The sequence below is a fragment of the Haemaphysalis longicornis genome, unplaced genomic scaffold (assembly GCF_048455015.1).
Source record: "Haemaphysalis longicornis isolate Haplotype H1 unplaced genomic scaffold, Haemaphysalis longicornis Haplotype H1 scaffold_10, whole genome shotgun sequence".
NCBI classification, from domain to species: domain Eukaryota; kingdom Metazoa; phylum Arthropoda; class Arachnida; order Ixodida; family Ixodidae; genus Haemaphysalis; species Haemaphysalis longicornis.
The window spans coordinates 15,223,746-15,367,924 of NW_027526204.1; positions in this window are offsets into that span (position 1 = coordinate 15,223,746).

Here is a 144,179-nt window from a genome sequence, read left to right on the forward strand (position 1 = left end):
GTCGCGCGACCGTGTTCCCAAATCATGAGGATGTCGTCTATGTAACGGAGGTAAACCTGAGGTTCATGCGGAAAACAGCTTAATAGAGTGGCTTCAAGTTGCCCCATGAAAATGTTGGCATAGGTCGGCACGAATGGAGTACCCATGCTGGTTCCAAAAACTTGCAAAAAGAAAGAAGAGTCGAATTCAAAATAGTTCAGTGTTAAAACTAGTTTTAACAAAGTTATGTACACTTCTGGCGCATGTTGGTGCGGGTTCTCTGATAGAGTGTTTGAAATAGCTTCGATTCCTTCGACGAAAGGGAGGTTTGTATACAATACGGCAACGTCAAGACTAACAAGGAGGGTTCCACTGGGTAGACGCCCACCCTTATTTACCTCTTCTATTATGCGGAGGAAGTGGGGGGTGTCCTGAACGAATGAAGGAAGAAGAGTCGGAATGTCAGATAGGTAATGATTCAGAAACAGATAATGCTTCTGTTGGGATATTGTTATTCGAAAATATGGGTCTGCCAGGAATGTCGGCAGTGAACAATCATTCTACGGGGACTTTGTGGACTTTTGGAAGGAGGTAAAAACGGCCTGCATGCTTATTATTCGCTTTCATGATATTTACGTGTGGTCGTTAATAATTCTCTAGATCGCAGATATGTGAGGCTCTGAAGGATTTTTAGGCTGTATTCCTGGCTCGGATCGTTATTTAGGGCTTGAAGTGGCAAGGGTTATTGAGCTGCCTATAGGCTTTATCTTTGTATTTTCCCATAGGTAAAGCAACTACGCTTCCACCTTAGTCGGCTGGTTTTATGACTATGTCGGTTCTGGCTGATAGGCTATTCAGGGTAACTTAGTCCGATGTAGTTAGGTTCTTGCGCTTGTTTGATCTCTTGGTTGTTGCCAATATTTCTCTTGATACTGATTTTAGGTACAGATCTAATTCTGGAGATTGATCTACATCTGGAGTCCAAGTGCTAGGAGGGTGGAGGGTGCATTCGTTAATGTCAGGTTGGTCCTGCTTTTCCGAAAAAACTCGCTTCGTCTCATTCTCCGAGAAAAGTCAGTGAGATCTTTATGTCTCTCGTATTCATTCACACGGGTTTTTATGGGACAGAAAGTTAGACCTCGTTCTAGGATACCTTTTCCGTCGGCCGTTAGTGTTTTGGAAATGTCAATGACGTTGCTGGGGCCGGTAGCGAGGGAGCTCGTTTTGTCTATAGGATTATTGGCTGGGGGATGAGGTTCTACTAAAGCAATCTCTGTATCGAGGGGCAACATTGCATAACCTAATACTCCATTGTGCCGGCTAATGAGAGGCTGATTTTGTACACTGCAAGCTGTAATTCGCAAGGGAAGCTGGTCACGTTGAAACTTGACCGCTTGCCTATTACTGAGATCATTTCCCTTACGATTTATAAAAATATTGAGATCTATTTTCTCCAGCTCAGTTAACGAAATATCTTCAATCTGGTCGTTGAAGAGCCAGAGTGGGCTAGTATAGTGGTCTCTAAGAATTTATAGGAGGGAAAGCGAAGCAATATTGAGAATACCTTGCCACCTGCCAGCTAGTTCAGGGAGGGAGCTCACCAAGGGCACAACTAAATTTTAAGCGGAGGCATTTTGGGATCTTTTTGCTTTGGAGATACCAGGTGTACGTTTTCAGATGAAATCTTTAGTTGGTTTGTTGTCCAGCTAGTTTTCTAGCTTTGAGGAAAGAGTGGGATTAAGAAGTTGGACCATCCGGTCTACTCGGTGGTAGTCATTTGTGTTTGTTTCGAGCAAACCTCCGGGGTGACACGTTTTTGCTTGGAGTCAGTTGTTTACGGGGGCTCGTTGGGGTGAGGTCCACATCGATGCCTGTTTGGGTGCCTGTTTGCGTTATCCTGCGTGTTGGGGTCTGCGTGAACCATGATCGTGATGTATTTGGTGGGTCGGGTTGTTGTTCGCCTGCGTGCTGTACAGTTGGTGTTGCGGCCACGTCCACGGTTTGTGTGCTGACGTCACACGTGCTGTTCTTAGGTGGACATGACATTTCGCTACTGTTGGGGGCGTAGGGTGGTTCTGTTGTTCTGTGCTGGCCGGAGACGGGAAGCTGATGCGTGAAGTTGGGAGCGTCACCCTATATGAGTTTCTCAGCCTGCGCTTGTGGTTTTCTGAAATCAGTCGGATGCCTCGAAAGTTAAGGTGTATTCCGTCCTTGACCAGGTGTCCTAGGGGGTCGTGGTGAATTTTTGCGTGGTGGATGATGTCAACGTTTCTTTTGTTGTGTCCAAGGTACATGAGGAAGTCGTTAAGCTTAGCTGACCTTTGTGAGTGAGCTAGAAGTTTGTGTGTCTGGGGTATGTCTGGCTTGTGTTTGTTTTCGATCCTGGGAAGTACTGTTGTGAGGGTTATCTGTGCTTTGGGCCTGTTGGTCTGAACGTCGTGAACAAGAGTTTTCATGGCCTCGATGGCGCTTTCAGCGGTGTTGCTCTTTAAGTCGTTAGTGCCAAAGTGAAGAATGAAGTGACTGATGTTGCGTGAGGCGGCGTCAATGAGTTTTCTGATGTCATGGATTGTGGCGCCGCTTTGAAAGCTGATGTATGGTGAATGTTGTCCGGAAGAGAAGTGGTCGTGAATGTAATTAAAGTGGCTATCACCGATCAGAGCTACGTGTGCCAGAGAGAGGAGAGGGGGCTTACCTTGCTTCGTCATCTTCGTACACGAAATCCAGGGAGCAGTTGAACTTTTGCAGATGGTAGAGAACACAAAAAAAAACTTTCAACAAGGTAAAAGCACGCTTGTTGCCAACGTTTCAGCAAAGAGACTTGCTTTCGTCAAGTGCCATCTCTCGTGTGGCTGGCACGCTTTTTATAGGGGTAGGTCCCCAGGTGAGAGGGGAGAAGGAAAGAAGGAAGTGAAATTGAGAAAGTGGATTGGTTTGGGAGTATGTCGGGGGAGAGATTGAGGGGCAAAGAAGGTTGTATAGTTTAAGCCGCAAAGTAGGTCACAGGGAAGTGAGCCGGTGGTTGATATTCGGAGAATGTTTGGAGAGAAAGGATGAGAGGGTGTTTGTTGACCCTCCGCGGGGCATACGGAAAGGTTCTCAGAACCGCCGGAAGCACACCAGGCGGTGAGAGTGGGGTCCTTATCAGAAACTATCTGCAAGCCTCAGGTCAAAAGAAAAGATAGAGAAGGGGGAAAATAACTAAATCAAGGAAATAAGAAAAATAATTCCGTTTTATTTATTTTATTTTTCTCCTTTTTTTAATCCACGTGGTCTTGTGCCCCGTACGTCACTCTAACTTTATCTTTTCGTTTTTGAGTTTCAAGACAGGCCTGTTCCTGGAATGTTGCCGTGAGTGACACGTGCCATTTCAGTTGCCCGGTCATTGCTTTTTCTTTTGTGTGTGGGTTTGTGTGGTTTCCCTCCCTGTGTTTTTTTTCTCTTTTTTTCATTTTCTTTTTTCCTTTACCCAGTTATTTTCCTCCTCCTCTATCTTTTCTTTTGACCTGACACTTGCAGATAGTTTCTGATAAGGACCCCACTCTAACCGCCTGGTCTGCTTCCAGTGGTTCTGAGAACATTTTCGTATACCCCGCCCGGGTCAACAAACACCCTCTCATTTTTGTTCTTCAAAAATTCCCCGAATATCAACCACCAGCTCACTTCTCTGTGACCTACTTCCCGGCTTAAACTATGCAACCTTCTTTGCCTTTCAATCTCTTCCCCGACATACTCCCAAACCAATCCGCTTTCTCAATTTCACTTCCTTCTTTCATTCTCCCCTCTCACCTGAGGACCTACCCCTATAAAAAGCGTTCCAGCCAGGCGAGAGATTGCCCTGACGAAAGCAAGTCTCTTTGCTGAAACGTTGGCAACAATCGTGCTTTTACCTTGTTCAAAGTATTTTTTCTTGCGTATATGTGTATATATATATTGTACTTGACAATGTTTTCTACCTTAACCTGGTATCTTTTGCCACTGCAAATTGTTTTTATCCACAGTCCCCAAACAACTGTACCTGTTCCATCCCCCCTCCTCTTTTTGTTTGTTGTTGTTGTCTGTCTCTGCCGCTTCAGCTATATTCTAATTTTTTTTGTTTTTTTTGTGTTGCACATCTTATTTTGCCTTTACCAATGCCTTGTATACCCACCCCTCATGTAAGGTCCTTCTGTTAGGGACCCTTGATGAAAATAAAATAAAACGGAATGTGTTGTGCCGCCCCCGCGTAGGCATTAAGTTGCATCACTCGTGATTCCAACTACGCGGGTTAAATTCCGACTGCTGCGGCTGCATTTTCGTGGGAGCAGCAAGTAGTGTGAGGTAGTCCACCTTAAATAACCAGTGGCTGCATCAATTTTCCTCGAGCACTTCACTGAAGTGTACGCGTAAGCCTCTTCACTTTGAAACGTTAAACCCCACAAACAAAACCATACGACAACGAAAAACTGCCCGCTCCATCACGGTAACAATGCCTTCTCCGAAACTCGGCTCAGCATGAACCAGCGTGAAGAGGCTGACTAGAAAGATGTCCTCGCACCAGCTCAACCGGTTTACCCTCGTGAACAAAGCGGCCACTCACACGTTACACATTCCTGGCAAGTAAAACAAGTTCTCCGATGCCACAATCACAATTACAATTTATGCATGAGTTACAAAGCTGAAAACGAGTGGTTCAGTTTCACTGTCTTCAGTCATGTCAAGTTACGACTCTTCGGCATGACTTTTCTCTACGTGAGCGCAGCATTTTTTCCAGTCTTTCTCGTTTACAGACGAGAGTGCTTCCCGCAGGAGCATTTTAACTTCATTATGGGCATTCTTAGATAAAACCAGCCCGAATTCAGACGAAGACATAGGAAGTAACCACAAGGACAGCCAGCGGCTGTCTTTGTGGTTACTTCCTTTGTCTTCGTCTGAATTCACGCTGGTTTTATCCAAGAATGTCTAATTTCCAACTAGCCCAGCTTGAAACCCTCTTTCATTATGGGCCTCGTGCGCTGGTATGGTGGCGCCACTGATTTGCTGTGTTCCGCGCCATCTTGCTGACTACGAAGACATAAGTTAAGTCCGCGAGCAGGCGGCGTCGCGTAGCGTCTCGTTCGGCAGGGTACGAATATCAGCACAAAGAAGAAAGAATAGCCGCTATTCTGCCATACAAGCAGCCAAATGGTACTTTCATAAAGATAAAATGTTTTGCAAGGCCAACAGGAAAGTGAATTACCAAAACAAAATCGATTGTAGGCAACCGCAGTTCTGTTTTCCCACCGTACGAGCACGCTGCCATTTTGTAACGGCTTCAATTCAGCACCACCGGCGTCGCCCAAATGAAACATAAAAATAAAAAGGCAGAAACCGCGAGCCCCCTTACGAAAAGAAACAGTAGTGCAGGAGTGTGTGTGTGTGTGTGTGTGTGTGTGTGTGTGTGTGTGTGTGTGTGTGTGTGTGTGTGTGTGTGTGTGTGTGTGTGTGTGTGTGTGTGTGTGTGTGTGTGTGTGTGTGTGTGTGTGTGTGTGTGTGTGTGTGTGTGTGTGTGTGTGTGTGTGTGTGTGTGTGTGTGTGTGTGTGCATCGCCTCCTGGAAGCGATATGTGTGTGAGAGAGAAGCCGCGTTTGCTCCACCAATGGAGACACTCCTGTGCTCCTGTTCTGTGAGACCCATCGTCCCCGCAAGAGCATTAAATTATGGTGTAATGTTGCAGCCGGCGCCCGCAACGATTTCGTTTGTTCGGCCACTTCGGCTTCAGCCTTCACGCAGGTCCTCGTCAAAGCATGATTGGCGTAAGTGGCATCATTTCGCGGACAGCTCAATGAAGAAAAAACCAGCGACCGGAGTTTCACGGGACTTACAGAAGCGAATTTCTTCCGTGCAAACTCCACTGTGCCTTGTACGTGTCAGGAAGTGATTTGATGTCCGTTGTTTTGTGTGAAATCGCGGCTAAATGTTCCTGTGCAATGTTGCCACACCAAGGATATGCGGCTTCAAGAGCCCGATGATTCAGGTTTGTAGAAGCAGGTATTTAAAAAGGCAACTGCTCGACTAAACTGCAACTCAAACGGCCGAAACTACGATGCGTTTAATGGATGGGCTCAGAAAAATATCTGAGGTTCATAAACGCGTACTTCAAGTGCGAAGACTTTTGGATGTAGATGCGCGTGACGATGCTTTCATGAAAGCCTGTAAGCGTTTATTTACCTTGTTGTTTATCGCTCCAATCGCCACGGGCACAGCTATGGTTGATCGCCGCACAGGAGCTATAATTGTGCACAAATTGTTCCTCTCGCATTCGGAGTGCCGATAAAAAAACAGACTATTTGGAATAATGGAGATTGTTTCAAAGATGATAGAGTTGTACGTAATGTTTGTGTAACTACATGCCAACGTGAATAGTGCTCGTGCATGTTATCATCTTTCTCAGCAAAAATATTTTGCAGAACAAGCTCCACTTGAACTCGTTTCCTTTCACCTACTGCGGCAGAAATGCAAACTACAAGTTGTACAGCAACATAGATTTGAGATGTTTGAGCGTCATTTTAATAAAACTAGATGCGAGCCTCCGAATGGTGGCTGGTGTGTGTCTATCCGTTTATTGTTGTTTCGCTGTGTAGCGTAAACATTTACGTTTCTAATGCTTTCATTTTAAAGCTGTCTTCATAATTGCTGTTATGGCTATGTACAATGGAAGTATGCATAATCGTGGGATGCTTCATGTATTTTCAAATTCGTACACAGTTATACTGACACCAGAAGCTATATTTGAGGAGCAACAAAAATAAGCATTCGTTCCGTTTCGTTGGATGCGCGGCCTATTTTCGCATCGGTATTACGCCAAGTAGCGTGCAGATACGGAAATGCACCAATGGAGCAGTTCTTTTTATTTCTCGGGTTCTATGTGCTTTGTGCACGTCGACATCGAAGGCAGCTGGTCCGTGTACTGTGGTCTGCTTTTATTGAAGAAGGGACGCTTTTCTAAAATATTTCAGCTTGCATTCCCGCACAACGTGTCAGCGGAATATTTCTATGAATATTGAAACTGTGAGTAATAAAACGCGGTAATTGTGTAATAATTTTCCGGTTGTTGAAATTGAGCCCCGTGGCGAACTGCTGTATATGATTATTTTATTCTTCAGAAAAACTTCCGCCGCCGATACCAGGTGGCGCCATATGTTTACTTGAATCTGCAGTGCACGAGCCCCATACCCGTGTTGCGTCTTGCGAAGTACCCCTTCACCTAGCTCCAAACAAGTTAAATAGGCTGTAACTTGCAGTAGTATGGGGGTGCACGAAGCACTTAGTAGCCGCCAGAGTGTCGATGCGGTAAACAATTCAGGGAGTGCTGATCTTTTGTGAAAGTTACAGCGGTTCAGCTCTTACCATGTCCTCTGACTACGGAACGCCTTCCATTTTGAGCCAATGCCGAATGTCAGCTTTGCACGACATTCGTGGTAAATGCTTTTTACAAAGCTATGCTGTGGTAATGAGATTTGTCAATTAAAATTAGGCCATTGGTTGGAATGTTCGGACAGCTTGGCGGTCAACCACTTATTCAAGCATTTGCCATCCACATCGGAGTCCGTGTTCTTCCCCTGTTTTCCTCGCAAATGTTCAGCAGCTCCTTGAACGAAACCAGTTGCACTGCTCTTACCCGGTCGAAGGATAAAATGGTCCTCTTTGCCGAAGGGCGCAGCCGATCCCGCTGTTAAACCTTGCAGATAAGCACTTCCCAGTCCTGCCCTGCAAGGCATATTTCCTCCTCTTCCCTGCATCGACCTTCCTTTTTTTGTAAGTAGATGATGCAGCTGTACAAAGCAACACAAATGAGTGCGCAAGCTAGTGCGCGCTAATAAACACACCGATTGCAGCAGCACCATTCTTACCATTATCATACTCCCAAATTCTCACTGGTTTCACATTAAACAAAAAAGTACAAACACTGTTGATATGAATATCGTATTTTTTCTTCCTCAATTAATTATTTGGCTACTTTGTCACAAACAGCTGCTCAGAAATAATCGAGAGAGAAATCTCCGCGGTAAAGTTTCTTTTTTCGGGCATACATTTTGCGTTTAGGTGGCATTTCTCAGTCAGTTTTGATTCATGCTAAGTTTGGGTAGCCCACTTTCCTGATTAGGTAAGCGTGTTTTCGCACTTTACAGCAACGGTGGCGCCGCCACGTGCCTTTTCTCCGAAGCTGTTTGTATACGATCGGATTCCCGGGCGAAGGCAGCCTGAGCGTTCGGAAACGTGGGGTCTGAGGACGCAAAACCAAAAAGCAATCGAATTTGCTGTGTACCGCTGCATAAAAATCGCTCAGTGCCGGGTAAAGCCAGCGTTCATACCTTTCTAGATAAAAAAGCCCGAAAGGTTCGGATAGCTATGCTGCGCATTGAAAAAGGTGTCGGCAACACAATGGGGTTTGCAGTAGTCACTTCACGAAAGCTGATTTCTTCTGCAGCAATATCCGTAAGTTTAGTTTGCTCTCTCGTTATTGATGGTGTGTTTTTTGTAAAAGGTGAGTGTGTCGTTTAATATTAGATGGTTTGCAGCCACTGAAACCGCGGTTGAAGAAGGGCGCCGTGCCGCCACAGAACATTCCTATGCGCGCATCTAGAAGAAAGTGAAGCCAAGAACCAACAGGAGAACGTCATTGTTCTTTTATTACCGTGCTGGTTTCTTGCTGTTTCTTTTAATAAATACTGCATTCCAGTTGCATTTTGTGCTTTGTTTGGTTGTTTGTGCTTCCTCCTCTTTTTAACATTATGTGTGGGTACTGTTTTGAACTTGCTGCTTTTTTTGTTTCTCAAACCCCTCACAGGAGTAGGTATTTGTAATAAATTAATAAACTTGTAACGACGGTATCGTTTCCGAAAGCGCGCTGAAAGCACAGCACAGCTTATGTAACAGCCCCTGCCGTAGAGGCGTCAGCTTTGATAGTTCCTTTAGGGATTTTTTTATTATTTCCTGTAACCTGCATAAACGCCGTTAGATCTTTCCTTTTAAAAACGGTTACAAAATTATATTTTACTCGCATTATTCGCATTTAACCCGACACAATTGCGAAGTGGCAATAACAAAACGCTGTGCTCGGTTGCGTGTACCGAGCTCTGCTTGGTGCCTAATAAATACTCGTAAAGTGCGCTTGAACAGTTTTACGAGCATAGATGGAAGTGTAACATACTTTATAGAACCTGCAGTGCCAACAAACGTTCACGCAGTGCGGTCGCCTGGTGACGCCATTCGGGTGTAGGCACAATCCATCGATGCTCAGCAGGTCATCGGGGGCCTCCCTGATGCCACAAAACACTGTGTGACTGGCGTTATAAACTGCTTCGCCTTCGACAAAGCACTTTCGTCCCTCATCGGCAAGGGAAAAGATGGTCTGAAGAGACATTATTGGGCACCAAACGGCTTTTTCCTCCAGACGCGCGCGCTTACGCGACGTCCCGATCATCGTCCCGTCCTCCATTTTGGATCCCCGTCGCGCCACCTATATTCACTGGAAAGTGCGAATTGTCAGTTCCCATTATTTTTGGTAACTGCAAACAACAATAGACGACATTCGCAGCAGTGGTTCTGCTAACTCGCATATTTCAGGGGAACGAGTGCTGCACAGTATATGTTGATTTACCGCTTCAGTGTCCACTATATGGTACTATCCATGGCAATAATATGACAGCTATTACATGTTGGTTTGTCCTATCACGCCAAACTGTGGAGATTCGGCGAATAACTTCACTTATTCAGGAAATTACCCCACCCAGAAAAAGTAAAGTGGTCGTAAAATGCGACATATCTGCAAACTTTCAGCAGTAACAAGCAGTTTGCTAACCCAATTTTTTTCAGTTTGCAATTCAGATGTAATACGCTCTATTACAATAATGAAGTTGCAATGTACCTGCGGCGCCAGTGCATGATGTCGCTGCGCTCGATCAGGGCAACATTCTGTTTTCTGTCAGGAAACGTGAAGCCCATGTCCTTCATTACCACTGCCAGGTCGTTTTCTGAAGTTTCGCTAGTTGTCGTCTTCGTTCACAACGTTGCGCGCACTGTCAAGAGTTGGGATCCCGCGCTTAGCGTAGAGGCTGCGCACTTTCAGACGGAAAGAATGGACTGTGAAACCGTTATGTTTGACAATTTTCAAACTTGAAATCTTCACATCACCACGCCTTTTCTTTGGAGACTCCAAAGGCCCTCGATGACGCTCCGCCTTTAATTTCGCAATGCTCCGGGGTGATGCCGCGGTGTCCTCGATGTTAACACTCGGTATTCCAAGGACACATTTCTTCCAAAAACACATCCTGGTACGGGCGTGCATATTTGCAGTTACTTGCTTGGCGCCCCTCGACAACTTCGATGTACCAGCCCTCGAAAAAATGTGTGCATGGAAGTTGGTCGACGCCAGAGAGCTGAAAGCCATTTTCCTAAAACTGACTCGAGGAGTATGCAAAACACGGCTGCTAGGGTTGCACATGGTAGAAAAACCATGATACGACAAATCCGACAAACATGAGATACAAACTCGCATATTCGAAATATTCGAATGTCTTTTTATTTATTTCAAAAAAGATATCTTCTACTCTAGTTTGATCTCTGATCCAGGTAGTTGGTTTCCTGCCCCTCAGTGTTACTCCAAAAAATATTCGTTGCATATCTCATTGAGCCGACCTAACTTTGCTTTCTAGTGCTTAAGTAAGCCGCCAAGTTTCACCTCCATACGTCATTACCGGCAGTATACAATGGTTGTAGATTTTTCTTTCGAGCGACAGGAGTAGGCCACGTTTCATTATTTGGGTCTGTTTGCCGAGTGCTCTCCAACCCATACCTATTTTGCGCCGCATTTCTATCGCGCGGTTGGGATCAGCTATAAACCGCTGTTCGAAGAAGTTACATTCGTCTTCTTTTCATTTACTCCTTCTTGCGTTTTGTTTCCTTAGCTGAAGAGGATGCTGTTCGAATGCATAAAAATCATTACTTTCAATTTATTCCTATATATTATTAGCCCCACAGCCATGCTTTCTGATTGTAGTTCCTCAAGCATTGTTTGCAGGTGTTCTGCAGTCTCACGCCGCATTATCATGTCGTTCGGAAAACTTATATGGCTCAACTATTCCCAGTTTATCCTTTCTCCTGTGCTTTCCACGTCAAGGGTTCAAAACACACCCTCGAGACACGTTGTAAGTAGTTTTGACAAGATGGTATTTTCCTATCTTACTCCCTTACCGATCGGGAATTTATGGCCATGTAGTGAGGCGAACCGACCACCGTAGGACAATTAGGGTGAGTTGATACCAACAGACGGGTCTAGAGGAAGGGAAAGGCCAGTAATCCGTCGAGAAGATGAATAAAGAAATCCAGGGTGAGTAAACTGTGGACTCCAGTGGTGCAGGACAGGAGCAGTTGGAGGTCAATGGGAGAGGCCTTCGCTCTGCAGTGAACCTGAGTAGAAATATGATGATGATAACGATGATGAGGATCATATTTCAATTTCTCCCCAGAAGTACGAGCGTTTTCTCAGTATGATGACAAATGTTTAAGCTTTAAAGTTGTCGGCGAAGCTTTTATTGTTTATCGATAGCAACAAGTAAACCTTTACTCTTTAAACACGAAGTACATAACGCCAACCGGAGCTTTGACAGCTTTGCGCTAGCTTTGACAGCTTTGCAAGTGCTGCACGTGATATATGAAACAGAGTATGGTGTCGTTGCTATCCCATTTCTGGCCCTGGTACATTTGAGACGAAAACCACAGATACATCACTATGAGGTACCCCAATGTAGGGACGAAAAGAATATTTTTATTAGTCGCCACTACTCCTACACAAGAAAATTTTCTTTAAAACTGCTATCGTCGGCAAAACGTTTTCATAAAGAAACCGTTGTGTACGGCTCTGCAGCGTTCGGCACCTGAATAATATTGCTGTGAAAGCTTTCATGGGGGCATAATATAGCAGAAAATTGGGTGTATTTTCTACAATGTCTGGCCGTTTCCACAAGTTGCTGCATGCAAAAGCAAGCTAACCAACCTTCACGCCGATTTCAAAGCCGATGTCCCGAAAGCCCACCACAAATGTTAATGTGGTGCAAGTCAATTTATAGTATGCATTTGACGCAAACTGCCTCACTTCCGCCGTCATTTTGGTTATAGGCAGAGATTTATTGGTCACCTTTGGACTTTGAATATTTCATGGGGACGGTGAAAAGCGTTCCGCCTTAATGTGTTTTCGGCGCCGTCACGACTGTGGCAGGCCATGGCCACTTTGCTTCTTTATGCTTTCATTTGCCAACTTCAGCTAGAGTCTGGAAGTTGCAAGAAAAGAAAAGGATGCACGCATTAACATCTGCCGCACGGCACTTCTTTTCTTTACTGTCTGTTGAGAAATACTGGCAGACACATCGTTCTTGCCTGTGATTTCTGCGAAAAAATGGGGGCGCTAATTGGCAATCGTTGATTAACCGAGCCTTCGTCTTTTGGGACTCACTAAGCGCTCCTCATTTTGAGCTTCCTCATTTCAATACGGCAAACGGAATGCCTCACTTCACAACGCGTGGGGAAGGCTTAATTTGGTCGACGCTAAATCGGAAGTGCGCAATAATGGCGGCCCGTGGAGCAGTCACGAGTTGTATTTAAAGCGACCGCCTTGTGCCTAATCTAAGACTAGCGCGACGCCTTTGCCCTTTTCAACGCATTTGCAATAAAAATATTTCATAAAAATTAAACTTGGATTACGTAGGCGGCAATCCAAAGGCGGTATGCGGAACAAAGCTCCAACTTTTTATCATATTTCATCTGTAAGAAAAGAAAAGTTTATAAACCACCGTTCAAAAGAACGAAGAAGCAAATGTAGTTGGCTACTAATATTTAAAAAAACTGAGAGAAAGTGTGTTCATCATGAAATGTTACAGTTCAAAGTATATGCGTAAATATGCGACCTTAAAATTACAGAGCGAACATGTTTTTCGTATCTCGTTAGAAGTAGTTGGCACAGTAGGTTGAAAATTTCCGTTATAACAGTAACAAACGCGAGTATGGCTCGAACAATAAAAATTGACATTTCTACACGCTAAGGCTGTTACAAAATTTTTTAAAGTATTTTACCCCCCCCCCCTCTTTGAAGACATAATAAGAAACGAGTTGAAGTGCCTAATTGAAGTACAAGTGGATTGCCGGCGCAATTTTCGAGAACTAAAGGGTAGGCGTTACGTACTTCCCGCGTAACTGGGTATTTCCCAGTGCTGAATCCCTCAAAAACCGTTTACATCATAACGACCCATATTTTAACGGTGGATTGTAAGCCATTGGCGATTGAAGGGGAATACAATTTGTGACGTGAAGAATAATATTACAATATTGAAATAGCGATATTTTCGGTGTGAAAACAACAATCGCAACTGTCCCAATACCTATAAACATTAACCTCCCCGTAAAAAATTGCAAAATAACGCAAATTACCGAAGTTCTGGTCAACATACCTGTAAAGAAACAATGTGACTAAAAGTATCTTAAATTTGTTTTATTTTTTTATGGTGCAGTAACCTATATTATTGTGTAATTTTTGTGTGTTGCAGCAACGAAACAAGCGCACATTTTGTGAAGACGAAAATTGTCCAGTACCTCCATTTTGAACTAGCCACCTATCACAGCCTCTATTGCGGGAATCCTAGAAAGCTGTGTGTCTTTTAATGTAAAATAAACGCTGATGTATAAGCAAATTATAGAAATGTTGTGGCGTGTAGTTTTGCAGCAATAGAAATGTCCAAGCTGAGTGAGAGTGCAAGAGCCGTTTCACTGTAACCAAAAAAATTCTTCAAACTTATCCAAAGGCAGTAGTTCCCCGTACAGGACTGCAGTAATGCAGGTTTGCACGGAACGGGGCATGATAAGTTTGAATTTCAGCGTTTAGTGGAGACTTGTTACGACATTGCTATGGCACACTGGCCCCTGAGGAAATCGAAAAATAAACGCTCATATGTGACCCGTCCATGTCAAATCAAGCAAAATGTTACACTAAGCATTTTTTGTTGTCTTGCAATTTCTATCGATATGCGGCCTGATGTTTTCATTTGCTGTATCGTAGTATTCTCGAATCCCTAAATAACACGGCCTTCGTTTATGGCAGCGCTTTCGGAGCCTTTCTCACCATTTTTGTTTGCCTGAATTGTATCTTTTCCCCTGCACCAACCACGCAGCTGAACAAAGGAAGAGGGAAACAAACCTGGGCTCTTGCGGCAACACCACCATATTTGAACCGCCTAACCATTTGTGTGTCATGGGCCATACACCTTCCAACCTTATTGCAAATAAATATCTTCTCAGATGTAAAAGTAAATCATACAAAAATATATATAGGAGTAGTCTCAGAACACTAGTATTGGTTATGCCGAAGTAATCATAATTCCAGTTATGTAGAGAGATATAAATTTCTTATTTGTCGGCTAATGAATACGGGAGAGATTTTATTAAAAACACATGAAGTGATGAGGATAAAAGAACACAAGTTGATCATAATTTCTGTCACTCGAAACATGTCTGAAGGCTCCCTGCTGTGATGAGATGTTAGGACGACCAGACACGACTATTCCAAACCAAAAGAACCTAAATTTGAACTTAAACTGTCGGAGTGACCGTAGAAAAATCTGTGTTAGAACCATACTGGTGAAATAACCAATTCAGCGTTCACTCAGAAGCGCTGTTGTGCCCGTGCCAATTACAAGTTGCGGCATTTCACAACATGACCAGGTCGCAGCAGTGCGTTGATAATTCAGCAAGCACTGATGGTGTCAATTTTCACCACTACCACGACCCCTGGCAAATATATTTGATAGGTTTTTTAGACTTGGTTTCTACCCCGAAACATGAAACTAGGCGCCTAATTAACATATTCTTCGGCCGCGCCGAAGATTCTTCGGCCGCGCCGAAGTATCTTTTCCCCCATTGCAATCTTTCCATTTCCTGAAAGTATAAATAAATATTTTATTTAGTGACTTGATAAAGGCAGTGAGTTGAGATTCTCTTTTGGAACAATTTTTGAGCACAAATAAAGCGAATCACGCACGGGGAAGATTAACGAACAAGTGCCAATCAGAATGGGCTGTGGGAAGACGTAGAAAAAGTAACATCGCGTTCAATGCATCTAATATAACAGAGGTCCTTCAATAAACTGTTTTCACTGCTCCTAAATAAATAATAAACTTCTATATTTTTATTAAATTCGACAGCGTGCTCTGAAATAAATCTTCGCACGTGCACAAGCTTCACGGAAGTGTTTTTGATGTGGCTATAAAGTAATTTGCAGAAACGTGTTCTTTTGATGCTGTTCTAGTTTGTTTTCTTTGTGATGTTAATGTATTTTGAACATTTATTCAAGGGTTTATCTGTGTATACAGGTTTGCGCATACAGGTTTGTCAGTTTTTAAGTATGATTTCTCCGCCATCCTTCAATAGGTCTGTTGTTACCTGTTCCTCACCTGGTGCTTTGCCCTCTTTCATTTTTTTCAATTCCTTCCTTACTTCTTCGGTCGTTACTGGTGGGATGTCTATCTATTCTGAACTACTTTCTCGTTTGGCATTATCCTGGATGTCACGGCTACTATACAGATCCATATAGAGCTCCTCGGCCACTATGACTATTTTATCACTATTTGTGATGAAATTGCCTTGCCTATCTTTAACTGCATAGATCTGATTTTTCCCCACCCCAAGACGCCTCTTCACTGCTTTCAGGCTACCTCCGTTCTTTACAGCGTATTCGATTCTCTCCATAATATACTTCCGTAGGTCAGCTGTCTTACGCTTATTGATGAACTTCGAAAGCTCCGCTAGTTCTATTCTGTCAGTTCGGGTGGAGATTGTCATGGTTTGCTGTTTCTTAATTAGATCATTCGTCTCCTGGGAAAGTTTACCAATATCCTGTCTAGTCATCGTGCCCCCAACTTCTACTGCCCTCTCCGTGATAATGCGTGTAAGGTTGTCGCTGGCTTCCTGTGTCGTAAGCTCGGCTTCCTCGGTAAGAGCTGAAAATCGGTTCTGCAGCGCGATCCTGAATTCTTCTACTTTACGTCTTACTGTTAGCTCATTAATCGGCTTCTTTCGTACTAGCTTCTTACGGTCCTTCCTCAAATCTAGCCTAATTCAAGATCTTACCATACGGTGGTCACTACACCTTACCTGTCCAAGCACTTCCACATCCTTCACGACGCCAGGGTTATCGAATAATATGAAGTCTATTTTATTTGATACGCAGCTTCTAAACAACAGTGAGTACGCTGATGGGTCGGCGATTTTCGAGGCCCTTTATATCTCCCTTCACATAAATCACAGTATTGTGTGCATTTTTTCCAGGCTTGGGCACTTTTTGAGTCTTCCGGCTTTCCGAAAATATACAAAAAGCATTTCCAGTACAATACCACCGCTCCCGCACGGGGCACCTTGGGTAATCTTAGTGATGGTATTGGCGACACCGCGGACCCTGAGCCCCCTACATAGGTTGTGATTAATCGTGACGACATGTTTTAGGGTGAAGGGTAGAAACCTCAAACGGTGGCCGTCGGAGCCCAGGTCAAGCTCCGGCGGATGGGCTCCCTGTCTGTCTACCAGGCAATGAGCTCCGAGACCCCTTCAGCTATCAGGGTAAGGCTGACGAAGAAAGTGCTCCAGTCTCTTTGCTTTTATACTATGCTATATGGTATTTTGTAAACCCCCCAAATGTGACCGGTCCCTGAAAAGGGGCCACGCCGAGGTATCTTTTCCCACATTGCCATCTTTACATTTCCTGAAGCGAATCATTACCCTCGATTTCTTCTCATGGAATGCCTGAATCCAGCCCATCCTCTTGCATCTTACTCAGTCTTCTTGATTGCAAAATATCTTGAAGCCCAAAAAGAAAATCGTATAAGGCCAAAAAACAATGCGCTGGTGAACTGTCATCCAGGTAAATGACAGGCAGAAGTCTACAATGCTTCTAGCTCAGACTAGACTGACTGATCTAGACATCAGGGTCACACCCCAATGGAGCCTCAACATCTCGCAGAGTGTGATATCCGAGACAGATCTTTTGAACGAAACGGAAGCGGATCTTTTTGCGGGCTTGCAGGATCAGGGCGTCACTGCCATGAGACGCATCATCATCTACTGAGACGACATGGAGATTTCTGCCAAGCACACCATCTTGACTTTTGAACGCGCAGTTCTTCCACAACATATAAATGCAGGCTTTATCCGGTGCTCCAACCGCCCCTTCAACCCGAACCCACGGCGCTGTTTTAAATACCAGCGCTTCCGGCATAGTATACACTCTTGTCGTGGCCGAACGAGCTGTGCACAATGCGCGGCGCATGATTATCCGAGCGACAGCTGCCCATCTGACACGCTCACTTGTGTCAACTGCGGCGGCCGCATGCAGCGTACTCCCGCAAATGTGGAAAATTTTATATTGAGAAAAAGATCATAAACATCAAGGTAACTGAGAACATCTTTCCAGAGGCGCAAAAGAGGTTCGCCTCATTCCCCCTGGGGAGGTACACCGACACAGCTCACCGGGAGGCGGAGTGGCGTCTGGTTTGCACAAGGACCCAGTTCAGCGAGTCTGACCTGGTCCCTCTCCTGCCCCCCGCTGGGTTGCTTCAGGCAACCCAACCCGTCACCACGCCGGTTGCTGAAGCAGCAGCGATTGTGGTGCCAACCATCTCTGTTGGGACCGATGCCGCTCCCGCAACTGCCTCTCCGACCTCCAGTACACTCGAGGGTGCGGAGGGGATGGACACCTGGGGCCCCACCCCAGCTCCCACCACCACCACACAACCCGTTCCACCTCTGGCGCCCCCGACGCCCTCGGCGGTGGCGGCTCAAACGAAGGGTCACCGAAGTGGGTCCAAGTACAGGGGGCCTTGTTCGTCCGGCACGCCTCTGACATCTGACGAGGAAATGGACGTCGGGTCGTTCCTGCCTGCAACGCAGCACAATGAGCGGCCTCCAATTTCCAAGCCTACAGAGAGGTCTAAAAAGCCTAACCCCGGAGTAAAATCCCCGAAAGACGACACATGAACACACACACCCACTCCATTATTCTTAAATGTAAATAATGAGAACAAAAACATCATTCAATGGAATTGCAGAGGCCTCCTTAAAAATCTTGATGATGTGTATGAGATGCTGCATGCCAACAGCCAAGGGTCATCGGTCTCCAAGAAACACACCTGAATACCACAAAAACAAATTTCCTAAATAGTTACATGGTATTCAGAAAGGACAGGGTTGTCTGCACACACGCTTCGGGTGGTGTGGCCATTGTCGCCGGAAATACTTAGCATGCCATCCTGTCACTTTGAACACTGCCCCTTAAGGCTGTAGTCATCCGCACGATACTATTTATTAGGTTGATAACGGTGTGCTCTATTTACATTCCTCCTGACCTTGCACTTTCCAGCTCTGACTTCGAGGTGCTGGTTGACCAGCTGCACGAGCCATACATCCTCACAGGCGACCTTAGTGCGCACAACTCTCTTTGGGGCTCCTCCAGAACATATGCCCGAGATCGCCTGATAGAGAAAGTCTTAACATCTTCGCGAGCATGCCTTTCCAGCAAAAAACAGCCTACATACCATAACATTGGACACAACACATATTCATATATTGACTTGGCTATTGGTTCTGCAATTCTCTTTCCATGTCTTGAGTGGGGTGTGGGCACGGCCCCTATGGTAGTGACCACTTCCCTACTTCACTAACGTTTATAGGGACCGGCCCAAGCAGTCCATCTTCCCACAACACGCTTAATGAATCAAAAGCAAACTGGAGTATATTTACAGGAACATATAAAGTACATCACATATCCCTAAAGCACCTACACGTGGAGGAAGCAACCGAACTCCTCGCTGCGCTCATAATCGACGCCGCCGAAAAGGCCTTTCCCCAGGCCTGCAGTGCGTCTCGCAACCCAAGGAGGCCCTCGTTGAACGACGACTATAAGCGGGCGCGAAATGCCCAGACCAAGGTGTGGGGTGTCCTTCGCTGGTACCCCACGTCAGATAATCTAATTTCCTTCAAACGGGCAAAGGCTTTTAGGGAGCGTGTGTGCCGTAAGGCGAAAAGAGAGAGTTGGCGCGCCTCCTCACTTCCATCAACTCATACACCAACACTCACAATATCCGGACAGGAATACGAAATCTAAAAGGACAGCAGACACACACCCTGCCCCTGGTTAACACAGCAGGGGACACACTCGGACACCAGGCTAACACGCTTGCACAAAGCTTTGAACACGTGTCCATTTCAGCACACTACACAAAGACTTTCATAAAACACAAAACATCTGCGAAACATGAGCTGAAGGCCCCTCTGATCACATGTAAGTCTTCAGCTCCAGGTGCAGACAAATTCACATACACCGTGATTAAACACCTACACTCAGACACTCTTGAAACACTCCTACATCTATGCAACAACATATGGCTTTCGGGGCATATACCAAACTCTTGGAGGGAGGCCATAGTAGTGGCATTCCTGAAGGAAGGGAAGGACCCTTCTTCTCCCGCCAGTTATCGTCCTATCACCCTGACAAGTTGCCTGTGTAAGGTTCTCTAGAAGATAATAAACACGAGACTCGTGTCTTGAGTACAACGGTCTTCTCGAGGGCAGCCAGGCAGGCTTCAAGGCAGGGCAATCCACAAATGACCAACTGGTCACCCTTGAATCATAAATCATGGACGCTTTCATTCACAAACAGTTTTGCGCAACTGCGTTTTTTGATCTTAATAAGCCCTAAGACACCGAGTGGCGTTACAGGATCCTTAGTGACATGAATTCTTTTGGTATTTCGGGCCATATGCTCAACACTCTTGCTTGTTATGTGTCCGAAAGAATGTTTCGCGTGAGAGTTGGTAATGCACTGTCGAGGAATCTCTACCCTTTTTATAATTAAACTCTCTTGGTACGGCATTGCCGCCTACCATTTCTTACTCTATGTATGTAGACGACGTACCGATATCTCTTAAATCTTCAAATATGTCAATCTGTGAACGTCAGGTCCAGCTTGGTGTTAAAAAACTTGCCAGCTGGGCAGACAAGAATTGTTTAAAACTCACTCCAGAGAAACGTCTTGTGTTGTGTTCTCCAGGAAGCGCGGTATCTATCCTGACCCAGATATTACTCTTAATGGCTCTTCAATTCCTGTTAAAAAGTAGCACAAGTTTTTACTCAAAATATTCGTTATCCAGTTAATATTTGTTCCACACTTGAAACATCTTAAGCGAAAATGCCTAAAAACCATAAATATTCTCAGTTTTCTCCCACCAGTCGTATGGTCCAGACAAGCAATTCTTTCTGCGTGTTTATAGCGCCCTAGTGGGATCCCGCTTGGACTACAGCAGTGTCGTATATGCGTGCTCAACAAAAACGGCACTAACATGCTGGACCCGGTGCTGCATTTAAGGCTACGCCTCGCATGTGGTGCTTTTCGCAATATTCCTGTCCAAAGTCTGTATGTGGAATGCAATAAATTGTTCCTAAATTACCAGAGCGTCGACATGGACGTTTTATATGCCTCAAACAACAAACGAACAATTATTAAAATGGATGGCTCTGTACATAATATCGCTTATATGCCTCAAAATGGATGGATGGCTCTGTATCGCTTATAAGCCTCAAAAATCATGTCTATGAGAAATCATCCTTTTACTCAGATCATTAATGATGCATCCTCACAGCAACTCTTTTTAAAACTTCCATCAATCTCCATGCAGTTTCCTTTCAGGGTGCGAGAAGAAGCTTCTGAGCTAGAAGTCTCCTTTTCAGGCATCCACCAGACACCCATCATTGACTCCATTCCACCATGGCATCTCCGCCCTGTGTCGCGTGACCTGCCTTTAATGCAATTTAACAAGAACAGGTCACCAAGGATTGCGATTCTGCAACATTTCTTGTTTGTGCAGTGTAAGTACCGCTGTGAAGAGTTTTACAGAGACGTGTCAAAGACTGCAACGGCTGTGGCTTGTGCTGCGCATGGTCGAAACGTTCACGTCAGTAAAACAATGAACCTTTATAGCAGTATATTCACAGCGGAAACATACGGTATTTTAATGGTAATAAATCAGATAATCGAACATCAATTCTCCAAATCCATCGTGTACACAGACTCTCTTAGCGTTTTACAAGCACTTCCACCAGGAAAGCACTTTAAAAACTTTGTCATCGATCATGTTTTTAAGGCTATCATGTCTGCATATGTATCAAGCCTTCAGATAACTTTCTGTTGGGTTCCAGGGCACTCTGGAATTGCCGGGAGTGAAACCACAGATCAAATGGCCACTGCAACTACACTCTTGAATACAATATAAAAAGCAACAGTGCCATACACAGACATGAAACCACATATCAGACACGAACTTCGCAACAGATGGGAAAATCACGGGAGTGAAAAAACATATAACACGTTACACGTTATAAAACCACGCTTGGGACCATACACCACTGACACACGCAACAGATACATAAAAGTTGCCCTTGCTAGGTTACGGATAGGGCACATACATGTCACACACTCGTATCTTCTCGCGGGGTCTTCAAGACCCCAGAGTGGCAGGTGTGGGGAGGCCCTATCCGTAGTTGACATACTAATTCAATGAAAAACACTTCACACAACACAACGCAAACACTTCCCACACCTATACAGACTACAGGTCCCACTACACCCAGCGTTTTTCCTTTCTGACAATCCCATGTTTTCTATTAGGTGCGTTTTTAAATATTAAGTAGTTATATTTTCAAACCTCATTTCATACCACGCGTAATGGCTCCCTGGCCCTATACACCAGTCATGCTCATTGTCTTATCATATACGAGTATTATCATATATGACTGTTGTTTTAGCGCTCTTTGCCCCAGTTGACCTTGCGCCATAAACCTCCAACCATCATCATCATCACAATACCTCCTCCCTCATTCAAAAGCTTCGCGGTTATGCCATCGTCACCAACAGCTATTGCTGTTTTCATGCCTTTCAGAGCCTTTCCAACTTCCTCTCTAGTTGCTAGTGGGACATCGTAAGTTGAGCTTGTACTCTCACTAGTTAAATCCTGCTCTAAAGTCGCTGGCATACAGACTGGTGTAGAATCGTTCTGCTATCTTAATTATCTCGTCGAAGCTGTGCGTATTGTTTCCGTGCTCCTCTCTTAAACCTACATTTCGTCTTTGCCGATGATTAGCTTTCTCTTAGTTGATTTCAAGCTTCCACCGATTTGCAACGCTTCCTCGATTACCTCCATGTATATGCACGTATGTCTTTTGTTTTATTGATGTTATTCAGTTTGACAGATCTAGTAATTCAATGTGATCCATGATACTTGACAACTTCGTGTCCTTACGTTTGGCAATTAGTTCTTTCGTTTGCTTAGTTTTCCAGTTTGTTCCCTATATTTTGCCTCTCCCACACCTGCTGCTGATACAGTGAGTGCCGATGTTATGTTATCATTTAGCCTCTCTACGCTGACCTCATTCTGCTCGTTCAAAACCGAGTTATTTTGTTTTGAAGAGTTATTTTAAAATCCAGCGATCTGGCTTGGACTGATTCCTTGCGAGGTTTTATAGTTTTCACGGTTTTCATTCTTTCTCTTTTAAAATTCCGCCCTAACTTCCATTATAAGAAAGGAGACAAGCCAAAAGTATCCAATTACTGCCCGGTGTACATTACGTGCGCTTGTTGCAAGCTACTGGAGCACATAGTAGCCGGTTACATTCAAAACTTTTAAGTGGAAAATAATGCCTTATCCTCCTTCCAACATAGCTTTCGGAAAGGCCTCTCTACTCTCACTCAGTTGGTAACAATCGCGCGTGAATATTCGAAGATACTTCACAACGCTGGACAAGTAGATGTTGTGTTTGTTGACTTTTGTAAAGCGTTTCACAAGGTGTCCCAGAGCAAGCTGCTGCCCATTCTTACGGTGATCGGTCTTCCCGCGTATTTGATTAAATGGGTTCGTGATACTTAAAAAATGGGATGCAATTTTTTGATGTTTGGGAATGCATGACGTTAACTAATTCACACACCACAGAAGATGGGAGAAAAACAGAAAAAAAAGAAACATGTAAATCCAGGGTGTAAGAACAATATAATTATGCAACTTGAAATATTCCACACTAAGTGAAATTGGTGTAAAACAACGCCTGAAAAGAATAGAAGCACAAAAATTATTGAATAGTGGTAACAAGAACAAAGCAAAGTTACAAAATTCTAAATCCTTCACGGCAACTGAAAAGATTGGGGAACAATAAAACAAAAGAAGTTTGGAAGTGCCGAAGGGATTGAGTGGGGTTGCGAATGCCATACAAATATACGCTGCTTTCAATAAACTCGCATCTCGGGTAACGGTTGTGAACACTAGCGAAAAAGCTGTATCCACACAAACGATTCCACGGTGGTTATAAGATCAGTAGAAATTTATGCGACAAAACAATTCACACCGAGTGAAATCGTAGGACAATAAAACAAAAGAAAAACTTAGAAACAGAAAATATTGAATGGCGGTTTAGAATACAGCCCGCAGTCACACTACTTCAATACTTCCCACAAATTGATATGCTTTGGGAACAAAATAAGCGGCGAAACACAGTAATGATTGAATAATAGTTACAACAAGACCGATTTGCAATACTACATAATTCCCACCGTGTGATACGATGGGGAACACTAACGCAAAATAAAAATGCTTGGAAGCACAGAAATGATTCAATGGTGGTTCAATGGTGCGTGCCTCCATCAGTTAGTGATGACAGGGAGCAGGAGGAGGAGGATAAACATCTTTATTGTGTAATAAATTTGTGTGACGTCTTCAGGAGGTGGAGTCTTCAGTCCAGGACCCCATATGCTTTGCCAGCCGCTACAGCCCGCTCCACCAGCCGAAGCTGGTCGGACAGGCATGAACTGGACAGGGCGCGCCTCCAGAGCTCGGAAGAGTTGTACGGATTCGGTTTGGGGAGAGGGTGGGGGGGGCATCCACCAACCATGTGGAAAGAGTACAGTCTGCTCCACAGAGGGGGCACCTAGGGAACGTAGTGTGTTCGGAGTAGTGGCAGACTCTTTTTGGGAGGGGAAAGGTGTTTGTTTGCAAGGCACGGTAGTGGTGTGCCTGCTCTATAGATAGGTGTCGGTGGGGTGGGGAAAAGATGCGTCGGGCCAGGCGTAGATGTTGCCAGTATGCCAGAAGGGTAGTAAAGCTCTCCAAGGCGGCGTCTTCACTCCTCGTGCGGCGTGTCATTTCTCGCGCAAGGTCGTGGGCCGTCTCGTTCCCTCTCACTCCAAGATGGGCCGGAGTCCATACAATCTGGATCTGTCGCTGCGGGGGGTGGCGTAGTAGTATTGCGCGGGCAGCAGGGTGCACCGTTCCGGCCTGGAAGTCCCGGCAGGCCTGTTGGTTGTCCGTCACTACAGTAGTAGCCTTGGTTGAGGAGATGGCAAGCGCGATTGCCGCCTGTTCAGCTACAGCTGGTGAGCGTGTTTTTAAATGCAGAGCATTTCAGTAACTCACGATGTCACCCGCGTTGGCGTCCGTAGTCCGCGTCCGCATCGCTCCCCCTACACTATATAAAAAAATAATACTTGCCGGCGCCAGGTTTCGATACTACGGCTCTGCGGGCGGAACGCAAGGTGCACGGTACTCTACCAACTGAGCCACAAAGCCGACACAGAACGGAAGGTTACGAACGTGCCTTATATCCTTGACTCATTCAACCGTCGACCAGAGGTGCGCCCTCTCCCCCACGTCCTCCTCGCCTTCTCTCCGCTCGCAACGCCCTCTCTCGCCGCGTTCGGTTCGGGCGCACAGCAGGTGGGAACGTGCGCAACACCCTCTCTCGCCGCGTTAGGTTCGCGCGCAAGAACAGGTGGGGCGCTCGCATCGCGCTCTCTCGCCGCGGTCGGTTCGCGCTTAAACCACATATGTCGTTCGCGCGCGCTGCGGTCGTTAACATCTGTGGCGTGATCGTGACGTCAGCATCACGCGTTCGCGTGGTGGCGATTTCGGCGCTATAACACTCTCTCGCGAGGGGCATTGGATTGGATTCGATTGGATTGGCCTGGATTGGCTTGGATTTGGATTGGATTGGATTAAAGTGGATTGTGTTGGATTGTGTTGCGTCATAACCGCGCCACGTTGCGTCATAGCCGCTCCACGTTGCGTCGTAGCCGCGGCAGGGGGTTCACGGCACGTTTCACCATCGACTTCATCGACAATGTCTACGCTGGAAGACAACAATTACAACAACAACAACCAATACGTAATCCATACGACTTGCAGGCGCGCCCCCCCACAGAAATGCTCTGCATTTGATCGTGCCCCTCGCGAAGGGGATGTTTTTCTTTTTTATAGAGACAGGGATAGTCGTTCCTCCCTGGGCGAATGCTGGGTAGGAGGGATATGCCGCCGCGTCTGTGAAGACGGCATCAGCATCTTGACTGTACTGCCGCGAGATGGCCTCTGCGCGAGCCTTGCGTCGTCCACTGTGGTGTTCCGGGTGCATGTTACGCGGTAACGGTCGGACTTTAATGCGTTCTTGAATATGTCGGGGTAGGGGCTCTGGAAGTGGGCCTTCGTTGCCTGGTGTATTTATTCCTAATTCTGACAGGACATGGACTCTTGCACAGTTAAGATCTATCTTTGCCGTGTCAGAAACTGTCAAAATAGTTGCAGACCGGAAGGGTTGGAAAGTGAATAAAAAAATTCCCGCGCCTTCTTGCGAGGGGAACACGAGTAAATGCAGAGCATTGGGGCCTCAGTACTGATTGAAGGCAGTGTTGCTTCCATCGCTTCTTCCGTGATGCTGGAGCAGCAGACACGAGTAAACGTGGGCACGAGCGTCAACCAAGGAAGGAAGGAGCAACGCAGTGACTGAAACACGAGCGACCGCTAGCCGCTATATTTGCAGCGCGCGCAGTAGAGGGAGAGCAGTACGGGGGGAGAGCACGCATGCGCAAGCAGCCCGCCCTTCCACGACCCACCGCGCTGCTATCACGCACCTGTTAGGCCGAGACCGCGACGGAGCGAACGGGCTGACTACGACGCATGCGCGCGCCAGCTGCTGTTGAGTGAGAGGAGGGAAGGAGAGGTGCACCTGCTGCGGACGCGAAACTGTTGACACCATTCGACGCAGGAACAGGCGAGCCTAAGAAATGCTCTGCATTTAAAATTTCGTGCTCCAAAGGCTGAAACCAATTTAACACCTCTTCTAGCAATAAAAACTAAGACGCTGCAGGTTGTCGACCAAACTGGTATTTGCACAGGTTATGACTGACAATAGAAATCTGGGCCCTATATAATGTCTGGTGAAAGAATTTTATGAATTTGAAAGCACGAAGATATCCAGTTACACATAATGCAATGTCCCACCAGCCGAAGCGAAAAAGCGTGCTTTCCTTTTATCCCAAGCCAGGACAACTCCTGTGCCAAGTTTTCAGTCAACAGTAGCTTGAGCAGGTGCCTTGTGCAGACTGCTGAAATACCACCACCCTTGCCAGCCAGTTCTTCAATTTAGGTATGGGTACAGAAAATTGGGTGTTGGTAATACACCTTTTAAAACTGGCATGATACAGAACGGGAGCCAACTATTGTCGCTGAAGAAGAAAGTGTAGGGCAGCTGCATCTTACTGGTAGTCCCCTACGGGTCCGAAATTTGGAGGATCACAAAAGGGTTCAGCTTAAATTAAGGACGACTAAGCGAGCATGGAACAGAAGATGATGGGCATAACATTAAGGGACAGTAAGACAGCGGAGTGGGTTATAAAAAAACGCGTGTTAAGGACATATTAGAGGAAATAAAGAAGAAGAATTGGGTATGGGCGGGGCAAGTAATGCGAATGCGAGATAATCCTTGGACATTAAGGGTAACAGAGTGGATCCCTAGAGAAGGCAAGCATGGTAGGGGGAGGCAAAAAGTTACATGGTCAGATGATATCAAGAAGTTTGCAGTGATAAACTGGTCGCAGTTCACCGGGACCGGGATAATTGGAGATCGATGAGAAAGGCCTTTGCCCTGCAGTGGACGTAGATAGGCTGATGATGATGATGATGATTATGATAGATAAATCAAGGGCAATGTTCATTCGAGCTCACTACACTGCATATAACTAACTTTAAGCGTAAAACGAGATTTACCACGGGTGTTTGTGGCCGCTGAATCATCTGATGTAGCACTAAATGTCTCTGTATATGGTTTAATTAAGAGGTGGTAGCCTTTTTTTTAATAATAATACTTTATTGATGACATGAGCAAATACAAAACAAGAAACGGGCCTGCCAAAGCCGCAGTGGGCTTGAACTGCAGTGCCTCGCAGACAGCGACGGAGCCATCAATAACAGATAATTCGCTTGAAAACAGTAGTAAAAAAAAAGAAAACACAAAACACATGACAGAGTTCCGGTCACAGACTAATGCGTCTAAGACCTTTTTTGAGGCTACCTTTCGTTTTGACATCATTTAAGCACCGCGGAAGTGAATTGAATATTTCAGGGACATAATAGTTACGGAGTCTTCGACCGTATCTTGTATTACAACGGGGTGTAATATAGGGATTCTTTGATCTCAGATAACAAGCAGGCACATACGGAATTTTATACTGGCTTGTCCAAAAATGTTTCAAGACAACCGTTTCTATTAGCAGAGAATTGAAATCACGTAATGACAAGGTTTTGAAAACATCAGAGTGAAAGGAAGATCATATGCAACATTCTTTAGAATACCTCGAAGAATAGAATTGACCCGGTTTACCAAATGTTGAGCGCCATGACCATAAATATTCCATACCGGATTACACTGTAACACAGGGCATGTACTACGAGCTTTCGGACAGACAATGACATGTGAAATTTAATATTATATAAAACATAAGACACTGATTGAAGTTTCTGACAAATATGTGCAAAATGAGAATTCCAAGATAAATCGCAGACGAAAAAGACACCAAGGTATTTAATTTAACGACTGTATTGCACAGGGTCACACGAACAGGGATTGCAGCATGATGCGTGCAAATATAAAGGGGACGATAAAGTTACTTGCTTCAACGGGTTATGGAAACAGATAAGTTGGGTTTTGGAAGCATTGATATCGACTACGCTATTCTGAAACCAGTCCATCACTTTTATTGCTGCTGTTTGTAAAAAAGAGATGACGTCAGTATAACTTCGACCATATGAAACAAGCACCGTTTCATCAGCACACGGATATAATGTGACGTTCACAACATTCACAACATTAGATTAATCGTTGAAGTATAAATTAAATAGTAACGGACTTAAAATTGAACCTTGAGGGACGCGAGCTGTAATTTCAGTTAAGTTGCTACGGAACTTTCCAATAGACACAAGTTGGTGCCTATGACGCAAGAAAGTTTCCAAAAGCCGCAAAAACGCACCGCGAAAGCCTAGCATTGCAAGTTTCGTTAGTAATATACTATGACTGACGCTGTCAAATGCTTTGCGGACATCGAGGAACAGTGCACACGGAATCTGATTGTGTTCAAATGCAGAGTTCAGTGTAACGGAAAAATCTTCAAGCAGCATGTGTGTGCCCCGATTTGGCACAAAGCCATACTGGCTAGGAGATAGCACGTTGTGCTTGTTTAAAAAGCTGCTCATTGTCAAGTGCAGATATTTTTCAAGTATCTGCCCAATGCATGACACCATTGAAATAGGCCGGTAATTTTCTATTTTGTTGCGTGCGCCTCTTTTAAAAAGCGCAATTACCAGTGCATTTTTCAGATTATCCGGAATGATTCCAGTGGTAATAATATTGTTTATAATGAGTAGTAGCACATCTTTTATTGCTTCGGAAGTTCTCCGCAGCTCTAATATTGAAATACCGTCAATTCCTGGAGACTTATTAGGTTTCAGACTGAAAAGGAGCAATTTCAGTTCGTGTTCCGAAAGCAGAGGGAGAAAGGCGGATTCTGGGATGCTTGTTTGCAAGGTGCAAATATTCAGATGAGGTCTCGCTATACCAGACACTTTTGAGAAAAATGAGTTAAAGTCATTAGCGATGGTATGACAATTTGAAGAAAAACGAGACAACAATTTATCAGGGCGATTAACGTTTACATCAGCACCTCTGATATTGTTAATTAGGGACCATGTTTTTCTGATGTCAAAACGAGCATCCGTGAATTTTGCTCGTATGTTATTACGCTCTGCAAGACGAATCATAGCATTTACCTTATTTCGAGCCTCTTTGAAACGAAGCCGCAAAGCAGTACAATTAAGACATCGCTTTGATTGCCTCCATAACAAGTCTTTCGCTTTTATTGCCGCAAGTATTTCTGTCGACATCTATTTTCGGTCCAAATTACGTTGTTTTATTTTACACACCCGCGTAGTAGCCGCAAGTCGGAAATTATTGAACAGCGTTACAAAGATGTCATAAGCGTCACCTGGAGGAACAGTCATTATAAAGTTATGCCAGTCGTGACTCATTACTAAATTGTCGAAGGCTATGGGGTCAACAATTGGTAATTGTTTTATTTCATTTGGAGCGACCAAGTCATTAGTTTCATCGGTTAAAGAACAAGAAACCATGTAGTGATCAGCAAGTTTCGTTGCAATAATGGCAGCTTTGACCATCAAGTTATGTGCACGTATATTTATATGAGCTATGCAAGATTTGGCAATACGACCTGAAAGGAATTCTTCATGCTTATATTCACAGATCGTGTTTTGCAAGCCCAACCTCGAAATGACGTCCAAATAATTACTAACTATCCCTGAAGAAGGGCGTAGAGTATCTATATTGGAATCGCCAATCAGGCATACATGATTCATTGATGACATCGAGGCCAAGGCGGCATCAAGCTCAGCTAAAAATAGGCGACCGTTGCAACACGGTGGGCGATAAACCGCAAGCAAATTTATCGACAAGGAATGTGCGCAAAGACGCACTGCCACAATTTCGGCTTGGGAAAACGAGAATGTCAACTCGGTTATTGCCCATGTGTCTCGAACGAAAACTGCTACACCTCCTCGACTTCTGATTGGCCGAGTGTATGAAAAGGTTTGGTATCCAGCTATCTGATACTGACTGCTACAAGCGGACGAAATATTGATCTCGGTAAGCACAATCGCATCGAAATACAAGTTCAAAGGAGTTAGTAAGGCCTGAAAATGGTCCCAATGCTTTCTAATACTGCGAATGTTGACGTGAACAGCACGGAAGCCTTCACCTTTAGGACTTGGAAAAAAACTACAGACGTCGTTAAGATTCGTACATGTCATAAATGCATCTTTGTTCATGTTCACACAATACTCTCAAGGTCGGACGCCTTATTGATATAAAGGACAGGTGCTTCTTCATCCTTCTTAGCCAGTATCCTGCCGTTTTTGGTCCAGACGAATTTGAAATGTTTGTCATTGCCTTTCAACCTTGCTAGCCGATACAGCTCCCGTTGTGCACGCGAAAGATTATCATTGAAGTAGAGCCGTGGAAAGGTGCTATCATGAGCAAGCTCACGAAGGACCCCTCGTGCACTGAGCCATTCTTGCTTGGCAGAGACTGTGTGCATTTGCACAAGGATTACAGGAATGGTATTGCTTCTTGCGGGAAGTCGGTGAAGTGCCGAAACATCGGTCGCCTTGAATTCCGAAATGTTTAGCTTCGCCGCCAGTTCTGACAAAAAGGAAGACAAATCCTCGTTGGGCTTGAGGCCATGAATCTCAAAATTGCAGCGTCGGTTGTATTGCTCCAAGTCATGAAGCTCAGTGCCAACCTTCTCGAGCAGCAGAGCCTCGGCAACTATCGTAGCAGAGAGTGTATCAACTTGTGTGCCCAGCTCACTAACCGCTGTCTGGTTCGCAGTTACAATGAATGATACCGATTCAAATTTCGCGTCAAGGGAAACGAGCGACCCCGGTATACCTAAGACAGTTTGGGCAGTTCTTTCTCCTATGGCTTCGAAGGTCAACAGTTCCTCTACTCGACCAGTCAACGTTTCTACTGTAGACGTCAGCCGGTTCAGTTTGTCGTTTACCGTCAACAGCTGTTGTGCCAGTGCTGCATCATACGATTTAGCACCTGCCACAGACTGCTTCACTGCTTGCTTCTTGCATTCCGGGCAGACCCAGGATGCCCGTTTGGCTGATGACATTTTCGAAAAAGCTGAGTCAGTAACCGTCCAGCAGTTTTTACCCAGGTGATAATCATCCTTGCACATAGAGCACTTCAAAAACTTATCGTCTAGCGGCAATGGCTCAGCACAAATAGTACAGTCAGACATTGTTGTGCAGCCGGCGGCAGTGAGCAAAATTTAGAAAAAAGGGACGCGGGTGGGTGGTTGTTAGACTCACCTGTCGACAGAAGAATAACAGATCAATACATGGCACAGCTTTGCCCCCGACTGCGACGGAACTCAGCGGGAGCAGTCCTTTTGTAGACGGTAGATAGACTTGATTGGGCAGGCCTAGACCATGTGACAAGGGCGATGGGGACGACGTTGGCCGACAGAGAACGGAGCCGGTGCTGGTCTTTCGGTGCCTTGATGCGCTGAAGCTGATCCAGGCAACCAAAAGGAATCACCCATCCGAAACAATACACCCACTCCTCTCCTCAAACTGCGCCACAGAAAAAAACAAAGCATGCTTTCATTCACACATTTCACCTAATGTCACGTAAAACTGCCCCGTTAGCATGCAACTGTAAATAATAGGTCACCCTGAACAAAAATTATCTTTACGGAACATTGTGCAGCTGCGTTTCGCGCTGCCAGCAACGGAGGAGGCAAGTAAAAAAAGTATTTTGTGTTGTGATCATGGCGCAGATTACGATATCTGCAATTTGGAAAGCACATGCACTGTTTTTATGATCAGTAAAAAACTACTGTGGATTATGCGAGCTGGTATGCACATGATAGCTTTGGTCTGTTTTTTGTCTGATTATAATATGTGCTTAACAACATTGTTTTATGCATAACTGGGGAAAAAATGAAACTTTTGTGGATTTAACGAACTATAGCTACACCTAGACACTTATCCTCCCTAGAGAAGAGGGCTATATATTCATAGCATTATGAAATCTTGAATGTCCATTGGAGTGTCGACCATTGGGGATATTGGACCGCTGCAGCCGTATTGGACCAATAGGGCTGCAGCTGTCAGGATCAAACCGGATCATCCGGTTTAGGACCGCGTCATCTTAACCACTAAGGAGCCATCGTGCGTTAAAAAATTCAGGCACGTTGAAAATAACGAATAAATAAAACCAAATTATCGGGCCAACTACACCAAACACGTAACCGGAAATTAAGACACACACCGGCAAAACCACTTCAGTTGGTACCCAATATTGCTGTTGCATTCCAAACGCACCCCCCCCCCCCCTTCCAGGACAGCCCATGCATATGAGTAAGCTTTGCAGCTATAAACAATACATAGCAGAGCGTCGCATCACCTTGACCGCAGCTCCTTTCCGCCCACAGTAAGGTCATGCAGTAGGAGCGCGAAAGGTTAAAGGGCAGCCAATGCAAGACTTCCTCTTGGCCAACTTATGATCACTGAGTGCGCAGCAGCAAGAAAATTGTTTAGCTTCACTCTCTTTTATCCCAGCAGCTGGTGAGCGTCTGTTGGCCCTTTTTATGACACCGGAACGATATTGTGTGCGGTTGCTCTGGGTGTAGTCACCACGGCCTGAGAACTTTTGACCCAAAACAATACTTTTCATTTTTCTACAAGTTCAAAATAGGAATTCATAAAACCTTTACAGCAGAAATGTTTTTGAGTAGGACACCATTCCCAAAATGTCTAAGAATGAGTTTGATCGGTAGTCAACTACTTATCGCTAAGTTACTGTGCCCCATTTTCTATTCCAATACCTTCCTTTCAGGTAAAAATGTTAGCTTTGGAGCAAAGCCTATTGATTAGTTCAACAGTGCACAGCATAATCTTTTGTTGAGTACCACTAGAAATCTGTGTCGCTTTCCACTTACTCTATGCACTCTATAAGTATTTCCCATTTCTGTTTAGTTTGACTTGACTTCGAGACTACAGATAATCAGGGACATTACGAATAACATACGACTGATACTGAGCACTTCTGGTTTCATTTTCGGTACTTTGCTCACAAAAAAGGAGCAAGTAAAACAATGCTCTCACAGCAAGTGTTTGCGATTAAGTGTAAACTTTTCTTCTTTTTAGTCTCACTTTTCTTTGACAAAGCCGCCTTCTGATAAAAACTGATGGATAAATGAAACATTCTGTAGTGTTTCCAAAGTGGTTGAACAAGAGCTTTTTTTGTATCCGCAAAATAGTTGAGAGGTCCTTCCCCTGCACTAAGTATTATGTCACATAAAAAACGTGGCAACAGTTGCTATGGTGTTTCAGCTGGGGTGCTAGCCTTCCACAAGTAGCCTCATTGCGCCCGTCGGGGCAACTCATGTCAAGCGACAGCTCCCCACAAGCATGCAATGCGGCCTTAACATAAATACTGTACAATCAGGTCTGCGCACGGTGCTTGCACAGAGTGCGGTATTGAAGTTGATACCTTCATTTCGGAAACGTAGGATTCGTTTCCCTCTATCTACACGAGATTTTGACTAGCTGCATAGGCCACTTAATATTTCGAAGAGCATTGGCCACTAGCCACTACAGGTGTCTGCTTTTTGAGCATAGGCGAAGACTTCTCAGATACCTTCTTCGCCCAAAAAAAGGTTTATATTTTTCTGCCGAAGTCACTGAACGCAGTCGTTTTTGATCAATCGGTGAAGTTCTGCTTTCTAATAAAATAGATCGGTTACCTTAAATTTTTTTTCTGATCAATTTCCTGAAACGCAGCTTCAGATCTGTGGCATGGGGATATGGAGCGGGACATGGTGTACTCTGGCAACGCAGCCAGCAAACGTGGTTTGTCGCACTGTGGCAGGACATTTAGCAAATTCTGGCCATTTGTGGATGAGAAGTTGTTGCAATTTTTGTTACTGTAAAGCTAGCTCTTATGTGCAGTGTACAGAACGTCGGCCATTTATTAACCTGAAAGAGAAGCCTGTGGGCCAAATAAAATAAAAGGTGCTACCTAAAATCCAGTATCAAATGCATGCAGCTCATTGAAGTTCATATTGATGCACGTAGTGCTTCCCCCACGATTTCTATTCTAGCTATTCGTGCCTCCCGTGTAGAAAAGGGCCAGCGGGTATTGTTCTCAACACGATGTTTACAATCAAAGTCGCAACTTTGCTCTGATAAACGAAATAATTTGTTGCTACTTTGACGAAGATTCGACCGAACAAATAGGCCAAGTAACAAAATGTGGTTGCACACATAGCGGTCTTGTTTTCTGCCAACAGCGTGCAATTCAGGCACCAACTAAATCGCAATATATCAATGCGGAGAATGGTCGACTTTATTTACATTTTCATATGTACGCCGCTTCAGGATATTATTTGTGAGCAAAGTTCCACCCTAATGAACGCAAAGCAGGAAAACTCAACATACGCGAACTGCTCGCGCTTTGTTGTACCATAATGCCGTAACAAACTCAAAGGTGGGCATCTAAATATTCTTGTGAAACAGGTAATTCTTACGTTTTCATGCACGAGAGTGATTTAGGTAGGTGTTTTGTGACGCTGAAAGGAACTTGTGTTTCTCTGTAGCTTCTACTGAAGTTTACCTTTCGCGCGGCAGTGCCAGAGCGCTCCGATTTTTTAGGTTTTCAGGCAAAATGGAAAAAAAACTTACAAAGGAGCTAATTTTTTTTCAATATTGCAGCTTGATTGTAGAAATGACGTTTGTGATGAGGTATACCACGTGCTTTGAAGCAGGCATATTTGCAAAACTCTATGCGTGTACACGCCCACAGCCGTGTATGTGTACTTTGGGTATGTACTTCTGTTTAGAGTGCCAAATGTTTATAATAATATTCTATTTATGATTTTAAATTGACGTGTGCTTGTGAAGGTGCACGTCTAAGTGTAAATTCTATTTGTTTAATTTGCAGGTTGCTGTCATTCTTTTTTTTCTTTTTTTTTCTTTGTAGCTGATGTCATAAGCGTTCGTTTTACCTGTAAATTGTGCCCACCTGCCGTGGTCTCACTACAGACAGCGCTTTTGTAAATCAAGAAACCTCGTTAAATTTGCGCGAACGTTTTAACACCACTTATGTCCATCATAATATTTTACCGCAGCTCTATATGCATTTGCAATTTGTAGTGGCAGTCGTATTAAACAATGCTCAACCGGCATTCATATGTTCTCTTTATTATGAAGATATTTCAGATGAATGTGCCTTTTCTCGCTCCGACAAACAACGGTTGATTTAAAAACAAAAAGTATTTCACCGGTTCCTAATACGCACCCTTAATTTCTAACATTATGAAAAGCCTTGTTGAGACAAAACATTCCTTCCACATTTTATTGGGTTTTGCGTCAGAGTTCTCTGCTGCAGTCGTACGTAACTTGAAGTGTCTTATATTTCCCCGACAAAGTAAGAAAATGCTAATGCAATCGTAAGTAAATTACTAGGAAAATGCGCTTCTTGTGTAGTTCTGATTGGCTGGGAAAAATTGGGTTGTGTACACGAAGAATACCTGATGAGAATTTGCTCGGGTGATTAGTTCTGCCTGCTTTATAAATTGGTGGCTAGGAAGTCTCACAGCAGAACGGAGTTTGAGGTATTCCACATAGAAAATTCGTGCGAAGAAGAAGAAGGTACTGCGGTAAGTGCAGAATGGCGAATCGTTTAAGTTTTCACCAATAAGGCGTTAGTGCCAACTTCGTGCTTAAATCTGAACAACTTTCACATTATTCCATTTTTTGCGTTCTATACAGACCAAAGTGAGGCACAAACCTGATATTCTCAAGAAGCATTCCTGGTGCAACGTATTACCTCCAATATTATCAACGACAAGTGTAACGTACTTTTCGGTCCAGTATAAACTTATTTATCACAGCAGTAGTTTTTTTATAAAATACGAAAGTGCAGTTGCCCCAACTACTCTGTCTTTATTCTCACAGAAGCGATAAGGAAATAAATACAGAATTCACTGCTTCTTTATGAAGGTGGAAATAATTTATGAAAAAGTGTGTATCTTTGTGCTAATTTTTTTTATTCAGGTAAACTCTTTAGATAAATTTTAATAAAGCACTTTTCCAGCTTTCAGATTCGAGAGATCGTCATGGGTTTTTCGTTCCCGGTAATGTAGTGTTTCATATCCTGTGTTTTTATTCATACTGTGGAATTACGTTCAGCTGCGAATTATTTATTTATCTATTTATTTATTTATTTATTTATTTATTTATTTATTTATTTATTTATTTATTTATTTATTTATTTTTACTCACTGCAGCCCAATAGGGCTATCGAAGGAGTGGGTATGTACGTAGAGTGAAATAACACTATTCCGCACAGATAAATTCAGACGAAATTGACAACTCCATAAAACTTGCGCATGTTTCGCGAAGTTGAGACACAGCAGGTAACAGCAAGTACACGAAGGATTGAATTATACAAAAATTCACGCAGCAAAATCAATTTAAATTACAAAAAAATGTTTCTTAAGGATTTCACAGGCTAGTAAATTCTATTTTTCAATTGTTAAGGGGAAGAAGCTGTACCTAAATACATGTGTTTGGTCGAAAAAGTGCAAGGTTAACCTTCTGGCTATTCCTAGTACATTCAAAGCTATCAGGTGACAAATAATTGTATTCAATAAATAGCTTGGAGTGTTCGTGAGAATATGCAAAAGTTTAATACATTCGCGATCACGGCGTACGAACAGTGGTTGTAATTCCAGTGTGGCAAGTTTGGGTGACGGGGAAAAGTTCTAGTCGAAACGATGGCAAATGAAGCGATTTGATTTCTTTTGAACTTATTCAACCATGTTAACTTCAGATATTTTATTAGGATTAGAGATAGTACAGGCGTATTCTAGGATGGGTCGGGCATTTTTGATGTTAGCAATTTTGTTTCCAGTGGAGCCTCACGCAATGTACGGTTTAGGTAGCCCAATTTTTTTAGTTCCTTACTGCATGCGTGTTCGATGTGTTTAGACACGACAAGGTGGGTGTTAAGACAACACCTAGGTACTTGTAATCAGACACCCGCTGTAAGGAAGATCCGTTGAATTAATAATTAAACAAAGAAACATAACTGCGTGTAATGAAGGATAAGGTTACTGTTTTTGTAAAGTTTATATTCATTTGCCATTTTTCGCGCACTTGCGAAACTGTGTAACAGAATAGTTAAGGGAAGTATGGTCATCATTGGTGCTAATTACGTGATAAATAGCACAGTCGTCTGCATAGAAACGGATTTTTGCAGATACATAATTTCGATCATTTATGTACAATAAAAACAAAAGTGACCCCAGGACCGAACCGTCGTGGCTGACCTTTGATTACACACGAAGGTGAATGCGTACGTTTAACTTCATGTCTACTTCAGAAGAAATCACCGGTGACTCGTTTAGTCATATATTTATGTAGAGCTACCATTTTGTTTTGCTATAAAATAATCAAAACCTTTTTATGGGCAGGGCACGGCCTTCAGTTGCATTGCAGTACGAATGGTACGTGAGCGGTTGAACCTCGGTCGAAAATTTGGCCGGCGAAAGCAGCGCCACTTGAGGTGGGCTTAGTGCGCTCTATTCATGTAAATATCCAGCCTTTCTAATGGTTGCAGATGAGCATGAGGATAGTTTATAGAATTTTTATTGATCCGCCTTTCTTCGGCAGTCGTGAATACCAAGGGTACCGATACCTTTAGAATGAGAAGTTCATATGCTGTTCAGAAAGATGTCTGAGCTGCTTACAGATGAAGTAACTTTGCCTATTGTAAACGCTTACTTCATTTTTGAGGGATGATTTCGACATAAAAACAGCCTTAAGAAAGAAATGGTGCTATTGGAAGCAATATAAGCAATAGATCGAGTATCAAAAACAGAAGTAAACTTTATTTAGGGAAAGCGTTCACCTTCGTCGCAGCGTAGCCCGGCGCAATATATTGTTCAGCAGAGCCTGAACACTGCCGTTGTACCGCTGCAAATACATGTTTGGGGTGCACCCGCATATGCACAACCGGTTTCTGTCATTTTGCGCAAGGGCAGTGGCACCGGCCGGCTATTGGGTACGCAAAATAAAGTGGTTCTTCACTCTGTACATTTCAATAAAACCTAAACCTGCACCGATACTGTTTTTAGTGTATATTAATTTGCTATAGGACATGCTTCCGAAACCTGGAAGAGTCAGTTGAACACCCAGAAAAATCTTGAAATAATAATGAAGCTGGCGTTATGGTGTTTAGTTTTCTATTTCACGTTTTATTATTCTCGCACAGAAGTTGAAAATAAACCTGTCTTGTTCCCTGGAAAAAGTTAAGTTACCTGGACTATCTTTAAGCTTATCTTTGTGGTAATTATTACAGTTTCAGGACTATTTCATAAAGTAAAGCCCAAACACTGCACCTCCGTTTTTATATAATAAAATTGTTTCTATTACTTTGAAAAAGCCCGAAAAAACTTTAGAACTTTTGCACTGATTAACTATCCTCAGTAGCACCTTTTAAGAGCAAAAGTGCATCGCAGAATTTTTTTGAAATTCTGCTCCGCCAACGTAAACCCAACGAAAACCGCAATTGAAATTGCTCAGATGTGTTTACGATTAACAGTACAAATATTGTCTCGCATGTTGAACACGTAAGCTGCCACTTATCCCCAAGCTACGAAAAAATGTTCACCAATAAATCTTGCAGTTTCTGTAATAAAAGAGTAAACAAAATTGCGCTTGTTTGTTCTTAAAATGAAAATGCACAAATGATTGCACTGGAAAAACTACGTTAGTAATAACAAATTTTAATACAGATTTTCAGGTTGGAGATTGCAGTGATGACCGTTTTTATCTTTGCGCAACTGGCTCCACCGATGATGGCCTGTTCATCGTACCGAACTAAGGTAAGAATATCAATTACGTTTTTATTTCTGGTGGGACTGTATTCCTTATGTATCTTATGTTTGGGACAATATGGAAAACTAAGATATCAATGGACATGGTCAAGTGAAATAAATGCAACATTTGAATTGTATACTTGTATACAGACCTGAAACTCGGCCGAAAGATGAACCACTATAGTTACAAGCAAAAAAAGGCCCTTGACTGCCTCGTGATAGATGTAAAAGCAAATATTTAGAATGGCCATTCGTCTTGTAAGGGACACGCAAAGGCTGATAATTGTTGTAATTACGTAAGCATTTACGTCTTGCTCTTCTTACGTAAAAAGCTACAGCTTGGTGTTGATAAAAAATATGGGAGGGAACATTTTCAAACAATAACCACAACTGTTTCTGGGAGTCGTTAAATGCCCCATCACGGAAATTATAAAGTCCGAACTGTGTCTTTATGAAATTCCAAATGTTTCCAAAAGATGTGTACACGTTACCTATATTCGGCAGCTTGGGTTACTCCCGAATACGTACGATATCAATTTCGTGGCCACTTCCCTATCATTTCGGAACGTAGCATTGTAGTGTACAATTCCCTTTGTGTACTCGGGTCTAGCATATAACAATCAGATATCATTGGAAGGGGGTCCAATCTTGTTTCCTAGAATGCGACATCACTGCAACTCTGCTTTAAATTTTTCTAACGTGTACCAGAAGATTCGTAAACAAATAACGCAAGCTAGTTTTGAGGTAATGGCTGGTATGAAATCTCAGAGTTGCCCCCTAAATGCACATTTCAATGTACAAAACTAACGAATGAGCATCTGTTTTAGTATCGTCATTCCACGCACCAGACCTCTGCCAAATATGTATCACGTGAGACACTGCTTGAATACCGGAATTCGAACATTGTTGTGTGGATGGCGACACCGACTAAAAAAACTACTTCAACTGAAGCAGTACCATCAAGCCAGTCCAGATTTCTAGTTCATTTGATGTTTTAAACTGTGTAAGAATATGCGTACTCTGGCGCCGATGCCAATGACAAATCATTTTATTCTTAGCTGTCTCGATGCAAATGTCGATGAAATTTTCGATAAACTTTCTCTTCAAATGTTAACATTTACAGGCCGCCGTAGTATATTGTGAAGAGGGGAACAATTATATTTGGCACAATTTAATCCACTACAGGCCCGATGCAGGCCAATGCTATGGTATTGCCATTCTACTGGGGAGTAGGCTGCTTGGAATGCCGTCCCGCCATCTTCCCTCAAAAAGCACATTTATTTTTTAACCTCTTCTGACTAACCTTAGGTTTCTTTTCACCTTTTTTGGTTCGCTGAATAGTTTTTCTACAGCCTGTAGAGTGTTGGAGAAAGAGAATACCGAAGGCTAAAACACACAGAGAAAACGTTTAGATTGCCAGTGTTTTTTGGCGCCAATGAAAAAAATTCTTACACTGTGCTTTAGTACGTTTGGTGTCATTGTTTTTTTTTATTACCCTGATTTTTCTTGTAATGTGTAATTCGGGTATGTTTAAGTTACTTGAGCTCATTTTTTCAGTGCTCTCCTGAGAATGGCCAGCACTGCTGTGAAGGCTTATGGTGCGCCGATATCGCACTGATGGTCGACGGTAAGGAGGGGGTCTGCATCCCTGTGCCTGACGAAAAAGCCATAAACAGCCAGAACCAAGTCAGCGATGGAAGCTAGACTGTGCTGAACAAAAAAGCTTCGAGGGGCAGGGAAGCAATAAATTTAAATGTATTCCAAAACTGGCGGCCTGATAAAGGAAGTACGAATATCCTGGTTTGACATAAAAATGGGTCTTTCCTGAAATAAACCTTGAAAGTTAACAAGCACAATGAGTAGGAAACATTTAAAGGCGAAGCAGACTTCCACACTTCTCTTTTTATTTAAAAGAAATGAAATAGTAACACTCGTAGTTTTGTATCGAATTATTTCTAAGGAAAACTTGAGGGGAGGACAGACCAGTCCTTCCAGTCTTAAAAACTATTTATGTATGCGCACTTTTTCACCGCCAACCTTTCTTCAACTCCGCACTTCTACAACGCATTGTACTATAAGGCGCTACTGAGAGCAATTATTTTCTACCTTAGGCATAATTGTTTGTGTTCAATCGAATATTTCTGCGTGCTCTTGCGTGGTTTTTAAGAACGGTCAGAAGCTATGCTCATAACGCCTGTACCTTCATTTTAAGAAGAAATGCAGACTAGGCCTAGCACCAGAACTGTAGGCCATATGGGGGGTTTGTAGCTATCCCGTCGATATTAAAACCAGACTTACTGTCATTACAAAAGACCGGTAAATTCTCGCCTTTTTCGAGTATTCACAAGGTAATGCCCATAATGAGCAATGAAGGTTGCATCCAAAAACTTTCCCAATCAATCTTTATTTTCTCATAAAAAAATTTGAGTACAGATTTTTTGACACACCACTTAACAATTTAGCATTTCGGAAGCCTTCGCAAATTTCACTCTCAAATATCACCGTGCTGACGAAGCAAACTGTAATTTAGCTAGTCTTGTTAGTGAACGAAATGAAGGTACACTAACGCACCTGGTCTCCCAATACACTTGCATCTGCTTTGTAGGCCTCTTTGAATGCTCTGTCTTTCTTTGCACAGTAACATGCACAACAAAACAGAGTTGTACCCTTGCAAAACTGGAACCCTTGATAGATTGCTGTCCACGCCCATACTACTGCTTCCAACACTTTACCTTTCTAGAGGTATTCCCCGAATGCAACAAGGCACGTCCAGATAAGCTTTCCTTGATTTTTATCTAACCGTGAAGATACGTTGTTTTCTGTATATGCCGGTTCATTTCTTTAGAACGGTAAAGAAAGGCGATAAAGTTATGGGACATTTTGAACAGGCTGGTTCCCGATTGGCCACAATACAAACGAAAAGTGAAAGGGTAATTAAAGTTTATTGTTACGGAAAAATTTCTTGTGCGGCTGTACTGTACAACCCCCGTGATGACTGCAAGTATCATCTTGGGGTAGGCGTATGTTTGCCTGCCTTCAAAATGTCCCTAAATGGATATACTGTTATTGTTGCTCGAATATGATTTTAAAATAATCAAGGCTTATCTTCTGCACAATAGATTCAATACTTGCGCGTTGGTCTGCTACACAGGAGAAACGGCCCTAAAACCCAAAGTACAACACATTTGCTTAATTAATTTGTTTACTCTTTTACTGCTGTGGCCTTTTTACCAGTAAAATGAAGCAAGTTTTGGCACAAAACGCCACTAAGCTTTTTATTTCGGAAGTCTTTTGATAAGGCTCTGGAGGAAGCTTTTGGTTCAATTTATGTTTGCTGCCTGGCCAAGAAAACCATTTTCTTCATTCCACAGGACGGCCAACTTGTGTCTATATCCGGGTAAAACATAAGAACGGCAGCGGAAGTTCCCAGCGGCCTTACTACCGCAGCCGCGGCGCAAGCATTGGGTTACTGGGAATACTTTGAGCACTGCACGACCGGTATCCATAATTTTTTGAAATTATGTGCTTATAAATTACCGCAGTGACAGCAAACAACCTACGTAAGAAAAGGAAGACGATATCAGAAATTCATAGCAAGGTACTTTCAAAACCCGCGCGCAGGTCGACATCCGGGTCCGTCGCTCGGGTTGGGTGAAACTATACATGAGCTATTGCTGTTGTTACTTTGTTCCTAAATATATCAGCACATCCAAAGATATGTTCCATTTAACTTCAAAGTGCCTACTTAAGGAAAACTTACAACCATGGGCCCTTTTACAACACCGCGGTAGTCGCAGAAAATATAAATAAGCCAACCGCAAGGAAATGACTCTAGTTTTTAGGTACCCTGACAAAGGCGCAACATTGTTTTTGTCCAACATACTACGCAGACCACAGTTTCCAATTAGTTAGGAGCCTTCAGGAAATCTGTACTCGGCACTGATATTACTAAATTATGGTTGCAGCTGAACCGGGTTTAAGCAGCTGAGCTAGAGTACACTGCGTTCCATCTGGGGGTAGCTGTGATTTGCCCAAATAAAATATTAAACAAAAGACATCGCGTCTTTTGTAGCGCGTCGACTACATTGCAATGCAGTGCACAGAATGGGCCCGCCCTACACAAACTTCACAATTCGGAGAGACTTAAAGCAAACCTGTCTACCTCCATCAGCCAATGGTTCTTTCGTGGCGCGCGAGACAATAAACTCCCAGCGTGGTGGAGCCGGCGGGTGGGGCTGGGGGGGAATGCGCCGGAGTAGCGTTTTACTCACGGGGCACACGGTAGATGGCGCAGCAAATTTACCCAGCGTTCCTCGCACCGAGGTGCTTGCTCGCAGGCGGGCGCGTCGGCGATACGGCTTTGTCGTCTGCTCCAGCGACGGTTGTTTTGGGCCTGTTTGGCGCAGCTTCGCGTTCATTGCGCGCTTCCTTCGGACGGCTTGATTAACTGGTTCGAAAGCACCTCCTGGGGAACCCGGACGGACAGAATTCCGTTGTCGTATGGCAAAGATACGTTAAAGGTACACTGAAGTGATTTGTAAACTTTTCAGGATTACTAGCTTAAATTATAGTCCCGAGACTATAGGCCATGTTTCGACCACTCTGAGAGCGTCTGCGCGGATTTATGTAGCCGAAAAATCAATTTGAAAATGCTGTCCTCCTCTCTGCACCCACGCCCATTTTCTGTGGCGTTTTCATGTGACGTCAGGAGGAGATGAGCTGGCAATTGGCTGCGCTACTGCACGGCTCGCCGACCTTCTGACAGAGTCATTCGGCCCAGCGTTTAGTCCACGGACCGCCGACGGGTCGTCGTAATTCGCTCGCTCAGTTGAAACTAAGCCACAACGCATTTGTGAATGGAAGAATGTGCCTTTCTTTACTTTGTAAGTTTGTACGCTGTATCAAGCTCCGAATGCACGTTGCTCCGCATAAGCGCTGCACAAGTGCACATGCGATGCTCCGCTGACTGGTACGCTAGTTGGAAAATCTAAGGCCACTTGAAGGCGGGAGAAGAGTCAGCGAAGTCAATATAGGTACTAAGGAAATAAAATCAACCTAAACTTCTACCGTACAGCGCAAAACTAGGGAGAAGGAAGCACTTTTTTGTGCTGAATGAACAAGCACAGCGGTCATCAGCACGACTACACATCTGCGAACGCTTTTCCGTCTAAGAAATGCAATTGCTAGACGTGAGATATTGTAGAAGTTTGGAGGACGCACACTACTCGAGTGCTATTGGGGAGGCGATTTTAGAGTGGGGCTTCTAGCGCGGCCAACGAGAAACTGAATGGAGGGGAAACAAAGCAGACAACACCGGGTTTTTCACATGGCCGAAGACATACCCATTGCCGAAGTCATACCTAGCTATGCATTGACTCGGGGCTTGTCGACCTCGCCGCGTCAGTGAAAAAAGCCAATGCTCCGAATCTGACAGTATTTTTCTCTGCCAAGACGCATAAGGATGGATGTCCGTTCAGGGTCATTATTTGTGAAAGAGGTACTTGGCAGCACTCCTTAGGTCTTTACCTGCAGTGGTCACTGTCCGTCTTGGCCATTGATGACCCGTTTCTTGTACGGAACCCGAATGAAGTAAACACATTCCTGAACACTCTTGGCAAAAGAGAAGTAGGAGCGTTCGCGGCCGACGTAAATGATCTGTACTATTCACTCCCTCAGGACCCCATACTTGAAGCGGTGAGCGACTGTGTAGGTGAGTATGGAGCGGTTCGCTTCCAGAATGCATGCTGCACCAGCGTGTCTGCTTTACTTGAGCTGCTACGGTCTTACCTACGCTCGACTTTCATTGAACACGCAGGAGGCTTGTACATCCAAAAAGATGGAATCTGCATATAATCATGCCTGGGCCCCATTTTGAGCGACTTTCTGCTGGCCCTCTTGGACAGACAGTTACAGAGAGCCCTTTTTGAGCACGGAGTCCTAAAGGTATTCGGGTTCGTGGACGATTTCCTAGTCATTTTTGAAACAGAGAAGCGGACAACCAGCGAGGGGGCTAAAGAGATTTTTGGCGTGTTCCAATCGCACCTCACGGCTTTCACCTTGACTATGGAACTGTCCACGGACGGCCAAATGAGATTACTGGACCTTATCCTGCATTTTGAGGAGGAGCGCACCTGCTAGGAGTATTCGCCTAGGTCCCAAAAGGGCCTACTACCGTACAACTCAGCACACTCGAAGCTGGTTGAGAGGGGAGTTGCCACGAGTGTGCTAAGAAATGCCCTCAAGAGGATCTGCCCCCATCGTGCACAACAGAGTTTTGAGGCGCAAGTCTGCCGTTTGAGGTGTGCCGTGTATCCGACGGACCTCCTGCGTGCCTTGGCAACAACGCTGCTACGCGAACTCCCTTCGAACACTCCGGAGAAGTGCCCTCAACCAGAACGACATAAGACAGCCGTCATCCCGTACCTCCATGGAGTGAGCCGTGCGCTCAAGATGATTGTTGGCAAGGCGGGCGTACGACTTGTGTTTCCTGCTCCGAAGAGACTGAGCCACCTGTGTAAGCGCGTTAACGCAGAAAGCAGCAAATCACCAGCGTGCGTCAAAAAGCACGAGACACGTTACGTCGACTGTGTGAGTAACGTCGCGTACGAGAGTCCGCTGTCATGCAAACGCTCCTGTATAGGACAAACAGGTCGCTGCCTGCATGAATGTTTCAGGGAGCACGCCAATAAAGTGGGGTCTTCTACAGGTGGAACGCTGTCAGCGCACTGCGCCTCGTGTGGCTGCACCCCCCGGTTTAATGAATGCGCCACACTCACCCCTTACCGTGGGCGAAGGGAGAGGGAGATCTTCGAGGCTTTCCAAATCAAAAGGAAAGGGAGCGACTGTATCAGCGAACCATCCGTGTCACTGTTGAATAACGAAATCGCGTACCTACGTGACTAGTCGTCTTCAAATCATCACGCGGCGAAAGATAGTCGTTGCCAAATTCACGATTCAGTTGCTATCACCTTTTTTGTCAAAATTTATTTCGTATTTTTATGTCTCTGTCCTTCTCTTCCCCTAGTTTTTCATGCATTTTTTTTCTTGCGAATTAAAATCGCACAGTTGTTCGTCAACGCTTGTGCCGTCTATCACTTGCTCAGTCCCGTCTTCCGCGCTGTTTTCAAACGATCTCTAAATGAACCTCATTGATTTTATTTGTAACCCTTCAGTTTCCTTCGCGGTACTATTTTTTGCAATGAGCAGTGCGTTGTGGACTTCCGATTCTGTAGTGGGGCCAAAGAACGCACTGAAGCTAATTGACGTTGATAGGTGCGACACGATGGGTTCATTATTTTGGCTTTTCGTTAAATTGACGAAATAACTGTTGGACAGGTCTGCTAAGGGCTTGCCAAAAATAATCTTATCATCCTTCGCTATTTCAAGTGATGGGTCTTCAGTTTTTTTGCGCTTTAAAAGACTATTACCTGTACGCCACATTTCGTCGGGGCTATCATTCGGTTTTACGAATAGATCATGATAGTAGGCACGCTTCACGTCATGGTTGTGGCCTGTAAACATGTTTCTATATATTTTTGTACTTGTTTAAATCTTTTATACTTCGGAATTTCAGAAATGTTGCGCACATGTTAAACTTTTTTCGTATCATTTTCAGACACTCCTGGTTCATCCATGGTTTACGTGTCTTTTTTTATTTAATATTTATTTTAGGCTTGAAATTTTCTTTGTAAACTTTAGTACATATAAACATGAAGGTGCTGTTCGCATAGTTTGCGCGTTTGCTATCAAAAACCGGTTTCCAATTAACCGTTGAAAGTTGCAGTTTAAAATTCTCGAGCTAGCGGCCCGTAATGTTGTCACGAAAAAAAGATTTCGGCGTATGTTTTTCTATACTTTGACCTGTGTTGATTAGCATGCAAATGGGTAGGTGATTACTAACCGTAGTGTCAATAACGCCACACCCGACGGCAATATGGGCGGGCGTTATGAACACATCAAGAAAACTCTCCGATCCCGGTGTACAGGAGTGAGTAATGTAATTACACTTTTGAAATTGTTTGATTCCATAATTAACAAGAGCTCCTTAGTGGTACTTGTTCGTTGCAAAGTATTCGCATTAAGATCGCCATTATAACCAGTGTCAGTTTGTTATCGACTGAGAACGACATGGTGCTTTCCAAAAACCAGAGAAAATTGTCGACATTTCCACTGGGCGGGCGATACATAACCATAAACATGTTGCTTCCACACTGAACCACTATAGCTTCGTAATCTGCGCTGCAGACTCCAAACTGGGGTAGTATATTAGGGCGAATGTCGTTTTCAACGAGCAATAATACGCCCCCACCCCGCCTATTTAGTCGGTTCAAAAAAGCTTGAATAGCCAGGCAAGTTAAGCATATCGTATTCTGATTGTTACCAAGTTTCGGTGATCATGACAACTTTAAACCTTAAGGGAAGGGCGGATAAGAGTTTAAATAAATAGTCGTGTTTATTTTTATCTGATTGAACATTTCAATGAAAAAAGCTTATGCAGCCGTCCCCTTTGCGGCAAGAAATATGTCTAGGATTGATCATGGCAATTTGTGCACTGCAACGAAGTACTTATCAGTAATCGTCATACCGTGCTTCTGCCATGTTTTCGGATGTAGAGTGCGACAGATAAGCCTGCCAGCACCGCTTAGAATCACAATGTTCACTAACTGAGGCTTACGCAGTGGCTGAATGCCTTCCGCGTCATCGGAGACGCTCAACTGCAAGGCACTTCACCACCACCTTTGGACCTTGCCTAGATCGTACCTGTGTGGAGGCTGTTCAAACCAGGCCGAGAGTCAGCTTATTTGGCACTGTGCCCGTGAGCAGTCAGTGCTTATGTCACACCATGCCAACGGAAGCTCGCCAGTGCGTCAGTGTCAGCCTGCACACAGTCTGCCAATCCGCTCAAGCAGAAGTGAAGGCTGCAGCACAACACAGTGAATTCAGTGCAGAAAACACTACCTAAGTACAAAAGAACTCAACTAAAACAAAGACTATTCTTATCGAGGGATTCGAACCTGCTCGATAAGTTGCCATTTCATTTGAACAATGTACTATGTATACAGGACTGTTAATGTATCATCCGTTTTATGTATGTCAATTTTATGATGTACCATGTGTGTGAATTTTATACGTGAATGTGTGAATGTTATGATGTACCATGACTGCTAATCAACCATGTGTTATCTATTTGTAAATTTTATAGTATATTGAATGCCTGTTCTGGTTGCATCTACTCTGTATAGGGGTTGTGGACCCCGTCAAGCCCTTCTAAGGCTTTTTGTTCACGGTCCTCAGCACTTTGTGTTGGAATAAAGTGATTTGATTGGATTTGATTTGAAACTAATTGCGACACACTGCATCAAGTGCTTCAGACCACTCGGCCATAACCAGAGCACTGTCAGGGACACAAATATAAAGTAAATGTCATGTAGCGTGTTTATTTTTCTTTAGGCTACAGCATTCCAAGCAGGTTAGATGAGCACTTCTTAAATAACGATTATGCGGTAAGCGCCCCCCAAATTCCCACGAATATCTAATCCCTAGCAACTCCATTCCTTAGGCACAGGAAATGCGATTGCAAATGTGTCGTCGTGCTGCTGACCGCTGTGCTAGTTCACCCAGCGCAAGATGTGCTTCTTGCACCCTGGTTTTATGTTGTATGTTAGACGTTTCGGCTGATTTTATTTCCTTAGTACCTATATTGACTTCGCTGACCCTTCTCCCACCTTTCATTGCATTGGATTTTCTACTACCTGACCAGTCAGTGAAGCGTCGCATGTGCACTTGTGTGAAGCTACTTTGAGTTCATAAACTTTACTAAGCTTGGTACAGCTGCAAATAAACTAATGGCACACTCTTCCAGGCACCCATTGTGTCATGGCTTTGTTTTAACTGAGCGAATGAATTGCAATGACCTTCAAGCGGCCGCCATACTGACTCCGTCGAATGTAGGCAATGTAGGCAAGACATGCAGTAGTGCAGCCAAGCCAAACCTGCCTCGAGTAAGCATCCTACAAAACATCTAAAGAAATCGGCGAGGAGGATGAAGAGAGGAGGACAGAAATTTCGAACTGATTTTTCAACCAAATGAAGTCGCACAAACACAGCGCGAGTGGTCGAAACATGGCCTATAGACTCCAGACTTCGATTTGCACAAGTAAACCCACGATGTTTACAAATCACTTCAGAGTACCTTTAAAGCAGTGCTGACAGGAAATGTTTGTTGTATATTCTTTTGCTGCCATCGATGCCTGCTGGCCTCATAACATATATGAATGGTCGCATCCGAAATAATTACAGCGGGGGGCCTGTCTCAGGTGTGCCATGAAACTAGCACCAGGGTTGCCAGGCTGGCATCCACAACACAGCTGTTTGGCAGTGGGCACTGGCCACAGCTTGCAACCACTTGCACGAATGGGATGCTCAGCAGGAACAGGTAATGCACGGTGCCCGAGATATCACAACGCGCATGCGCCACAAATCTTCCTCGGTGCCAATAAAGAGAGCGACTGCCATCATAGGGAAGAGCTCCAGAAGTGTGACCCAGACTACTGGCGCACATAGCCAGGCCTACTTTGACTGCCCCTGAATTACGTACTTCCAAAGGGGCTCCACTCCTGGCTTCTTCGCAAGTGCACCGTTTAGTCGACGTGAAATGAGTTACCTAAACGACTACAGTCGTTCTGACTTCCGGGAAAGTATTACACAGTATATGCAACTTTGCACAGCTTTCAAGCTCCTTGAAAAGTGCGAGAATAGTGAGACAGCGAAGTGGCCAACCTGTGCCGAATAAAAACCTTTTCTTGTGCTTTGGCCGTGGAAAAGGGGGGCTGACAGGTTGCCACTTCTGCTGAACCCCCCACGCAGCTGTCTCCGTGCAAAGGTGCTTAAGGTTCTTCCAAACCACAAGTGCTCCATCATGCCACGGCGGCCAACCGAAACACCAGGCGGACAAATGCGGCCAGCACCGGGCAGCAGGGAAGTGGTGGCTCCTGGCCGCATTCAAGCGATGGGCCAGGAGCCGCTGCGCCTCAAAGGCCTGCAACGGGGGACGAGACCAGCAGAACGGGAAAGTGGCAATGCCCACCCACCACTGCACAGTGGAGCCCATGTCCCAGGTGCCTCCGCTGCTGCAATAAGGGCAGCACCTAGGGCCACTAAATCAGCTACGCTTACGAGTAACGACACTGACGCACGCGGCAGCCATTTTGGTACCTGACGCCAAGGTGGCCAGCATTATTCGGCCTATTGCGGCCGGCACTGACAGGCGGAATTGGTCACGGTGCTGCTTGGCAACCATGACAGCTGTGTTTACTTTTTGAGGATTTCGAGCCTGCATGCATGTTCGACAGGGTCACGCTCGGTTACGCTAGCGTTGCTTCTTTAGTGGATCTAGGTTACGCTAAAGCCACTACATAAGCCACGTTTTTCTAGTGGCTATAGGTTATGCTAGGCCACAGTGGTTCTTTAGCAGCAGGAAGCGAAGCGGGCGTTTTCCCCATTCCGTCCGGTTGAAACAGCCCGGTACTGAGCAGCACGGCATTGCTACTCTGCCTGGGGCTGAAAAACTCACTGTTGACGTGTCATACAGCCACACGGCGTTCTGAAAATCCTGATTTATCAAAGAACATGCACCTGCGGCAACCCAGAGGCACCAAAATGTCAGCGCCCATGGGTCTTCTGGGGTGAACAAATGTCACGTGACGCAGCTCGACCAATGCCCGCTGTCGGCGGCATACAACAATGACAGAAAAGAGTGCCGACACTCTGAAACCTGATCTAGTGGCTCTAGCAGCCCCCATTAAATGCCACTGTCCCGATAAGAGATAAGATATCCCGCACTGGGCAGTGATGACCAAAGAGGTCTGCATGCACACTTGGGTCAAAAGATGCCAGCTGCACTGAAGGGGGGACACTGCTCTTACAACGATTTCTTTTAAATCGTAAGTAAACTCTGTGAAACTTGTCCGTCTTGCTGCTTTTTATTCCCACTGATTTCAAATATGCCATTATTTTTTGAGCAAGTCAATTAGTTGCCAAGAAAATTAGAGATAATTAGCCCTTTCTGGAGGAACAATAGACAGAACAGTGTTGGTCATAAAACTGTAATCCATGTGTTTTCCAATAGTATAAACTCTGGTGAGTGCAATAAGAGAATTGGTTTCTCGATGCGCCACTTGGAACTTATTTTACAGCTCATTAAGCTTTTGTGGCACCAGTGGCAAGGGACCATTTCGAATGCCCATTTCAAACACCAAGGTTTAAAGAGCTGTAAAATTAGTTCCAAGCGGTAGATCAAGAAACCAATTATCTTATTGCACTCACCAGGGTTCATAGTACTGGAAAGCATACGGATTTCAGTTTTATGACTAACAGTTTTCTCCATTGCTTCTTCAAAAATGCCTAATTATCTCTAATTACCTGGGGAACTAATTGACTGACTCAAAACATTATGCCATATTTGAAATCAGTGGCGAAAATGCTGCAAGGCTGGGAAGTTTCAGAGAGTTTACTTAACAATTCAAAGAAATTGTTTTAAGAGCCATGTCCCCCCTGAAGCCCTGATGTCCACCAGGGATGATACAAGGCCTACTCACCCCAGATCCCGCAATGGCCACCTCCAGGTTCCCCTGCACGGCCCCAGTGGCCTTGACCGAGCCGTCCAGAGGGGCCAGGCTCAGTTCATTGGCCTGCACAGGGAGTAGTGACAGGCTTAGCTGGCGGGCCAAAAAATCCAGGTCCGCACAAACATGCACGTCCATGAACTGTACTCAAAGAGGGAGGACACCATTTTCATGTCCACACCCTTTAGAGAACAACTCCAGAGAGGAACTCCTGGAAGCAATAAATGCCAGGTCACCTCTGCCGCTTCTTCGTGCTATTTCCAGACAAGGTTTGCATTTGCATGTGACTATTCTTAGGTACTACTACGACTACGGTTCCCAGCCACGGGCCCCTTGCCATCACCCACGTCCACGCATTGACCACCAACTGTCACGAGTCTCATTTAGTTGGGGGGGAGGGCAGGGGGGGCAGGATAACTTGGCATGGGCACACGACGAAAATGTACTCTAAAATAAGAGGACTGTAAAATAGGATGGCTGCGTCCATTGCTGTAGTCAGGGTGCCACTTCGGAGGCCGTCTTGACGGAGATAGACGACAGCCTCCGAAGTGGCACAGCGATGGACGCAGCAATATCCTTGGAGAGGATGGAGGCCGTGTATCGAGCGGGAGACCACGAATTTATTACCTGGAGAACACCAAGGAACGAGACGTCCTGGTGATGCGATGGTGCTTCTATTTACAAAGACGGCGATGAGAGAAAGAGGAAGCAGCTCGTGCTATAGCTACTCATGCGAATATGGGCGCCAATGATGGTGATCTTATCGGTGCAGCAATGATGACACCTATATTCTACACATACAACTGGGAACGTCGGTCCTCTTTTAGCCTCCTTGCACACCAAACTCCGCACTGGCTGAGCCTCAGCACTGCCAGACACTGGTCTGGGCACTGTGTCTCCTTTGTCCGCTTTGATTCTTTGCAGGGACGTGGAGACAGATCCCAGTCCTACTTTTAAGCAAATGTTTAAGGCAGTGTTAGATGGACAGAGAGAAATCAAGGCAGAGATAGCTAACTTAATTGTCTTGAAGGCACTGAAAAACTATTGAGAGTTTTAACGTGCGCCTAAATGCCCTTGAAGCTAACGTTATTGAAACTCTTGGAAAACTAATCTCTATAGTTGCAACTTTTCACAGGCCGTTATAACCCGGCATGCCAAATTCATTTACCTAGAAAACTACAGCCGCATTTAAACCTAATTTGATTGTATTTGGTATTGCTCAAGCTTCAAATAAAACAGGATCAGATCTCTGAAGCAAGGTTATTGAGGAATTGTTTGAGAAAAAGCTAGGTGTGCACTGCTCTGCTGTCGCTAGTATTCATAGACTGTGAAGCAGCAAAATAAAAAAAATGGCCACTAATTTTATATTTCCCAGACTATAGGGGAAAACAAGCTATCTGAAAAACATTTCAAAGCTCCTATAAAATAAGTATTGAAAACGACGACTGTGCGGAAACGCATTGGAACCGTAAATTGCTTTGGCAGTCAGCAAAGGCAGTAAAAGCCACTGGTAAGGAAGTCTTCCTTGCTGAAGATAGGCTTCATATGGATATCAACAATGGCTATCAAAAATTAAAAGCACCCTGCGAAAACATGGCAGTTCCCAAAGCTTCAGCTGCACTTGATATCTTTTAATGCAAGGAGCATATCTGACAAAGTTGATGAGCTTTGATAAACCTTTTATATGACCCACATAAATGATAATGAATTCTACCGCCTGAATATCAAGTTTTTAGGCGGGGTACAGGCTCTCCTGGTGGCGGTGGGGCGGTTATTATAAAGAATACTATTGATGCCTGCGTCGTAGATCAAACTGCTGATCATGAAAGCCTTTTTTTTAAATTGCTTGAGTGTGTTACTTGTTTTCTTGGTGCACTGTATTGTACAACCAATGTAGATGAGATGTTTCTGAACAAATTATGTGATTGACTTTTAGGTTTCTGTGACAAAAATGTACTGTTGACAGGTGATTTTAATTTACCAGCAATTGTTTGGGATGACCTACGTTATGGCTGATCTCCTTCTGGTGATTCAATCCTCGACACTGTGTTCATGCTTAACCTCAAGCTCACGGCGAATGACTGGAGTCGAGGTGGGTCAATTTCAGATTTACTGTTTTTCAGTGAAATCTTTTCTAATGGCAATGTCGTAATCAAACACAGTAAACTAAACTGAAAAAACATATATCAGTAATTATCATTTAATAAACGGCCTTTTTAATTTTTTACTGGCTACAGGGGAAATAAAACCAATTCGTGAGAAAGGTGACCTGTATAATTTGAGACTTATGTCGCGTTTATATTACGAGCAGTTGTTGAAACCTTCTTGAGCAGGCTACTCTGAATGTGTCTGATTTTTTTAGACCATGCGAGATCTGAGCAATCTGGAGCCTGAGAAATCTTATTAAGGGGGGACACTGGTTTTAAAACAACTTTTAATTTTCAAGTAAACTTTGTGAAACTCGTCAGCCTTGCTTCTTGTTTCCCACAAATTTCAAATATGCCATTCTTTTCCAGTTGGTCCATTATTTCTCAAGATAATTAGAGATAATTAGCCATTTTTGGTCAAACAATAAACAAAACAGCCTTGGTCATAAAATTGGAATCTCTATATCTTCCAATACCCTGAACCCTGGTGAATGCAATAATCGAAGAAGTTTTTTGATCCACTGCCAGGAACCAATTTTACAGTTCATTAAATGTTGGAGGCACCAGCGTCAAAGAACCATATTGAGTGGCCATTTCAAACAACAAAGCTTAATCAGCGGTAAAATGAGTTCCAAGCGATGCATCAAAAAGTGTTTCATTATTGCATTCACCAGCGTTCAGAGTATTGGAAGACATAATGATTCCAATTTTATGACCAACGCTGTTTTGTCTATTGTTTGACCAAACATGGCTAATTATCTCTAATTATTCTGGGAACTAATCGACTAACTGAAAACAAATGGCATATTTGAAAGCAGTGGGAAAAAAGCAGCAAGGCTGACAAGTTTCACAAAGTTTACATGAAAATTAAAAGAAGTTGTTTTAAGACAAGTGTCTCCCCTTAAGATAAACAAGGCCACCGTGGGGCGTGATTTAGACAATTGGTGATACCCAGGGATGGACAGCATGGGAGTATTATAGATACCTTCACTTGCTTACAGAAAACTTGAAAATCAAATAAAAAAAATGACACAGGCGGCCAGGCACAACATAGGATGTTGATCAACCCCACTTGTTGTGCAACGGCCGCCTGCTTAATTTCTTTTCCTGTCTCAATTAAAAGCTCAAACACGCCGTAAATGGCCTTGTGGGCAGCCATAACCTACTCCACACAAATGACTACAGCGCTAACTTTGCCCTGACGGAAAGTGCATATGGTGCCATTCATACTAAGTTTGCGTCAGCCCGCCACCTACCAAACTCATGGAGCATTTCTGACAGCGCCTCATAGATGGTGCTATATGGCTAGTGCATACAGCAATTTCTGTTTGGACTTCACTACGTAGTACATGTAGCATCGTCCTTTGTATAAAGTTTGCAACAAAACTGGTATCATTGCAATCGGGAAAACGGAGCATTTGCTTTAATTACAGCTTGTTACTCCTAATTTATCCATGAAAACTTATCCATGCTATCGTCTCACGCTTCTGGTGTGGATTGTGGTATACATTTAAATGATGTTGTTCTAGTTTGTTTCTTTGCATGCTCTTAACTTCATGGTCTTTCATGCACATGCACTGTTATGTCCCATTGTTTGCAATTTGCTGCCGATATGCAGTGCTGCTGACCCTAGGCTTTGGGGCTCTTGTAAAACCAACCCACCAAACCTGCATCCTATTTCTCTCTGCTGCTGTCCCGGTGCTTGGGTCACACACACGGAAAGCGCAGTGCCGACGAGGCTTGGTGACTCCATGCAACCCAGGAAGGGCACCTGACCTTGACACCGTATAGCCCGATGGTGGCCGACCCGGTCACCCGGACCCTGCATCGGTCCAGCACCACGTCCTGCAGCGTCACATGGGCACCGCTGCACAGCTCCACCTCCAGGCCTGGGGGAAGAAACAGGCTGCACGGGTAGAGGCATCTCCACACTTACTGCCACTGGAGCGAAGCAAGAGGCAGGGCGGCCTTGCATGCGACGGACGACCACCACCATCACTCTCGACGGTGGTCAGGGCACATTGGCTGTGCACAAGCCCTGTCATTCCCAGTGCCCTCGCAGGGGACACTGCTACCCCTGCTACACTGGCCTTCGAATGTCATTTGCAACAAATATCATCATCACCACCACCATCACCAGCCCAGCTACGCTCACTGCAGGGCAAAGGCTTCTCTGATAGATCTCCAACTATCCCGGTCCTGTGCTAACTGCGACCAATTTATCCCCGCAAGCTTCTTGATCTCACCTGCTCATCTAACTTTCTGCCGCCCCCGTGCCACGATTGCCTTTCCTAAGAATCCACTGTGTTATCCTTAATGACCAGCGGTTATCTTACCTTCACAATACATGCCCTGCCCATGTCCATTTCATCTTCTTAATTTATACTAAGATGTCCTTAACACGCGTTTGTTCCCTGGCCCACTCCACTCTCTTCTTGTCCCGTAATGTTACACCTGTCATCTTCCGTTCCATAGCCCGCTGAGTCGCCCTCAATTCAAGTTGAACCCTCCTAGTGAGCCTCCAAGTTTATGCCCCGTAGGTGAGTACCCGTAAGATGCACCAAATATCATTTAATTCAAATGCAAAGTTGTGCTGCTCCACTGGGTTTTGAAATGCCATTCTGCTCAAACGACATGCGAGCCAAATGAGCCTTCCAAGAGACATTTGGGGCTCTCGAATGCTATTTCCAGCCCTCTCATGCACAGCGTTCCTAGTCACCACAAACATTACTGCTGTGCCTAAAACAAAAAATATTTTCTACTGTGGGACTTCGCTTACTTCTCATTCACTTAAACCATGATATGAAGATGTGATAATCCTTCAGAACCAGTGTGAGCAAGCGACAAATCAGTGTGGCCAGAAAGCCCAAACAGCACAAAAAAAACCTCGATTGTGATTCACAATGGCCGGGAGAATACATTTCAAACACAGGAGACGCCGACCAGTCAAAAATCGTTCTTGACGTTTCGGCTTCCAGCACGGAAGCCTTGTCCACAATGAGTGCATCACCAGAAGTGGGTCGTTTAAGTGGGCTTGAGTAATCGCTACAAAGAGCGTGCGTAGATCGGGTTTAGATTTCCGTCGTTACGAGTGACTGTGTTAGATGTGGTCTGAACTATTAGTGATTCCAGATGTAGCCGTGATGCTGTGACTTTTTCTGTTGCGACGATTCTTGCATTGTCCCAATGAATCCTGTGGTCATTCACGACGGCGTGTTCGGCTAAAGCTTTGTTGCGGACGCTCTTATTCTTTACGTCACGTGCATGCTGCTGCTGACGATTCTTATAATTTCCTGGTTCCCCGATATACACGCCGCTGCAGTAGGCACAAGGTATCTCGTATACCACACCGGGGAAGTGCTCCTTGGGCAAGCGGTCCTTGACTCTCACGAGCTCATTTCGCACAATGCATTGCCAAATGTGTATATGGGCGTCCTTTTAGGCTTGACAAATGCTCCCTCAGCCTGATGTTAACGCATCGGCCCATCTGCCCGATATAGTGCTGTCCACACGTGAAAGGAATTTTGTGCACAACATTCTATTTACATTCTACAAACTTCTTCTTGTGGCTCATAGAACACTTGTGGCTCATATAACTTGTGGCTCATGGAACATTTGGCAATGCACTGTGCGAAATGTACTTCAGGAAAGTGCGAAGCGATGTTCGATAAGACGACCATTTTGTTCGTTCACCTAAATCGGACTACCAGGGAGATTATGGAAGCATGGCACATGTGTAAAATAACGGAAGGGTGCGTAAGCTATCCGTCTGTCACCTTGTCACAAAAAGAGATTGACTTGCTAAATAGCATGAAGTAGATTGTTCAAATACGTGTTTTTAGTGATTAGACGATGTGTGCACCATTCTGAACATGCGCAGTGTTCATAGGAAGGACGTTGAGGGTATAAATGTGATATGTTGTTAATAAAATTTAGTTGTTGTCTGCGCTTGTGTTCGTGTCCCCTTTTCTGTGCCCCGTATTGAGTGCGCAAATGTTACCGTTCAGATGTCAAACCAACTAGCCCGCCTATCCGTGTTATTACAGTTTATTTCTAGTTTTCCGGGCTCTCTTTCTATGTACCCTCACGTGAACGTTACACATCCCTCGGTTATCGACCCTATGATTGCAGTATGTGAGTGCAAAGCGCGCGTTCTGGAGTAGCGCATCAGACAAAAGGGTCATGGTTTGGGCCTGTTGGTGATGCATAATGGAAACTGAAAGCGCAAAATAGACACGGACAAAGAAAGGGGACTATTTTGCGCTTTCAGTTTCCATTATTCAGACAAAAGACTTGCCCGGATGAGCTACGGTTCACGGCAGGATGGTTGCCAATGTCGGTTGGCCATTGCCGGAGGGTGTGCACTATCCTCAGGTCAGGGTGCTGGAGGCAGTGTCGGTTCCTCAAGGACTGTCTTCGAGTGGCCACTTCCCAGGCAGCGGGTAGAAGATTTGACTGGAAAGCATACCGTTGGTAGTGCGACTGTGCAGTGAACCTCACGAAGGTGTCGTGGCGTCAGGTGTGGCCCTCTCTACCAAGGAAAGAGAAGACAAACGCTGAGCCGCGGAAGGTGTTGTCTTCCTGGAACGTGAGAGAAGAAGAGAGTGATTTTTGCATTAAAGACTGTGTGGAAGTATTAGCCAATGCCAAGGGCAGGTGTAAGAAGCAACCATGTGTTGTTTCGCTAGCTCGCTATTTGCATTCAAATGATTTACGAGTGGTGAGAGCAGACAAAGAAGAGTATCTTGTAGTTATGCCAGATAGCATGTACTCTGAAAGAGCTATGAACGTGATGCTAAAGTGCTTCAAAAAAGTAAGGTTGAGGCCCCAGGTAGCCAAGAAACGTGCAACAAAATTGCTAAAGAAGTGCAATTTATAGAAGTTGGCTTCACAAATCAAAAACGAAAAGGGCCAAACGCTTGAGGTGTTTTTACAGCAAAAACCCATAAGCCCGGAAATCCGTTTAGAGCAATTGTTTCAGAACGCAACTCTTGGCAGTTGCTACTGTCGGCCTTCCTGCAAAAGATGCTCGCATCATTGAGAGTGAATGACCTGTTTTCCGTCACGAATTCTGAAGAGGTTGAAGGATATGTATCCGGCCTGGAGGCAGGGAGATACACGGGATTTAGCGTAGACGTACAGGACTTGTATCATTCGTTGCCACAGGAGGCTTTACTTCAGAGCGTGAGGGAGTGTGTTGAACAGGATAACGACGAGATGGCCTTTCGCAATAAGTGTGGAAAGTCGCTGGAGACCTTCCTAGATGTACTGTGTATGTATCTGGAGAGCACGTTTGTACAGTACAAAAACACCTTGTTCCTTCAAAAAAGCGGAGTATGCATAGGGTCGAAAGTAGCCCCTGTTTTAAGCCCAATGTTTTTGAGTAAGGTGGATCGACGTGTGAACAAAGCTTTAGAAGGAAGTGAACTGAAAATCTTCAGATACGTAGACGTATATTTGGTCCTTGGCAGAAACAAGGAACTGGAAGAGTTGAGAGAAAAGCTGTTAGATGCTTTTACTGTAAGAGGTGAAGGGTTGAGCTTCTTCACGTATGAGATGCCAACAGACAACTCTGCAGTTTCTGGACGTTAAATTCAGATTTCTAGACCTGCATGTTTTTGGCGCTACTCGCCGCGCATGGAAAACCCCTTTTGCCATACGCGTCTGCCCATTCAAGAATAATAAAAAATGGAATAGCCATGGAATGCTTCCAATCAGCCCTCAAATCAGACGCGCAAACACAAGATAGGAGAAGCATTCAGAGAGCAAGAACAGCGCCTTAGAAAGGCAGGGTACCCTACTTCGTTGCTGCTACCGGAAAGTGAAAGACTACTGAAGAGAATAAAGTCGGAGGGCAAGGAAAAGGAAAAAAGCGGGGAGAAAAGGAAAGTCGCAGTTATCCCGTATGTGCACGGCCTCTCCCACAAACTAAAAAAAGCCGCAGCTCTGTACGATGTGAATGTCGTGTTTTCGGCAAGAAACAAAGTGGGACGTGTTTGCCCGGCGGTGAATAAATTATATGAAGAAGGGGTAAGCAGGAAAACAAAAAAAGTGTTCTATGAGCCACAAGAAGAAGCTTGTAGAATGTAAAAAGAATGTTGTGTACAAAATCCCTTTCACGTGCGGGCAGCACTATATCGGGCAGACGGGCCGATGTGTTAAAATCAGGCTCAGGGAGCATTTGTCAAGCCTAAAAGGACGCCCATATATACATTTGGTAATGCATTGTGCGAAATGTTCTTCAGGAAAGTGCGAAGCGATGTTCGATAATACGACCTTTTTGTTCGTTCACCCAAATCGGACTACCAGGGAGATTATGGAAGCATGGCACTTGTGTAAAATAACGGAAGGGTGCGTAAGCAATTCGTCTATAGCTTTGTCACAAAAAGAGATTGACTTGCTAAACAGCATGAAGTAGATTGTTGAATAAAGTGTTGTTAATGATAACACAAGGTGTGCACCATTCTGACCATGCTCAGTGTTCATAGGAAGGACGTTGAGGGTATAAATGTGATATGTTCTTAAAAAAAAGCAGTTGTTAGTCTGCGCTTGTGTTTGTGTCACCTTTTTCTGTGTCCCGGTATCGAGTGCGCAAAAGGTACCGTTAACATGTCAAACCAACTAGCCCGCCTATAAGTGTTAATACATACATACATGCATACATACTTACACACATGTAACATATCTACATACATACGTACATGTATACATACATACGTCAATACATACGGACATGCGTACATACATACTTTCGTACAAACATACATACATACATACATACATACACCTACGCACGTGCATAGATACATGCATGGATACATACGACCGTATATACATGCATACTAAGATACGAAAATACATAACTAAACACAGGCATCCGTAAATAAATATGTACATACGTACATACAAACTTTATTTATTCACTATACCCCTGTGGAGAAAGGGACGAACCGCAGAGACCTCTTCGTATGATGTCTTTATTTGAACACACTTCTGATGATGATGGTGGTTAACCAGAGAAGGATATCCACTAAATTCACACCATCCTCCCCCGCGCGACAATGAGTATGGTTCGTGTCCAAGAAATTGTTCAGTCCATGGAGATCTAATTTTATGTCTGAGTGGGCCTGAAGAGTTCAACACACTCCGGCTTCTACCTCCATCGACGGAAACAATGCCTTGGCATTCGTGGTCCTGTGAACCAAGGTACTGCAGCCCCTTGATGCAGTGTTGTAGCTTGTCAGGGTTGAAGGTATTTGTATCTGTTAACCCAAGTTATTTTTCCTTAAAGCAGCCGGGTGAACGTGAGTCGTACTCTCGTTGCGGCTCTTTCCCACAGCGCACGGTTCGGTTTCTAGCGTTCGCTACTGTTCCAGCAAAGTGCTTTGAGCCGAGGTGCTCTGCGCGCCTTCTTGTCAGAAGATGAAGATGTTTTCTTAGTTTTCCCAACACGAGCTGGAGCGGCTTATTCTTTTTGAACTGTGGTAAGTTATGAGCAGAGCCTTCTTTGAGGTCTTATGCCGTGAACGCTTCTTATTTGCAGTTCTCTGTTCCTTTCGCATGTACTACTGCACCAGCGCCTTGAATTTGAACATTGGAGGACAAAGCAGGTCAGGACATAACTGATGTATTTTTTTGTCTTCGGCAGAGTAATCACCGTCTCTAATATTGGTCAAGTAAAGCGCTGGTTTCCCTTTGCAAGACGACTTCTCCAGGGCCATCTTTGGAGTCAGGTCATTAAATTCAAGATCATTCGAGGTTGACTTTGTTTGCGATTGTCCATACCTGGTGGAAATCATCGTATTTCGCTCCAGGAATGTATTGAGAGTGGCCTCTTTTTTGTATTGAGTCTTAGTGAGGGAATGCACAACATGGTTGGCTTCCATTTGCATTAAATCTTGCGAATTCTTTTTCGTTGCGCGTCGGCCTTCATCATTTTCTGCTCCATGAGTGTACTTTGCATTTGAGGTCTTGTTAGTTTCCGAATGCCTGGTCCGGTTCTCCCGGCAGTCTTTATTTTCTGTGCGAATTCGTTCTTTGATGGAATCAGTATTGTTTTTGAGCTTTCTTTGGTTCAATATTTTAATATGAAGCTTGGATTTCGCCACACAAACTAGGTCATCAAAGTTGAATGCATTTTCAAACTCGCCTTGCAGATTATCAATGTCTATCTTCCACTTCTCTGTTGGTCTTGTGTACTACTTCATGAGGTTCTGTCAACTTATTGGCAAGATCAGTCAACTCACTTGTTGGTGGTCGTATTATTGAGAGGAGGTCTTCAACTTTCCCGATGATTGCCGTGATGTGTAGTCGTACGATGCGCTGCCTTTCGAGAAGAGCCTCCATGGTCCTATCCAGCATCTGTCGATTCTAATAGCTGGCGAGGGGGCTCAGAAGGCAGAAGTCGGCGTCTTCTCCGGGTCGGTCTTGTCACCGCTCACGAACATCTCGTGCTGTGTCTGGGAGATATCTCTTACGGCTGGGTCCGTTGAGTCTTTCTTCTTCTTAGGCTGCCCCGGTGTTCCCCGAATCAGCTCCTTCATTGTGCGGCATCATTTCCGATTTCCGATCTCCACAGGTGAGAAGGTAGTCGAACAGAAGCGAAATTAGCTCGGTGCAGCTCACCTTTGCAGGTTCCTATTCTGGGGTTTCGCGGCACCAAAATATGTGGAGTAGGGGACGAGCCGCGGAGACCCATCCCGATGAGCTCTTTATTCGAACACGCTTCTGATGATGATGATGATGCACGAGAGAAGGATATCCACTTATTTCACAACAACCCCTAAAGCCCCCAGTGAGGGGGTATTACATAGGTGGGTTACATTTGCACATGTATCACGTAAGAGTAACGGAGAAATCAGAGAAAAAACAAACAAAAAGGGAATATTCAAACTGAGAAAGGAAATATTCACACACATTGCGACCTTGAAAATAACGATAATACAAAATAACATACATAATAACAACGAAAAAAGACACGAATACAATACAACTGGTTCAAATTCCAACGCGAACACAATCTACAACCAATCAGAACAACAAAAAGAAAAATGAAAATGAAAAATATAGGCCAAAAAAATAAATTAGCGCATATTTAGAAAGAAGGGAAAGAAAAACACACAATGGGAGCGAAGTGCTGGATTTGCTCTTGGATTAGTTCCTTAAATTTTTCGTTGTCTTTTCGAGAGGAGATATGTGATGATAGATCATTCCATTGGACTACGGTGCGTGGAATGAAAGACCGGGCAAAGAAAAATAAGCGGCCATTTACGCGTTTAATTTTGTAGGAATGATCGCGGTGTATAAATTTATGGGAGGTGGTTCAAAGAAATCATCATGAAGGGACACATGGTGGTAAACCTTATGGTAGAGTGACAGGCAGCAAAGTTGGCGTCGATGTACTAGATCCCGCAATTCGGCGCGACGTCTTGGTGCTGTGACGTTAGAATAACGTGAGTAGTCTGAATATAGGAAGTGAGCTGCACGGTTTTGCAGAGATTCAATATCAGTTCTTATGTATGCTTGGTCGGGGTCCCAAATGGTTGATGCATATTGTATTTTAGGACGTATTGTTGTAGGAAAGGCAAGTTTTCGAATGTTAGAAGGAGCATGTTTGAGGTTACGCTTGAGAAAACCGAACGGGTGACCAGCGGAAGCAAGGTTGTGTTTTATGCGTTAATGCCATGACAGGTCAGGCTGTAAGTGAATTACAGATGTTTATAAGTAGAGACGGGGTCAAAGGCAATATTATCAAGCGTGTAGGAAGTAGGAACTCGGAAGGCGCGGCTAGAAACGGACATATAATTAGTGTTGGAGACGTTTAGGGTCATTAGCCAAAATGATCACCATGTATTGTTGCGTTAATATCGGTTTGCAAAGTTTTTCGGTCGTTATCACAAGAAATTAATCGGTAAATGACACAGTCACCAGCAAAAAAAGTATGTATGTATATATTTACATCCGTAAATACTTACATATATACATACATCGATACATACATACATACATACATACATACATACATACATACATACATACATACATACATACATACATACATACATACATACATACATACATACATACATACATACATACATACATACATACATACATACATACATACATACATACATACATACATACATACATACATACATACATACATACATACATACATGCATACATACATACATACATACATACATACACAGGTATGCTACTGGACATGTATCAGCGAAGACTGGGCAGTATCTTTGCACGATGAGTTTAACGACATCCGTTCCACCAATCTAAGATGGTGTGAAATTCCCTGCAAAGAGAAAACGACGGCCACCTTTATAGGTTAGAGGGTCACTTGATTATCTTTGCTGGCTTCTCCGATGCCAGCCTTCTTTTGCTTTATGCAAATTGCGTCAGTAACCTCCACGATAAAGTTTGAGGGGATAGCCGCCTACTGGAGGCGACGCACTTGCAATTCGAAACTGCGGTCCTTGCGGAGCGCGCATGCTCCTCTTGGTGCACCACTAAGACAGCTCCTGGCAATGGCTCTTTTTGCCAGTTTTGTGTGACCGCGGCTCAACAGCCGCAGTGACTTCCCCCTGCGCGTATCGTACAGCACACAGCCGCGACTGAAGGACATGAAGACGGGATAAAGACGTGAAGGTCAAGGACAGCGCCTGTGCTTTACATCCTTCGTCTAGATGTTTTTGCGATTAAAGGTGTCGATTAGAAGGGCGACGGTATTACGTTGGTGAGCCAACTCCCCCTCTGTAATCCTTGCCTAACGCGTAAGAGAAAAAATTGGGCCCATCTCCCCGCGAGGGGGACTCGAGTAAATGTGTCGCATAGGGGGTGGGTGCATTGCGTTAACGTTTAGTGTTTGGGGAGTTAGTGGTAGTGAATGCGTTGTATCAGCAGCTTCTTGACGTAGTTTGAATGAGTCAAGGATATAAGGCGTGTTCGTAGCCTCCCATTCTGTGTCGGGTTTGTGGCGCAGTGGGTAGAGCACCATGTACATTGCGTTCGCCCGCAGGGTCGAGGGATCGAAACCAGGCGCCGGATAGTATTTTTTTTTATTTAGTGTAGGGGGAGGGGTGCGGACTACGACTACGGACGTCAACGCGGGTGACATCGTGAGTTACTGAAATGCTCTGCATTTAAAATGGGCAACAGCCACTCTTCTGTTGCTGTCTCCTGCCCTTTTCCGCTCCGTAGCGTTCCTACGTGCTTTCATGTTGGCCAGCCAACGCCGCTTCTCGGAAACTTTGCAAAATAGTTGGCAGTTTGTCTAGCGTTCCCCAGGTGGTGCCTGACGCCTGCGGGGCAAGCTGACAGACATACGTTGTAGAAGTGGATGCAGTGTTCGCGACTCGCTAACAGTGACGTAAGGCGGGACGTCTGCCGGCGCGTGCCACATATCGGATGAGTGCCTAAACTTAGCGTCCCCGCTGCTCCCATTGGAAAGCGGGCGACGCGTGAGGCAATGTTTATACAGGCGGCGTTGGGGAAGCGGTCGAGTACTATCGTATTTCGAAGGGATTTGAAGCGGAGCAAGCAAATGGGCGGTCAATATTTTGTATTTTGTTTCATGTAATACGCGCTGGCTAGGGTCAAACAAATCAATTCCCAAGTGCTCTTCTGAGCCGAAAATGTTCGTCAAATATTTTTTCACGTTTGTGCAGCGCTTGTGATCTGTGTACGCAGGCTTACGCAAACAATTAGTTTGGGTATCCACACAGCAAAACCCCGATAACTGGAACTACGAGTGAGGCATCACGGGATCGATATCGCTGATTACGCCGTCGACCTTTTAAGGTCCACAAAACAGAGAGGAAAAGAAACATACACTTCATGCGTTATACTACGCTAGGTAAAGTAGGTTAGGCGACATTGCTTTTCCCTTCGCGAAAGATAATTTTGGCCGGAAGGGGCCGCTACGGTTCTCAACTGTTCTCAAAAACGGAATAAATCTATCGATGACGCAATTTAAATGCACGGTGTGCATATATTTCACGATGGTGGGCGGTTTTGAAGCCGAAACTCTACTCCGACGCAGGGGCAGTAATTTGTTTTTTTTGGGACAGGTTTATGTAAAGCCCCGACATGTTGGCTCCATTTAGAACTGAGGTTTAATCGTGTATAATTGACCGAGGCATTGAGACACACTCTTGTTATTCGCTGCTGTATAATAAACTCGTCAAAAAAAGAAAGCACCACACTATGAATACCGCTGCGAGCAATGTAGTTAGCGGAGTTCCTGGTCCTGATCCTTACTCGTACGGCAAAACATATCCCGGAAGCTATTTGTGGGTGCCCGGTGTTAACTCAGGCGACGCATGCAGCGGTGTACTCTGACGTATGCAGTGCAACCCCCCCCCCCCACCCCCGAAAAACAAAAACAAAACCCTATTCTGAACCGGCATTGACAAGTGCGCGGTGGGCGCCGATGTCTCCCTCGCCCTCGTGCATGCTTTAAGTTACTGTCTATTTCCCAACAACTTCATAATCAGGCACCACTTTTTTCGAAAAAAAACGAACACTGTTAGACACGGCTGTTTTGCACTTCATGTGGTCCTCGCGTAGGTTTTTAGCCCTGCAAAATGGCTAGTTTTGTTCACTTCGCTTGCACCAAACGGCAGTATAAAGACTCCAACTGTGTAGCCTGAAGTACAGGCCCAGCATATAGCAGGCAAGAATGATGAGAGTGGCATGGCTACCTCTCACTGTCGCCCATAATTTGGAGGCAGCCGATGAAAGAGGGCTTTCAGGAAATCCCTGCTTGTCTGTTGGCTCTTCCACAGAAAACAAAAAAATCAATGGCGTTGTATATTTTGAGTTAACCCTCGCTACCTGTCGGTTCCCCGATAAAGAACGGATAATCAATGGCGGTTTTTATTTTTCAGGCAGCCCTTGCTTATCTGTCAGCTGGCCCATCGAAAGGAAATAATCACTGACGTTTTATATTTCTGAGATACTGTAAATGACAAATTAAATTTATTTCTCCATTTTGTTTAGTGCCTCGGGTATCAACGAAGTTCCCCAACAAAAAAGTCTTGGTCATTCATGCGTCGTCCTAAACGTAATACTTGTACGACCTTTTGGCCCGACTGTTTGACAATTCAAAGGCCGACGGCTTCTTCAGCTTGATTTATAGTGACAGCCACCGCAAAAGTATGTAGTAGGTAGGCAAACGTGCTCTTTAGTGACAGCAGCAGCAAGGTGAGGTGCTACAAAACAAGTTTTTCAGTTGTTTTGTAGCTCACTACAGTTGTTTTGTAGTTCGTCTAGTCATGCTCCGTTTACTGCTCTTTGTGTTAGGTGCACAAGGTCTCTTAACTTTGTTTTGATATCTTTTTTCCTCGTCTTCCCGCTACATGGTTGTGAGAGAAGAAATTTCAGTTCAATTCAATGATTCCTCGGCCCACACGAGTTCGTGAAAAATATTTCTGCCTATTAGGGTGCTGTTTTTTTCCGCTGGAGCAAAATAATTTATGAAGGGAAACCGGATGGTGCCCTGATTATTTTTTCTGCCTACGATAGGCTTTTCATATCACTAGGACACGCAACACGAATGAGAACTTTTCAGATGGTTTATTGCAACTCAGACCTGGTATTCGTTTATACGCAGTCACGACGTTCACAGCTGGCAATGTGAGTGAGATTGGGTTACTTCTTGCTTTAGTTGTCCTCGAATGTTTTTCAGAAGCCCCCCTTGTAATCGTGTGGCATGCAAAAAGTACCTCCGCAGCAAGGTGGGCCTCGGATAGCCGAACACTGAAAAAGACAAAGTAAACGTATTTGAAGGCAAACAGTTTCAAAGTCGGTGATATGCCACCGTATTGCGACAACATTGTGTCTGGCCGCGCATAAGCTGTAAATAAGGAGGAATTTACAATTGTGTCCGTTTCCAAGATATCGCTGTTTCACCCAGCTACAGTCATGAGTTCATTTGGGTTGGGGACCCTCTCCTATGCCCATTAACCAAAGCCACTTGTTAGTTTCGCTAAAGATCCCTGCAATATACCTTCATTCAAGTATGGTCGGAAGAAGGTTTCTCGCCTGGGACAGACATTAAAATTATACCGTTCTGTATCGCGCGAAGATACACAATACGTGGACGGCTGTGCAGCGAAGTGTTCCGAAAAAAAAATAGCAGTGGCTTGGCTCGGCTATGCAAACTCATACGTAGCGTGAGCTCAGGTTCAGCAATCCAATCCAATCCAATCCAATTAAATCCAATCCGGTCCAGTCCAGTCTAATCACTGCTCCTCGCGTATGCGCAGCACGCGAAACGGCCATCAAGCGGCTCCGGCGCAGCGTCAGACTTGGCTAATGTGCAACAAAGGCGCGCGCACGCGCAGGGGAACACGCCGGTGCCAGTGCGTCAGCCGTGGCTCTGACGTCAATCCTCTGGAATGCGCAGACCGGCGAATGTGCAGAACCAATTCTCTACGCACGCGCACCCCAATTGAATTGGATAATTCAATACAACCTAATTTAATCCAATCCATTCCAATCCAAAGCTCCTAGCGCTTGCGCAGCACGGCCCATCAGGGTCCACGCGAAACTGCTCAACCTCGGCAGTACAGCTTAGGCTACAATGTGCGGGCGAGCCAAAAATAATCACTGTCACGCTAGGCATGCTGCGCGCTCTCTGCGTGCATATTGTCAGGGGTCCTGGGTTTCTTCCTCAGCTTGAATCCTTTGACGTGAAGCTCCACCAGACTTACACCAGCAACCACCACGCCCCTTACACCACGGGACTCAATTATTTGGTCTCTCATTCTATTCCTACATTAAAATATATAAAAAATGCTCAATTCAAACGCGGAATCACCCTATACGGCCTACACAAGCAAACGCGTGAAGCAGCGGAGAATTTAGCTACCCTGGACAGGCTTTCAGTAGTGTCGAGAACTACGAGAATATGATCACGCGCATTACTGCTATGAATTCGCTTATGCATTACGCAAGCTCCGGGATACTGAATGCCAGGCTACCTTTATCGCGAAAAGAAGAGAATACAACCACACTATACAATAGCTGATGACTGGTGGAGCAGAAACATGTCGCCTTTTAGGCACATGAAAAAAGAAACTTAGGTACGCCTAACCACAGCGAGGAAAACAGGAGAAAAGTACGCTCCTGGACAGGACACGAGCTTCTTCCATCAAGGAATAAAGTTGAGTAGAAGACATCCCAGCTCAGGCAACGAGAAGTAACTCAACTTTAATTCAGCAAATATTGTTGCGAAACGAGGATCGGTCGATAACCTCAGAATAGTTGAAACTTCAGCTGGCTGGTACATACTTTGTCGGAAAGCGACATCGGAACATACCTGATAGAACGAAAAATGACAGAAACGTGCGGCTGCTATCAACCAAAGTGTTTTATTGGATCGGGGCATCAGCTTTATACATCTCACTCGAAGCCAAAACAACACGAAAAAAACTAGGAGGGGGAGCAGCGGGAGGAGGGAGGGAACCCGCAACAATTCGCTTCAAAAAGCGCACGGTACGGGTGGCAGGACACACGTGATCCCTGGATAATTAGGATATCAAAGCGCATAACTAGAAGTACGAGGAGACCGTTAACTCAATTGAGTAATGAACTAAGAAAATCTGGTGGCGAAGAAATTACTCTGCAAGCGTAAGAAAATGAAGATTTGCCGTCAAAAGGAGGGGTATTCCTGGTCAGCCGCGTAGGTGGATTGTCGGTGGTGGTGGGATAGAACTTTCCTAATATGCTAAGAAAACCACTATTCTGATACTTGAATTTCAGTGTTGTCTATAACGTAAAAAACGAAATTAGTCCTGCAAACACTTGCACGGCGCTGTTAATTATAAATCGCCAGCGGGAGCCATCAGTGGTTATCGAAACCGCGAAAAAGTTAATAAACAGAGCGAACGCAGCCAAGTATTAGACGCAACTTTATTCGTTCAGGTGTCATTGTTGATGGTGTAAGATCGGCGTTAGTCATCAAGAGAAAAGTAAAATGTTTGTGCTTGGGAAACAAACACGGGTTCCGTGCACACATTGGTAGGAGCAAGGGGTCGTCGTGAAGTTATTTGCGCAAGGTATTTTTCCGCGTGTGCTTTATTTAATTATAAAGTTTTTAACCACTTCGTAGTGTAGTAGCTCACTCAGTGTAATAGTGTAGTAGCTCACTCAGTTTAGGCACATCGAAGGGAGTACCACTGGCGAGTCTGGCGTACGAATGCGCGGATTCTGTGCACTTTGTGCGGCAAAATTCGCCGAAGTGCTGGTGAACAATGCAGTAACGTTGAGCGACACCATAACCGTGTGCTCTAACACCGCTAAATACCGCACCTTGTCTACAAAATTCCCTGAATTGCCAACATGTGCCGTTGCCCTGCAAGCTAAAAGGCTCATGTCTTGGTCACAATACCCACATAGCCGTTAGAGGGGAGACCTGGCAACTCCATGATCGGCTTCAAAGGTACGCCGGCCTCGTGCACCTTCGGGAGGCCATAATTGTGGGAGAAGAGCTGTTTGTACATACAAAGCATTAATATAAACTTCTATATTGCGGAGGACCGAACTAAAGCAACTTGACAAGCATCAAAGCTGAGCATGCATTGAAGCAGAGTATGCAGAAGCAATGCGGATGAAACTGGGTATGCATGCAGCTGGTTTGAACTTTTTCAGAAGTGCTGTAACATCTGCATCGCTCCACATCCGCAACGTCTTCTAATGGTATAGTCGCTTCTGTTAGGAATGGTGCACCTACGTTTGTCAGCCGGAAGAATGGAAACATTGTCGTTGTTGCGAAGGTTCTAGTGAGAAAGATTCCAGTTTCTTAGTTAAGGAGCTCTCGCATTCATTTTCCTTGTTGCTCGCGACAAAGTTGGCAGGAAGCCGGATGTCGGGGAAGTCATGAGATACCGGGTGTTTGAGTTGCCTTCGAGCAAAAAATGCTTCAGTTTGCAAGTCTCTATACGTTCTTTCAGCTTTCTTGGATGACTGCTCCGAGCACGTCTGCGAGGTGCGAGCACGACCACAGCTTTTCGGCCTGCCTGGTGGCCTCATGGTATTTTAATAGCGGCCTTACTCAAAGCGGCTTTTACATAACGTTCTCATATTTGCAAGAAATGTTACAGCAAAGTAGAGGCTGCTTTGAAGGCAGCTCTGCTTTTGGCTCGGATTCCCGGATTCCCGGACCTCTGCAGCTCGAATTCGCGGTAACTACTTTGCTTTGTAAACTGAATATCGCCTTTGTCTTGGCATTTAATTCTTGAGGATTGGTTAAAAAATGAAATTCTGTGAATTTAGTTTTTTTTTTCGGGAAGAGGGTCCTGCCAACGTTGCAAGAGCAGCGAGAAGAGAACGCATGTAACGCGAAAGGCCAAACTATGGTTATCAGTATTACTTACAATCGAAACTACACTAGGCGTCGTGTTCTGTAGCGGTGAAAAAGCAGTACGTATTTTTAAAACTGATTAGCCCCCCTTTGGTCCGGGATTGTCCAGGAATTGTGGCTCGCCTTTTTCAAAATTGTATTGAAAGCAAGCATTGTGGGGAAAAAAAACAGCGAGTCATGGCACACACCCTCACACATGTGGGCAACGACGTGCATTATATTACGCGTTTTCTCCTCTTTCTTTAAACATTAAGTCCACCTTAAAAGGTTAAGACGTGACCATATTAGGCATTTGGTTATGCTGAGTGAGACACGTTTCTGGACAAGGTGATTCATGTCGGATTTGAAAATGATATATATGAACATGATACACGAAATGCCACATGACAGACGCGAACTCACAACTGCTTAATTTTACCGAAGAATCCCCCTAAATACTCTTGCGCATCCATAGAAACGTATTTTAAATAATACGTAAAATTAGCAACTCGATACAGTTGAATAAACGTTTATTCCTCCTACCGAGTATAAACAACGACTGTCCAAAAATGGTATTTATTTTAGAAAAGGTACGGAAAGGACACGATGACACAGGCGCTTGCGGGTGTAAAATACGTGTCCGGTAATGTATGGGTGATAGCGCACGGGTCGTGTGCAGTGTAAATATTTTTGTTTGTTTCTTCTTTCGATAAGGACACAGCGCAATTTTACAAGGGCGTGGAATTTGCACACGTATGCACAGGTCTTGTCGCTTCTTACCCGTTTAGCGTACTAAACTTTTATCCTTTAAATAATCACCACGCCACCTTCAAAAAAGCACCCTTCGACGTTCCCGAAACGGCAGGTGACTGCACTGAACAATAAGAAAAGTGCAATGTGTGGAAGCAATGTTTATAACACGTTTCACACTCAAGCGGTGACCAGGGTGAAGATGTTTCGTGGAATTAAACCAGCGCATTAACCCGCAACGGCCGCTGATTATTGGGTTTCTAGAGGAAATGCGCAAGCAGAGGTGTGTATGTCATTGCTTACTGCCAAACAAGCACACATATTGGTTGTTTTGTCGTGTGCAGCACGCGTTTTGCGCCGCACGCAACGTGAAAAAGCAGACGACGCGAGAGCGCCATCCACACTAGGAGCGGTTCGTCCCGCCGCCGCCAGGGGCCGACTGTGTTCGCGCTCGGGGCGAATAGGTTACGTAGTCAAGTGCTTGACGAAACCTCGTCTCGCAAGAAATCATATCTTAAAGTTTGAAATCACAGTCACTGACCAAGTCAAAATTAAAAGGTTTGACGTTTCGGAACCCGTACGGGTTTCGTGTACACAATGATGTGGGCAAGTGCCGTCGTCGTTTCATATGCTTAAGATATGCCGAGTACATTCGTCAAATGTCAAAGACTTTATTTCAACACAAGGGAAACACCAAACATTTTATAATTGGCATGGTCAGCCCGAATTTTACACTTCAAAACTGATAGGATATTTGGTTCACCGGTGTTTTTAGCAAGGAGACATTCCAAAATGATTGTGAGGTAATAAATTTCCTCCTACCTGTGCCACTAAATGTGCGGTGCGCAGCCGATGTGTGAGTCCACACCCAATATATATTGGCAACCTCATAATCACCTTGAGAAAAACGTAGGTCAGGCCTACTAGCCATAGAAAAAACGGGGACAGAAACACGCCCATTGATAGGAGATTGGTCATCTGAGAATGGACTATGACTTAGCTTAACAAAAGAATCTGAACATATCATGTAATCGGACCACGGGGGAAAGGAGTAACTCAGAGACACCCAGAGTTACCAAATGGCTACCGGGGAGCGGAACAGGAACGTAGGAAAGGCGAAGCGCTATGTGGTGGGACGACAAAGGGAAAATAGACGTTTTTATTGCTCAAAGCATTGGGACCGGTCCCTCTAAGTCGACGGCCCCCCTTGAAGTCTTTCAGCCTAGAGATCCCGAGACACCTGCAGCCGCTGAACATTGAACTCCCAGCTGGTAAAGCTGCCTCCTAAAGCTCAGACTTCAGACTAGTCCTTGCAGCCGTATAGACACAAGCCCTAATCACAATTTTAACGCACCGCAGGCACTTCGGCCCGTCACCCTTTTACTGGAGGAACGATGCTCGCAACGCGCTGACAGCCGGAACTACAGCTGAGCACGTGACGCCAACGTCGTCGGCATCGCGGCGGGGGAGGCGTCACCGTCGCCTACATAAACCGAACAGCTAGAAGGGTAGACACTTCAGACAGGTCCTGGCAGCCTTGTGGACACATGCCCTAATCACAATTTCACCGCACCGCATGTGGATTTGGGGTTTGCTACTGTGGTGGCGGCTGCTGGACTTGTCTGATGCTCTGATCAATTAAATGCAGAGCATTTCAGTAACTCACGATGTCACCCGCGTTGACGTCCGTAGTCCGCATCGCTCCCCCTGCACTGTATAAAAAATAATACTTACCGGCGCCAGGTTTCGATCCCGCGACTCTGCGGACGGAACGAAAGGTACATGGTGCACCTGCCCACTGCGCCACAAAGCCGACACAGAATCTAACGTTACGGACGCGCCTTATATCCTTGACTAATTCAGCCGTCGGCCACAGGTGCGCCCTCTCCCCCGACTCCTCCTTACCTTCTCTCCGCTCGCAACACCCTCTCTCGCCGCGTTCGGTTCGGGCGCACAACAGGTGGGGACGTACGCAACACCCTCTCTCGCCGCGTTGGGTTCGCGCTGAGCAACAGTCAGTTTGCGCGCAAGAACAGGTGGGGGCGCTCGCATCGCGCTGCCTCGCCGCGGTCGGTTCGCGCTTAAACCACATATGTCGTTCGCGCGCGCTCCGGTCGCTAACATCTGTGGCGTGATCGTGACGTCAACATCACGCGTTCGTGTGGTGGCGCGATTTCGGCGCTATAACACTCTCTCGCGAGGGGCATTGGATTGGATTCGATTGGCTTGGCTTGGCTTTGATTGGATTGGATTTTTATTGGATTGTATTAAAGTGGATCGTGTTGGATTGTCTTGCGTCATAGCCGCGCCACGTTGCGTCATAGCCGTGGCAGGGGGTTCACGGCACGTTTCACGTTTCACCATCGACTTCATCGACAATGTCTACGGTGGAAGACAACAATTACAACAACAACCAATACGTAATCCATACGACTTGCAGGCGCGCCCCCCGCGGAAATGGTCTGCATTTGATCATGCCCCTCGCGAGGGGGATGTTTATACCCGCCGTGTTTGTGTTTTTAACCAAAAGCACTCAAGACATTGAATAACATTCGTTTTAAGCTACAGTGATGTAATGTAGGCAGGATCGACTTATCGTGGGACAGCACTAAAAACATTTCCGTCATCGTCGTTGTACCCGTTGCCGTCCCACTATACCATGCATCAACGCAAGTGGCGCTGCCTTGCGGCTGTCAACGCATGCGCACGGCATGCCGCACTGAAGTGGCGGTCGTTTCGTAATGGTTTCGGCCAACTTTTTCATTCCCACACGAGCTATTACATTGCTTCCGGACTTGGCAGACCATTTATTTTGTGCATTTTGATTTCAAATGGCTACGGGAAAGTGTGATGCTCTGCCCGATGTGGCGAAAGGCCTTGGGAAAAAAGTACTTGGCAGTATAAAAGAAATAAACAAGGTCCTAGTTAACATGACTACGAAGTTCGTCGAAGCGTTTAGTGAACTAAGATGTGAGCTAAAGAAGGTTGACTCCCCGAAAACTTTAATCCAGGAACAAATTACATCTGTGAAAGCTTCCATAAAGTTCATAAATGCAAGTTTTGAAGAATATAGGGCAGACGTCAAGGGCTTCCGCCAGGAAGTCACAGAAGCAAAAAAACAGATTCTAGAGGTTTAGAAAGAAAGCACAAGAATTGTCAGAGAACATAAAGAAGTAAAAGAGGAGCTAGCGGAACTGAAACACTACACTAGGAGGGCGAACCTAGAAATGAAAGGCATTCCGATAAAGGACAGAGACGACCTTGACACAATCTTCACTACAGTGGCAGCTGCTCCGAGACCAATGTGTCTGTGGCTGATGTAGATGTTATTCACCGAGTCGCTACGCGTAAACCTGGTCCCCCTAATGTGATCATTAAATTTGTGTCAAAATGCAAACGCGAAAAATTCTTGCACTCTGCGCCCTTGGTTTTGATTACAGTGAGCCAGTCTTCGTGAATGAGCACCCTTGCCCGGAGAACGAGATTTCGCTCGGCAAGGCAATTCAAGCCAAGTGAGAAAAAATTGAAAATTTTCTTGGGTATCTGAAGAAAATATACTGAAAATTCACGAGCGGTTTACGTGGCGTGCGCGAAGGATCTCGACACGCTTGTGTAAAAATGTATATCAATCCCCCGTTTTGAACTTGGGTTCATGCCAATGCCTGTCACCAACAAGGAAGATACAACCTGCACGTCCATTTTTCACATCGGTGTACGCAGCATAAGAAAAAACGTAAATCTGCTTGTTTCGTCCTTAGCTCAGCAAGAACAGATTGTTGACACAGTAGCAACAACAGAAACATGGCTGAAGCCGGGTGAAAATATGACAATTCTTCGGTATACTCTGATATCAAACGCGCGTGTATCCCGTTCGCGGGATACACGCGGGTGGTGTTGCGTTCTTTATCAAAAGTGAACGTTCGTTTTCAGTCTTATCAGGTGTTACTTGTAGCACACCGTTTATCGAATCTCTTTTTGTTGTGCTGGAATCGTCCCTTATAGTAGGCGTTGTTTATCGGCCTCCTAATTCTTTGTCAATTTCTTTTTGGAAAAATTTGAAACGATCTTTTCTTCAGTAACACACAATCACAAAGGGGTGATCACAATAGTTGGAGACAAATATTGACACACTTCCTGCCATGCACAGAAATTAAGGAAACTTGTTGAAGATCATTCGACTTTCACAATTTAATCACTGAGCCCAAGCGAGTGACTGCTTCATCCGCCACATACTCCACCATGCTCTTTCCAATCGAACATCAGGTGTAACAGCCGGAGTTTACAGTTAGGCGATCTGCGACCCCCCCCCCATTTTCATAAAAGTTAACTCTTTCCCAATGCCACGGTACAAAAGTCCCAGACTTGTGAGCCAGATCAACTACGATCTTTTATGATATAATATTCTGTCGCTAAATTTTGATGAATTTATTACAAAGACGTCAATATTGAGTTTTCTAACTTGATCAATGCTCTTACTGGCGCGTTAGCAAAAAGCAGCCAAAACGTTTCTCCTTGCTCCCGCGATACGCCGGGTTGCTCGTGGGTGAAGAGGGTACTCTTGAAGCAATTAAAATAAAGGACGACACAAATAGCGACACAACAGAAAAAAAATCAATAATATTTTATTCAGTTTAAGGCTATGCGGAATAAATTGGTGGCAATGCTAAGAACCCGCAAAAGAGAGTATTACGCAAGTCGCATACAGCAAGCTGACAGTAATACTAAAAAAAATTGGGGATATCTTCAAAGAAGTCACAGGTAAACCACCCACACCTCGTGTACTTCCTCATATTTTTGACAGCAATATGGTCGGCACCTTTTATTAGACGTTCGCTTCCGTAGGCATATCACTAGCACAGAAACTTCCACCTGCATCGGATAAACTTAGTTTGGCAACTTGGCTACCGATTTCCTTTGCAATGTTCGACATAGATATAAAATAAATACAACACGTCGCTTTATATATGACGTCTAACAAATCTGTTGGTATAGATGGTAATACTGCAGGGATGATCAAAGAAATGTTTCACGTTCTGGATGCAATATTCTGCCAGTTGTTGAATCACTCTGTTAAATCTTCTATGTACCCATCGTCATTGAAGATTGCGAAGGTTGTGCCAATATATAAAGAAGGGGACCCTTCGGACCCCCTTAACTACACGCCAATTTCAATTCTTAGTATAATAAAAGCATTTTTGAAAACGTTCTTGCCAACCGGTACAACAAGTTTAAAAATAAATACAATATACCCTGCCAAAAACAACATGGCTTTTGTGAACACCGCTCTACCTGAACCGCAGTAATAGCCCTAACGCAGTTAATTAATACGGTGGTAAATAAATTTAGGCTTGTGTGCGTCATATTTCTGAATTTATCAAAAGCATTTGATACGGGCAATCACAATATCCTAATCAAAAAGCTTCAGCAATATGGCTTCCGTAACAGTGCATCTCACCTTCTACTAGATTACCTCAGTGAACGCCAATAGATAGTAATAATGAACAACGTTTCATCTTCATCGAAGTATCCCAAGGCAGGGGTCCTGCAGGGATCAGTTCTCGGGTCTTTGCTATTTGTATTATACGTCAATGATTTACCATCATCGCTTCACATTGCTGAAGTACTGATGTATGCTGATGACACCTGTACAATAATTATTGCCGACAACCTTAATAAACTTGAAACCATAGCGAACAAAGAATTGGACTCAGTGTTTAAGTGGATGATAACTAATAGGTTGACTATTAATGCCAAGAAAACCAAGTTCATCACCTTTCACTCCGGAAAAATACCGGTTGCCACCAATTGCATTAATGTGTATATAAATAGGAGGCAGACATTGCGTTCAGAAAACTCAGTGTTAATCTATTGGCAGTAACCGCCAAGACGCTAAAAAGAACGACGATAATGATGATGCAGCCTATATGTATAGTTTACCCACACAGCCAGTACGTGGTTTATGTTCTCACCCGTTTTTCTGCAGCTCTACACATCTCAGGCGTGACCTCTGCAACCATTTGTGCGAGGAAAAGGACAGCCATCGCTACATGGTATCTGAAAATATGTTCCAAATTTCTATTAGTCACGTTGGTATAAAACGTTTTTTCATGAGTGAAGAATTTGCACAAATATTGCGAAGAGCTGGAAACATCAAAAGTGTCGTTCCCACTGTTCACATTGATATAAAACGTTTTTGCACGTAAACAGACCTATTGCTTTCTTGGGTGACACATTAAAAGTGTCATTGAAGGCTCAGAATATTTACTGTAGGCAAATTATGCAAGAGACCGGCATAACTATTGCCTACCTGCCATCAATGTCAGTTGAATTAGGTTGGAAATTTAGGGAACGAACGAGAATACTGCAAGTATCTTCAAAAACTGCACACATTACCGGGAGAGAAATGCCTGCAGAGTAAATAGACTGAGAGGAGTCGAAAAAGCTATTCCAAAAGCACGGCTATGCCCTGTATCTCTTAAAGTTTAAGATGGCGGCGGCCACCACACTGTAGCGAGAAATACCGTTACGTTTTCAGAAAGAAAGAACCTTTTTTGTATTGTGCCGATTTCTGTATCTTCAACTGCAGCGTAATAACCAAAGACAGAAATTAGTGAAGACGACAGGGCGATTCTATTGTCAACGTAAAGCTTTGCGCGCAATAAATGTGGAGGAGGGATGCCTTTAATGATGAAGAGAACTCAGCCTGGCAGCGAGCTTGGTTTGCTACTCCACATGAGCTTGTGAAAGGTGAAAAAGAAAGAAGAAAGTGAAAACAAAAAAAATACAGAAACACTACCAAATGCAAGTAAGCACACACAAACCGACCAACGCAGAAACACACACACGCAGAACACTCACAGTTGTGAAAATAAAGGAAACGTTCACATGGTTTTGTTCAGGACAGAGTCACAGACAAATGACACCAAGGCCCGTGTACTCCGTGTTGCCGCGGCAGTGGGGCGCCACGGACCGATTACGTCGTAAAGTTAAAGTGGTGCATCGGCACGCAGTCTCAAAAGTGTTTTCAAAGCCTGCCATGGGGGTCATAGCGGGGAAGCACATACACAGTACATGTTATATGTCCTCCTGAACACTGCGAGCGTGACAGTGAGTGGAGGCAACTCGACGCGTCTTGTGCAAGTAGTGGCCGGCAAAAGCGACGTTGACGCGAATGCGGTGCACAGCTGCTTCAACGCGTTTTCCCAGGCCACAGGGTATTTGGAAAGGGCTGATGCAATCAATTTTGTACAATGACTCCACAGAGTACGCAAGCGTTGCGGCATCGCGTCGAGAAAAAGGAATCAGGATGATAACGCTAGATTGGTTGTGAGCCGCGCAAGCTGTTTCGTCGGCCACCTTATCCCCCTTCACCCTACAATGTCCAGATAGCCACTGTAGAGCGACGTCGTGAAGCAAGCTGGCAGCGTGTGTTTGCATAGTGTATTTAATGGGCCAGTTGTTCCCATGGAAATGATGCCAGCTTTTGAAGCGCCACCCATTAATCCATGAGAATCACCCACACAGAAGCTTCTTTCGCAAGAATTTACGGTAAAACAGAGCGCAAAGCAGCAAGTTCGGCGGTCGTCGACTCTGTTTTGTGGCTTAACCAGGCCGCAATTGCTGTCCGCGTCGATGAAACCCAGATTTCGACCGTAGATGAGGTGGCCGTGATGAATGCATCGGTGTAAATATGCTTGTGGTTAGGATATAAATTCCAAATGTGCTCTAGAATAAAGTACCTTACAGCTGGAATTGGCAACCTCGATTTACTGCTGATGCCAGGTATTGTGGTGACAATTCTCCAGGAGGAGTACATCCAGGGCCGGTGATGAAGCGGCGCAGGGTACATCTGACACAAGGAAGGTAGAGTGTCTTGTGTCTCTAAGGCAGAGCTTTTCTCAGTGGGTGACCCGGAGCCATTGTCGCAAGCCGCAGATGTGTGCGAAGATGCTCCTCTTTGACCAGCAGACTGGGTGTGAAGCGGCTAGACTCTTGCATGGTCCCCTGTGTAGAAGTTGTCTTCGGAAGGCCAAGGGAAGACCACAGAGCTCTGGTCTGCATACTTTCTAAAAGCCTTGTGTGGGTCTTGGGGCCGGAGTTCTGGGAGGCTGTATCGCAGCAGTCCTTCGCCGACTGCTGTGCAGAGACATAGGAGGGGCCCAACAGAACAGCCCCGCTGGTTATCATACGCAACACACCAGGAAACAAGCCCCAGTTCTCCTTCAGAATATGAACCTGTGGGGACAACGTCAACCTCCTGGCAAGTATTACGCCCAAGAATAGGTGGGAGTTTACGAAGGGTATGAGGACCACTGCCACTGAAAGACGATAGCGGGAGACATCGCGGCTGGTGAAGGCTATTGCCTCACACTTCTTAGGCGACATTTCTAGGCCGCGTCTTGAGACAAATACCGCTAGTGAATTGAAGGCTTTTTGAAGACGAGCCCGTAAAACACGCCTGTTGCTGCCAATACTCCCGATGCAGGTATCATCGGCACAGAGCAATATTTCAACAGTGTGTGGAATGCACTTCTCAATTCCGATGAGGCTAATATTAAATAGGGCTGGGCCTAAAATACCGCCCTGGGGCACACCTCGCGTGAGTTTTTGATGGGCGGTTCCGCCGTCCTTCGTGGACATCAAGAAAGATCTGTCGCAGAGGTGATCGGATGTCTATGTATACATGCGAACTCCGATGCCTACGGATTCTATTGCTGATCTTATCGTCTCATGTGCCACACATTCAAAGGCTGCTCTAATGTCAGTGAACACTGGTAGAGGGATGCGAAGAGGGGCTTTTGTAGTCTTTATTTGGTGACAAGGGTAAGCAAGTTGTCGATGCTGCTGCAAGACTGTCTGAATCCAGTCATCTTTGAGGCACGCACGTTCCGGTTTGTCAAGTCCCAGTCTAGGCGAGCAAGGACCATTTTTTCCACCAGCGTACCCACGCAGCTCAAGAGCACAATGGGCCGATACGACACAATTGTCCTGGAGAGTTTGGCGGGTTTGAGTGCAGGGACACGGATATCGCGCTTCCAGCCTGGTTCGAAGTGGCCCGTTTCAAGGGGAGGTTTAAGTGCCCAGAATCAAGCTCTTGCCTTTATCTCCAAGATTCAGCAGAGCTGCATAGCCGATGCTATTTGGACCAGGTACGGAAGCCCTGTTTATGGAAGACAGGGCAGCAAGTAGTCTATGATGTCTTTGACGGTTAAAATGTCTACGACGGTTACATTTGCCAAGAGCAAAGACACAGCGTTCAGGGTGGAAGGTAAGACTGGATTTGACAAGGCGGTTTTTTCCCGCAGAAATCTTCAGTGACGGCTCGATTACAGTGGTTGTGTCGCACAGAAACTAAGCAGAAAGGGTGCAGCGCAGTACGCGGCGTCCGTAGGCTACGTACTAAGCTCCTCGTGAGAGGTTTTTCAGGGCCTAATTTTGAGCAGAACAACGGCCATTCCCAGTTGACCAATTTCTGCATATGTCACTGTACGTGCCTCTGTGCGCGTGTAGCGACTGGTGTATCATCAGACGTTCGAGTTTTACGAGCACGCTTTTCAGCCCCCCGAACCAGCCACCTTGACTAATCTTGGTGATGGCATTGGCGACAGCGCGGACACCGAGCTGCTATACTCACGCTGTAATCTACCGTGGCTGGGAGTTGTACGGTGAAGGGCAGAACCCACAAACGTTGGCCGTCGGAGCCCAGGTCAAGCTCTGGCGGATGGGCTCCCTGTTTGTTTGCCAGGCAGGGAGCTCCGGGGCCTCTCTCGGTATCAGGGTAACCCGAGCCAAAAAAGTACCCCCGTCTCCTGCTTTTTTCTATACTATATAAAAAAATCAAACCCCCCTCCAAAATGGGATGGGTCCCTGAAAAGGGGTTGCACCGTAGTCTTGTTTCGTTCACTTCCAAGCATGAGCTTCCCGAAGCCAGACAACTACTCTCGATTCCTTATCATCGAATTTCTTGACGCAGCCGGCCCTCTTGCTTCACAATCATTATTTATGATCACAAAATTCCTTGACGGAATAATTTGAAAAACCTGCAATGCCAAGAAACAAAGAACAGGTGAAGTCTTTTTTGAGGTGTAGAACCAGCAGCAGACAACCACACTTCTTGGTCAGACTAAAATGGTCGGTCTGGACGTCCGGGTCTCACCCTACGGCAGCCTGAATAGCTCGCAGGGTGTGATTTCTGATCCAGATCTCCTTACCGAACCAGATGCCGATCTTCTTGATGGTTTAAAGGATCAGGCCGTCACAGCCGTGCGCCGCATCATGATGCGCAGGGATGATAAGATAATCACGACAAAGCATGTTATCCTTTGTTTGTTTGTTTGTTTACCTGTATACTTTAGGCATGAGACACGTATATCCCACGGTACATTTCAACTTTCATCTTCTGTTGAAGTGAACGGGGCAATAGACGTTCGAGATGCCTGTCGAGGCCCCGTATCTGAAGATTGCACAACGGCAGCAGCGACAGCTTAATAAAGCATATTTAACAACGGAAGTTCCCAAATTATGACATAATAATGACACACTGCAATGTAGGCGAGCTTGTATCAACATAGTTACCGGTTGATTTTACACCATAAAGCACGAGAGAACATAGCCTGATAACGAAATTCAGGAAATGTTGCAGACAGTAAAATAATCAAAAGAACTTTTCGCAAACTGAAAATTCTAAACCAAACAGTACCCAGACTAAAAGGGGTTATGAGACCGGAGATGGTACTTATAGTAGGTATGTGGCTTATACCCAATGAAAATGGAATACACAATGACATCGTATTCAAAATCAATGTGATGGCAAAAGAAAATTAAACAAAAAAATATGGCATAAGGTGGTCAGGTTCAACAATTATTTTCTTTGCAAAAAAATTGTTTCAGTTCTTTCTTGAGTAAGCCGATCAAACAGAAACTTTGAAAAAATTTGGTAATACCAGAATAGTTTTTTAAAAACTGGGGAATTTGAAAACCTAACGTTTGTTTACCATAAGATGTGCGGACCCGTTTTGTTACGTATGATTTATGCCTGAGGTCGTAACGACATTTTTCTGTTTTAAATATGTTGAGATACACGATAGGATCAGGTTTTCTATCATGCAATATCTTAAAAGCTAAGCTTTGGAGATAAATATTTTCTATTTTAAGGAGGTTATTTTTGTAAAAATATGGAAGGGTATGGTCGTACCACTTAAGATTTTCTATGAATCGAACAAACTTTTTTTTTTACATACAAATACGGTCTAAGTTGCCTGTGGTAGTGGTGCCCCAGACGAGGATGCAGTAACAAAGACGAGAATACATTAAAGCATAATATAACAGGCATAAGTGCCAGTTATATTATGCTTTAATGTATTTCAAAATTTCTAAATCTGTTTAACATTCCAATAGTCTTAGATAAGCTTATACATAAATTAATAATGTGTTGTGTCCAGCTTAAATGTTCATTAAAAGTGACACCCAAGAATTTAACTGATGACAGCCTTTCAATCTTCTTGCCAGTTATTAACAATACAACATTGGGAATCATTGGCTTGTTCCACGATCTAAAGAGAATATATTTTGTTTTATCCGTATCTAGAGCGATGTCATTTGTCAAGAGCCAGAAATGAACTTCATTTAACCACCTATTAGCTTTCCGAACCACAACCTCGAGATTAGTTCCATGGAAAAATACATTCGTATCGTCAGCGTATAATACAACATTTGGAGTTTCAGGTACAAGGACAATATTATTAATGTAGGCAAGGAATAATAAGGGGCCTAAAATTGAACCCTGTGGCACACTATACCTTATGATTTCCGGAGTAGATTTGAAGTTATTGATCGTCACAAATTGACGACGATTTCGCAAATAACTTTTTACGAGATCGAGTGCAATTTCACGAATGCCGTGCAACTCAAGTTTGTTAAAAAGAATATTGTGCTTAACAGAGTAAGATGCTTTTTTGAAGTCCAGAAAAATACCTAATGTATACGAATGGTTTTCAACATTTTTAATTATTTTTCTTCATGTCTAAGAGTGCATTTTCCACAGATTTTTCTTTCTGGAACCCGTACTGCTCGTTTGCTATCACATTATTAACAGTAAAAAAACTACTAAACCTGTTATTAATAACTTGTTCTATAATCGTAGAGAACACTGTAAGTAGAGAAATCGGGCGATAGTTCCCGAGTATATCCCAAGCTCCACCTTTATGAGCGGCACATAGACGGGCAATTTTCATCTTTTCAGGAAAAATACCCGAAGATAAGATAGTGTTGCAATGTGGGCAAGGGGGATATTTAGAATATCGGCTGTTTCTTTTACCGGACGAACATTGATATCATCGAAGACCCTCGCACCTGTATTTTTAGTATTTTTAATTATTGATTCAACTTCGTACCGTGAAGTCGGTGCTAAAAAAATGGAAGTAGCAAGAACCTTTAAAAAAAAGGTTTTGAAATCTCCCTAGTCAGCCTATCTTTGTGTGCCGTGCTTAAAATCGCCGATTAAACAGGCGTCAGTAGCCGTAACCTTTGGAATAGGCCGACAAGTGAGACGTAGGAGACAGGCGGTGCGTCAATATGCGCCTGCGTGAGCACGTTCACATGCTTAACGGCACGCCCTCATCTCACTTGTCGGCCCGTCGCAAAGGTTGCGGCTGCTATCCATTGCTTAACGGTACGACAGTTCTGTTGACACACAAAGATGGGCGTACTAAACATAGGTGAAACCTTTTGTTTGCAAAAAAAAAGAATTGTAAAGATGTGTTATTGCTTTCGGCATCACTGATTGATTGTGAAGTGGATTATCGGGACAAATCTTGAGTTTAACCTGTATAGTTGATATTGGTACGTGTTGTATGCGACATACCTATGCTCATGTCGCAGGAGCTCTTATATATTTTTTCTCTCTGTAAGAAAACGTTCAGGGAGTAGTCAAGGCTAGTCTTGTTTCATGGTCTGGATGCACGCCCAGGTTATTATAAACAAACAAACAAAGAAACAAACACAAGTAAGTAAATAAATAAATAAATAAATAAATAAATAAATAAATAAATAAATAAATGAATAAATAAATAAATAAATAAATAAATAAATAAACAAATACGCAAATAAATAAATAAAAAAATATTATTAAACAAATAAATTGACATCTTCATTGACTAAAATGGGCTTGTTGACTAACCGTATCATTAACGGTTGTCGAATATAGACATGTATGCAGTTACGTGGTCATAATGGTGTATTTAACACAATGATTGAGTTGGTTATAAGGTTTAACGCGCCGACGTTGCACAAGTGATGAGGCCAGCTGTCGAGACGGCGACGCCGAATATCGAACACACGGGCGTTTTTCGCTTTTGGTGTCCCTCACAAAAGCGGCTGCCACGGCCAGGAGTCGAATCCGCTTCTGTGGGCTCAGCAGCACAACGCCTTTGCCTCTGCGCCACCGCGGCGGGTGTATCTAGCACTGTGCTGTGGTTGAAATACAGGTATAAATATTCACTAAGGGCACTCACCGTATATTTTCAAGTTTCACACAAGGAGCACTATACGCTCACCCTTAAAATATCAATAAAAAATGAAATGAAATAGTTTCTTACCAAAGACAAAAACCCCATGTTGAATACGGAAATCTGTGTATGAAAAGAAAAGTGGATTCAAAGAACCTTTACAGGCTCATTTATGAAAAGGAAGAGGAAAGCGTAATAATTTGCAGTTGCGTAAGAAGAGTAGCACCTATGACTGTTTTTAATATCTGGGTTCGTTGTTACAGTTTAGAGGGTAGCTTTATCACACAGGCTTTGAGCTCGTGTCGGTGCCGAAAACCGCGCGTAGGATTCAGCTACGCTTATATTTTAAAGTGTACATTCGTTTACAGCAGCATAAGGTAAAAATCGCTTCAATTAAAAACAGGCGTCTGGAATGTCGAGTAAGGGAGATGATAGCATCCAAAGCAATGTGTTCGTGACTTGTTTCCTAACGCACTTTTCCGACCTGTTAGGTAGAATACGGGGTTGCGACGAGGCAGATCTGAGGCTTATAAAAACTTTGAGCACAGTACTGGCTGACAAACAAGAACGTTCAGTGTGCGCTTATCGAAACACTTGTCGCTCACACGGAGTGCTCTACGTCGAATGACGACCCTGAACGGTTTCGGCGCAGCATTTTAAACCTGCCGCTGGCGACCAGAGGCGTGAATGCTCAACAGGTGCTTTCGAAGAAGCCTGCTCGTTAGTACTCAACGGGTATGCGGGAACAAATGTGTCACGCCACTTCTATTGTGCAGGAAGAACCTACAGACAACCCTATATGAACCCACTGAGTTCCAAGCGCCTCTGAAAACACAGCTGGTACATACACCAAAAGTACAAACTGTAAGCTGTGCCATTAGAAAAGGACTAATAATTATACACACGGAGCATAGGAGCGGAAAAGGCTAACGACAAAGTATATAATGGATGCATGGGATTGGTCATTTTATGCCCTCGATGACAACTTTTCTAACCGCAGCGTTTCAAGCATACGTATACTATTTAAAAAGAAAGCTTTAAAGAACCCCTTTATTTTAGTAATGAATGCTTTGATTGACCTAGCCCCTAATCTATCTCGCCAAGCGGGTAGCGATGGAAAGTTGTCAAGAATATGGATGTTGCGACTAACCCCCTTGGAAGCAGTTCTGCATAATACAGCAACACACCAGGTCTAAAGCTGGGACATGACGTTATTCTGATTCCCTATGACAAAGAATTTATAATAGACGCATGGTGGGTAGACCAGACTCTTTCACTTTATTTTTTCTGAATACTGGGCTGTGTTGCGGCCGACAGAGACCGTGGGGATAGCTGATATAAGCACAGTGGATATAAGTATCAGATTGCAAAAGCTTACGCACTTCGCTTTGCTGGGATGATCTGGGTTCAGTGAAAGGATGTGTTTGCTTTGAAATAAACTTGTATATGTGTAAAAAATGGGCACACTAAAGTGTATTATCTGCATTCCTCTTTACTGTAGTGTCATCGCGGTGGTCGTGCGCGAATTCTTACAGGTGTTAGCTCTGTGGTAGTACAGTACCGTTACATTCGAAAGCTTTAAGGAGGCACTGAATAACATGACGGTTTGACAGTGTGCCGGAAGGTTAACGGAAATATATGAGGCATTGAGTGTGCGAGCCAAATTTGAAAGTTTATCTTTACTACGATCGCCACGCAGAATCCAGCAGCCGTATTGGATGTGGTGACAACGAGTTCACGCCTGGACGATGTTCAATCTACACACATCCAACGGGATACCTCGCCACGGCCTCTAGGCGATGAGGATGTCCCAGTGCTGATACGGAAATTTATCCAGGAAAATGTCCTCTGAGCCTCCTCTTGTGCTGTCGCTCATTATCTCTACACGGCTGCCCCAACCTTGGAGGGATGAATGAAGAGGGACAGAATGAAGCTTTGTTGATAGAGGTACAGTTATGATGTCGGGGTGGCTGGAGCCGACTAGCATAGCCCTGTTTTCAAGGTAAAGTTGCTTCCTTGGGTCATAGTCGCTTCGTGCCTCTTCCCACTCACCGTCGGAGAAAATGAGAAGGAAAGGGCTGTTCTTTCAGGCCAACGTAGAGCGCGGAACCGTGGCGCGTGCCTCACGCAGGAGAATCGGCAGAGCGATGGAAGGAAGGGGGATGGGAAGTACCACTCGGAAAGGGAGGGTGTCGGACCGGAGGATTCTATGTGGGTTCCTGACCATAAGTGATTTGAGGAGAAGCAGGGGTACTTGGGGTGTGCGAGGCAGCAATAAGTGGCAATGTAGTGGTAAGCTATCAGTCTCGCAGATCCGGCACTATGCAAGAGAACAAGGCTAGGGCCCGCTCGGATTCCGAGTCCTCAAGCGACGTCGTGGGCGGCCTCGCGTCCTCCCGGTCGGGCATGAGCCGGTGTCCAGAGCAGTTCTACTAGGTGGGTTGCGAAATTTTCAAGAAGCTTTTGACGGTCGCTGGCGACATAATACCACAAGCAAAGTCCTAACGGGCGCTTTGGAGTCTGAGATTGTAATAGTGATGTCGGCCTGCGTGATAGCACCAGCCCTGCTGCCGCCTCCTGGACCTCTGGAGGAGGGGTCTTCACGGGGGGGAATTGATGGGAACGGTTCTCTGCATATTTATGACGACGATGGCACATACGTTGTGGCAACCGACGGGCGCGGTGGTCCTATGCGTCACCGATGCTGTACGCGTTGGCTAATTACCCACCGCGCACCGGTGGAGAAAACGATGATGATGTGCGGGGCACGAGCTGAAGGTGGCGGGTATTGTGACAGGGTCAAGGGACAGCCAGTCGGGTAACCTGGACTAAGGTGCCCGTGCGCGAAGAAACGTCGTCCCTCAGGTGGCTGGGTGTCCGTTCTGGTAGCCACGGTGGGTTGTGAGAACCTGTTGCCGCCACCACCATCACCACCACCACCACCACCATAATAATAATATTAATCATCATCATCATCAGCATCATCATCATCAGCCTATTTGGGTCCACTGCAGAACGAAGGCCTCCCCCATTGACCTCCACCCATTTCTGCCTAGTGCTGCCCGTGTCCATTCCTTGCCTCCGAATTTTCTTATTTCATCTCTTCGTCAAGTTAATGGCCTTCCTCTTCAAGTCCCGTCTCGCGGTGTCCGTTCTGTTGTCCTTGGGGTCCACCTGTTGTCTGTTTGTCGTAACACATAGCCAGCTCAAGTCAATTTTTTTTCCTAACCTGGTCTATGACATCATCCATCCGAGTTTGTTACCTAATCCAGGTAGCTCGTTTTGGGTTCCTAAGCGTTACCGCTAACATTATTTTCTCCCTGGCACGTTGAGCGTACCAAAGCTGGCTTTCTAATTGTTTAGTAAGTCGCCAAGCTTCCGCTCCGTATGTCATCACTGGCAGGATGCATTGGCTGAATACCTCTGTTTTTAGGGATAGAGGCGTCTTACTTTTCATTATTTCCGGGTGCTTGCCGAATGCACCCCATCCCAGTCCTATTCTGTGCCTGATTTCTTTCTCGTGGTTTGGGTGCGCGCGGACCATTTGGCCAAAGTAGTTATATTCTTGTACCTGTTCTAGTGTTTCGTCTCCTAGCCTAAAAAAGGCGTGTTCAGTATGTGTATTTATCATCACTTTAGTTTTATTAAGGTTTATCTTTAGCCCCCGCAGCGAAGCTCTGTGATTTTAGTTCCTCAATCATGTTTTCGAGTTGCTCGGCAGATTCACTGAGCAAGGCTATGTCATCTGAAAACCATAAAGGAGCCATGAAGACAAAATACAAGTTAGGTAATTAGAAAGACTGCTTAGTCCCGATAACAATGGTACCAATATCATCGCCACCGTCAAAAAAATAACGGAGATATTAAAGAAAATGTGTGACGCAGTCGCGACCCCCTAGCCAATTTCCCGCAACTTTTCTTTGACGTCACGGAAATTTGTTCGTACGATATCCGGCCGCCTAAATGACCTGTCGCGACGACACATGACTGGACGTCTGTAATGGGGCCTCTAGTTCCATTTGACTATATCACTTGAAAGCTAATGTGCTGTTAACGCACTGAAAATTAGGTTTTATTGTTGGCCTGTATGACGTTATTTTGCTCATAACACGTCACTGTGGCGCAAAATCTTTAAGTTTTTAAATACTTCTTGCTTTTTTTTGTTAAAAAACATCTTTTGTGGCTGTATTGTTGCTGAGTGATATACTGAATCCTAGTTCTTTCAATTTAAATGAAGTTGTAATTTCTCTTCATGGCTCCTTTAATTGGCTCAGGTATTCGCCATTTACCCATTAGCCTAAGTTTTCCCAATCAAGTGTCCTGAATACACTCTCCAGACATGCTGTGGACAATTTTGGTGAAACGGTATCTCCTTATCGCACTCCCCTTCGGATCCGGAATTTATCACTTTGCTTGTGAAGTGTAATTCTGCCGGTGCATTCTTCATATATGTTGTCTAGGGGTCGTAGGTAGGTCTCCTCTATTCCTTGGTCCTTTAAGGCGTTCATCACTGCGGCGGTGCTTACTGAATCGAACGCTTTTTCATAGCCTATAAATATCATGTAAAGTGGTTTATTATACTCTGCGCATATTTTCTATTACTGGGTTGACGACGTGGATGTGATTCATTGTAGAGTATTCTTTTCTGAACCCAGCCTGTTCCCTGGGTTGTTGGAACTCTACTCTGGCGGTTAGGCGGCTAAGTATTATCTTGGTAAATAGCTTGTATAGAACCGTCAGAAGGCTGATGGGTCTGTTGTTCATAAGATCTTTGTTATATCTTTTCTTGTGAATTAAAACTATGTGGACGTCTTTCCAGGCTTTCGGTACTTTTAAAGTCATTAAACATACCTAGAACATTTCAGCAAGCATTTCTAGAAATATATCTCCACCGTCTTTTAGAAGGTATATGGTTATGCCGTCGTCGCCTGCAGCTTTCCATTTTTTCATGCCGTTAAGTGCCTTTTCTACTTCCCCTTTTCTTGATGGGTGAACATCGCAAGCAACGCTTGTAGGCTGGGTACTTTGTGTCGCTCCAGCGTCGGTGGCGTGTAGCCTGGTGTAGAACCGTTCTGGGAATTTTATTATCTCTTCCATATTGTGCATAACGTTGCCCTTTTCATCTCTAAGTGGGTACATTCTGTCTCTGCCAATAGCCAGCTTCCTCCTTGCTGCCTTCAAGCTTTCTCCTCTTTCTAAAGTTTCCTCGATGGCGGCCTTGTCGTACGGACGAATGTTATTTGTTTTGCTTTTGTTTATTAATTTTGACAGCTTCGCTAGTTCAGTTTGATCCACCGTACTCGACAATATCATCTTCTGGCGGTGCGAAATGAGTTCCTTTGTCTGGGTAGTTAGTTTTCCGGTTTGCTTCCTACATGCTGCTTCTCCAGTAGCCGCTGCTGACTGCGTGATTGCTGTCGTTAGGTTATCATTCAGAGTGTCCACACTGTCCTCGTTCTGACCGTCTAGAAGTGCGAACCTGTTCTGAAGGTTTTTTTTTAACTCATGCGTCCTGTCTCTTACTGACCTGACGTTGGGCTTCTTACTTTTTACGAGCTCCCTTCATTCCTTTTTGAGATTTAGCCTTACTTTGCACCTAACCGTCCTACGATCACTGCACCGAATCTTGCTTAGTACCTCCACGTCTTGCAGAATACCTGGATTGTCACTCAGAATGAAGTCAACTTCGCTTTTTGTAATCCCGCCAGGACGTTTCTAAGTCACTTTCCTACTCTTGCGTTTCCGGAAGAATGCGTTCAGTTATTTGAGGTTATTTCTCTCTGCGGACCTTGACAGTTGCGAGTGCCTATTCCAAAATTTCCCACTGATTTTTCTCCTACTCTCTTTGCATCTACTTTTGCGTCAAAGTCTTCCATTACAACCGTTGCCACAGCGTACTAAAGAAAAGCCAGCATGTTTGCCTGCTCGGCTGGTGTCTAATTTTGCCTCTCCTTTGTCCATGCCGTCTTATTCTTACGTCGCTGGGAGGCCATCCCTACCTATGGCGCGTATTCCCGCACAGCCCTTTTCCGGCTATGTTACAGCAATAAACCCCACCCCTGACCCGCAGCCTGACTACCACACGTAAAGCGACCGCGCCCAGAGTCCCAGCTAAACCGACCGCACTGCGGAATTCGCGGCCACATTTTATAATTTTGTCGAAGACGTCCACAGGCTAGACGACATGACTACGACATCTCGGAACGTGACCTAACGGGTACGTGTTGGCGCCACCGATAAGGGCGACTTATCTGTGACACGCCTGTGCCCTTCCACTGCTGATACCCCTAATTACCGCACAAATTTCGTGAACTCCAAAGTCGTTTGCCATCGCCTTTTCGCCAGTCTCTATTGTCACGTGATGGTGGTGGGTGTCTCGACCAGCTCAGAGAGACGGAAGCGGGAGAGCCGTTGCCAGGTTTAACAAAGCACACATTCATTCTGCGCACTCGAAAAAATACTAACACAAACGACAATACAAATAAGCAGCACAAAACCGAGCAACAATGGTTCAATGCAAACTTGAATGTATTTACACCATTGGAAATAATAAATAATTCGAATTCAAAATTCAGTGCAATTCATTAGCAGCCCCTTTCGAATTCCTCACAAGGACAATTGTGTTAGGTACACCTGAAGGCACTCTCAAAGTAAGCAAGCAAGCTCTTTATGGCCTTGCCATAAATTTCTGAAACGCTTCACAAGAAGGCTGCTCATATATTCTTCTTCTCCTTAATGAAGTAGTTCGTACTCTCAGGGGGGGGGGGGGGAATTGCCAGGGCTTGTGCGGCGGCTATTTATTTACTATTAAAATCTTAAATATGGTATTAAAAAAATAAATATAACCACAATTACTCCCTATGGATGGAAAAGAGGAGATGAATTCATTGTTCCACATCTGTGCGTTTCATTTCGTTGACTTCTTCCGTTCACTTCGTCATTGACATGCAGGGACCAATTTTTGGCCGATCTCCTAGTCGCTGTCTTCATGATAAGCCAGCTCCGGAAAGCAAAAAAAAAAAACTTCTGGGAATACCTACGACACAGTCTGAGCAGTCAAGCCAAAAGCAAACTCCCATTGGGCAAATCGATTTGGCTCATTGTGGTCCGTTAAGGGATCTGGCTCATTTTTGATACGAACTACGATTTGCGTTCTTTTACATATTTTCGTTTCACCTTTCTTTTAGGGGATAGTTGCAGAGTTTCTCTTGCCAGTGCAGTTTAGCTTAGTTAGTTTTGCTTTCTCGATCTGGCTCATTTCTAAAAAAACGCCTAAAATGTATATGCAGCATATGAGTGTCATAAATGTGTTTATATGCCTTCACATCAAAGGTGTTCTTATATGAATTTTGTAAAAAGAAGAGCAAAAGAATGTTTCAAATAACATGCTCCAAATAAAACTGCAACAAAGACTACTATTCGACACCACAAAACACACTATAACGCGCATGTTTTCTTCGTTCAATTAATAAACACGTTACCGCATACACATAGCAAAGAACGGGCGGCGGCCATTCCGAGGCATCGGCCTCCCCTCGCCCAACTTTCGCGCCTGGTGCTATTCCCGAGCGGCCCATGAGGCAGCGAACGGCGGCAGGCACAACCGGTACATTGTACTGGAAGCGACCTTTAAAATATTGCTCAAGTCGGTGCGAGCTGGGCAGGACTTAGTAGGGCTTGATTGCTTGCTAGTTGGTTCATAATGTATGAAGGTTCATGCGCAAAAGACGAGGACGAAGGGGAGAGAGGAAAAAACACTCGCCTGTTGTCCTCTCTTGTCTTTGTCGTCGTCTTTTGCGCAAACTTATTCCATCGTAGTGTATGAGTCCGTATGACCAACGTTTTTAGATTAGGTCAGTCGGGAAAGAGCGCCCCCGCCATGCCACAGAAACGGCCTCAGCCCGTATCCCGCGAAGCGGTGGCGCTTCGGTTTGCGTTAGGATAGGGTGCCTCGATGCGCGCGCCCCCCCCGCCTCCCCGTTCAGGGTGGTGCCATTCTTTGATGGAGCCGATGCCACCAAAACTGGTTTGCTCTCGACGCCGCCGCCATGTTCATGCCCAGCTAGCGCGCCGGCCGGTGCTGGTAGTGGGAAGTTGCGAACTGTGAGCGTAGTTCGCCGGTTGTCGTCGGCACAAAACGCCCTGCTGCTGCGTGCCGCAGAGGAGTATCCACTCCAGGAATGGTTGGCGGATGTTTCAGTTCCCAAGGGACCCGAAAAGAAGAATTCTATGGACTGCAAGAATCAAGCGGGACAAGTGGCAGCCTACGAACACCTCGTGCGTATGCAGTGTGAGTACGGCGGCGCTTCCTGAGAATAGTTTTTTGTTCCGCGTGAATTTATTATTCTGTGTTATTTGTGATACGGTGTTCTGCGCGTTTGTAAGTGTGTTTCAGCGTTTCGGTGCTGCGAAAAAATCAATATTTGAGTTTCCAGACGGGGCAGCTCAACTAGGAGAAAGCTGTGCTTAAGGGACTGCCCACAGTTTACCAGATAATGTTCTGGCCCCCCATAGTACAACCAATGTTCATTCACGTTCATTGAACGTTACTCGCTTCTGCGGAATAGCTTGCAAATCATCATAGTGCTGTTTGAAATGTCGCAGTTGCAGTAAAGTTCGTAACTACACATTCGGAAAATAGTTAGGAGCGTATGAAGCACAGCAGCGTTGACGTGAGAACACTGGTGATATCTCGCGAAGGAAATAAATTTACGACCTTCTATGAACGATCGCAGGCTCATTTTGAAGAGGACAGCTTCGAGCAAAACAGGGCGGATGGGTGGAAAAAGCTAAAGCCAAATGCCGTGCCTACAGTGTTTTCCTTCAGACGTAAGTTATAACTTCCTTTTTTCCGCGTGCTTGTACACATAATTTAGCATTATTCGCCACTGCATTCTTATGATTTCATTGTGTGGCCGTGTACGCATGCAGCGCATTTTTGTTTTGATAGCAGCGCTTATAATTACAATAGAGTTTAACCGTAAGTGGGCACTAAAAAGAAGGTCGAACTTGTTTTGTTTCTAGATATTAGAGTTGTGGTGGCGGAACTTTGTCATTTGTTTTTGCGTTTAAATATAACGAATGTAGGTATATAGGAGTTGATTTTTTTCTTGCACTGTGGTGGATGTGACATTGGATCACAGCTCTCTGGGGGGAGGAGCAGGGGTGGCGTTTTTACGCTGTTTTTGCGTCTGTAAACTAGGAAAAAGGGCACCGGGCACGAAGTTTGTTACTTTGCCCGAAAATGACGTTTTGTCTCTCTGCAGAGGACTACAGGCGTTTTAAATGTGCAACAGTAACACTCATAGCAGCAGTGGTTGCGGGCATCTGTGCACCGCCTAATTGTGTTCCCTGCTTTCTTCAGGCTGTATCAACGTCGACAATCGGCCGCTTACGCACGTGGCATCCTGGACTGCTTCCGGATCCCGCTGTGTGGCGACTGCTGCTAGGCTCCTCCCACAGCGCCTGCGTGGCCTGTCTGCCTACTCCTTTATAAGCGACGCATCATCACAGCACCTCACGCATAGCAGCAGTGGTTGCGGGCATCTGTGCACCGCCTAATTGTGTTCCCTGCTTTCTTCAGGCTGTATCAACGTCGACAATCGGCCGCTTACGCACGTGGCATCCTGGACTGCTTCCGGATCCCGCTGTGTGGCGACTGCTTGTAGGCTCCTCCCACAGCGCCTGCGTGGCCTGTCTGCCTACTCCTTTATAAGCGACGCGTCACCACAGCACCTCACTCATAGCAGCAGTGGTTGCGGGCATCTGTGCACCGCCTAATTGTGTTCCCTGCTTTCTTCAGGCTGTATCAACGTCGACAATCGGCCGCTTACGCACGTGGCATCCTGGACTGCTTCCGGATCCCGCTGTGTGGCGACTGCTGCTAGGCTCCTCCCACAGCGCCTGCGTGGCCTGTCTGCCTACTCCTTTATAAGCGACGCATCACCACAGCACCTCACGCATAGCAGCAGTGGTTGCGGGCATCTGTGCACCGCCTAATTGTGTTCCCTGCTTTCTTCAGGCTGTATCAACGTCGACAATCGGCCGCTTACGCACGTGGCATCCTGGACTGCTTCCGGATCCCGCTGTGTGGCGACTGCTGCTAGGCTCCTCCCACAGCGCCTGCGTGGCCTGTCTGCCTACTCCTTTATAAGCGACGCGTCACCACAGCACCTCACTCATAGCAGCAGTGGTTGCGGGCATCTGTGCACCGCCTAATTGTGTTCCCTGCTTTCTTCAGGCTGTATCAACGTCGACAATCGGCCGCTTACGCACGTGGCATCCTGGACTGCTTCCGGATCCCACTGTGTGGCGACTGCTGCTAGGCTCCTCCCACAGCGCCTGCGTGGCCTGTCTGCCTACTCCTTTATAAGCGACGCATCACCACAGCACCTCACTCATAGCAGCAGTGGTTGCGGGCATCTGTGCACCGCCTAATTGTGTTCCCTGCTTTCTTCAGGCTGTATCAACGTCGACAATCGGCCGCTTACGCACGTGGCATCCTGGACTGCTTCCGGATCCCGCTGTGTGGCGACTGCTGCTAGGCTCCTCCCACAGCGCCTGCGTGGCCTGTCTTCCTACTCCTTTATAAGCGACGCGTCACCACAGCACCTCACTCATAGCAGCAGTGGTTGCGGGCATCTGTGCACCGCCTAATTGTGTTCCCTGCTTTCTTCAGGCTGTATCAACGTCGACAATCGGCCGCTTACGCACGTGGCATCCTGGACTGCTTCCGGATCCCGCTGTATGGCGACTGCTGCTAGGCTCCTCCCACAGCGCCTGCGTGGCCTGTCTGCCTACTCCTTTATAAGCGACGCATCACCACAGCACCTCACTCATAGCAGCAGTGGTTGCGGGCATCTGTGCACCGCCTAATTGTGTTCCCTGCTTTCTTCAGGCTGTATCAACGTCGACAATCGGCCGCTTACGCACGTGGCATCCTGGACTGCTTCCGGATCCCGCTGTGTGGCGACTGCTGCTAGGCTCCTCCCACAGCGCCTGCGTGGCCTGTCTGCCTACTCCTTTATAAGCGACGCATCACCACAGCACCTCACTCATAGCAGCAGTGGTTGCGGGCATCTGTGCACCGCCTAATTGTGTTCCCTGCTTTCTTCAGGCTGTATCAACGTCGACAATCGGCCGCTTATGCACGTGGCATCCTGGACTGCTTCCGGATCCCGCTGTGTGGCGACTGCTGCTAGGCTCCTCCCACAGCGCCTGCGTGGCCTGTCTGCCTACTCCTTTATAAGCGACGCATCATCACAGCACCTCACGCATAGCAGCAGTGGTTGCGGGCATCTGTGCACCGCCTAATTGTGTTCCCTGCTTTCTTCAGGCTGTATCAACGTCGACAATCGGCCGCTTACGCACGTGGCATCCTGGACTGCTTCCGGATCCCGCTGTGTGGCGACTGCTGCTAGGCTCCTCCCACAGCGCCTGCGTGGCCTGTCTGCCTACTTCTTTATAAGCGACGCATCACCACAGCACCTCACTCATAGCAGCAGTGGTTGCGGGCATCTGTGCACCGCCTAATTGTGTTCCCTGCTTTCTTCAGGCTGTATCAACGTCGACAATCGGCCGCTTACGCACGTGGCATCCTGGACTGCTTCCGGATCCCGCTGTATGGCGACTGCTGCTAGGCTCCTCCCACAGCGCCTGCGTGGCCTGTCTGCCTACTCCTTTATAAGCGACGCATCACCACAGCACCTCACGCATAGCAGCAGTGGTTGCGGGCATCTGTGCACCGCCTAATTGTGTTCCCTGCTTTCTTCAGGCTGTATCAACGTCGACAATCGGCCGCTTACGCACGTGGCATCCTGGACTGCTTCCGGATCCCGCTGTGTGGCGACTGCTGCTAGGCTCCTCCCACAGCGCCTGCGTGGCCTGTCTGCCTACTCCTTTATAAGCGACGCATCATCACAGCACCTCACGCATAGCAGCAGTGGTTGCGGGCATCTGTGCACCGCCTAATTGTGTTCCCTGCTTTCTTCAGGCTGTATCAACGTCGACAATCGGCCGCTTACGCACGTGGCATCCTGGACTGCTTCCGGATCCCGCTGTGTGGCGACTGCTTGTAGGCTCCTCCCACAGCGCCTGCGTGGCCTGTCTGCCTACTCCTTTATAAGCGACGCGTCACCACAGCACCTCACTCATAGCAGCAGTGGTTGCGGGCATCTGTGCACCGCCTAATTGTGTTCCCTGCTTTCTTCAGGCTGTATCAACGTCGACAATCGGCCGCTTACGCACGTGGCATCCTGGACTGCTTCCGGATCCCGCTGTGTGGCGACTGCTGCTAGGCTCCTCCCACAGCGCCTGCGTGGCCTGTCTGCCTACTCCTTTATAAGCGACGCATCACCACAGCACCTCACGCATAGCAGCAGTGGTTGCGGGCATCTGTGCACCGCCTAATTGTGTTCCCTGCTTTCTTCAGGCTGTATCAACGTCGACAATCGGCCGCTTACGCACGTGGCATCCTGGACTGCTTCCGGATCCCGCTGTGTGGCGACTGCTGCTAGGCTCCTCCCACAGCGCCTGCGTGGCCTGTCTGCCTACTCCTTTATAAGCGACGCGTCACCACAGCACCTCACTCATAGCAGCAGTGGTTGCGGGCATCTGTGCACCGCCTAATTGTGTTCCCTGCTTTCTTCAGGCTGTATCAACGTCGACAATCGGCCGCTTACGCACGTGGCATCCTGGACTGCTTCCGGATCCCACTGTGTGGCGACTGCTGCTAGGCTCCTCCCACAGCGCCTGCGTGGCCTGTCTGCCTACTCCTTTATAAGCGACGCATCACCACAGCACCTCACTCATAGCAGCAGTGGTTGCGGGCATCTGTGCACCGCCTAATTGTGTTCCCTGCTTTCTTCAGGCTGTATCAACGTCGACAATCGGCCGCTTACGCACGTGGCATCCTGGACTGCTTCCGGATCCCGCTGTGTGGCGACTGCTGCTAGGCTCCTCCCACAGCGCCTGCGTGGCCTGTCTGCCTACTCCTTTATAAGCGACGCATCACCACAGCACCTCACTCATAGCAGCAGTGGTTGCGGGCATCTGTGCACCGCCTAATTGTGTTCCCTGCTTTCTTCAGGCTGTATCAACGTCGACAATCGGCCGCTTACGCACGTGGCATCCTGGACTGCTTCCGGATCCCGCTGTGTGGCGACTGCTGCTAGGCTCCTCCCACAGCGCCTGCGTGGCCTGTCTTCCTACTCCTTTATAAGCGACGCGTCACCACAGCACCTCACTCATAGCAGCAGTGGTTGCGGGCATCTGTGCACCGCCTAATTGTGTTCCCTGCTTTCTTCAGGCTGTATCAACGTCGACAATCGGCCGCTTACGCACGTGGCATCCTGGACTGCTTCCGGATCCCGCTGTATGGCGACTGCTGCTAGGCTCCTCCCACAGCGCCTGCGTGGCCTGTCTGCCTACTCCTTTATAAGCGACGCATCACCACAGCACCTCACTCATAGCAGCAGTGGTTGCGGGCATCTGTGCACCGCCTAATTGTGTTCCCTGCTTTCTTCAGGCTGTATCAACGTCGACAATCGGCCGCTTACGCACGTGGCATCCTGGACTGCTTCCGGATCCCGCTGTGTGGCGACTGCTGCTAGGCTCCTCCCACAGCGCCTGCGTGGCCTGTCTGCCTACTCCTTTATAAGCGACGCATCACCACAGCACCTCACTCATAGCAGCAGTGGTTGCGGGCATCTGTGCACCGCCTAATTGTGTTCCCTGCTTTCTTCAGGCTGTATCAACGTCGACAATCGGCCGCTTACGCACGTGGCATCCTGGACTGCTTCCGGATCCCGCTGTGTGGCGACTGCTGCTAGGCTCCTCCCACAGCGCCTGCGTGGCCTGTCTGCCTACTCCTTTATAAGCGACGCATCATCACAGCACCTCACGCATAGCAGCAGTGGTTGCGGGCATCTGTGCACCGCCTAATTGTGTTCCCTGCTTTCTTCAGGCTGTATCAACGTCGACAATCGGCCGCTTACGCACGTGGCATCCTGGACTGCTTCCGGATCCCGCTGTGTGGCGACTGCTGCTAGGCTCCTCCCACAGCGCCTGCGTGGCCTGTCTGCCTACTTCTTTATAAGCGACGCATCACCACAGCACCTCACTCATAGCAGCAGTGGTTGCGGGCATCTGTGCACCGCCTAATTGTGTTCCCTGCTTTCTTCAGGCTGTATCAACGTCGACAATCGGCCGCTTACGCACGTGGCATCCTGGACTGCTTCCGGATCCCGCTGTATGGCGACTGCTGCTAGGCTCCTCCCACAGCGCCTGCGTGGCCTGTCTGCCTACTCCTTTATAAGCGACGCATCACCACAGCACCTCACGCATAGCAGCAGTGGTTGCGGGCATCTGTGCACCGCCTAATTGTGTTCCCTGCTTTCTTCAGGCTGTATCAACGTCGACAATCGGCCGCTTACGCACGTGGCATCCTGGACTGCTTCCGGATCCCGCTGTGTGGCGACTGGTGCTAGGCTCCTCCCACAGCGCCTGCGTGGCCTGTCTGCCTACTCCTTTATAAGCGACGCATCACCACAGCACCTCACTCATAGCAGCAGTGGTTGCGGGCATCTGTGCACCGCCTAATTGTGTTCCCTGCTTTCTTCAGGCTGTATCAACGTCGACAATCGGCCGCTTACGCACGTGGCATCCTGGACTGCTTCCGGATCCCGCTGTGTGGCGACTGCTGCTAGGCTCCTCCCACAGCGCCTGCGTGGCCTGTCTGCCTACTCCTTTATAAGCGACGCGTCACCACAGCACCTCACTCATAGCAGCAGTGGTTGCGGGCATCTGTGCACCGCCTAATTGTGTTCCCTGCTTTCTTCAGGCTGTATCAACGTCGACAATCGGCCGCTTACGCACGTGGCATCCTGGACTGCTTCCGGATCCCGCTGTATGGCGACTGCTGCTAGGCTCCTCCCACAGCGCCTGCGTGGCCTGTCTGCCTACTCCTTTATAAGCGACGCATCACCACAGCACCTCACGCATAGCAGCAGTGGTTGCGGGCATCTGTGCACCGCCTAATTGTGTTCCCTGCTTTCTTCAGGCTGTATCAACGTCGACAATCGGCCGCTTACGCACGTGGCATCCTGGACTGCTTCCGGATCCCGCTGTGTGGCGACTGCTGCTAGGCTCCTCCCACAGCGCCTGCGTGGCCTGTCTGCCTACTCCTTTATAAGCGACGCATCACCACAGCACCTCACTCATAGCAGCAGTGGTTGCGGGCATCTGTGCACCGCCTAATTGTGTTCCCTGCTTTCTTCAGGCTGTATCAACGTCGACAATCGGCCGCTTACGCACGTGGCATCCTGGACTGCTTCCGGATCCCGCTGTGTGGCGACTGGTGCTAGGCTCCTCCCACAGCGCCTGCGTGGCCTGTCTGCCTACTCCTTTATAAGCGACGCATCACCACAGCACCTCACTCATAGCAGCAGTGGTTGCGGGCATCTGTGCACCGCCTAATTGTGTTCCCTGCTTTCTTCAGGCTGTATCAACGTCGACAATCGGCCGCTTACGCACGTGGCATCCTGGACTGCTTCCGGATCCCGCTGTGTGGCGACTGCTGCTAGGCTCCTCCCACAGCGCCTGCGTGGCCTGTCTGCCTACTCCTTTATAAGCGACGCGTCACCACAGCACCTCACTCATAGCAGCAGTGGTTGCGGGCATCTGTGCACCGCCTAATTGTGTTCCCTGCTTTCTTCAGGCTGTATCAACGTCGACAATCGGCCGCTTACGCACGTGGCATCCTGGACTGCTTCCGGATCCCGCTGTGTGGCGACTGCTGCTAGGCTCCTCCCACAGCGCCTGCGTGGCCTGTCTGCCTACTCCTTTATAAGCGACGCATCACCACAGCACCTCACGCATAGCAGCAGTGGTTGCGGGCATCTGTGCACCGCCTAATTGTGTTCCCTGCTTTCTTCAGGCTGTATCAACGTCGACAATCGGCCGCTTACGCACGTGGCATCCTGGACTGCTTCCGGATCCCGCTGTGTGGCGACTGCTGCTAGGCTCCTCCCACAGCGCCTGCGTGGCCTGTCTGCCTACTCCTTTATAAGCGACGCGTCACCACAGCACCTCACTCATAGCAGCAGTGGTTGCGGGCATCTGTGCACCGCCTAATTGTGTTCCCTGCTTTCTTCAGGCTGTATCAACGTCGACAATCGGCCGCTTACGCACGTGGCATCCTGGACTGCTTCCGGATCCCGCTGTGTGGCGACTGCTGCTAGGCTCCTCCCACAGCGCCTGCGTGGCCTGTCTGCCTACTCCTTTATAAGCGACGCATCACCACAGCACCTCACTCATAGCAGCAGTGGTTGCGGGCATCTGTGCACCGCCTAATTGTGTTCCCTGCTTTCTTCAGGCTGTATCAACGTCGACAATCGGCCGCTTACGCACGTGGCATCCTGGACTGCTTCCGGATCCCGCTGTGTGGCGACTGGTGCTAGGCTCCTCCCACAGCGCCTGCGTGGCCTGTCTGCCTACTCCTTTATAAGCGACGCATCACCACAGCACCTCACGCATAGCAGCAGTGGTTGCGGGCATCTGTGCACCGCCTAATTGTGTTCCCTGCTTTCTTCAGGTTAGTTCACTTCACTGTGTACTCGTAACGCTGGATTGTTAGAAGTGTTGTTGCCGCAACTGCTGCTGCTATTCAGTGCTATTTTCCCCCGCTTGTGTTTGCCCAGTTGTCGCAACTGTCGCTGCAACAATGGTTACCAATGCTGAACTGGCGAAAAAAGTTGAAGAGCTCGAAGCGAATTTTGACGCAAAGCTGAACAATCTTGTGTCTAAGCTCGTTGTAGGTGTGATAGCTAAACTGCAAGAGGCAGGCGTCGACGTTGGCATGCTCCAGACTGATATCGCGAATATGGACGAAAGCCTCTTATTCATCAATGAAATCACTGAAAAAACGCTACACGGGCAGCGGGAACTTCTCGCAGCAAACAAAAACCTAAGGACTGAGAACGATGCGCTCAAGAAAAGAGTTGCCGACTTGGAACAATATAAGCGCTTGAACAACGTGGAAATCAGGGGGATTCCAACAACGCAGGCCGAGGATTGTAGCGCGATTGTTGTTGCGATAGGCAACCAGGCCAACAGCCCAATCTCGGCTTCTGATCTCGACATCGTTCATCGCGTGCCGGCCAAATCAGGACAGTGTAACATAATTGCCCGTTTTTGCTCACGAGCAAAGAAGAATGAATTTGTGAAGATGGCTCGTAAGGCCTGGCTGGACACGCAAAGTCTTGATTTCCCAGGAGAAAACCCAGCGCCCGTGTACATAAACGAACACCTATCACCTGATAACAAACGATTGTTTGGGAAGGCGGTGGCACTCAAAAAGGAGAAAAACTGGCGTTTTCTTTGCACTGAAAACTGCCAAATCAAAGCCCGTCAATCTGAAGACAGCAAGGTCTTCCGCATCATGTCCGAGTCTGACCTAAGGATCTTTGCCTAGCTTCGTGCTCTGGGCCTAGCTAGCAATTGGATCGCTTCACAATGACATCCTACCTTTCACCCTCCGAACACGCTTCATATTTCTCGGTTCCCTGCATTTCACTCATTCATTTCAATGCCCGTAGCCTGCGCAAGCATGCTGATGATATCGCCAACCTTCTGTCGTCCATAAAACACCACTTCTCGGTAATCTGCATCCGTGAAACATGGTTAACATCGAATGATAGAGACTTGTACAGTTTTCCCTCGTATTCTTCTGAATATTGTCATCGCGGAAATAGCAGCCATGGCGGCGCAGCCATATTTGTTTCGTCATCACTCCAGTACCGGAGGCATTTTGATCTGGAAATTAAAGGGGCACTGACACAAAATTTTGAAGGCGAGATAACGTCGGAGATAGATTGGCGGGAACACATATACATCATCTGCAAAATATCAGCGGCGAATACAGCCTAGAACATATTTAAAATCAATTTTGAAGTGTGCGAAACGCAACCGAGCAGCCAGCAGAGGACCACGCGCAATTGTAAATAAACAACATCCAAACACGTCACGAGTTTGTGTTTGCCGCTTCCGCACTACCGGCGTTTTACGCGGGCTCGCCCGGCTCGCCGCTCCAATCGGAGGGCCGGAGGGCGGAGCTTCTGCTCTCGAGAACGAACGACCCGATCGTTGGCGGCGGAGGCGCCGTGATTTCGTCAGCTAATCGGGCAGCTGGCCGCGTCCAAAGTTCTACAGCGATTCCAGGCACTCTGTTTCTATTGTTACGAGGCAGAAGCACGCAAATGCAGTGTATTGATTGAAATTACAATGCTTAGCAATGCCAGCGGGAAAGTACACAGACCGGTAGCTGGAAGCCCTTCTTCCTCTTCTAAAGTTCAGCCCAAACGGCACATAGCCGTAGCTACCCTCATCGTCCTCTTCCAACTGTTCCGTGACACAACCCCCCCGGCGGGAAGACGCCGCCACGGCGTCTGGGGACATAACTTCTAGGTGTTGGGGTGGTAAGGCTTGAGCCGGGCCACGTGAACAAGGTCCGTGTGAGGCTGGGCAGAGGAAGACGGGTACGGCGTGATTTCGTACGTGACGTCGGTGACGCGGCGCAACACGCGATAAGGGCCGGTGTAAGGAGAAAGTAGTTTGGTCGAAAGTCCTACATGACGCTGGGGTGACCACAGTAGCACTAATGAACCTGGATGGAACTGGACATTGACGTGGTGGCGATCATAGAGGGACTTCTGCGATGCTTGCGACGAAGTGAGGCGTGTGCGAGCGATCTGACGAGCGAGATCAGCCTGTGCAATGGCGTCGCTGACGTACTGACTAGGAGGAGCTGAGGCAGGCGAGACAAGGGTATCCAAGGGTAAAGCGGGTTCCCTGCCGAAGAGCAAGTAGAAAGGGGAGTAACCAGCTGTTTCATGGCGGGAGGAATTGTAGGCGAAGGTTACAAATGGCAAGGCGGCATCCCAATCCCGGTGGTCGGAGGAAACGTACATAGAAAGCATGTTGAGCAGCGTGCGGTTTAGTCGCTCCGTGAGGCCGTTAGTTTGACGGTGGTAAGCGGTAGTCAATTTATGCTTAGTGGAACAGGAATGAAGAATGTCCGCAATGACTTTAGAGAGGAAATTGCGGCCCCGATCGGTCAAGAGCTGTCGAGGTGCTCCATGATGCAGGATGACGTCGTAAAGGAAGAAGTCAGCGACGTCAGTTGCGCAGCTAGTGGGTAGAGCCCGTGTTATGGCGTAGCGTGTTGCATAATCTGTTGCAACGGCAACCCACTTATTACCAGAAGTGGATGCAGGAAAAGGCCCCAGGAGGTCGAGACCGACGCGGGCGAAGGGTTCGTGAGGGATAGGAAGGGGCTGAAGGAGTCCAGCAGGCAATTTGCAGGGAACCTTTCGCCGTTGACACTGGTCACAAGCTTGAACATACTTCTTGACCGAACGGTACAAGCCAGGCCAAAAGAAACGGCGGCGTGCGCGAGCGTATGTGCGCGTAACGCCAAGGTGACCAGAAAGTGGATGGTCATGAAGTTGTTCAAGGACAGTGGAACGCAAGTGAGGGGGTATGACAGGCAACAGTTCTGGGCCATCGTTTTGAAAGTTCTGATGGTATAAGACGCCGTCCTGCAGTACGTAATTCCGGGAGGTTCGATGAGGGCAATTTGTACGGAGGCGATCGATTATTGATCGGAGGAAGGGGTCTCGGTATTGTTCCGCACCGATTTGCAGCAGTGCGGAGATGGAAAAAATACAGGCCTCTGTGTCAGTCCAGGCTACGTCTGGAGGATCCACGGGGTAACGCGATAAACAGTCGGCATCACGGTGCAACCGTCCCGATTTGTACACGACTGAAAACGAGTATTCTTGCAAACGCAAAGCCCAGCGGCCAAGGCGGCCCGTAGGATCTTTTAGTGATTGCAGCCAGCACAAGGCGTGGTGATCCGTGACCACAGAAAACGGACGGCCAAAGAGATATGGGCGGAATTTCGCCACTGCCCACACGAGAGCAAGACACTCGCGTTCGGTTATGGAATAGTTGCGCTCGGCGACCGAAAGGAGGCGGCTGGCGTACGCGATCACGCGGACTTCGCCAGACTGGTGCTGCACTAAGACCGCTCCTATGCCGTGACCGCTGGCGTCAGTGCGTAGTTCGGTTGGAGCAGAAATATCAAAGTGGGCTAGAATAGGAGTGGTAGTAAGCCTATCAATAAGCGTGGAAAAGGCCTCAGCTTGTGCAGATTCCCACGTGAATGGAACGTCTTTCTTGAGGAGGTCGGTTAAAGGCCTGGCAATATGGGCGAAATTTTGTATGAAGCGGCGGAAGTAGGAGCATAGCCCAAGAAAGCTTCTGATGTCTTTTGCGGTGCACGGTTGGGGAAAGTTTTTGACTGCGTGTATTTTGGCTGGATCGGGCTGCACGCCGCGGGCATCCACGACGTGACCAAGAATTTGAAGTTGACGTTGGGCGAATCGGCATTTCGATGAATTCAATTGAAGACCTGCGTGACGGAAAACAGACAGGACCGTGGATAAACGTTCTAAATGCGTTTCAAAGGTCGGAGAGAAAACGATGACGTCATCGAGGTAGCACAAGCAGGTGGTCCATTTGAGGCCGTGAAGGAGAGCGTCCATCATTCTTTCGAACGTGGCAGGCGCGTTACATAGGCCGAAAGGCATTACCTTAAATTGGTAGAGACCATCCGGTGTAATAAAGGCGGTTTTCTCTCGGTCCATTTCATCCACGGCGATTTGCCAATAACCGGAACGTAGGTCGATGGAAGAAAAATAATTTGCTCCGTGGAGGCAATCAAGGGCGCCGTCAATTCGGGGAAGAGGGTACACGTCCTTTTTCGTTATGTGGTTCAGGTGACGGTAATCGACGCAAAATCTCCACGTGTTGTCCTTTTTAACCAGTACAACCGGTGACGCCCAAGGGCTGCAAGAGGGCTCGATGATGTCCTTAGCGAGCATTTTGTCGACTTCGTCTTGTATAATTCGACGTTCCGTGGCGGATACGCGGTATGGCCTGCGGTGGATCGGGCGGGCGTCACCCGTGTATATACGGTGCTTGACTACACTTGTCTGGCCGAGAGGGCGAGTGCCAAAGTCAAAAATGTCGCTGTAAGAGTGCAGGAGGCGATAAAGGACTGCAGTATTCTCGTGCGAGAGATCGGGTGCCATCATTGTTCTGAATGCATTTTTCGGTGAAGGGGAGGTGCAGGAACCGGCAGCGGTTGCCGGCGAGGCAGAAGGAAGGGTCAAGAGGTCGCACTGGTCCAATGGGTGAGCCGTCGCGATGGTCATGCCACCAGGAATAATTTGCGGACTAGCGCCAAAATTAAGCAAAGGTAGAGTAGTGCGGTTGTTGCAAACACGCACCACGGTGTGCGGAAGGGCCACGTCTCGGCTGAGTAGAGCGTCAATTTGTGGGGCAAGGAAGTAGTCACCGTCGGGAACAGGAGGCGACGTAGAAAGCAGGACATTAGTAGCAGCTCGCGGGGTGAGACGAATGAACTCCGCCGAATGTAAGCGACATTGCACTTCCTCGGGCACACTTTCAGGGCAAGGTAGGTCAAAGCTGATGGCGCCTTCCGAACAGTCGATAAGCGCAGAATGTTCAGAAAGAAAATCAAGGCCCAGAATGAGGTCATGGGGGCAGTGGGGCAAAACAGTAAACAAAGCGGGGACTGGGTGATCGGCAATGGTGACGCGGGCTGTACACATACCGACAACGGTAGGGGAAGTTCCATCGGCAATACGAAGAACACGGGATGGGGCAGGAGTGAGCACTTTCTTGAGGCGGCTGCAAAGGTTCGCACTTATCACTGATATGTTCGCGCCCGTGTCAATTAGCGCCTGGACAGGAACTCCATCAACAAGGACATTAAGAAGATTGCAAGGTGCAGGTAAAGCGGGCAGAGGATTTTCGGTCGGGATCGTCGATGCAGCATCACCTCTGAGAGCTGCACGATCTAGTTTTCCGGGAAGAGGCGGCCGGGGCGGGACGGCGACATCGGACGGCGAGCTTCGGGGGACAGGGACTGGCGACGATGAGGCGAGGACGAACGGCTAAGTCTCGTGAACGAAGCAGCGGTGTCGGCACTGTTGGTATCACGATCGGGTGAAAATCGTCGGGGAGCATTCTCAGGTCGCCGGGAAGTGTAGTACGAAGTACGGACAGCGTCGTAAGGGCGATTGCGGCAGTAACGGGAGACGTGTCCGATACGATGGCAACAAAAGCAAATCGGACGGTCGTCAGGGGTGCGCCAGGCAGCCGGATTGCGGAAACGACGAGGCGTGGTATGATAGATGGGTGCGGGGCTTTGCAGAACCGGGTAGACGTCCTGACGATTCATGGCGCAAACGGGGCGAAGGCCCAAGTTGTCGAGTTCTTGGCGGACGACAGCTTGAATAGCAGAAATGGATGGGCTGTCGCCGCTGGGTGTTGTGAGCGGGGCTGGCGACATGGCCTCAATTTCTCTACGAATTATTCTGGTGAGCGTCTCAGGTGGTGCAGGTGGGGCGACGTCGCGTGGGCGAAGCAGCACATCGTCGCAGGACGAAGTAGCGGCCGTATTCGGAAGGCGGACGAAGTTTTTGGCAATACGGCGGCTTTTGGCTGGCTCCAAGCGTCGGCACTCTGCAATGATGTCATCCACGTTTGAGCTGTTCTTGAAAACTAGTAAATTGAAAGCGTCGTCCGCAATGCCTTTTAAGATGTGCCCAACCTTTTCTTCCTCAGGCATTGCCCGGTCAACCTTGACACACAGAGCAAGTACATCGTGAATATATGCACTGTACGATTCGGTTGAACTCTGGACACGAGACGCGAGGTCGATCTTGGCGGCAAGCTGATGGTGAGGAGCGTTTCCAAACGCTGCCCGTAGCTTCTCCTTGAAGACGTCCCAGCTGGTCAATGTCTCTTCGTTGGTGTCGTACCATGTCAGTGCTGTGCCTTTCAGGCAACACGCAGCATTGGCCAACATTACTGTGGGATCCCACCTGTTAAGTCGGCTGACCCGCTCGAACATACGGATCCACTCATCAGCGTCGACTCCATCGTTGCCGGTAAACATTCCAGGTTCTCGAGGGTGAGACACGATGATGGGGGGAATGGCAGCGCCTGAAGGAGGGTCGGTGCTGTTAGGCATCCTGGATGGCTGCATTTGACGACCGCTTCGGAGTTCCGTGGTAAATGGGGAAAGCCCGCTACCTCCACCAAGATGTTACGAGGCAGAAGCACGCAAATGCAGTGTATTGATTGAAATTACAATGCTTAGCAATGCCAGCGGGAAAGTACACAGACCGGTAGCTGGAAGCCCTTCTTCCTCTTCTAAAGTTCAGCCCAAACGGCACATAGCCGTAGCTACCCTCATCGTCTTCTTCCAACTGTTCCGTGACACTATTACTGTTTATTACCATTGGATGCGAAAACGCGCCGGAGGCACGAAAAGCCCACTGAGCTAGCCGCATGGTCGCTGTGCAGGCGGCGGCCACGGCCGCGAAGTGGCCCAGGCCGGTGCAGGTAGCTCGAATGATAGCTTGTTACCGCTGCACGAAATTGTCCCCAAGTCCTGACCATGGAGGTTTACATGAGAAAGGAGTTAATGATGCGATGGCGGGTTGCATTAAAAATTGTCATCTGCACCGCTTACGAGAGCGGCACTCGAATATCCGCCGCAGTGGCTATCGCCCTCGCCATGACCGAACCGGACTGCGACACTATCCTCAGTGATTCGCAACAAGCCCTCCGCAACTTCGCAAGAGGACGCATCAACCCCCAAGCCGCCCGCATTGTAGAGCGAACAGCAATCTCGCCAGGCCTACGCAAGGAACTAAGATGGATCCCCGCCCATGCGGGAAATTGTTCACCGTATGCACCGAACCACAATGAGACGGCCCACAGGGAAGCACGCGCTCTCACCCACCGCGCCCCCACCGCAAGTGCCCGTCCGGAGTGGGAATGGTGGACGGCGGCTGAAGACTCACCGAGTGGATACGGAGAAATCCTCAAGAACATGAGGGCTGCTCGCCAGCTATACCCCTCACCCCACAAATCTCTAAGCAGGGAAGAAGCCGTACACCTACGACGCCTCCAAACTGCGTCGGTCCTCACACCGGCGCTCCTCCATCACATGTACCCCGACGATTATCCGAGCGCACAGTGCGACATCTGCAAACAAGGTACGGCCAATCGCTGGCACATCCTATGGGACTGTGCAGCCATACAAGACGGCGTCAGCTTCACAGAATACCCCGCAGATCTCCAAATCGCCATCACCTCAACCAACAAGTCGGATCAAGAGTGGGCCATCCAGCAGGTTCTCAAGGCGCTCGAAAGGCACGGACTCCGCAAAGGGGTTCCTGTCGAGTAGGGCTGCCCAAGAGGATGCAACGCACGGCCACGTTGAGGTCGGCCCGTCAACCGGGCTTTACCTACTGCAGGATTTACACAATAAAGTCCTTTCCATCCATCCATCCCTGAGCCGAACACATCTATAGGCGGACCTGTAGGCAGACCGGCCGGCTGCTCCCAGCGCGCGTCTTGCCACCCACCGCCTCGAGCGTCGCGCGCCGTTCTTTAGCCGCGGTAGCATTTGCACTCGCAGCGCCTGCGTCACATTCACGGTCGCTTTTTAATTAAGCGCCTCACGAGATCAGTACGTGGGGGCATTCGCAGAAACTGCCGTCGATGCGGATTCGACAGTGCTACGGCGGCTCTGCTCTGTGATATCCCTCCGACGGTCACGTGGTCAGCTTTGTTCACACAAAATCCACAAAATCCATCGTTTCGCGGCACTCGCTGAAACCGAAACTGCGACTGGCCGCATTTAAAATCCCTCTAATTAAACAACCGTCGCACGCTGAAGCAAATGAGGTTTCTACAGGTTATAAGTAGGTCACTAGCTACTTATCGCAACGAAAAAAACAAGATGCTAAATTTTTGTGTCAGTGCCCCTTTAAGCAAGCCAACTGCGAGTCTGTTTGGGTTGAATTCGATGAACAGATATTCTTACAGGAGAAAAAAAACTTAGTAATCGGATGCATTTACCGTTCGCCGTCATCTTCCATTAACGAGTTTTGCCTAGCTTTAATGACACATTGCATGCACTATCATCAGAACGCAAAAATGCAATCATCATGGGAGACATCAACATTAACCAATTCGAAAATAACAGCCATTGCAATGAGTATAAAAATTGTCTCAATGATCATGGGTTCGAATGTATCGTGGACATTCCAACACGCTGTGTCGATAACGGACAGGGTACGCTCATAGACCACGCATTATCGAACTTAATAACTCCCCCCAGTGCTGGCGTACTCGAAGTTTCCATAACTGATCATTACCCTGTTTTTGTCCGAATCAATTCCTCTGTGAATATAGATAACATGCAGTTAACAAAGAGCAAGGTAGATGTATCTATTTTTGTTGAACTCATCCGTAATTCGAATTGGGCGGCAGTAACTTCCAGACAGAACTCTGAGGATGCATTTAATACTTTTTCTGAAAATATTGCTCGTGCACTAGAGTCAGCAACCATCACTGCGCGCCAAGATAGGTTATCTGGTCCTCGGAACGACTGGATGACAAACGGTCTTCTTAGATCCATGCGGAAGAAAGAAAACATGTACAAAAAGACAAAAAAAAACAACCGTAAAACTTAAGACTTAAAAAACGTTAGAAACTGTACTGCAACGTCTTAAGAGCACTACTTAAGGAAGCCAAAAGGAAGAACTTTGAAAATGCAATCGACCGTGCTGGAAACAACGTTAAAAAGCAATGGCAAATTATAAATACCTTCTTGGGCCGAAATCGCTCTAACGCTCCAGTAACCATGGTTAATACTGAGAACGTCAGTTACAATGATCCACAGGACATAGCAAACGTTTTTGCGGATACTTTCGCCCTCAAGCAAGCTCATTCTGATGAAATCTTCCAGTCCAATAACCCCCGCCTCCCCCCCAGTTTTTTTCTTTTTCCTACAACGCCCGAGGAAGTTTGTGCTGTCATACGCACCCTGAAGAACACTGGTCCCGGCCTTGACAACTTCCACTCTTGCCATATCAAACTTATCGCACAATATGTTTCGGGTGTTTTTTCATACATCGTTTACCTTATCTTCAAAACAGGCCTATTTCCGTCCGCTTTGAACAAAGCTAAACTAGTTCCTGTTTTCAAGAAAGGTGATAAGTGCCATGCCTCTAACTATCGCCCAATTGCCATTTTGTCATTTTTTAGTAAAATAATAGAAAAGCTCTTAGTTGAACGAATAATGAAGTACTTAAAAAAATTTGATATCCTGTCGCCGTATCAGTTTGGCTTCAGGGCTGGTTACTCAACGGACCTCGCCCTAATTTCCTTAACCGATAAAATCAAAGCGGCAGTAGATACGGGGGAATTTTTTGGTGCATTGTTTATTGATTTTTCAAAGGCGTTTGATTCTATTAACCATACGATATTGTTTAGCAAACTTAACTCTATTGGTATAACCGGCCCTACCCTGAATTTAATTCAAAGTTACCTGCTTAATAGAGAACAAGTCGTATTTGTGTCATCTTGTTACTCTCGGACTAAGATAACAAATATTGGTGTCCCGCACGGGTCAATTCTTGGCCCTATATTGTTTCTAATTTACATTAATGATCTTCCTCTTTGTCTCAATTATTCTAACAGCATACTTTACGCTGATGACACAACAATTTTTACATCAGATAAGTGCCTTGGTTCATTAGTAGATAAACTTAATACATATGCATCTAATTTAGTCACCTGGTGTAAAAATAACTTGTTGAGCAATAATGCTGCCAAATCAAACTTCATGATCTTCACGTCACATCAAAGGAGCGTTCCCGGACGTCCTTGCATTAACCTTGATTCTGGTCTCCTCTTTCCATGTGACAGTGTGACATTTTTTGGCGTAGAAATTGACAAGAACTTGAAATTCAACAACCATATCGCATCAATAGCAAGAAAAACAGCTTACGGTATTAGAGTGCTTTATAAACTTCGTTTCTTTTTTAGTGAATGCATCCTTATCTCACTTTACTACGCATTCTTACACAGTCACATAGCATATGGCATAGCATCTTGGGGAAATACATACAAAACTCATTTATCTCCACTGGAACATATTCAAAATCAAGCTATTCAAATTATAACCTTTAGCCACTACCAATCGAACGCCGTTTCCTTGCTTCGTGCTCATAATATCTTGTCGGTTTCAGAACTTGTTAAATATTCCATGGCCTATTAGTTTATAATTTCATTAATGGAAACCTCCCCCTTCAGTTATGTAGTACTGACAAATTTCCTCGTTGTAACTCCACTCGATTTTCTTTAAATGTCAACTATTTATTGCAAAAAGTAACAACGAACTACGGAAAGTTTTCAACTAATTTTTCGGCTATACACTTTTGGAATACGCTGCCGCTCTCTATTAAAACATGCCGTACCGTGTATACATTTAAAAATAATTTGCGGGCGTTCTTATCCCAACCTGAATAATGTAACTTGGTTGTACCATGTTCAGTTTTGTTTCTTTATTCCGGGCATCACTAATATGCTTTGTGCTTATGATGTTCTTGCCTATACACTGCTGCTGATATTAGTTTGGTTTCTTTTTTTTTCACGCATTGCTACTACGTTTGTTGCTTATTGCGTCCTTTCATATGTACCGTTTGTTATCTCGGTGATAGTTTTTTTTCTTTTTTCCATGCCTTTCTAATACGTTTCTTGCTTATTATGTTCTTGTATATATACCGTAATTGATCTTGCTGATATTATTTTGTGTTTCGTTGATTGATATATTCGTGCTTATAACGTGTGTTTCCGCCTGTTTAATAAATAACACGAGGTCCCCTCTTCAGTCTCTGACTCTGGGACCTCCTTCTGAAATCTTCTTTTGTATACATTCTTGTTGTAACACAAAATGAAATAAATTCAAATTCAAAGGTAGCACCCGGGTGTTCAGACATGGAAGTGTAAAGGCATTAAGAAAGCCAGCCGCGTCATGCCTAATGTTGTTTATGGGATGCAGTTTGATGCTCTCCTTTGGTTTTGCAGCTTTGCCGCGTCACAGGAAGGCACCAAAGAAAAGGACTGGGACCGCTCTCGCCTCAGCCCTACGTGGAGATCAGCACGACGTAACCACTGATGGTCATGCAGCTGCGATCGACGCAATGCCGTCGCCGGGCAACCTTGAGCGGCCTGAAGGACAGAATTGCAGCTCACATGAAGCCAGCTCAGTTGCACCGGTAGCGGACGAAACAGGTCTGCAAGGCTCAGCCAGTGGAATGAAAGCTGGGGTGTCTGACCCGGAGTCTGCTAATAACTCTTGCGCAGAATTAAATAAGCAGCTGGCAGACCTGACTCGGAAATACAGCTAACTTCAAGAATTGCATACCCAGGCAAACTCAACGATCCAAGGCCTCCGAAAAAAGGTTAAGAAGCTCGAAGGTACCATAGAAACCTTTAGAAAAAAACATGAAATTTCTGAACGAGGACCAAATACAGGCGCTGTCGCGCGACAGCAACAAAGGGAGTACTCGGTCACCGCAAACTGTGAAGCAAGCGCTTCAAATCAAATTTTCATGCGGCACGTCCGGCTATGAAACCTTAAGGAAACTCGGGTACCCGCTGCCGGCTAACAGAATTCTTGCGCGTCGATTGCAGGGACTCAAGTTTCTGCCTGGGATACTCACAGACGTGGTAGACCTGCTGAAAACGAAAGCAGAAGGCATGCAAGACATTGAAAAAGACTGTGTTCTTTTACTAAACGAGATGGAGATCTGCCAGGGCTATGAGCTCGATCGAGCTGAAGATGTTGCTCTTGGGGAACAACACTGCCTGAAAATCCAGAAGAACCGGCTCGCCATGCCCTCGTGTTCATGGTGGGGGGCCTTAACCAGCGTTGGAAGCAAGTAATAGCTTACCACTTTACTGGAAGCTACGTAGGCGGCCGCATCCTGAAGGACTACGTAATGGATATCGTGCGACTTTGCGCAGATATATTCGTGAGGATACCCGTTGTCACTTCAGATATGGGTTCCTCCAACAGGGCTTTGTGGCGCGAGTTTAGATTTTCTGGCCACATAAACTCTAACACCATATGCTCGATACCTCACCCTTGCCTAGAAGACATGAAACTCTTCTTCACTGCAGACACTGCGCACGTACTTAAGAACATCCGAGACCAACTTTTAAGTTATGTCGTTTTCACCATCAGTGATGCAACCAAGTGTCAACATGGCCTACCCTCAAAGAAAGTACAACTTGAGCACGTGAGTGCAGTGGTACGTTTTGACGAGGACCGGGAACTAAAAGTCGCACCTAAGCTATCGGAGATCCACTTGTCGAACGGACATTTTACAAAGATGAAGCTGGGAGTCGCGGTTCAGTTTTTTAGAGAAACTCCTGCCACGATTCGGTATTGGATAAAGCACAAGAAACTAGACCCGAAGGCTGAAAGCACAGTGTGGTTTCTGGAGCTCGTCTTTAAATGGTATACGTTAATGTCATCGCGACACCCGTCAGTTGCCTTGAGTCTTGAACACATGGACAAGTATACCGCAGCCATAGAAACTCTGCGCTTGACGTCTGAGACCATTCGAGGAACGAACATGGGCAGCACGTCCCAGTGGAAGCCCTCACAGGCGGGTTTCTTAATAGCCACAGAAGTCATCACTCGTCTGCAGGATTGCCTTCTAAAAAGCGAAGGTTACAAGTTGTTCCTGACAAGCCGACTGCTACAGGACTGTCTGGAAAATCTCTTTTCGGTTATACGTCTTAGGAAGCGAGTTCCAAGCGCCTATGACATGAAGTGTGCGTTGAAGCTTGTGTCTATCAGCCAGTTTTTGTTTACACCGTCAACGACTAGCTACGATGTTGATGACGCGCAGTACCTGATCGATATGTTGTCGACAGGTATGCAAGAACAAGCGACAGCCGAAACTGAACCCATCGACGACTCGGAGATCCCGTTTGTTGAAGGGCTAACATCTGCTGAGTGTGAGATTTTGTTCCACATCGGTGGGTTTCTCATTAAAGGGATCCTCAAATCTATCGGCCACTGTGAGAAGTGCAATCCTGCATTGCTGGGCTCACGCAGCAGCGAGCATGCGTACTTGACGACCCTTAAAGAATACGTCAGGGACGGGAGCAACCTTCACTACCCAAGCGATGCAGTTATGCTCGTGCTCAAAACATGCGAGGAGCATTTTAATGGTATCACCACTTGGACGCAAAGCGTTTTTACCATGAAATCACCCTTGAAGGCTGTGACCGCATACCTGACCAAGAGGCTCCGGTGGGACGTAACAGGATGCTGCCAGGAACACAAAGAAACAGTGGTAAAGCTCCTCCTGTCTAACTACGCAAGACTGAGGCTGCGTGTGCACCTGCATCAGGTCGCGGCAAAGGGATTCGACGGGCATGCAAGCAAGACGTGTGCTGGAGTGATCCTACAGTGAACTTTGAACTTGCATTTTAAGGCATATCGCTAGAATTCACGCACTTTCATTTTATTTGTGTCACTCTTTTAATGTTGCTTTCACTTGTGTTTATTGTTACTTTGCCGCGTTTTTGCCTTATGTCTGTGCAAACTTTTCGGTTTCGTTTATCTACTTCTTATTTCATCGCTTCTTTTTCTACTTTCTAGTCGTTGATCTGAGATTTGCGAAAGGGCTGTAGCAATTGACACTTGCTGACAATAAAAATCTGCACTGCAATGAAAACGTTGCGACCGCAATAATGTATCCCCGCGTCACTCACTGACCTCTTCTTTTGCTTAACTTCTTATGCAACATGGATTTTTAGGGCTGCATAATAACCTGTTAACAAGCACTACACGATCACCGCGCAACTCTGGCCGAAGAACAGCAATGCTAGTAGCGTAGAAATTTTCTCACTCTTCTATACTAACGCTTGCGTTAAACGCGTTATTTCGGGTTACGAAAAAAAATCACCGAGTGCCATACAACTGAATTTCTGCAGTTACATATATAAAAAAAACAAGCCAGGCTGACAGCAATTGTAACGCATTTTAAAAGGTTAATTTCAGGTGACAGCGTTCCGTAATATCTTAGGGCAGGTAACCTTGAAGTATTGTTAAATTGTGCGCCACCAAAAATATTGCCTACTTCCCTGTAATGCCGCCTTAGTGCCCTTTTTGCAGTGTTATGGTCCGCACAAAGGCGCATCGCTTCCGACATACCGCTCGACACACGCGCGCCACACGGAGTGGGCATGAGCATGGCGGCCACCGTAGCAGACGACGCGGTTGTCTCCACCCTGAACGGGAAGGCGGGCGGGCGCGCGCATCCAGGCGCCCTACGTTGGGATCGGTTCTCCTAGGTTCATCTGCTAACGCTCCGTGTTGAACAGCGCACAGAAGTCATATCTGAATTAATGCGAAGCCCTTAAGGCAGCTTAGGAAAAATAGTTTAACACTGTCGACTAGTAAAAAGTTGTGCAGTAGTTCTGATAACGTTCTACTCATATTTAGGCAATCTTACCCTGCTTAAGCTAATTCTGAATTTTTTATAACCCGATATTTGGTTACGAGGAGCTAAATTGGGGTAGATTTTGTGACTTTTAGTTAGGGTTGCGATCATGTGGAGTCCCTTTGTTTACCCACGATGGATATGTAAGGCACCCCTCCTTGAATTCTCTCTCCAGTGTCACAAAAGCGTCTGGGCACTGCGTATGCGATGACTGGATTTCAGTGATGTAGGCTGCCCACTTTTCATGCTTCAAGAAAGAGTGTTCAGGATATCCACACAAGTAGTAAACAACACAATCTTGTGCAGTTGGTGTGCTGTACGAATGGTCTGGCGCAGTGCAGTTTTTGGCCGAAGCAGCCTTTGGAGACTTGCAGAGCTCCAACAGTTTTGACTTGATCTCATCTTGCAGCCGTTCATGTGTTACCTGTCGTTCTTCCTTTCCTGCCTTCATGCTTTCTTGGACAGCAGCAAGCACGAGTGTTGGCTGTGGCACAACATTACTAGCAATGCAAATCTTGACAGGTGTGTACAGACTTAAAAGTCTCAGTATGTGTGAACAGCTCACAATTTTCGAGTGGTCTTCATCCCCTCCGACGGTTCCGTTGACTCCGAAGGATGTCTGAAAAACAGTGAAATTTTCTTCCTGTAACATCGTATATGTAGCGTTTTAGAAAGCTGCCTCATTGGTTACCTCCAAGGGATCCTGGTTAATTTTTACAGCCAGAACGTAGTCTGCTCATTCAGAAAGAAGACCTTTGATGAGGTTTAGGCCAGATGCCAGGGTCACCCGGAGAGACTCTGTTGTGACTTGAGAGGGAAACATGAAAGTTTGTTTCGTGATGTGGTTTTGTTCAGTCACGTTTACAAGGCAAAGGAATTCCGTAATGACCTGGAAGAGAAAAAGGATTTAACATTCATTAAGAGTGTCTAAACAAATTTTCAGGGTATTCTTTGAATACCGCAGTTTTTTTATGAACCTCGAATGCCAAACCGTGGGAGCTGCACGTTAAAAGCATCAAAAGATCATTCAACAATGTTGTGAACTGAACTGTGCCATCACAGTTTTGCAGCCCAGGCTGCTGAAGCCTCTTGTACAGCTTTAAGCCCACTGCGGTGCTGCGGCTCAAAAGCTAATACGGCACAAAACAAGGCACCGTGTTGTAGACATGCACAAAAAAGTTTTGGGAAATGCAACTGCAACACCGACGTGTCTAACTGCACCAACCTGCACAGCCAGCCTCACGTTAATTTTCTTCACATTATCTGGGGCCACATGCTCTTTTGTAAGTTTAGGAACACGAAGCGGCTGCTTGCTCTCGACTTTCTGCAGTTCACGGTAATTCTCAAAGTTGACTTTGTTTTCACTAATCTGAAGGGAGAAAGATTTGAAGAAGGTATTAGTATCTTGAGTATGCACAAACCCTGTTAGTGCAACCTCACTTAAAAACAAGGCATACTCACCATACCGAACTTGTGGCGAAGGAGGTGGTTTCTAATGCACTTGCTGATGTGAGGAGCATAACAGAGGAAGTATAAACGTTTGTCTGGAATGCATGGGTGTTCAGATTTGTGCACAGGTACGTGAAACGTGCCTGTGACGCTAAAGGCTACAACCGTTGCATTTTGCTTATGGAGCTGTATGACGGCTTCTAGAACCATACTTGCCAGGACTCTACCAGGAGCAGCATTCTTTGTAGTGAAACTGGCAATCGGTTGCACCCATGGATGAAAGAGGGGAACAAACATAAGGATAAAGGCGTGATCTGCAGCAGTGGTTGAATCTTGATCGTCCAAATAATCAACAAAACGATCAGCCTTATGGGTTTGTTCGTTGAATTTGACATTCCGGTGCACTTTCCTCTCCTCTACAGGTTTTCCCGCTCAATTTAAACCAATCGCATTAAATTTATTCCAAGCGCCAGCCATTTTATTCCAAGTGCAACCTAATTTATTCCAAACGCCATCGAATTTCATCCAGGTGCCAGCGAATTTAATCCAAGTGCCAACCAATTTAAGCCAGCTGTCAGAATGTTATTCAGGGTTCTTCTGCGTGGAATTAGGCGCAGCTTTGCGGACTTTGTTGCGCGTGGTGTGGGGAAAACGTGGTGTTTCATGATCCATTGCGTGCAAAATATCTTATAGGAACAGCATACGCCGACCGTTGCTGTGAGCTGATCATCTGCGAGAGCGCCGTCGATAACACAAGTCGGAAGTATCGTCTGATCTTCCAGTAACAAAGTCTTCAGAACCTCTTTAGATAAAGACACATTACTTAAATGTCATTTGCATTCTCATTTTCAATAATTGAATGCTTTTCTGCAAGGTTAAGCATTATTTCGGGATTATTATATTGTCTGCGATATCGTCAGAAATATCGCCTGCTGGCGACAGAATTGTCGTCTGCTCGCACAAAAATACGCTGGAAAATCTGCTAGGGTAAAAATACCTGAGCAGACGATACTTCTGACGATTTCGCAGACGATCACCACATGCCACCAACGGATCACACGAAACCTCTCTCCTGGTTTGCGGGTGCTAGTAAATGTCCATTGAGCTACGCGCATATGACATTTTGCACATAAGGCATCAAGGAACACCACGTTTTCATCCCACCACGTGCATTAAAACCCGCAACGATTCGCCTAATTCCACACAAAACACCCCTGAACAACCTTCTGACAGCTGGATTAAATTGGTTGGCACATGGATTAAATTCGCTGGCACCTGGATTAAATTTAATGGCGTTTGGATTAAATTAGATGGCATTTGGAATACATTCGGTGGCGCTTGGAATAAATTGTATGGCGATTGAAATAAATTGAGCAGAAAAACCTGTAGTATAAGCGTTCCATAGCAGCGGACTCCTTGCTATTGTTGCATGAATGCACCAATGCTGGCAAGCGAAACCTTATTAAAGCTGAACACGCAAGGGATTCCCTCGATAATTTGCTTCAGCCGTGAAGAGGTAGGCAGTGGCAACCGGTTCATCTTTTACATTAGCCTATATGCAGAAGGCCTTGACATCTTTAACAGGAGGCACGTTATCAACCATTCGGATTCGTAGCGCTTTCCGCTTGCTGGCTTTGCTTTTGAAGCTTTCAGCGCTGCATGAAAAGCGAGCTGTTGTGCTTCAGGAAGCCCCTCAATGGCTAAGTCTACTTCACCACTAGTCAACCTTGACAGGTGCTCCTTCATGGAAGGAATTTCTTTCTTTGCTCTTTTTCGGAAACTGTGGCTCTGATAACCTTCTTTCTTAGGTTCTGCGCTCTTGAACGAACCATTCGGTGAGGGTTGGTTTGTCCTTTTGCGTTCTTTGCTCCACTTCGTTTTTATCAAAGGCGGAGATTTTTTTCTGTGCTCTTGCATTGGGGGCACAGGCTTTGCTTGGACAGCCTACAACGATTTACGTGTCTCCACATGTCCTGTGTCTTGGCAGCAGTCGTTGCTGCCGAAATAGAAGGAAATCAAGTATAGCTGCATCACGCGCACACTTTTAGGTTGTCCACCATAGCTGAGGAATGCCGACACTTCCTTTAGGCTTGAGATGCCGCAAGTTTTCGTAACCACGTTCGCGGTACACGCTTGGAAGAACAAGTCTTCCCCTTCAGCTCGCAGCCACGCTGAAGTCTTTTCTGACAGCGATGGCCCTGTCAATAACAATAATGCCGCTGCTCTCAGTAATCTAAAGAAAACGACGTCCTCAGTTCTTGGCTCCACATTCCAAGACTCAAACTTTGAGCGTTCTTCGAAGGCATGAAACCAGCTTCCTTCCTCCGAACAAAAATGTGGATCGGAGATGCCCATGACTCGTCGGTAACGCCGTTTTCTTTGTCGCCACAGCATAGGCTGTCTTCTCTTTCGGCAGAGCGAACCTCTCGGTTCGCTGTATCTCTTGCTTTTGGAGGTTTTCTTTTGGGCGATAATGTTTTCGGTTTCGACAAGCGAACCGGGATATTAGGGAAAATCCGCGGAACCCCTCCTGGCCTAATGGACCACCTTCCACGCGGAATCTGAAAAGCGCTGCCGGAAATGACGTGCTGATAACAAGTGACGAGGTCCTGAGGTTCAAAATGCACATCGCAAATGTAGGTCTTCGTCGTCACCTTGTAATTTTTTCGCGGAATGGCAGCAGACCATGCCTGAAGCACTTCAGGGTCGTTCGGTAGTTTGAAGAAATGACGCCGAATGGCCGACTTCTCTTGGGAGCCATATCCAGTTCAACAGCCGGGCGCGCTGCAGGTCGGCATGGCAATGATGTATCAGCCTCGGCCCAAAAGGCAATGGCACATGATGAGCGTGTAAGAGTCCAAAAAACAAAAAAACGCGTCATAACAAGACACCACACGGCCGCAAAACGAGAGATGGATGCACAGTAAATACCGCGACTCAACCCGGCGCGGGCAGTCACACCAGTCGCCCTTCGCCGGTCTCAATGCGACACCAGCGCCGCTCCTCGGCTGGGATATAAAATGTGTCCACCTCCGGCGCGGTGTTTTCCAACTGACCAAATCTAAAAACGTTGGGTATGACCTCATGCCTTCGCTCATTTGGCAAACGTTAAGCGGAAGCCCTTTATGAAGCAGTTTAATTTTCTTAAGAAACCCTCCGCCACGGCGGTAGGGATTGAGCGCGGAAAACCAGCCGCTTGGAGACTTGCAACACAATGCTTATAAGATTTGTGCAGGGCAGACTGAAGGCACATAGTGGCAATGGCGCATTTTTGAATGCGGGGAATGAAATGAAAACTTTCTTGGAGGTTTGAGGTAAATATTGCCAGAAAACGTGGTCGTCCAGAAAAGTAAGGTTAATAACTGAAAACTAGGGTCCACTGTAAAGGGGTAGCCTACAGTCAAACCGTTCACGCCCGGTGAAAATGGCTAAGCCTCTGTGACTGTGTTAGGACAAGTTGCTTGGTCCCGTTGTTTTAAAGAACCAGAAAATCGTCAGAATATCTGAAAATCTCAACAACCTTATTGGAATTGAGTGATTTGCTCGTCACGAACGACAACTGACACGAAAATGTTGCATAGTGGTGGAGTTACAGAAGAGCGATTGCAAATGCCCTTTTTTGTATATAAATCTTATTTCCAAAACATATGTGGATAGCGGTGGTGTAAAAATCGAGTAGTTCAAATACGTGCTAACGTACTCGATAGGCGCTGTCCGGTGAGCCATCGAGGATATCCGACTCTCAGAACCCATCCATGACATTGCGGTGAGCACCCTCGTTATATGCTTTGGACATGCAGAGTTACTTATGAAGGTGCATGTAGACCAACCGCTGGCATTTGAACCGATACGTAGTTGGAGCAGTTACTGGAATTTTTCACAATCCAAATTGAGATTCTCGAGGAACGGAGGAAAGGCAGCCTCCATCATCTACGACTTGTCGATCTGTGTAGAACGCCGACGTGAATACCCCAGGACCATCGGATACGGCCGCTTCTGCAGCATTGGCCTTGACTATCGAGGCTGAGTCAGCCACACCAGCGTGTCCCTTGTGTGACAGCCGCGGTCACCAAGTGGCGGAGTGTCCGGTCAGCCTGTGGGTGACCGCGAAGAGGACGCGACCTTGCAACGCTCACTGCTGCTTCCGGTGCGGCAGACGCAACCATGTGGCTCCTCAATGCAGAGCGTCGTCGACCCGCCGTGGTGGCTCAGTGGCTAAGCCGTTGTGCTGCAGAGCATGAGGAGTCGGGTTCGATTCCCGGCCGCGGCTGCCGCTTTTCTGATGGAGGCGAAAAGCAAAAACGCCCGTGTATGCGAGATTTCGGTGCACGTTAAAGATTCCCAGGTGGTTAAAAATATTCCAGAGCCCTCCACTACAGCTCGCTCATGGCCTGCGTTGCGTCGGCGCGTTAAATCCTACAATCAATCAATCAATCAATCAATCAATCAATCAATCAATCAATCAATCAATCAATCAATCAATCAATCAACCAATCAATCAATCAATCAATCAATCAATCAATCAATCAGTGCAGAGCATCGTGCAACCTGACCTTCAGAACCTGCAATGTGCATAGCCTCACCGTGCAGTGGGACGTGCTCCGACCGGCTGAGTGCACCGCGCTGAAATCGACGCCACAGGTGCAATCTGGAGGAGATGCACCGACCACTGCGCTTGCGGCTTGGAGCGGACACTCCGGGGCAACGTTCGTATTACTGCAGACTGCCCGAGCCTTGCCAGAGGGTGTACGGCGACGTCTCATAGTATGAGTACTTCTAGACACCGGAAGCCAACGGACGTTCATTCGTCAACATGTGTAAAGATATTTCCTTGCACTGTGGTCAGCACTGGGGAGCTGACGCTGGTCACGTTCCGCAGGGCGAAAGCTGCCATGATTTTACAGTGCCGACGAGTGAAGGTGCTCCCACGTGGGGAAGCTTGAGGAGGCCCGCTCACCCAGCAAGCCTTCGAAGTGCCTGAGGTTTGCTCCGTAAGCAGTCCGCAATTAGACAGTGCGTCGATAGGTGACCTGGAGAGAAAGGCGGTACGACCTCGCCGACACCTTGCACCCAGATACCTGGCAAGCGGACAAAATCAGCCTACTGGTTGGATCCCACGCCTACGGGAAGGTGTCCACGGGCAATGTACAAAGGATCAACGCGGACCTTAGTGCTGTCGATACAGTACTAGTGCGGACCGCACAAGGAATGGCCGCTTCTCCAGGATGCCCTTCTACCAGTGCCTTCTTCATTTTATGCATCTCACTGGGACATACCGACTTTTCTGCATCTGCTATGTGGCGGGCGGATGCGATCAGCATTGATAATGCCAGCACAGAAAAGTCGCTACGAAAGAGCCCCAGGGACGCATTTGAGCAATTCAGCCGTATCGGAGGTCGATACCAGGTTTCGCTAATAAATTAGGCTCCTGGCGTGCCACCTGGCAGCGACAATCGCCACGTTGGGGAACAGCGTTTGCAGGTGCAACTAAATCGGTTCTGGAGATAGCCGGCATTGCTGGAAAAGTACGGCAAGGCAGTTCCAGCCTATTTTGGAGAAAACCGTTGGGAAAGAATCACTGAACAGCAGCGTCCAGGCTACAATCTGTAATACAGGCTCCACCATGCGGGCATCCAGAAAAAATGCCGCTGACGGCGAGGCTTCGAGTTGCTTCGATGCTTCTCCGCAAGCAGCCAGACAGCCATGTCTAAACGACGTCTTGTGCAAGGGCACGAAGCTTGGAGTCGAAATCCTTCAGGCACCGGTTGTTTTTTGTGGTCAACTCATTTGCATCATTGCAACGTAAAAAAGGCTCATCTGCAGTTGCTCAAGCAGTCAGAACCCCACCACGTATTGAGAGTTTTCTTGGTGCAAAGACTGCCTCAGCGAAATGATCCGGCGCCTCCCATTGTCACTTGGAGGATGACGCGCGCGCCGTTCGGCGCATCATCGAGTACGTTTCTGCTGGCCGCTACAGTTCATCACTAGGCCTCCCGCGAGGTGTACCCGAAAACTTTCGCCCTGCTAGCGAAGGCATTCTACGTAGATCACCTCATAATTGGGATACCAAGTGTCCAGAAGGCTCTGGAATGTATGAAGTAGCACGCAAGATATTTTCCGAGGTAGGAATGTAACTCTGAAAATGGGAGTAGAACACAGACGAGCTCGAGAATCGTTTTGTGAGGGACGACGTGGCAATTTAAACTCAAGCAGGAGAAGCAGTCACGACGCAGGCGCTAGAAGTAAGCATTGCCGTTGGAGTGCGCAGGAAACTGCTTTTACCTGCCAACGAAGGATGCCTTCAAGTTTGTGGCAACCAGACCATCAACCAAGCGCAATCTGCCACAGTCCTTCGCGAGAGTGTACGATCCTTAGGTGTACTTGGCAGCATTTACATTAATGGCGAAGCTTGGGATCCAGCACCTTTGGGAAAACAACTGCGCGTAGGATGAACACCTTCCAGATGAAGAACAAACGCGGCCGAACAGGTGGTGCACAATTAGCAGTTCTGGACGAGGCCCAGGTTTCCCGCTTCGTGTTCGCACGCTCTTTCACCACGGAACAGTGAATCGAGAAAAATGCCTTTTGCGATGCGAGCCCTCCATCTTACGGTGTTGTTCTCTGCGTCCCTAAACGAAGTGCAAGTGTCACCTATGGCACGACCCTGCGACATCTGCACTGACTATAACGGCTGGCGTGGAGACGCTTTTGATTTTCGATTCGTCGTCGTGCAAGCTGTCGAGCTTCCTCCGCCTTCTGTACAAAGTCGTCGACGTCACCGTTGCATTCGTCCTCTTGAACGGGTAGCATCAAATATAGGGGGGTGTGACCATGCGAACGTAAACCAAATGTAAGGGAGTCAGTTCTGTAGTTTCTGGAACTGTCGTGTTATAGCGAACGTTACATACACTAGATTTTGAGGCCATGTTTAGTGTTCGACATCAACATACATGGAAAACATGCGTGCGAGGGTTCTGTTTTATCCCTTGGTAAAGCCGTTGGTCTGCGGTTAGTATGCTGTCGTTCGCTTATGGGTGGTCCGAGTTAACATCACGATGGGTGGCATGACACTTGCTATAAAGGCTGTTCCTTCGTCTTTTATTACGATCAGTAGAGCTCCGTGCCGTAAAACGATGATGTTCATAAAGATCTCCGTAACCTCAGACGACGTTGTCCACACTACAGACGCTGTCTCCACATAGCGCGTCAGATAGTTTGTTGCCACCACTATCCAGCTAGTCCCACTTGTTGATTGCGGAAATTGGTCAAGAAGGTCCATGCCGACTTGCTGGAAAGCCGCTGTAGGCGGTTTTATCGGCTGAAAAAGCCCTGCCGGTTTCAAAGGCGGAGTATTCCTTCTTTGGCACTCACAGCAGCTCTTGACGTATTGCTGTAGCGTTTCAAATGTTTCGGTCTGTAGTACTTTAGCGAATCCGTACCACTATACGGCGGACACACAAATGTCCGGCTGCGGCGTGGTCATGACAGGCATACAATAATCTCCCCTGCATGGCCGGCTGCAGAAGTAGAAATGCCTTTGTCGTGTTTCCGAAATTGCGTTTGTAAAGCACGCTGTACCGGAGGTTGAAGGAGGCGATGTTGGGGATAAATGCAGGTGGTATATGAACTTCAAGACCTTCCAGATTCTGAATAATGAGTAGCCGCTCTGGGTGAGCTCGTTGCAGTTGGGCTACTTCGGGCGTGCTGACGGTTCAAAGAAAGGGTAGATCGTCTTCTATTTTTTGGCCTGGTGAGTCGATGTGCGCCCGAGACAAGCAATCGCGATCGTTGTGAGTGCGTCCGGACTTTTAGACAACCTTCATGCCGTACTCCTGCAGCCGGAGGCTCCATCTAGCAAAGCGCCCAGATGGTGGTCGCGGAAGATCTTAAATAGCGTACCGTAGAGGTATGGCCTCATTCTGCTGATGGCCCAGACTTCAACGAGGCACTCTTTCCCTGTCGCGGAGTAATTGACCTCTGCTTTTGAGAGTGTGCGACTTGCTTACGGTAGGACTATTTCCGCACCGTCATCGCAACTTCACGAGGACTTCACCGAGACCGACAAAACTGGCATCTGTATGGACTTCGGTATCCGCATGTTCATCAATGGTTCATCATCATTTGTGAGTCATGTCAATGATTCTGGGATGTCTAAAAAAATATTCACAAAGCACCTGTGAGAAGCTGAGAGTCTCCAGAAACACCGAAGAGCTTTTTCGACAGCTGGTCTCGGGAAGCCTGCGCCAGCTTCCATCTTTTCAGGGTCTGGGGACACTCTTTTTGCGCTGATTACGTGGCCAAGAAAACGCAGCTGTTTGTACCCAACGTTGCACTTTTCGGGCTGTATAGATAAAACAGCCAAACTAATTGCCTCCAGGACCAGCCATAGGTAGGTGTTCCTCAAAGGATTCGGAGAAAACAATGACATTATCGGGTTGCACCAGACATGACTGCCATTTTAACCCGGCTAAGACACTATCCACCATTCGCTCGAATGTCGCGGGTGCTCAGCAAAGGCCGAACCGAAGCCCTTCAAACTCACAGAGTCCGTCAGGTGTCACGAACGCCGTGTTCTCCCCATCTCGCTCATCTACCTCAATCTGCCAGTATCCGCTTTTGGGGTTTTATGACGAGAAGTACCTTGCGTTGCGCAGCCAATCGAGCGCGTCGTCTGTGCGCGGAAAAAGGTACAGGTCTCGTTTATTCACCCTCTTCAGCTTTCTGTTTTCCATACAGAAGTGCAGGGTGTTGTAATTCTTTTCAACCAACACCACTGGGGATGCCGACGGACTTTTCGACGGTTGAATTACGTCGTCTTGAATGATTTCTGTTACTTCGCTATGGATGACTTCCACGTCTTTGCACGACACGCGAAATGGCTACTGGTGCACGGGCTTTGTGGTTTCGTCCACGATGATGCGGTGTTTCGCGACGGGTGTTTGTTGACCTTTGATGACTTGGAGAAACAATCGCAGACGTTCGCCTGGAGGTCTGTTAGATGCCGCTTCTGCTTCGGTTGGAAGTCTGGACCTATGTGCACAAACTCTAAAACGTCCTTAAGATCCGAAGCTTCCCGTCCTTCTGTTCCAACGCGCACTGATCTGCCAACTGATCGAACTCATGCAGGAAAACAATGGCAGTTCCTTTTACAACGTGTTGAACCTCAATAATAGAAATTGTCATAAGGATACGTGCGCAAAATAACGCAGTTGTACAAGGCCGCTTGCTACGCGGATAATTCGTCTCATGGCGAAATTGGTGTTGCCTTCGTCTAGCCACCCACAGTTTTCAGATGCGTCTTCTCTTACGAAGACGACGACGATGTATCGTGTCGGTACAGGAACATCGTCGTCTACCACCCGGAGGACTCGGACGTCTGCATCTGCTGAATCATTCGTGGCGATGGCCCGTCTTGTTGAGAAGATGACTGTGGACGACTGCAGATCGATAACCGCTTCGTTTGCTCTCCGGATGTCATACCCAGTATGACATCTCTTGAACATCTCTTGAACATCCACTGCGTCAGGACTTTCGTGAGCCCCTGCGTCAGGTTGTTGCATATGACAGACTACTCCACCCCTGTATCATTAGGCGCAGTAACGTTGCAGACGTCGATCGTAACAGCTAGGTCGGAGGTGGCTGCTTGTTCGAAACTGGCGTGCGGTGTCTTTTCAGTGGTACGTCGTCGCGAGCAGGTTGGAGGAACTTCGCTGGAAGCCCGTTCAGCGATCCAAGCTCTAAAGGTCCTGCATCCCAGATTTCCCGCCACGGGCGGGGTGAGCGATGACCAGGCGAGCTGACTAGGCGATACGAATTTGGATACCGGCAACGGAACGACGACGCTGGTTCGACGTCCTGACCGTTGGACACAGGGGAAGGTTGCTGCCTCCGATTTCGGCAGGACGCTCACCGTTTCTAGGGCAAGGAGCATCAGGATGAAAACCATGAAAGCTGTCACGGCGATACGAGCACACCCTGTAGACATGGGAAGCCTCTCCAGTAATAACACAGTGGAGTGCTGTCCGGTAGACGCCATACATCCATCTTGCGAACGTGCCCCGGGTGCATCGGACTAAAGACTGGCGGGGACCAACGGCGCAATTTTCGTGCGTATAAGGCGGGGTAGACACGTGAGAGGCGACACTCGCAGCAGCACACGTGCTGGCTTCTTGAAAAGCTTGAGCTTGTGTGGCTCAGTTGAGATGAGGCGGCAGCAGATCTAGTTCGTCTGGCTATCGAGCCGCTTGCTTTACATCCTCTCGAACCACTTGAGCAAGAGAGGAGTACGTGCGTGAATCCCTAGGTAGTTGGAACAGGCGGAGTTTTTGCCACACAACAGAACGAATTACCTCCCGTAGAACATCTGCTAGTCGCCAAGGCAACATACTGCATATCCGCTTGGGCGCAGGTCAGATTGCGGTCATACTGCCTGGCGCGGTGTTCCAGTGTCCTCTCAATTGTCGATGTTCCCGCAATAAATTCTGCGATGGTGTGCGGTGGACTGCGGACAATCCCAGCAAAGAGCTCCTGTTTCACACCTTGAATGAAATGGCGGAGCTTCTTTTCTTCAGCCATACTCGGGTAGGGGCGTCTGAAAAGCTGGGACATGTCCTCGCAGTACCTTTCCACGCTCTCATTTAGACAGTGGTTTCTGACGTGTAGCGTAGCCTCGGCCTTTTCCGTCCGGTCACACGTTGTACAGGCAGCCTGAAACCTCCTACGAAATTCGTCTCAGTTTGAGACCCCCATTTGTGGTTCTCAAGCCACGTCCTCGCGTGGCGGTCTAGCGACAAATACACGTGATGTATGGTCAGCACTCCATCCCAACCATTAAACCTGGCGACGCGCTGATAAAAGTGAAGGAAGTCTTCAGCATTCTCAAAGACATCGTCGTGAAATGTTGGCAGCGCTCGCAGCTGATGGATCACGAAATGACCTTGGCATGGTCTACATCTTTGTCGAGGTCATAAAATTGCTCTCGCTGCCCTGGTTGTCGCGGGCAGCGGTCCCAATTCGAATGAAGCACCTTCCAGTCGAGGACTGGTGTGTTGGTGAACCGCAGTCAGCTGCGTTCGAGGCGCTTCGTACCCTGCAACATCATCTCGATGAATACGGGGTCACAACCCGCACCCTCCACCCAGCAAAAATGTAGCGTGTAGATAAAACTAAAGAGCACTTTTAATAACTAAGCTTACGGAGAGTCAACAAGAGAAACAAAAATGAGGCAAAAGCACCAGCAAATGTCTTTCGTCGTTCTGTTCTTCCAGTTCACACCCGCGATATCGCTAGCGGGATTGACCACGTCGCCACCGTAACTAGAGACTAGACATAAGCGTTGGAAACCATTGAACCGCTTGCGCTCGTGATGCCTCCCTGCTTTGTTTAACGCAAACAAAAGTGCAGGTATGTTTGAGGCAAAACACAGGGTCATCAAGGTTAATTCGACAGGTTTTTTCAAAACTAGCTCTTAGATTTACGTGAAGGCCACCTCTACTGTGAGGTTGTCCGCCTAGAGGTACACATAATTAAGAGGTAAATCAAGATGTAGGTGGCTTAATTAACTAAAATGGCTTAATGAGGCTATTAGTGGCTGCGGAAACCTGGCATGTTTTTGTGGAAAAGTTAGGCGCAATGATGTTTCTACGTCGTTTCATTTGTGAGAATTCCTCTAGCGCGGCCGTACTTCGATATATCAAACTGTGAAGTATACTGTGTGCGGATACGATCGCGCCGAGCCACCAACGTCGCTCACAAATTGGTGTGACGCACAAACGGATACCCTGAGTTAGCAGGGAAACATTTCCGTTCCAAGTGGCCTAGGTTGACTGCAGTTGTGTGCGTAAACGCTGGAGAAACCACAAACGGTAGTTCGCGTTTCGGTTTGGAATGCAACGACACCGAACCGCCATTACCTTCCGCTACTACAGGCATCAGAGTCTTGTTCGGCAGCGAGTAAAGGCTTGATGTCACTGTTGCTTCTATACCAGTCACAGCAAAGGACCTTCCTTACTTGAATGAAGCCTCGCACGGGGCACCTTGAGCAATCTTGGTGACGGTACTGGCGATACCGCGGACCCCGAGCCCCCAAACATAAGCTGGATCCAACCATGGCGATATGATTGTAGGTGGAGGGTTAGAAGCCGCGAACGGTGGCCGTCGGAGCCCAGTTCAAGCTCCGGCGGATGAGCTCCCTGTCTGTTCACGAGGAAGGGAGCTCCGGGACCTCTTTGACCATCACGGTAAAGTCAAAGAAGAAAGTACCCCCGTCCCCTGCTTCTATACTATGATATACGGCATTTTCTTAACCCCTCCCCAGACGTGATCGGCCCCCGAAAAGGGGCCGCACCGAAGTTTCATTCCCACCTCTGTCAACAACTGTCTTTTCAACAAACGTGAATAACTATTCTCGTTTTCTTGTGATCGAGTCAGCTGACCCAACGAGTCCCGTCGCTTCACTGTCTGTATTCCTTGTCTCGAAATTTCCGCAAAGCACATTAGGTGAAAACTATGAAGCCAAAAAGCTCAGGACAGGAGAAATCCTTGTCGAACTTAACAATCAAAAACAACCCCGCACACGTCTTGCCCAAACTCGCATCCATGATCTGGACATCAGGATCACGCCCCACCGGAGCCTGAACAGCTCTCAGGGTATGATTTCAGGGTCGGATCTCCTTACAGAAACAGATTCCGACCTTCTTGAAGGGTTAAAGGACCAGGGCGTCACAGCCGTGCGCCGCATCACGATGCGCAGGGACGATAAGATAATCCCCACCAAACACATTATCCTCACCTTCGGCCGATCGACACTTCCGCAATATATAAATGCAGGCTACATCCGATGCTCTATTTGCCCGTACATACCGAACCCGCGCCGCTGGTTTAAGTGCCAGCGGTTCGGGCACAGCACAACCTCTTGCCGCGGCAAAACAACCTGTGCGAAATGTGCAGCGCAGGACCACCCCACTGACAATTGCAATTCTGACAACCTCACATGTGCAAACTGCAGGGGCCCTCATGCGGCCTACTACAGGAAGTGCGAGAAATTCCAAGGGTAAAAGAGAGTAATCAATCTAAAAGTGACAGAAAACATCACCTTCCCAGAGGCGCGGAAGAGGTTCGCCTCTTTTCCCCTGGGGAGGTACGCCGACGTGGCTCGCCGGGGGGCAGAGCGGCGTCTGGTTTCGGCGGGGACCCAGTACAGCGAGTCGGACTTGGTCCCGCCCCCGCCCCACCCAGGGTTGCCCCAGGCAGCCCAACCAGCCTCTGCACCGCTCGCTCACCCAGCAGCGGCTGTGGTGGCAACAACGTCTGTTGGGGATGCCGCTGCATCCACTGCTTCCTCTCCACCGGCCCAAAGCACACGAAGGGCATGGAGGAGATGGAGGCAGTCGCAGCGACCCCCTCCCCCGCCTCACTGCCTGTGCAATCTGTGGTGCTCCCCACTCCTTCGGCACTGGCAGCGCAGGCAAAGAACACCCGAAAGCCTACGACGTCAAGGGGGCACAGTCCGCTGGACACCCCCTTGCCTTCAGATGACGACATGGACGTCGAGTCGTCGAGTTTCATCGCAGCGGAAGGAATGGGCTGCGACGTCCAGGTGAGTAGAGAAGGCCAGAAAACCCCTTCCAAGAGTCCAAGCCCCGAAATACCCTACCGAAATAGTCACACTACAGTAGCTCTAACACATCATAATGGGAAGACAAAATATCGTTCAATGAAACTGCAGAGGCCTTCTGAATAATCTTGACGACGTGTATGAGATTCTGCATGCCAATCAGCCAAGTTTAATGTGCGTTCAGGAAACACATCTGAATTCCAAACACACAAATTTCTTGAATAGTTGGTATACAGAAAGGACAGGGATGGCTGCACACACCCTTCTGGCGGTGTGGCCATAATCGCCCGAAAATCCTTAGCATGCCACCCTGTCACCTTGAACACCATCCTTGAGGCTGTAGCCATCCGCACAATAATTTTTAATAGGTTGATAACGGTATTCTCCATTTACATTCGTCCTGATTATGCACTTTCGAGCTCTGTCTTCGAGGCGCTGGTCGACCAGCTGCCCGAACCGTACATTCTAACAGGTGACCTTAATGCACACAACTCTCTTTGGGGCTCCTCTAGAACAAATGCCCGAGGTCGCCTGATAGAGAAATTCCTTACATCTTCAGGAGCATGCCTTTTCAACAATAAACAGCCTACATACCATAACATAGGACACAACACATACTCACATCTTGACCTGGCTATTGGTTCTGCAATTCTCTTTCCATGTCTTGAGTGGGGTGTGGGCACGGTCCCATATGGTAGTGAACATTCCCCCACTTCATTAACGTATATAGGTACAGGCCCGAACAGTCTATCTTCCCATAAAAGGTTTAATGAATTAAGAGCTAACTGGAATCCATTTACAGAGACATCCAAACTACACCACACATCCATAGGACACCTACACGTTGAAGAAGCTACCCAACTTCTCACTGCACACATCCTCGATGCCACCGAAAAGTCCATTCCCCACGCTTCTGGTGCCCCGAGCAAACAGTGGAGGCCGTGGTTTAATGAGGAATGTAGGCGGGCGCGATAGGCCCAGAACAAGGCGTGGGGTGTCCTTGGTCGGTACCCCACGTCGGGTAACCTCATTTTGTTCAAACGGGCCAAGGCGTTAGGAAAACGAGTGCGCCGTGAGGAAAAACGAGACAGTTGGCGTTCCTTGATAACATCAATACACTCCTACACAGACACACGGAAAGTATGGACAAGAATACGCAAACTGAAATGACAACAAACATACAGCCTGCCTCTGATCAGCACAACAGGGGACACACTCGAAGACCAGGCTGACACCCTCGCACAACACTTCCAACAGGTGTCCAGTTCAGCCCACTACACAAACACTTTCAGGAAACACAAACGGCCGAAAAGAAGCCTATACTAGATAACAATAGGTCAACATCTTCTTATAACTCAGAGTTTTCACTGCATGAGCTGAGGGCTGCTTTGAGCACGTTTAACCCGCAGCTCCAGGCCCAGACAACATCACATACACAATGATACAACACCTGCACGCAGACACTCTTTTAAGACTCTTACACCTATATAACAAGATATGGCTTTCGGGGCACATTCCAAACTCTTGGAAGGAGGCTATATTTGTAGCTTTCCTGAAGGAGGGAAAGGACCCGTCGTCCCCCTCAACCTACCGTCCTATAGCCTTGACGAGCTGCCTGTGTAAGCTCTTCGAGAAGATGGTAAATCGCAGGCTCGTGTACTTCCTTGAGTACAACGATCTTCTCGAGAGCAGCCAGGCAGGCTTCAGGGTGGGGCGATCGACGAACGATCAACTGGTAGCTCTTGACTCGTACATCAAGGATGCCTTCGCGAATAAGCAGTATTGTTTAACTGTGTTTTTCGACCATGAGAAGGCATACGACACCGCTTGGCATTATGGGATCCTAGGTGACCTCAAGTCATTCGGTGTTTCGGGTAACATGTTGAACACTCTTGTTAGTTACTTGTCAGACAGAACGTTTCGAGTAAGAGTTGGTTGTGCACTCTCAAAGGTTCACGTGCAAGAAAATGGCGTGCCACAAGGTGGCGTGTTGAGCTGCACTCTCTTCATAGTAAAAATCAACTCTCTTGGTAAGGCCCTGCCACCTACAATCTCTTATTCCATGTATGTAGATGACGTCCAGATATCATATAAATCATGCAATATGTCAATCTGCCAACCTGCCAATCTGCCAATCTGCCAATCTGCCAAGCTGTCCAGCTTGGTGTAAAGAAACTTGCCGGCTGGGCAGAGAAGAATGGTTTCAAATTGAATCCTGTAAAAAGCTCCCGCTTTGTGTTCTCCAGGAAGCGCGGGGTCCATATGAACCCAGACATTACTCTTAATGGCGTGTCACTTCCTGTGAACAAGGAGCATAAGTTTTTAGGTGTGGTGTTTGGCCAGAAACTCACATTCATTCCCCACATCAAGGAATTTAAGCATAAATGTCTCAAAACAATGAATATCCTTAATGTTCTCTCCCACCAATCCTATGGTTCAGATACAGAGCTCCTGCTGCGCTTGTATACTGCTTTGGTTGGGTCTCGTTTGGACAATGGCAGTGTGGTGTATGGGTCGGCGAGTAAAACAGCGTTACCAATGCTTGACCCAGTGCTACACTTGGGGCTTCGTCTCGCCTCGGGTGCTTTTCGCACTAGCCCTGTCAAGAGTCTGTATGTCGAGTGTGATAAGTGGAGCATTGAGAACTAACGAACGTACATGGACTTGCGATATGCTTTTAAAATTTCATCACTGAATAATCATCCTTTTTATCCTGTCGTTAACGATACATCAACATCTCTGCTATTTGTAAATCGCCCATCCGTTCCTCTGCCCTTTTCACTTAGAGTGAGAGAGCGAGCCTCTGATCTCAGTGCTTCGTTTTTAGATTTATATAGGTCATCCTTTTGAAACAGTTTACCGCCTTGGCAAGTTCGCCCTGTGTCGTGCGACCTTTTTTTTAGGAGACTTGACAAAAATCGGGTACCACGAGCTGCAATACTGCAGCACGTTCTGTCTTTGCAGTTTAAATACACATGTGCATAATTTTATAGTGACGCTTCTAAAACCTCCACTATGGTGTCGTGCGCCGCTCATGGTCCAAATTTCAATGCAGCTAGAACCATGAGCGTGCACACAAGAATTTTTTCGGCAGAAGCGTATGAAATTTTTCTGATTGTACGACACATTCTTGAAAAACAAATTCCAAATTTCATCATCTATACAGATTCTCTGAGTGTTGTTCGCGCACTGTCATCGCACAACCCCCCAAAAACCACATAGTCAATCTTGTATTCAGCACTATCATGTCCGTGTATGCACAAAGCATGAGCTGGTCCTCTGCTGGGTCCCTGGACACGCAGGGATCGCAGGGAACGAGTTGGCAGACGAGGGGGCCACTGCTGCTGCACTCAGGAACACTGTAGACATTACAACAATACCCTATACAGACGTCAAGCCACACATAAGACAACACCTGCGCAGAACATGGCAAACACATGGGGATGAACAGACAGACAACAAACTACATCTAATAAAGCCACACTTGGGACGATACACAACTAAATCACACAACAGACACACGGAAGTCGCCTTGGGTAGGCTGCGGATAGGGCACACCCAAGCAACGCACTCGTATCTGCTGACGGGATCTTCTAGACCCCAGTGCAGGAGGTGCGGAGAGGCCCTATCCGTAGTGCACATACTAATCACATGCAAGGCACTTCACACAACACGACACAAACACTTCAGAGAACTCTACAGACAACATATCCCACTACATCCATCGCTGTTTCTAGGTGACGATGCCACTGTTTCTGTGAAACGTGTGTTTGAGTATTTGTCAGAAGTTAAGTTTTTAAACCTCATTTCCTATCACGCGTAATCAAATGTGGCCCTATACACGAGCCAGCACCATTATCTTTAGCTGATTTTACTATGTTCGGTTTACACGTTTTCTTTCCTACCTTTTTGTGGGAACCACTTCACTTCATTAAATAAACTTTTCTCTGGCGCTCTTTGCCCTTAGTCGGCCTTGCGCCATAAAAACCCAACCATGCTAATCATACTTGAATGAAGCAGGTGTTAGCACTGGACACCCGCGGCGGACGAATAAAGGGGGATGCTACAGATCACATTCCTATACTACTAGATTCATTACCCACGGGCTTCAAAGCATGGGTGTACTAACAGGAACCGCTTTTTAAATCCACAAAAATGTCGTTAATAGCCTGATTTGTTCGAGTTTGAAATACCGTTTTAAAAAACAGTAAACAAGAAGTGCATTTTAGTTTTTCTTATTTTCATTACGTGGAAGACCCCGTCTACCATTCGAGAGATTTATTCTTTATTTCCCTACAGAAGTGACATATTTCTGAAGTAAGTCAAGTAGACTGTTGTGCACGTTTGCATTTATTAATAAAGCTTTGGGTATTGGAGCACGATGGATTTTCAGCCCGTGGGTCATGAAGGTGTAAGTCGAGTAGGAATTCTATTAGTTGAGTCCACCTTAAGAGTGCTGCGTTTTTTTCAGTTGTTTACCTGTTTTATGCTGTTTGCTGTTAGCGTGTCTTACATGAATATAAACGTTTTCCGTGTAAACGACATTCAGCTGGAACCCAGCGCTGCGTTTGACCTTTTCTTCTTGTCTGTGTCTGTTTTGTTTGCGCTGTAGCCTGAGTAGTAAAAAGAACATTAAGGACTGCGCGACGCGTGCACCTGTCGCCATAGGTGGCAACAAAATTTCCACTAAACTGCCCTAAAACTTGCCAACTTGTCATCGCAGGACGTGGAAAAGCCTACACTACTTCTAAAAAACTAACAAATACGACAAAATAAAAACGCTTAATCGATGGGTGCTCCCCTACCTAACCAAAACAACACGAAACCTCATGAAAAAACGCTAGGACTGCTGTAACAACGCCATGACTGCTCCAATTGGGCTCCCGCGCGCAATTAGGCTACACCGGATATCCCCCACCCGAGATCCAGCTGAATGCAAAAAATTTGCCAACAGCCAGGTACACTTGAACATATTGTCGTAGTGTGTAAGAAAAATCACCTCCTACCACTTTATCCCTCACACCCCACCCTTGAGAACAGCTGGAGACATCGCAGTCTAGACCTGCCTCTCGGCCCAGAGCGGTGGATGGTTAGACGGTGTCGAGGTTTCGCCTGCCAGGACGCCATGGCGACAGGGGGGCGGCGTAGGAGTGGCCCCGGGAGACGGGGAGTGCAATAACTCCGAGGCTTCCGGGCCGGCCTTGGCCCGCGGGGTGAAAGTCGAGGCTCCGAAATTCTTAGAAACAGTCTCGCTCGGGGTTGCCACTGCTCATGGGCTTGTGGTGTTTGTTTTGTTCTAAGGGGGTGGGGAAGACGCGACGGGCTGGGGGCGCCGGAGCGACGAGTTCAGAGCCGGACGCTGACGAGTGAGGGGGTCCGGCGAGACAGAAAACCCGGCATGTGGCCAAAAGCCTTTGCAAGTGAAGTGTGCAACCTTTCCGGTGTGTCCTAGAGGAAGCCAGCGTGCGGTGAATAAACAGCGAAGCAGCCTTCCGTCCTGCAAGGAGTTCCAGTGTCCACTCTCGGGTTGTCACGAACCCGAGCAAAAACGTGACTGGCGCAGCCTCGACAGGAGTTGGACGGAGGGACATCAGGGACACGCAGCGACTGCGGGACGACGACCACGAACGGCGTCGCAGCAGACGGTGGAGCTGGACCCCAATCATGAACGAGAAGGTCAAGAATCAGAGCTCGCGGTGTTTTGAGCGGGCTCAGAAAGTTTTCCCGCAAGGGGAGGAAGAAAATGTTCATGCAAAAGACGAATCTGGAAGAAGAGGAGTAGCCGAATTTCGAAAGAAATCTAAGAGGAGGAAATGTTGGAGAAGGGGATCGTCGATGCCACATGAAGCTTTGAAAAGTGAGGAGTAGCCGAATTTCGAAATAAATCTAAGAAGAGGATGAAATGTTGGAGAAGGGGATCGCCGATGCCGCATGAAGCTTTGAAAAGTGAGCGCGGAAGATGTGTATTGGCGTCCACCGGGAAGAAACGAAGACCGAGCGCTGACGAGGGTGGACGGGAACGTGGGAGGACGTTGGAGACATTGCCAGTGTAGGCTGACTTGGAGTTGGTGTTGGGAGGGGTGCGTGTGAACTAAACAAGGTACCGCATTGTGTTGCGAACAGTTGAACACTTGGAGGACCAATATGTGGGCTACAAGTGTACAGTAGGAATTCCTCACTGTGTCCTTTGCTACGGGAGCGGTCGGCAACAAATGGGTGAGTGAACGACGACTTTGCTTTGCGCATTGCCGTGTATGCTTACGAGGTCGAAAACACAGTGCTTGCGCGAATCTAAAATTCCCGACATGAGTACACCCCCTGCGAGCGCCACTCTGTTAGGAGCAGATGCGGGGACGATCAGCGAAGGTGTGACGGCACGAAAGTCAGATGCAAAAATGTTGCTCGAAATCAAGCAAACGAAACTGGAACAGGTCAAGGTGGAGCTGGAGATGCTCAAATTACGATCTCAGGGCGTGGCGCTGGACTCCGACAGGGAGAGCCATTCTGGTGTCGCGGGCGTCTCCACATTGTTAAGCAATGTCTTGCCACACATGCCAAAGGATGAAGGGTTGGTACCGGGATGGTTCGACGCAGTTTAAATGCTGTTCAGCTCGCTCAAGGTTCCCGACGAGGTCAGGTCGGTAACAGCGATGTCGTACTTGACTGATAGAGTCAGGGCGTTGATAATGGCAAGCGGCATGAAGGAGATGTTGCCTTATAACCAGTTAAAGTCATTGGTGCTAGGGGAACTGCGTTTGTGCCCCGCCGAGTGTAGAAAGATGTTTGAGACAGCAAAAAAGGGCTGTAACGAGTCTTGGCGTCAGTTTGGACGGCGGCTCCACAACTACTTTTCTTATTATATTAATAGCAGAGGTATCCAGAAGTTAGACGATCTGAAGGAGCTGGTTGTGGCCGACAAATTGAAAGCTGAACTCCTCCCCCAAGACGCTTAGCGGTTGGTTGCACTTTGAGAGAGCAAAGAATGGTTGCGTCTCGAAGGTCTTGCACAGGTCACGGAGGCGGTAGAAGGAAGTCGACGAGAGCCACGTACACCGTTTCTGCCGCCGAATTCTAATGCTCCGAAGGGATGGCGAGGAACAGGACAGGGACCTGGCGGTACAACACAAAGCAGTGTTGAAGCAGGCGATGGAAAGTATTGTGCCCCTGACAGTAAACTCCCGCCCCACGAGGTGGACACCACTTCGCGTGAGTGTTTTGTTTGCGGACGAGTGGGTCACCTCGCCCGAGACTGCATGGGTCCTGATGGTGTCCATGCGGACGATAAGGCCCGAGACCCACGCCAATGCTTTCGCTGCGGCCGACGCGGTCACCTGATAAGAGAGCGCCCTGACACAGATCCAAAAATGGCCTTCAGAGTAGTAGAGAGCCCGGTCCCCCGGTGTACCTCGCGACGCGCGTTGATAACCTTAAGTCTAAGGTGCGGCAGGCGGCTCCAGCCCCAACTGGAGATGTGTGGCCAACATCAGAAAGGTCACACATTTAGGCCCGCCTAGACTCAGGCGCGGACATAACGGTGGTCAGGAGATCCTTGCTTCCGATGCAACGCATCGAGCCCCGGGGGAAAATGATCCTAAAGGGAGATTTTGGGCACAGCATCGAGGCTAGACAGGCAAGGGTCACATGTTTTTTACTTTGTGCGGTGACCGATAAATTGACCGGTGAGGTGGAGTGCTTGCTAACAGTCACTGACCACGACCTGCTGGTTAAGCAGAGGGAGAAGGAAGCTGAGGAAGAACGGCGGCTCGTTACTGAGAAGCCAGTGATGAGTGTAGCAGCGGAGAAGCCAGCGATGAGTGTAGCAGCGGTGGTTGAGGAAGAGAGTGATGGCGAGGAAGACACAAATCGAGGTGATACTCGCATAAGCTTTGGAACAGAGCAGTTGGGAGATGACAGTCTGGCGGGCTCCTGGCAGCATGCGAAAACGGGGAGTCATGGAATGAAGAGTTGAGATGGCCTGTTGTTCCACAGCGACAAAATTAATGGGAAAATGGTCACCCAGTTGGTACTGCCGAGGGAAAGAAGGGGCACCGTTCTGCAGGTGGCACATGACAGAGATGTTGGCGGCCACTTGGGAACAAAGAAGACACGACAGCGCATTAAGAACTCATTTTATTGGCCGGGGATGAATGCGGACATCCGAAAATACTGTCGAGAGTGCGACAGGTGTCAAAGAAATGCGATCCCAAGGAAATTGGACCGCGTGCCGATAAAACGCCTGACAAGGCCGGCGGAGCCTTTCCAAGTCGTCGTCATAGATCGCGTCTTCCGGCATGTCGTGGGCTCAGGGCGGTACTTTCCTGACCCTGAGAGAATAAGCGCGATCGAAGGAATGAAACGGCCACAAACAAAGTCCGAACTGAAAAGTGTGTTGGGTGTGCTCAACTACTACCGAAACTACGTACAGGACTACGCCAAGACTATGTTACCTCTGACTAGCCTAACGAAAGGGAGCCATCGGGAAAGGCCAATGCAATGGGGGGAAGACCAGGAGAGAGCATTTCTAGAGATGAAGCGGGCGCTCAAGACAGCTGCAGTTCTCTATGCTCCAGATTTTTCACGGTCTTTTATTTTGTCGACCGATGCATCGCAGGAAGCGGTGGGGGCCTGTCTGGCTCGGAGATGGACGGAACTGAACGCCCTCTGGCATTTCTCAGTAAAAAGCTTACTGAATCCCAGATTAGGTGGTCCACCATTGAGAAAGACGCTTTCGCTGTGATTTGGGCGCTTGACGAAATGGGCCCATGGGTCTTTGGAGCACAGGTAATTGTGAGAACGGACCACAACCCACTTCAGCATGTTGCAACGGCTGCCTCGAACAGCGCACGGCTAACCAGATGGGCTTTGTACCTGCAAAAATACAATATTACCATGCAGCATGTGAAGGGGGCCCAAAACATACTTGCCGACGCTTTATCCCGCATAGCGACCTGATTGTGCGGGGCAATGGGCCGCTCCTACGGAGCAGCGTCGTTCACTTGCTCTGTATAGTATTTTTGTTCTTTGCGTTATTTGTTGTGTTGTGCATGTATGTAACCCTTGTTTTTCGTCGGCCAGTGCTTTGGCAGTTTTTGGATGCTATGATTACTAGGGTCATTTGTTTTCAAAATGTGCATTTTTCTCTTTTCAGGTTTTGTAACTGTGTACGCGTCTTACCTCAAGAAACTCAAGAAAAGGAAAGGGGAGTGATTCCAAAAAAAAAAGAGAAAAAAGGATGAAAAGGGAAGGTATCGAGGTTTCGCCTGCCAGGACGCCATGGCGACAGGGGGGCGGCGTAGGAGTGGCCCCGGGAGAAGGGGAGTGCAATAACTCAGAGGCTTCCGGGCCGGCCTTGGCCCGCGGGGAGAAGGTCGAGGCTCCGAAATTCTTAGAAACAGTCTTGCTCGGGGTTGCCACTGCTCATGGGCTTGTGGTGTTTGTTTTGTTCTAAGGGGGTGGGGAAGACGCGACGGGCTGGGGTCGCCGGAGCGAGGAGTTCAGAGCCGGACGCCGACGAGTGAGGTGGTCCGGCGAGACAGAAAACCCGGAATGTGGCCGAAAGCGTTTGGAAGTGAAGTGTGCAACCTTTGCGGTGTGTCCTAGAGGAAGCCAGCGTGTGGTGAATAAACAGCGAAACAGCCTTCCGTCCTGCAAGGAGTCCCAGTGTCCACTCACGGGTTGTCACGAACCCGAGCAAAAACTTGAGACTGACGGCTTATGTATTCCTTAGACAGAGAAACCACTCCTACATGAACTCCATAAGTGTTCCCAATAAATGTTTACTCCCTCTCTTCTCGCGGGGCGACACTATTTCGTAGCACACCCTTTTCTGGTTGCTTAAAGGGCAATTGAACTTGTGGAGCGCTCTCACAACCCTTTTTCCTGTGGAGCCGTCAACTGTGTTGAATTGGACAGTAACGTTTTCGCTATATACACAACTCCTAAAGGTGCGGAGGCGTACTGGACGTATCTCTGCTCTTGTGTATTGTCACGTTTGTCCTAAGGGCACAATTGCACTCAGGTAATTATGATTGGGTTGATAGACTCTGGGCTCTCCATTCTTTACTCCGATTATGTAGGCAAGTGCCCATTTCGTAGAACCCATCATTATCATCAAAAAGAACTCGGGAATGTTTCACTAACATCATTGATTGCCACGAATTTCGGGTTAGTGAAATTGTACTTGGAACCAGCACTGTTCATTATTCCAAAATCTTACATTTTCTTTTTGGAGCAGCAGAGTCTTTGCGAACAGGAATTGCGGGCCCGGTATGTTACGTTTCTTGCGCGCGTGGCTGGGTGGGCTCTCGCGCCACTGATTCGAAGAGAAAGATCACCAACCGCTGGCCCTCTGTTCGCTTGCATCGAAACGGTTCTGCTGCTATGGGTGAGTCTTGCTTTTCCGGCACTGTTCTAGCTATGAAAGTTTACTACGCTTTGGGCGTTTGCAAGAAGAGTTGCTTTAACGCAGTACATCACAAATTTACTGGGCCCACAACCACGGATACCGTGCAACCGCTGTAAGAGATTCATTCCACGCACGTACGAGGGAGGAGGAGGGTCAGCGAAGGGACTGTGTTTTGTGACCAGGAGGAGGGTTGTGTCTTGGCTAAAATTTGTTTGCTGGTCATCGAAGGTTCGTCATTTTAGCAACGGTTCCAAAGATATGATTGAATATTTAGTTGGGTCAGAGGCAGCAATCGCGGGTGACTCCCAAGCAGCTGAAACTGCCAAGCCCAAGCAGGGCAAATTATCAGTGGGCAATGTGCCCGAGCTTGGCGGTACCTCAGCCGCCATTATTCGGTTGTGCTTGGGAAAGGTGACAAGCCCACAATTGGCCAAGTTCTGGAAGGCCAATATTGGACAATACTTTGCAAAGCTCATCTTCGTGCCAATGCCTATGAGGGAACCCCATGCTATTGTCATGCACGTTTTTTGGCTTTCTGTCCAATCATTATGGTCAATGCCTGTTTTATGAGTTACCTTGCGGCCTGGTTTTTGCTTTATACATGTCGCCATACAGAATAGTATTGAACGCAATGATTATAATAGTTTAATGCACGCATTAAATAATTTTTGTGCAAGGGCATGTATAAAACAAAAATTGCGCCGCAAGCATTCTGTATACGACGCACTGACCAAAATTATAACGGCGTACATTAAAAAAGTTCTTAAAGGGACCGTGCAACACTTGCCATCGACTACTGGTAGTGTATTTTGGGATAAAGTCAATTGTCCCAGAAATCTCCTCCCGCAAGAATTATGAAAATCCGTTCACAATTAACGAAACTACGCGCGATAAGAAATCGCGCATAATCGTCCCCTCTCAACTCGACCGCGGACAACGCGACGAAAGCTGCGTGCTCTCTCCTAGAGAGGGGGGTGGCTCGCGGCGTTCTTTTCGGCGGCCTTCGATATATCACATGCCGGGTAGTTTTCTCCTTTTCTCCGCAACGCGGAGGGGCCTATTTCCGGTCTGGTGCCACAAAAAAGCAGGCATGGGTGCCTGCTCGCAAGTGCGCGCTGGGGCTGGTAGGGCGTTTTTGAAGCAATAAACGTTTGTAGTCGAGTGGTCCCGTTGAAAGGGAAGTATTGATATCATAACTCAAGCTCCGCGCGCACTCAGAACGGCAAAACTGTGCCTACAGGTTCAGGCATAGAGGAGGTTCGTACACAGCGATGACGACGACGGAAATGGGAGAATCTAGCCGCGAAGTTGACCAGTGACAGTCGATCGGGCAACCATGGCCTATGTGACGTCCCTTAGGCCATGCCAGGGCTTGCATAATGAGGACAACTGAAGAGAGAGCGGATGGTTTTTCCGCGTCTTTCCCATCGATTTCGCGCGCTCACCGCTTCATGTGCACGTGTAATATTTGGCTCAGGTATTCCTGGCAGTGTAATGTAAACGTCGCGCAGGTTTACTTGTACTGCTCACAGAGTGTTGCAGGGTCCCTTTAAAGAAATTTTTTTGAATGATTTGAAGTGGTCTTTTTTCTAGTTTCTATGCGAAGAATAAAAAAGCATTTATGCGTGATGTCTATAAAGAATTGAAAGAAATTTGATTAGTACTTGAATTTGTTGCATTGGATAAAATTTAATTTCAAGGAGGCTACACTGTGTAGCATACCAGAAAATTTTCAAAGTGTGTAATTATCTGGCTAAGATGAATCTACGTGACATTTGCTTGAAGTGTCGATGTACATATTTATAGTAACCGCCTAAAGGCACGAAACACAATAAACGAATTCTCAGGGAAGAATCTACGTGACCTCCCTAAAAGAAGCGCATGAACACGCCAGCCCTCTTGGCTTACTCTTTTATTATGCACATCACACATTTATTTATCGCAACAGACGTGGCTAACAATTTCAAGAATAGAAAATAACG